This window comes from Jaculus jaculus, chromosome 9, assembly GCF_020740685.1.
Source record: "Jaculus jaculus isolate mJacJac1 chromosome 9, mJacJac1.mat.Y.cur, whole genome shotgun sequence".
In the NCBI taxonomy this organism is placed as follows: domain Eukaryota; kingdom Metazoa; phylum Chordata; class Mammalia; order Rodentia; family Dipodidae; genus Jaculus; species Jaculus jaculus.
In genome coordinates, this window is record NC_059110.1 from 117,516,018 (window position 1) to 117,659,052 (window position 143,035).

Consider the following 143,035-nt stretch of genomic DNA (forward strand, 5'->3'; position numbering starts at 1 on the left):
TATCTCAAAATAAAACAAAGTAAGGAAGTCTACAACCAAAAGATCTGACAATAGTGGAGAAAGATCGGGCTTAACTCCGAATGCACCAAGAACAGGGGATACTGATAACCAAAGAGCAGGCTGGGTCAGTGGATGGAAAATTACCAAGTGGAAGCTTAAAGGCAAGAGGGATTCATACTGAAGGCAGGCCAGGGTGATGTCTATGATGGGGAATGAGGAATTTGATCAGACATCGAGAGTAGGGAATATTTTTCTTTCTTTTTTTGTTAAATGTATTTATTTATTTGTAAGCAGAGAGAGAGAGAGGGAAAGAGAACTGGCATGCCAGGGCCCCTAGCCATTGCAAATGAACTTCAGCTGCATGCGCCACTTTGTACATCTGGCTTTATGTGGGTACTGGGAAATAAATAGAACCCTGGTCATTGGGCTTCACAGGCAAGTGCCTGAACTGGACTCTAAATAAATAAATAAATAAATAAACAAACAAACAAACAAAATGCAATAAAACAAAAAAAAAAGCAACTGGCCCATGGAGTAGCAGCCTCCTCTGCCTTGTCTTCCTTCTCCTCCTGGCTACCGTACATGCCAGACATGGCCAGGCGTGGGTCAGGTCAGGCACGGTCCTTGGCCTCAAAATATTTAAAATGCGGTAGTGTGTGAGACAGGCATGGAGAGATAACTAAATTAAGAGTGATATGTGCTTCTCGGAGGAATGCGGGAATTTAGAGAGGGCAGCCATCTTAACTGATCGTTGGGAGTTTACAGAGCAAGGGCTTGAATTCCAGACAGAGGGGCCAGTACTTTTCAGACCAGGCCACGTGTGTGCTTGCGCTGACTGTGAAAGATGGCAGTGGGTGACTACATTTGAGTCCAGTAAACTGAGCAAGGCGGTCCAGCAAGGGAGCAGGGCATAAATTCAGTCTAGATCATGAATGTCCTCCTCTTAGGATAAGATAAAAACTGGGACTTTACTTTGGAAGCTTTTTAGGCAGAAAATGGCATGTTTTGCCATTTTTGCCATGGAGAGGAGGGACTGAAGCCGGAAGGGTCTGGTTGTTGACAAGCCCATTTGGGACATTTTGCAGTAATGCAAAGAGAACTGACAGAGACATGACTCAAGGAGATAGTGGAGAGGGCAAGGGCAAGGACGGTGCTCAAAGAAATCTCTGCCAAGAAACTATGAAACCTGGGGACAAAAATAGCTGGAGGGGGCTGGAGAGATGACTCAGCGGTTAAAGCACTTGTCTGCAGAGCCTCACTACTGGGGTTCGATTCCCTACTACCAACGTAAAGCTGGATGCGCATGCATCTGGAGTCCGGTTACAGCAGTTGGAAGCCTTGGTGTCCCTATTCTCTCTCACTCCCCCACGCCCCCTTGCTCACCCTGTCCCTCTTCTCTCTCAGCTTGCAAATAAATCATTTTTTTAATTGACCAAACTTTAGGGGCTAGAGGGATGGCTCAGCAGTGAAAGCCCTGGCATACCCATTCCCTGTGTTTGTCCATCTCTTTATCTCTCTCTGCTTACAAATAAATAAATAAATTTTTTAAACATATTTTTTAATTGACCAAAAATTTAGATCTATATTAAACCATCTGCTGTGGTTTGAATCCAAACTCATGTTAGAATTCAATTTCATTTGAGATATTAAGAAGTTGGGTCGGGTGTGGTGGCACACACCTTTAGACCCAGCACTTGGGAGGCAGAGGTAAGAAAATCACCATAAGTTTGAGGCCATCCTGAGACTACACAGTGAATTCCATGTCAGTCTGAGCTGAGTGAGATCCTACCTCAGATAAACAAAAAATAAAAATAAATAAAAGTTGGACCAAGGGGTTGGAGAGATGGCTAGGTGGTTAAGGAACTTGCCTGCAAAGCCTAAGGACACAGGTTCAATTGCCCAGTACCCATGTAAGCCAGATGCACAAGGTAGTACATGCATTTGGAATTCGTTTGCAGTAGATAGAGGCCCTGGGACACCCATATTCATTCTCTCTCTCCTATCTCTCTTTCTCTCTCTCTCTCTCGATCAAATAAATAAATAAATAAAATATTTTTAAAAAAGAAATTGGGAGCCAGGCATGGTAGTGCACACCTCTAATTTCAGCACTGGGGAGGCAAAGGTAGGAAGATCACCATGAGTTCGAGGCTACCCTGAGACTACATAGTGAATTCCAGGTCAGCCTGAGCCAGAGTGAGACCCACCCCAAAAGAATAAAAAAAATAAATAAATAACAAAACACGGTATGGGCTGGCGCAGTGGTTAAAGGTGCTTGCTTAGAAAGCCTGATGGCCTGGGTTCGATTCCCCAGTGCCCACATAAAGCAGATGTACAAAGTGGTACATGTATCTGGAGTTCATTTGTAGCAGAAGGAGGCCCTGGTGTGCCCATTCTCTTCCTCATCCTGTCTCTCTCAAATAAATAAATCTGGGCTAGAGTGATGGCTTAGTGGTTAAGGCACCTGCCTGCAAAGCCAAAGGACCCAGGTTGAACTCCCCAGGACCCACATAAGCCAGATGCACAAGATGGCGCATGTGTCTGGCGTTCATTTGCAGTGGCTGGAGGCCCTGACATGTCCATTCATTCTCTCTCTCTACCTCTTTTTCTCTCTCTCCCTCCTTTCCTCTCTTTCATAAATAAATAAATAAATAAATAAATAAATAAATAAATAAATAAAAATATTTCAAATAAATGCCAGCTAAAGGGCTGGGAAGATGGCTCAGATTTTAAAAGTCCTTGCTTGCAAAATCTGCCGGCTTGGGATTCAATTTTCAAGCTACCCATGTAAGCCAAATGCAAAAAGTGGCACAAGCTTTCAGTATTCAGTTATAGCAGCAAGAGGTCCTGGCACACCGACACCCACACATGAAAACAAATAAATAATAAATAAATAAACGCCAGTTCGACTTGGTGTGGTGGTACATGTCTGTAGTTTCAGCACTCAGGGGATAAAGGAGGATCACTGTGAGGTCGAGGCCAGCTTGAGACTACACAATGAATTCCAAGTCAGCCTGGGTTAGAGTGAGACCCTACCTCAAAAAATGAAATAAAATAAAATAAACTTCCTTGCAGGGTCAAGTCTCCACTTCTGTTCCGAAGCAGGAACCTCACCTCAGGATCTCTCCCCTTGTATAGTCCAGCACTGCCTATAGAGGCTGGGAGATGGGGTGTACAGATGGTATCCCAAAACAAGTCTAATATGATGAAACCGTGACCCTTCCTAAACTAATTGCCTGGTTGACAGTAGTGTGCATTGGGACAAGTGGAGATGTGAAGCCCTGCCTACTATGGACTTTTGAGATTATCAAAGAAAGGCCAGGAAGTGAATCTGTAAGGGAGAGTGTTGGAGCCCTGGGGCAAACGTGGGGACTGTTCTTTATTGCCCCTACACACCCTGAATCCCTTTGTCCTGAGGTGACAGGGGCGGGGTGTCTCCCAGGAGGGCGCTGTGTCCCTGCTACCCCACTCCCCATCCTTTCACATACTGCAAGTGTCAGTCCGGGGAGAACGTGGGCTTGAAGGTCTGAGGATGAACCCAGGTGCTCTTGCCTCAGGCCACTACCCCAAGATGTCCTGTCCCCAGCAAGGTGGGCAGGGCACATGGGCTTCTCATTCTAGGCTGCCTGGTCTCCATCCTTCCATCTGACCAGACTGCTCATAGAGGACTCTCCCAGAAGACTCGCTGGCTATCCCTCCTGAAGTCAGTCCAGAACCAAATTCCAAATGCCTTACCTCCCACATGCTCCCGCAGCATCCCCACCCCAACCGCCCCCCCCCACCCCAGCCTGCCCACCCCTTGGAGCGGAGAGAATTAGAAATCAGCAAGGGTGGGGAAATGACCTCAGCAGACATTCTGCTGGACCTGCAAAGCAGAAGGGGAACCGGTCTGAGGAGAGGACAAAGACCAGGGACCTTAACTGACCCCTCAGCCCACCTGCATTCCCACGTCTTCCTCCTCCAGCCGTTTCTACAGGAAGATCCTGTCTTCCTCGAGGCAGCTTCGCCCCTGTTATTAACAGAGCTTCCGGTGGCATTTTAATGGAAAACTTCACTCTAATTATTCCAGTTGGCCAGGAACGCTAGCAAAAACCCAGGAGCAATTGGGATGCTGCAGATAGACACATGGGAAGACGGGTAAGGAGAGAGGGAGAGAAAGAGAGAGAGAGAGGCTCTGACCCATGAACCAGAGAGAGAAGCCAGGGTGCTCACCTACCTCCCAGCTCGAATGCCAGTCGGACTCATGCAGGGACCCCGGCTGCCACCCCAAGGGCCTCCTTTCTTCCAGTCATTCTTCCGTGCCCACCTCCTCCTGCCGCCTCGCAGCCCTGCTGCAAGTGGTCCTGCGACCATGCCCTTGCTGCAGCCAGCAGTCAGCAGACCGTCATATTGTCAATACAGAAGGTGTCTTGATGAAGGGGAAATGGAAGGGGGAGGAAATTATCACGGTTTATTGTCTATAATTATGGAAGTTGTCAATAAACAAAATATATTTGTAAACAACAGAAAAAAAAAGGGCCAGGCATGGTGGCACACGCCTTTAATCCCAGCACTTGGGAGGCAGAGGTAGAAGGATCACCGTGAGTTCGAGGCCACCCTGAGACTACACAGTGAATTCCAGGTCAGCCTGGGCTAGAGTTGGACCCTACCTCGAAAAACCATAAATAAATAAATATAAAAAAAGAAGGGAGCTGGGCATGGTGGCGCACGCCTTTAATCCCAGCACTCAGGAGGCAGAGGTAGGAGGATCACCATGAGTTCAAGGCCACCCTGAGACTCCATAGTGAATTCCAGGTCAGTCTGGGCCAGAGTGAGAACCTACCTCAGAAAAAAAAAAAGTGGGGGGCTGGGGAGATGGCTCAGCAGTTAAAAGTACTTGCTTGCAAAGCCTGCTAGCAGGGGGTTGATTCCCCCCGTGTCCACGTAAAGCCAGACACACAACATGGAGCATACCTCTGGAGTTTTTTGTTTGTTTGTTTGTTTTGTTTTTTGAGGTAAGGCCTTGCTCTAACCCAGGCTGACCTGGAATTCACTACATAGCCTCAAACATCTTTGTATATCTTTTTTTTTTCTTCTTTTTCCTTATCATCACAGTACTTTTTTTGGAGAGACATAAATAAGCATCTATCACACCAAGTAGGGCATCAACACACCAAAGGAGCTCTCCGTTTTGACCACAGCACCTTGGTCCTATGAGAGGTAACTGATCATATAAGGAGTTAGTATAAGGGGGTAACTGGTTGTATAAGAGGGTATCATGAGGGGTAACTTGTCACAACCCCACACAATGTGGGAGGGCGGGGCAGGGGACACAAAAAGATGTGTAAGGCAGAGGATCACACAACCTCTGTTAAGGAAGCAACGAAGGGAACAGGTGAGCTCCTCCCCCCCCCCCCCCCGTGACAATTGCTGGGCAATCTGCGGCAGGAGGCGGGTGTGGGCCCAGCCCTTCAGGAGTGCTCATGGAAAGTCTCCCAAGGGAGGCGACATAAGCACCAGTGACCACATCCCAGTTGTTCCTGGTTACCCAAAGATAGCTCTCTGGTCCAGGCAGCTGAGAGGAGGAATTGAAGAATGAGGAGCAATGTGATGTCTGTCTGTCTGTCTCTCTCTCTCTCTCTCTCTCCACTCTCAGTAAATATCAAGTGCTGGAGGCATCATAAACTCATCATCGCCCTCACCATCAGCCTCCACTGGCCCAGTGGGAGGCCAGGGGGCCCTGAGGGAGCCCAGGGTGAAGAAAGAACAGGCCTGGAGGAGCCGGGCTGCTGCTCCTACCTGCAGCCTGCAAGGCCCCCAGAAGTGTGTTGACGCAGCTGGGGGAAGAAAGGCTTTGTCCCCGCCTCATTAATCACTTCTGGCCTGGAGTTCCAAGGCAGGGGCACCCCAGGGGACTGAGCTAGCTCTCACAGAAGGGGGGAAGGGCCCTGGGGGAGTGGGAGAGGGGTGGGGAGTCCCGGCCTCAGGAGTTGAGGAGCTGAGGCAGCTCTGAAGAGGCCAGGGAACCTGGATGGGGGCTGCCCAGGCCCTGGGGAACCCCAGGCAGGGGGACTGCCCCTCAGGATGTTTGTCCTCCACAGAACAGCAGCCTTCCTGGCCGGAAGTGAAAAAAAGAAAGAAATGCTTCCAGCCAGGGCCGGTAACCCCCTAAACACGAGGGTCTCTAGAGAGGCATATATTTTTCTTTTTCCCATTTAGCCAAACTACTGTCAGCTGCTTGCCATGCGTTTCCTGACCCTCCCCAAACTCTGCCTGGGGAGGGAGCCGGGGGGGGGGGGGTCCTGAGGAAGATAAACTGAAGGCATCCAGGGTCACCAGGCTTTGCTAAGAGCAATGCAAACCATATGAATTTGCCCTCTGAATGTGGAAAGGGGGCAGGAAGAGGAGACAGGGAAGCTAGTTTTTCATGCCACATACTCACTGTGTGACTGGCAACTGTCACTGATGTGTGGAACATGGTAAAAACCGGGCGGGGGGGGGGCTGGAGAGATGGCTTAGCGGTTTAGGCACTTTGCCTGTGAAGCCTAAGGACTTAGGTTCGAGTCTCCAGTGCCCATGTAAAGCCAGATGCACAAGGTGGCACGTGCATCTGGAGTTCATTTGCAGTAGCTAGAGGCCCTGGCATGCCCATTCTCTCTATATGTCTCTGCCTCTTATAAATGAATGAAATATCTAATAAAAAAAGAAAGCAGAGGGCTAGGGAGATGGCTCCAGTGTTAAAGGCGCTTGCTTGCAAAACCCGACAGCCCAGGGTTCCCCAGTGTCCATCCATATAAAGCCACATAAAGCCAGACGCACAAAGTGGTCCAGGCATCTGGAATGCTAAGAGGCCCTGGTGTGCCCATCTGCCTCCTCTCTCTCTCTCTCTGCTTGTAAATAAACATATATATATATATATACACACACATACACACATACATGGTGGGGTTTTTTTTCCAGGCATGGTGGCGCACACTTTTTTTTTTTTTAATTTTATTTATTTATTTATTTAAGAGCGACAGACACAGAGAGAAAGACAGATAGAGGGAGAGAGAGAGAATGGGCGCGCCAGGGCTTCCAGCCTCTGCAAACGAACTCCAGACGCGTGCGCCCCCTTGTGCATCTGGCTAACGTGGGACCTGGGGAACCGAGCCTTGAACCGGGGTCCTTAGGCTTCACAGGCAAGCGCTTAACCGCTAAGCCATCTCTCCAGCCCAATGGTGGCGCACACTTTTAATCCCAGCATTTGGCAGGCAGAGGCAGGAGGATCGCTGTGAGTTCGAGGCCACCCTGAGACTACCTAGTGAATTCCAGATCAGCCTGGGCCACAGTGAGACCCTACCTCGAAAAACCAAAAAGAATAAAAAGCAGAGAGAGGCTCTTCCTGGAACTCACCTAGGAGGGGGAAGAGGAGGGAAACAATGCCTCCAAGTGGCCAGGAAGGCCAACAGCCACCTTGGCCACCCTAGAAAACTCTCCCTGATCACATTCTTCCTCTAGGCCAGCCATCCCAGAGGCCTCTCTCCTAACCTGAGCCTGGAGGCCGAGGCTGGAAGGCAGCTAGAAGGCATAAGACTCTCCAAGAGGGCTGGAGGGATGGCTTAGCGGTTAAGGCGTTTGCCTGCAAAGCCAAAGGACCCAGGTTCAATTCCCCAGGACCCACGTTAGCCAGATGCACAAGGGGGTGCATGTGTCTGGAGTTCGTTTGCGGTGGATGGAGGCCCTGGGGTGCCCTTTCTCTCTCTCATTGAACCTGGTAGCTGGTACAGCCACATGGCTCAGGGACTTCCTGCCCCCTCTCTCCAGCCTCTGGAGGGCACCCTCTGCCTCTTCCTCTCCCACTTCATAGCTCCTTTCTCTCTTACATTCTCTTTGATTCATTCCCCTTTTTCCTCCTCCTCCCTCCTTCCCCCTCCCCATTCCCTGTTCTCTCTCCCGCTCCCTCCTCCCCTTCTTCCTGTCTCGTATTTTCCTGCTCAAGAATCAGACCCCAGACAGTACCTAGGAAGTCTGCGGCCTTGCCTAATAGAACTGTAATAGTCCTCGGGGAGGCGTGATAATGACATCCTCCTTAAATAAAAGGACTTAATGGAGATTTCCCAAATTTGAAAACCACATTTCCACTAGCAACCTACTCAAGGAGTGAGTGCTCTGGAAGGAGCTCGTGGGGAGCTGCGGTGGGGGAGGGAGGAGGCATGGAGTCCGCAGGGTCTGTACAAAGCGTGTCCCTGCCAGGACAAAGAATTGGCCAGAGAACGGGAACCGCAAAGGTTAACCACCTCAATCCTCTCTCTCCTTACCCTACCAAAGAGCAGACACTCAGAGTTAGCAAATGCTGCCTGTCCCAGAGTGAGCCACTTAGCCCATCTGAGCCTCAGCCTTCCCGGCTGTGAGCTGGGCGGGATCATCTCTCAATGTCACTCACTGAAAATCAGAGCCCTGGGGCTGGGGAGGTGGCTTAGTGGTTAAAGGCACTTGCTTGCAGAGCCTGGTGGCCTGGGTTCAATTTTCCAGTACCCATGTAGAGCCAGATGCACAAGGTGGCACATGCATCTGGAATTCATTTGCAGTAACTAGAGGCCCTGGTGTGCCCATTTTCTCTCTGAATTCTGGGACAGAGTGAGACCCTACCTCAAAAAAAAAGTACTTAAAAAAAAAAGAAAGAAAGAAACTCTGAGTATTAGTACTTCCTAGCAGAGACAAAAATACCAAACCAATTGCAGGCCCAGTCTCTTTAACAAGTCCTGCAAGAGACAGGTCCTCATCTTCCTAGGAGAGTAGCAGACCAGTTGGTCCACATCCACCATAGGTTTAAGATACCAGCCAGATGTGGCACATCTATAATCCTAGCACTTGGGAGGTTGGGACAGGAAGATTGTCATGACTCCAAGACCAACCTGAGCCACGTAGAGAGCTCCAGCTAGTCTAAGCCTCACAGTGAAATTCTGTCTCAAAAAGAAAAAGAAGTAGGGCTGGAAAGATGGCTTAGTGGTTAAGGCAGGTTCGAGTCCCCAGGACCCACATAAGCCAGACGCACATGGTGACACATGAGTCTGGATGCAGTGGCTAGAGGCCTTGCTGTGCCCACTCCCTCTGTCTCTCTCTTCCTCTCTCTCCCTCTCTCTCTCTCTCTCTCCCTCCCTCTCTCTCAAATAAATAAAAAATAAATAAAATGTTTAAAAAAATAAAGGAAGGATAGCCAGGCAAGGTGGTGCATGCCTTTGATCCCAGCACTCAGGAGGCAGAGGTAGGAGGATCATCAAGAGTTAAAGGCCATTTCAAAGGGGAAAGTGGGGGGGGGGGCAGGGAGGCTACTACCATGGGATATTTTTTATAATCATGGATAATGTTAATAAGAATTGAGTAAAAAAAAGAGCTCAAGGCCACCCTGAGACTGAATTCCAGGTCAGCCTGGGCTAGAGTGAGAACCCACCTCGGAAGAAGAAAGAAAGGAAGGGAGGGAGGGAGGAAGGCAGGCAGAAAGAGAGAGAGACAGAAAGAAAGAAAGAGAAAGGAGGGAGGGAGGGAGGGAGGGAGGGAGGGAGGGAGGAAGGAAGGAAGGAAGGAAGGAAGGAAGGAAGGAAGGAAGGAAGGAAGGAAGGAAGGAAGGAAGGAAGGAAGGAAGGAAGGAAGGAAGGAAGGAAGGAAGGAAGGAAAACAAAAAGAAAACTGCTTGGGGAGAGAGGTGCCTCTGACACTAGGAAGCTAATAAGTCGTATGTGAGGTGTAGGATATACAGTTCAGATTTGGGGGCTGTGAGAGACTTTTAGGGGGACTCACAATTTTTCTCAAGTGGTCATATAACCTTTAGGGGGTCCCACGGGCTTCTCTGGAAACGGAGATACGAAGACTGAGCCAAGGTTGTCAAGCCCCTAGCCGGCGCGCAGGGGGACAAGCAGCCCGCAGCCGTGCGGCCCGCTCTGTGGTCCTGGGCAGAGTTCTGCCCCTCTCTGGCTCTCCATATCCTGAAATACAGACTCCAGCGATTAGGTGGTCTGAAAGGGCCTGTGTTCTAAACAGGAATTTTATTTAAAAATTTAAAAAAAGAAAATCTTCCCACTTGGGTTTCTCTGAAGCAGGTGATGCCGTAAGCTTGCCCACACTGCCACCTGGTGGCGGCAGTACTGGATGCTCGCCGAGGCCTGTGGTCCGCATCCACCCCAGGGCGGTGAGAGAAGAGACCCTTTCTTATCAACACGAGTGTGTGTGTGTGTGTGTGTGTGTGTGTGTGTGTGTGTGTGTGTGTGTGTGTCTGTCTGTCTGTCTGTCTGTCTGTCTGTCTGTCTGTCTGTCTGTCTGTCTGTCTGTGGTATAAAACACCAATTGATTGATGATGATGATGATGATAATAACTCAGGCTGGAGAGATGGCTCAGCGGTTCAGACCCTTGCCTGCAAAGCCTAATAACCTGAGTTCCATGCCTCAGTACCCATGTAAAGCCAGCTGCACAAAGTGGCACATGGATCTGGAGTTCCTTTGCAGTGGCTAGAAGACTCGGCATGCCCATTCTCTCCATCTGGCTTCTCTCTGCCTGCAAATAAGTGAATAAAAATTTCTAATAATAATAGTAGTAACTCACCGTTTCTAAAGGAAGATGCTCATATTTTGCAAATAAGATCATACATTGAGCTGGGGCGGGGGAGGGGGACACGCACCTTTAATCCCAGCACTCTGGAGGCAGAGGTAAGAGGATTGCTGTGCCTTCAAGGTCAGCCTGGGACTACAGAGAGTTCCAGGGCGTATCTTGGAAGAAAATAAGAACTGCCATTTCCAGTCTCCTACTCTGCTCCAGTTGTGGTGATCAATATGCAAAACTGTACATTTTTTGTCTGGTTTGACCCTAAAAACAACCATGTGAGTAACATTACTGACCCCATTTTACAGATGAGGACACTAAAACTCAGAGAGATGAAGTGACTTGCCCCAAGTCACACACCTAGGACGATGAGATGACCCTAAAACTTTAAGCTTACCTGACTCTGGGGCTCAGGCTACAACCCCCCATCCCCCCATCCCCCCCCACCCCCGAAAGGAGCAGTCAGTTTATTTTTCTCAGCCAGGTCAGACTCCATCTTTACAGGCCTTTGAGTTGAGGGGTCACTGGATTGGAGGGGAACGAGAGAGACCTCTGTAAGGAGCACTCCTGCCCTGCTCTTGGAATAGAAATGGATGGAACCTAAGCCGGGCATGGTAGTGCATACCTTTAATCCCAGCACTCGGGGAGGCAGAGTTAGGAGGATAGCAGTGAGTTCGAGGCCACCCTAAGAATACACAGTGAATTCCAGGTCAGCCTGGAGTAGATCAAAACCCTACCTCGAAAAACTAAAAAAAGAAAGAAAGAAAGCCGGGCGTGGTGGCGCACGCCTTTAATCCCAGCACTCGGGAGGCAGAGGTAGGAGGATTGCCATGAGTTCAAGGCCACCCTGAGATGACAGAGTTAATTCCAGGTCAGCCTGGACCAGAGTGAGACCCTACCTCGAAAAACCAAAAAAAAAAAAAAAAAAGATAAAAGAAAGAAAGAAAGAAAAAGAGAAATAGATGAAACCTTACCAGAGGCCCTGGGTTTGCCAGGTTGACCTGTAGCATATCATAAGCTTCCTGAATGTTCTTTGAAATACCAGAAAACCCACCGAATTATTAAAGAGGCATCAACCCATGATTCAGAGGAATCAGAAACTCACATGTATGTGTGTCAAATCACTCTGCCACTTCCCAGAAGCCACCACCAGGTCAGCCTGCAGCTCAAAGACAGAAACCATCTGGTTCTCAGTCTCAGGACAGTGTTTCCCTGGCTGATGAAGACACTGCGTAAACACATCTCTATGACATTGTACTTCACAGGGCCGGAGAGATGGCTAAGCGGTTAAGGCTATTGCCTGCAAAGCCCAGTGACCCCATAGTCACATCAACCCAGATGCAAAGGAGACCCATGCATCTAGAGTTCCTTTGCAGTGGCTGGAGACCCTGATGAGCCCACTCTCTCTTTCTGTCTCTCTTCTCTCTATCTTTCTCTGCTTGCAAATAAATAAATAAATAATAGTTTTTAGAGCTGAGCACGGTGGTGCATGACTTTAATCCCAGCACTTGGGAGGCAGAGGTAGGAGGATTGGTGTGAGTTTGAGACCATCCTGAGACTACATAGTAAATTCCAAGTCAGCCTGGACTAGAGTAAGACACTATATCAAAAAAAAAAAAAATTTTTTTTAGATTATATTTTAGCCAGGTGTGGTGGCTCATGCCTTTAATCTCAGCACTCAGGAGGCAGAGGTAGGAGGCTCACCATGAGTTTGAGGCCACCCTGAAACTACAGTGAATTCCAGGTCAGCCTGGGCCAGAATGAAACCCTAACTCGAAATACAAAAACAAAACAAATTATACTTTATAAATGTGCCTGTGTCTTACCTACAGGAATATTCCAGAACATCTTTCATGGTCTCCATCAAATGTGATTATTTCTTTGTCCACAGCAACTGGTTTCCCATCAACAGTGCAAGTGTCAAGTGTCTAGGAAGAGAAGAGATCTGGGGAAAGGAGGCCCTGTCCCCAGTCTTGGCTTATTGTCCATGTTCCTCTCATCTTCAGTGAGGTGTGGTGATGCCTGTCTGCAAATGTAGCACTCGGGAGGCAGAGGTAGGACCAGGAGTTCAAGGTCACCCTCTACTTCATATTCAAGTTCAAGGCCAGCCTGAGCTACATGAGACCCAGCCTCAAATCATCATCATCATCATCATCATCATCATCTTAGTCTTGTGGATTTTTTTGGCCTCGTGCAGCATAAACACTCGTTCATCAGCCCTTGTAATGTCCCCCACAGAACAGAAAGTGGCCAATAGCTCCCCACAGTCTGCCAACACCAGGAGGTCAGAATGATGGCTCCAAGACTCCACCCCTTCTGAAAGGAGACTGTAAAACTCTAAACGGAAGGCAATAAAGACAACTTACAAAGGATGTGCACGGCCATGGAATAAAGTTCGCCAGCAAAGGCAAAAGAAAGCAGCCAGAGCCGGGCGTGGTGGCGCACGCCTTTAATCCCAGCACTCGGGAGGCAGAGGTAGGAGGATCGCCATGAGTTCAAGGCCACCCTGAGATGACAGAGTTAATTCCAGGTCAGCCTGGACCAGAGTGAGACCCTACCTCAAAAAAAAAAAAAAAAAAGAAAGCAGCCAGGCCCAAGGCCTTACGCCTTGTAGTCCTCTGAAACAAGCCAGCCTCGGTCTTGATCACATGTAAATGCGCCACCTTTGACACACACCCCAACTCCTCCGCGTTGACCCATAATATATTCATCAGCGTAATATTCACCAGTCCATGTCCTCTGCTGAAGACATGGTCGAGAGTGAAATAACGGCAACACTCTGCAGCAGCAGCCTCAGCTCTGGTGACACGCTCGGCAGACACCCAGGCATAGCCCATGCAACTTGGCACTGGTGGGAATGATAGAAAAGGTAGCAAGATTACCGAGGCCGCTCTCTGAAGGCTGTTCTCCTGCCCAAATCCTTCAGCATGCAACACAGCTTTACCAGGAAGCCCACCAGCCCACCGTAGTATCCTTAGTCCCCATCTTGCTGGCGACAGAGAGCTGGAAGTGTTAGAATGGACACCAAGAGAAAGCTACAACGCCATTACTTTGGGTGGGTGGGGGGTGCAAGTGCGAATGTCCACGCAGCACCCCACGTGTTGTGGCAGCGTGTGCTCGCCTGCCATGATGGCCAGAGCAGAATGCCAGGCATCCATTCTTTTTTTTTTTTTTTTTTTTTTTGGTTTTTTGAGTTAGGGTTTCACTCTAGCCCAGGCTGACCTGGAATTCACTATGTAGTCTCAGGGTGGCCTCGAACTCACAGTGATCCTCCTACCTCTGCCTCCCAAATGCTGGGATTAAAAGCATGTGCCACCATGCCCAGGCATTATTTTTATTTTTTGTCAGGGGAGGGGAGGGAGATTGTTCTAGCCCAGGCTGACCTGGAATTTACTATGTAGTCTCAAGCTGGCTTCAAACTCATGGGAATCCTCCTACCTCTGCCTTCCTAGTGCTGGGATTAAAAGCATGCTAGAAGTTCTCTCTTTTTTTTTTTGACCTCTACTTTGCTATGTAGCCTAAGAATGATCTTGAACTTCTGACCATCCTGCTTCTACTCTGAGTGTGAGTGCCAGACACACAGCACCACACCTGGTTTAGTTATTTGTGCAGTTGTGAGGACGGAACCAGGGCTTTGCCAGACAATGCTCCACCAACCAAGCTACACATCCCCAGCCCAAGAAATATCCCGATTTCTTTCCCAGGGGCCCAGGGAGGCTTCATCGTTCACCAGCATCCTAGGCAGTGCCTGGTAACCACTCACATATGCACACCTGCCAGTCACTTAATAGAGAACACTTACACACACGCCCACGCTCACGCCCCCCCCCCACACACACACAGTCACGTACACACAACCAGCCCAGCAGGCGCTCCCTCAATACCAGCCAACTGTGGACACTCAGAAGCTGTAGGCTCCGCTGGTATCTGCTTTGTGGCTCTGGACTGCGAGAGGTCTGAGAGGGTTAAAATCGGGGCTCTTGGATCCATGGCTCTGTTCCAGCAGGTCTCCGTTAACACCAGAGGTCTCCTGATATCTCACTCTCTTTAATAGATTTTTCCCATTGACGGCTCAGTTTATTGACTATCATTTCCTTTTCTGCAGGGGAGCTATTTTCTGGGTCACTGATCCAACCAACTTAAAAGGGGCTGCATTGATTAGGTTTTATTGGTGGTGACTCGCAGAGAGAGGGGCTGACTTGCTCCTGCCTGCTAACAGCTCCTCCGCTTCCCTCTCCCAGCCCCCCACCCACTCTGTTGACTTATGGGAGGGACAAAGTTGAAGCACTTAGGTGGTGGCCCTTATGAAGTAATGGGGAACTTCTGGCCGCCTGCAGATCTCTTCAGCATTAGGGTAAAGTCCATAAAAAGAAAAGAAGAAGAAGAAGAACTGGTGGTGGTAGAGCTTGAGTAAAGACAGGAGCAAGGCGGGAGATATGGCTTAGCAGTTGAAGTACTTGCCTATGAAACCCGAGAACCCTGGTTCAATGCCCCACAACCCATGTAAGCCAGATGCACAAGGTAGCACATGTATCTGGAGTTACTTTGCAGTGACTAGAGGACTTGGTATGCCCATTCTCCTCTCTCTCTCTTTCTCTCTGTCTTTAAAAATAAAATAAATTAAATTAAAAATAAATTTTTTTTAAAGATAGGAGCAAACACAGAATACCACCCGTTTGTTTTCTGAGCAGTCATTGAGCACTTAAAATGGGGGGGGGGGTTGTAAATGACACCTTATAACATTTTCAAGTAGCAAAACTCTTGATTTTATTATCCACTTGATACAACTCTGATGATAAATAAGATAACTATTATCCCTACTTCATGGATGAGAGGCAGAAGGTTGAGAGAAGAAGCTGGAATATATTCAATGAAAATTAGAGAGGGGCAGGGGTGAGAGAGACAGAGTAGAGGCCTGCCATCACACGATTCAAAAGATTAAATCTAGAACTTTCTGACTCCAAGCATTCATCCTTTGATGCTGAGTGCACAAGGGGATACTAAGATTTACTCTAAGCATATGATTGTGTGTGTGCAGGCATGTGTACAAACAGCAAGGGGGAGATGAAGGGTATGTGTGCAGGCATGTGTACAGACAGCAAGGGGGAGGGGAAGGATGTGTGTGCAGGCATGTGTACAGACAAACAAAGGGGAAGGGTGCAGAAGCACCAGAGAGATCCCAGAGGCACCTAGGTCAATCAGCTCACATTTACAGGTGGGGAAAAAGTATTAGAAATGTAAAATAATGGGCTGGGATATAGATCAGTAGCCCTGGGTTCAATCTCCAGTACAGAAAGAAAGAGAGAGAGAGGAAGGAAGGACAGAAGAGACAGAGGGGAAAAGAAAGACAGAAGGAAGGAAGGAGGAAAGAAGGAAGAGAGAGAGAAAAGGAGTGAAGGGGAGGAGAGAGGGGAAAACATGCCCAAGGTCAAACAGCCTGTATATACAAGTACTGAGTACTTGTAATGCATACACACAGTGCCAGGTACTTGTAATGCACGCACACAGTGCCAGGTACTTGTAATGCACGCACACAGGGCTGGATACTTGTAATGCACGCACACAGTGCCAAGTGCTTGTAACACAGTGCCGGGTACTTGTAATGCACATACACAGTGCTGGGTACTTGTAATACATGCACACAGTGCTGGGTACTTATAATGCACATGCACAGTGTTGGCTGCTTGTAAAGCATACACACGGCATTGAGTAATTGCAATGCATACACACAGTGCTGGGTAGCTGCAATGCATACACAAGGTACTGAGTACTTGTAATGCATACACACAGCTCTGGGTACTTGTAACGTACACACACAGTGCTGAGTGCTTATAATGCATGCACACAGTGCTGAGTACTTGTGATGCACACACAGTACTGAGTACTTGTAATGCGTGCACATAGTATTGCATACTTGCAATGCATGTACACAGTGCTATGTGCTTGTAACACACAGTGCTGAGTACTTGCAATGCATGCACACAGCACTGAGTACTTGCAGTGCATACGCACAGTGCTGGGTGCTTGTAATGCACACACACAGTGCTGGCTGAGTCCTTATATATGTTCTTGTTTGTTTGTTTGTTCGTTCGTTGTTTCCAAGGTAGGGTTTCACTCTAGCCTAGGCTGACCTGGAATTCACTATGGAGTCTCAGGGTGGCCTCCAACTCTCGGTGATCTTCCTACCTCTGCCTCCCAGGCGCCACCACACCCGGTTCATTGTATGTGTTCTTACTGGAGCTTCCATGGGGACAGAGTCGTTGAGAAGCCGGCTGCCTGCAAGAACACTTCTCCATAAAGACACATCTGTCCAGCTGCTTTGATCTTTCTCTACTCTGGGTCATTGATGAGTGCATGCAGACCCACCCATCTCCATCTCCAGCTAGGACCCAGGAGGAAGCATCACAACCTGATCCCAGTCCCCATGTAGGAATGTCCCTGCAGTCCCTCTCTCCCTCATCCTGTGCTACTTGAAAGTTGGTTGACCTTGTCTAAAAAGGCAACAACCAGGCGTGGTGGCACAAGCCTTTAATCCCAGCACTTGGGAGGCAGAGGTAGGAGGATTGCTGTCAGTTCAAGGCCACCCTGAGACTACATAGTCAAGTCCAGGTCAGCCTGGGCTACAGTGAGACCCTACCTCGAAAAAAGCAATAAATAGAGCTGGAGAGATGGCTTAGCGGTTAAGGCGTTTGCCTGCAAAGCCAAAGGATCCCGGTTCAATTGCCCCAGAACCCAGGTTAGCCAGATGCACAAGGTGGTTGCATGCATCTGGAGTTCATTTGCAGTGTCTGGAGGCACGCTCTTTCTGCCTCTTTCTCTCTCTCAAATAAATAAATAAAATAAAAAACCAAAAAATAAATAAAAAGAGCACAGCTACGCAGAAGCCCTTCTGAACTCACAGGGCCAACGTGCAGAACAGGAATCAGGGGTGGCCATGTACTTCTGTGTGGGTGAATACCTCTGTGATGACTCCAGTGTTTGGTGCATGAGGCAGTGAGATGGTGAGTGGGGTGTGACTGTCTGTGTGTCCTCACTTGAGGCTTGTGGAGTTCATCCCGGCCGTTCCATTTGTGGGTTCGCTCACTCCTGCATTCATTCATTCAACTAACTTCTATTGGCCAGGCACCTCTTCTGTGCTGAGCACAGCTGCTGGAATCCTGTGATTCAGAGATGAACGAGACACAGTCTCAGCCCTGGAGAAACCTGTGGCTGTGTGTGAGAGGAGAAGCCACGAACAAAGGATGTCAGCGAGGCACAATAAGCACCCCAGTGAAGATAGGGAGATGAAGCCAGGCGGGCATGGCAGCGCAGCCTTTAGTACCAACACTCGGAGGCTGAGGTAGAAGATTCACAGTGAGCTCTAGCCAGCCTGGGCCTACAGGGCGAGTTCCAGCTCAGCTTGGGCTAGAATGAAACCCTATGGGGACTGGAGAGATGGCTTGGCGTCTAAGGCCTTTGCCTGAAAGCCAAAGGACCTTGGTTTGATTCCCCAGGACCCACCTAAGCCAGATGCACAAGGGGCACATGCTTCTGGAGTTCGTTTGCAGTGGCTGGAGGCCCTGGCGTGCCTATTCTCTCTGCCTCTTTCTCTCAAATAAATAAATATAAATAGTTTTTTTTAAAAAAAAAAAAAGGAAGAAGAAGAAGAAAAAGAAAAGAGAAGAGACCCTACCTTGAAACTATAAACAAAAAGATACAGGGGGTGAGAAACAGAGGATGGGAAGAGATAGGCAAGATGGGAAAGGGGCAAAGTGAGAGGGCTGAACTAAGGACAGAACAAATGTGGGTTTTACGGAGTGGGCCAGGGGTGAGAGGAAACATGCAGGGGCATGGCCCGCCCTCTGGACTCGAACAGTCAAATCTGAGGCAAGGAGGAGCCAACAGAGATAAGCAGGAGAGGGCAGGGTTGCTCAGGGAGCACAGATCGGTCCAAACCTAAGGTTTCAGACCCAGAAATGCTTTCTCAAATCTGCCCTGCAAGATCATGTCACAGCCAGGCCCTTGTTCTCTGGGCTTCCACTGACTCCAGGTCTCAGTCTATGATGCCCGTGGTCCCTTGGAGAGGCCGTTCTGCCCCTTGTCTGGCAACATCACTGCATTTCAACCTTCATCCCTCATTCTCTCATCAGCCCTCTATAATGCAAAATCTGTGTTTTGCTCCCTCTGAATGAGAGAATTAAATTATCCCGATTAAATAAATTAAACGAATGTCTTCTCCTGAACAGGAAACTTGGCACATTTCAGAGAGAATTCCAGAAATACACAGAGGGTCTGAGACTCACCCAAATGAAAGACTACTGAAAGGGTGGGCCAGTTACCAGAACCCATTTTCCCTGCATTCATATGCGGAAGTCATTGCAAAAACACAGGAAGGCTGCTCACAGAGCAGCAGCCAGTGTGCGGCACTCACGCCAAAGACAGAAGCCAGCCCCTCGCCGTAGGCCGCACTCCACCTGTGAGCCCACACAGGCCCCTGAAAAGCCCCAAATCTAAACTCCAGAAGGAGGGAGAAGTTTGTGGGCCCTGATCGAAGGTGGTTCTCACACATACGCACAGCCATCTCTAGTTGCACACACACACCTACATTTCACACACCACACATATATCACACATACACCACAACTGATACATAGGATGTGTGTGTGTGTGTGTGTGTGTGTGTGCGCGCACATGCGCATGAATCCTCTTGTACATATACAAACATCACCCACACACATCACGTACTCACAGCCATTCACATTGCCCCCACTCACACACACAACCCATCACTCACACGTGTACACTCATACACACACCACACAAACTTCTCATGCATACCACACGCACAGTATCACTCACACACAGATATTCACACAAAACTGGAGCCTCCTATGTCAAGGCAAAAAGGTATATATGGGGGCTGGAGAGATGGTTTAGCAATTAAGGCACTTGCCTGCAAGCCAAAGGACCCAGGTTCGATTCCCCAGTACCCACAGGTGGCATGTGTATCTGGAGTTTGTGTATCTGGACCTGATGACCCGGGCATGCCCATTCTCCATTCTCTCTCTCTCTCTCTCTCTCTCTCTTCCTCCCTCCCTCCCCCTCTATCTCTCTCAAATAAATAAAGTAAATAAATTTTAAAAATCTTTAAAAGTTTACATCCAAAAGCCATAGACTGTTACTAGAAAAGTTTCAGTGCCAGGGATGAGATACCTTCCAGTGAGTTGTTGTGCATGGAGGTCTCTGATGCTGCCAAAACATGATAGGCCATTGCCAAGGCTCTTAGTTTCCCACCAGAAATAGATGGTAAGACCCTATTGCTGAAGACTCCATATGCTTTGGCTACAAAGTCACTAAGAAATCAAGCTGGAGCTGAGCTGAAAACCTCCTCCCTGTAGACCAGCTGACAGAAGGCTGGGTGCGGGGGAGCTACACAGTATGCAGCCCTATGGGAGAGAGAAGTCATCAGCAGTGAAAACAGCGGACACTGCAAGCCTTAAGTTTGGCCAGCCAGGCCAAATGAGCAAATGGGTGCTATAGTGGCATGTCTGCTCTGGGGGAAACCAACCACTCTCTAATTGGACTGAAGGCCTGCTCCATGGGAGGGAATATTATGCCTGCTACTGAAAACCTAATCAAAAGCCTATGTCAGGGCAGAAGGGATGGGTTAGCAGTTAAGGCATTTGCCTGCAAAGCCAAAGGACCCAGGTTCGATTCCCTAGAACCCACATTAGCCAGATGCACAAGGGGGCACACGCATCTGGAGTTTGTTTGTGGTGGCTCAAGAAACCCTGGCGCGCCCATTCTGACTCTCTCTCTCTCTCTCCCTCCCTCCCTCCCTCCCTCCCTTTTTCTCTGTCAAATAAATAAATAAATAAAATATTTTTTAAAAGCCTATGTCAGGGAAGGTCATGGGCCTTAGGGTTGTAACACTTGCTCTTGTCTGGCTAAATACATATATTATGCTCACCAAACTTCCTTGTAAGCACTTTTCTTAACATTCACACCCGTATATTAATGCTACTCTCACTTTTGGTTAGAGAAGCTTCTCTTTTCAGATGGATGAAAAGGTGATGACATCAAAATAAAAGAAAGAGTATGAGGAACAGAAATAATGCTGAGGTATCACCACACCTGATTCTAAGATACATTACAAAGCCATAATAACGAAAACAGTATGGTACTGACACAAAAACAGACATGTAGATCAATGGAATAGAAAAGAGGACCCAGAGCTGGGCATGGTGATGCACACCTTTAATCCCAGCACCCAGGAGGCAGAGGTAGGCAGATCATTGTGAGTTCAAGGCCACCTTGAGACTACATAGTGAATTCCAGGTCAGCCTGAGCTAGAGTGAGACCCTACCTTGGAAAAAGGCAACAGAAAAAAAAGGAACCAGATGTAAATCCAGGAAGCTACAGCCAAAATGCCAAAAATATTCATTGGAAAAAAGACAGCCTCTTTAACAAATCGTACTGGGAAAACTGGATAGCAAATGTAGAAGGATAAAAATAGATCCTTACCTCTCCCCATGCACAAGAATCAAGTCCAAATGGATCAAAGTCGTTAATATCAGACTTAAAACACTGAAACTGCTAGAGGAAAAAGTAGGGGAAACCCTTCAACATCTTGGTACAGGCAGTGACTTTCTGAATATAAACCAAACCCAGTTGCTCATGTAATAAAACCACTAATCAACCAACAGGGAGCTCATGAAATTACAAAGCTTCTGTACAGCAAAGGACCCTGTGAATAGAGCAAGAGGCAACCTACAGAATGGAAGAAAATCTTTGCCAGTTATACATCTGACAGAGGATTAATATCCAGGCTAGACAAAGAACTAAAAAAATCCTAAGTAATAAGAAATCAAACAACCCAATTAAAAAGTAGGCTATGGCACTAGGAAGAGATGGTAAGACCCTATTGCTGAAGACTCCATATACTTGGGCTGCAAGGCCACTGAGAAATCCTGCTGGAACTGAGCTGATAACCTCCCCCATGTAGACCAGCTGACAGAAAGCTGGAAGAAGCCATTCTGCATGTAGTTCAATGGGAGAAAGAGAAATCACCAGCGAAGACAATCAACAGTGGACATGCACGTCTTAAACTTTGCCAGCCAGCCCAAATGAGCCAACGGGTACAATAGTGGCACGTCTATCATTCTCTCTCCCTCTCTCTCTAATAAATAAAATAAAATATTTTAAAAATTTAAATGAGCCGGGTGTGGTGGTGCACGCCTTTAATCCCAGCACTCGGGAGGCAGAGGTAGGAGGATCGCCATGAGTTCAAGGCCACCCTAAGACTACATAGCGAATTCCAGGTCAGCCTGAGCTAGAGGGAAACCCTACCTCAAGAAACAAACAAAAAAAAAAAAAAATTGAAATGTAAGGCTGTGTAAGATTTGTTTTCAAACTGTACAGTGTCTGTTTTTCGTATAGTTGACACACTACCAAATCTGTCTTTAAACAGCCCTATTCTAGAGGTATTTTCTTTTCCTTTTTAAATAAATTACTTATTTATTTATTTAAGAGAAAGCAAGAGGCAGAGAGAGCAAATGACCAGGCGTGTTGGTGCATACCTTTAATCCCAGCACTTGGGAGGCAGAAGTATCTCTGTGAGTTTGAGGCCACCCTGAAACGACATAATGAATCCCAGGTCGCCCTAGGCTAGAGTGAGAGAGAGAATGGATGTTAGGGCCTTCAGCCACTGCAAATGAACTTCAGACACATGTGCCTCCTTGTGCATCTGGCTTTATTTAGGTACTGGGGAATTAAACTTGGGACCTTTGGCTTTGCTGGCAAGCACCTTAACCACTAAGCCATCTCTCTAGCCCCAACCATCTCTCCAGATACTCTGATGGTATTTTCAATAGCCACTAACCTTGCCTGGTAGAGTATGGAGTTGTAAATTGGCATGGAAATAAGCATGTTCTTGTTGGCATACAGCACAAATTAGCTATATGTGGGGATGATACTATTTGTTTTTCTTCATCCTCCGTTCTCTCTGATGGAGCATATATGAAATAACTGTGTTCTGTTAACTGAATACCACTGTAATTGCATATGTATGTATGTATGTATGTATGTATGTATGTATGTATGTATGTATATGGCTTGTAGCTGCTCTGCCAACATTCTGAATGCTTTTTTTTAATCTTATTTTTTCAAGTTATTTATTTGACAGAGAAAGAGGGAGAGAGAGAATGGGCAGGCCAGGGTCTCCAGTCACTGCAAACAAACTCCAGATGCATGCACCCCCTTGTGCATCTGGCTAACGTGGGTCCTGGAGAATTGAGCCTGGGTCTGTTGCCTTTGCAGGCAAATGCCTTAATCACTAAGCCATCCCTACATCCCTCCATATATGCGTGTGTGTGTGTGTGTGTGTGTGTGTGTGTGTGTGTGTGTATTTGACTCAGTGGCTAAAGGTGCTATGCTTGCTTGCAAAGCCTGCCAGCTCAGGTTCAATTCCCCAGTACCGCATAAAGCAGACACACAAAGTAGCACATGTACTGGAGGCCTGCTCCATGGGGGGAATACATCCCTGATACTGAAAACTTAAAACAGGGGTAGTAATGAGCCCTAGGTGTGTAACGTCTGCTGATGACTGGGTAAATGTATATACTATGCTTATCAAACTGCTCAGTAAGCACTTCTCTTAATATTCATACTCTTATATTAATGCTACTCTCACTTTGGGTAGAGAATCTTCTCTTTTCAGATGGCAGTGACCTTGGGATGACTCAGAAAGCATCATGGTACTGGAAAGAAGTGACAGGAGTGCTCAGTACTGCAATATCTCTATCACACCTTCCAAGGTTCAGGGTCTAATGCGGAAGAGGTGGCAGAAAGAATGTAAGAGCCAAAGGAAGGGTAGGACTCTTTACAACGTGCTCCCCCAGACACAAAATGGCCTAGATATCCATGACCTCATAGTGCCTGACACTACCTACACAAGACCATCATAAGAGGAGGAAAAGATCATGACATCAAAATAAAAGAAAGACTGATTGAGATGGGGAGGGGATATGATGGAGAATGGAATTTCAAAGGGGAAAGTGGGGAGAAGGGTATTGCCATGGGATATTTGTTATAATCATGGAAGATGTTAATAAAAATTGAGAAAAAAAAAAACAAAACAAAAAAAAGTAGCACATGTGCCTGGATTACATTTGCACTGGCAAGAGGCCCTGGGCCGCCCATTCTTTCTTTCTCTCACCCACACACATATAAATATCACAGCATTTGTCACTTTGTGTAGACCAAGGTGATGAAAGGCTTGGAGGTGTGACAATTCCCTCTGCTGATGAGAGGGATTCCGTGATCCACGTGGGGCAACCAGCTGTGCAGAGCAAAGCCAGGCTCTTTGCTGCAAGGCCTGGGCCCTGGAGAAGTGGGCACCATGGACCATCAGGCTCTTTCCCCAACACACCCTGTGCATTGGCTCAGAGCGCTGAATCCAGACTCACTGGGGGGATCTAGGTCAGCCCTCCACCCCTCAACCCGGTGATCTATTAGTCCTGGCTGAGCCACCTTGCCCTAGTGCCCGTGTGTCTTCATCCGTCCTTCTGTCTGTATGGCGGGGTGAGCATGAGGACAGCTGACCTCTCTTGAGAACCTGCTGTGTGCCAAGCACTGCTCTGGCTTACGTCATTCTCTTGACCAGGCCTCAGCCAACTCCGGCCCCCATCTGTTTGCACACAGCCTGCAAGCTTGGAATTATTCTACATTTTATTGATTTTTATTTACTTTGTTTTTCCGCTCACGCGCACACGTGCATGCATGCATGTGCGTGTGTGTGAAGGCAAGAGTTTGAAGTCAGCTCTCTGATTGCTTGCTACCTCATTTATTGAGACTTTTGAGGCAGGGCTTGAACCCAGAATTCAATGATTCAGCTCGTCTAGCTAGCCAACTTGCCCCAGGAAGTCCTCTGTCTCTCCCTCCCAAACCCTAGGATGACAGGCAGGGCACCTTGACCGCCTGTCAGTTACATGGGTGCCGAGGGTCCGCACTCAGCTTGTGTGGAAAGCACTTTATCACTGAGCCATCTCCCCAGCCCCTCAGTCTGACTTTTTTTTGGCTTGGTTTGGTTTTTCAAGGTAGGGTCTCACTCTAGCCCAGGCTGACCTGGAATTCACTACGTTGTCTCAGGCTGTCCTGGAACTCGTGGCAATCCTCCTACCTTTGCCTCCCAAGTGCTGGGATTAAAGGCATGCGCCACTAAGCCCCATTTCAATCTGACATTTTTATGTGCTCTTTTAAATTAATTTATTTATTTGAGAGAGAAAGAGAGAAAGGCAGGTAGAGAGAGAGAATGGGCGCACCAGGGCCTCCAGCCACTGCAAAGGGACTCCAGACTCATGCGCCACCTTGTGCATCTGGCTTACATGGGTACTGGGAATCTGGCTTACATGGGTACTGGGAAATCGAACCTTGGTCCTTAGGCTTCGCACACAAACACCTTCACCACTAAGCCATCTCTCCAGTCCTAATTTTTTTTTTTAAGTCAAGAGATGAATACTCCATGACACATGAAAATTATATGAAGTTCAAGTGTCAGTACCCATAAATAAAGTTTTGTTGGAACACAGCCATGTTCATTCATCTACGTCTATGACTGCTTCCGGAGTAGCTATGACAGCTCTGATGGTCCAAGGCCTAAAATATTTACTTTCTGTCCCTTTAACAGAGAAAGTCCGCCAAGCACTACTCTACATGGCGCCCCACCACAGGCATTCTCTTAACCACTCCCGTGGCTGCCAGAGGATGGTGGTGGTCAGGCTGGCTCAGATCCACTCCCTCTGGGGACCCGTACTGGTACATGGGGCTCTAGGACATACATTTGCATATTGCAGAGAAATTCACAGACAGGGAAATAGTGCCTCCCCTGTCTCCTGGCAGTAACTGAACTAGCTGCCACACCCAGCCCAAAGACCTCCTGCTGCAATTAGCTAGTGAGTTTCTATAAACTTCAACCCGGAAGCAGAGGGTTGAGTTATTCATACTATTCATTCATGTCCAGTCACCTTGACTGGCCCAGGTGGAGCTCTGATATTTATTTCATTCATTCATTTGTTTATCCCCAGCAGGGAGTGGTGGAAATGCCTTTAATCCCAGCACTCCACTCAGAGGCAAAGGTAGGAGGAGCGCTGTGAGTTCAAGGCAAGCCTGAGACTACATAGTGAATTCCAGGTCAGCCTGGGCTAGGGGGAGACTATCTTGAAAAAAGAAAAAGAAAAATGGATCTGTACTAAAGCATACTGACTTCATTTTTTTTTCTAGTCATTATTCCCTAAACAACAATTTATATTGTATTAGATACTGTAAGTAAACTAGAGGTAATTTAAAATATTCAAAATGTGCCTAAGTCCTATGTATATACTGCACCATTTCACCTAATGGGTTTTTGTTATCCTGGGGGGGGGGGGCGGGGGGTTCTTGGAGCAAATCCCAAGGGACTTCTGTATGCTCCCATGCGATCCCCACGCAGATAAAAATATGGAGTGTTTCAAGTAAGGAGGTATGTTCTTTGGACGCTGGAGAGCTAGCTCAGCAGTTAAGGTGCTTGCCTGCAAGGCCTAATGGCTGGCATTTGATTCCCTAGTACCCACATAAAGCCAGGTGCACAAAGCGACACGTTGGAGGCTGGAGGCCCCTGGCACGCCCATTCCGTGTGTTTCTCTTCTCTTCTCTCTCTCTGCCTGCAAATAAATAAATAAATACAATGAGATAGGTTCCTTGTGCGTCTACTCAATAAACCGCGCCCACCCCTCCCCTTGTCGGAAGACACCACTATTCCAGCTCCGGCCACCACCACCACTCCTTAGTTGAAAATCCTTTTTGGGTTTTTGGCACCACGTGTCAGGTAGCACAGGTTGGCCTCAAACTCACTGTGCAGCCGAGACCGACCTTGCACCCCGGCTCGTCCTGCGCGCCCCCTCTCCCCTCAGTTGCTTGGGACCAAAGGCATGGAGCACCACGCCCTGCTCCAGGAGTTTTATCTATATGACGTCGTAACAGTTCACGCCTCGTCTCCTTCCCACGGCTGCTCTGGGAGGTTTTTCCGTATGGCTGTGGGTAGCCGTGGTTTGCTCTTTGCTGCTGTGAGGCTCTCAGATTGTCAGCTCTCCCTCTCCCTCCACGTGGTTCTATGTACATCTAATCTGTTGCTTCCTGCGGCTGCTGCCTGCTGCTCGGAGCATCAGCCCATTTCACCCGTCCGCTCTCCCAGGGAGGGGCATTCAACTGTCCACCGGCCCCAGGATGCAGCCGTCACCCTCACCCCAGGACCCCCGTTTTGGGGCATTGCTAGGAGGGGCGGGCAGGCTGAAAGCGACAAATTCTTGCCCAGCTCTAGCAAAGCAGAAGGGAGCACAGCAGGGCTGCTCCAGTGATCTGATGATCTTTCCCTGACCCCAGCCCCCCCCCCCACCCCCGACTCCCCTGCAGGAATACCTTTCAGCTCCTCCTCTTCCTCCTGTCCTCTCGCAGGACCCCAGCTCAGCGCTTAGCTTCCTGAATGTCGCCGCCGCCGCCGCAGCCCTCGCCATCCTGGGCACTATAACAAGACGATAATCAATGAACTGCTAACTCTATTGCCATAAAGGAGTGGGCCCAACCTTATATAATTCTTTTTAATTGTTTTCTCACATTACAAGGGATTTTTTTTTTTTTTTGCTAAACTTATTCCACCGTAAGTTATGTCGTTTAATTTCTCAAAGTGCTAATAATTTAATTGCTTCCTTCCTGCAGACAAAGTGCCTGCGCTGTCCCTCCCCCCCCCCCCCAGCACGGAGATTATAAAGTGGCGTTGGCACGAATGCCTAAGAGGGGCGTCTTTTTGGCGGCAGGATTTCCATGGGAGGTAGCTTTCTCAGAAGTCAGTATGTGGGACTGGCAATCTGGTTTGGGACTTCAAAGGGGTACGAGGCCCAGCTGAGCCTGCCCCACTAGCTGGAGGGGGTTTGGGGATAATCACAGGGAAGGGGGGAGGGGAAGAAAAGCTGAGATCAGAGTCTTGGTGAGGTAAGCACCGAGCTTCCTGGAAGATTGTCAGGGAAGCTGGGGTCCATCCCAGCAGCAGGGGTTCGGATCAAACAGTAGGGGCATTCCTCATAGGGGTTCTGAGGTGACATCTGGAAAGAACGAGTGGAATTGATGGACCCAATGGCTTTTGCCCCCACCACCACCACCCAAATCATCTCATTTCATCTTCACGCCCAACTGCCCCCCTCCCCAGGTAGGGTCTCACTATAGTCCAGGCTGACCTGGAATTCGCTATGTAGTCTGAGGGTGGTCTCAAATTCATGGTGATCCTCCTACTTCTGCCTCCCAAGTGTTGAGATTAAAAAGGCATGTGTCACCTTACCCAGCTCACACCCAACTTTCTGAGCTAGGGACTACTGCTATGTTTTTTTAATTTAATTAATTTATTTATTTGCAAGCAGAGATAGAGTGGAGAAAGAGAGAGAATGGGTGTGCCAGAGCCTCTCGCCACTGCAAATGAACTCCAGATGCATGTGCCCCCTTGTACATTTGGCTTACGTGGGTACTGGGGAATTGAACCTGGGTCAGGCAAGTGCCTTAACCGCTAAACCAGCCTTTTTTTTTTTTTTTTCTTGAGGTAAGGTTTCACTTTAGCTCAGGCTGACCTGGAATTCACTCTATAGTCTCAGTGTGAGGACTACTGCTAGTTTACAGGTGAGAAAATTGAGGCAAAGAAAGGTTAATTCCTCAGGGTATGGTGGTTCATGCCTGTGATCTCAGCACTTAAGAGGAGAGAGCAGAAGGATTGAGTGTTCCAGACCAGCCTGTGCTATACAGTGAGGACCTGTCTCAAAGAGCCAGAAAGAGGGGGCTGGAGAGATGGCCCAGTGGCTAAAGGCTCTTGCTTGCAAAGCCTGATGCCCAGGTTTGATTCCCCAGTGCCCACATAAGGCCAAATGCACAAAGTGGTACATGCATCTGGAGTTCAATTGTAGTGGCTAGAGGGCCTGGCATTCCATTCCCTCTCTCTCTCTCTCTCTGTCTTCATTTGCAAATAAATAACTTTTTTTTTTTTTTTTTTTTGGTTTTGCGAGGTAGTGTCTCATTCTAGCCCATGCTGACCTGAAATTCACTGTACAGTCTCAAGGTGGCCTGGAGCTAAAGGCAGTCTTCCTACCTCTGCCTCCTGAGTGCTGGGATTAAAGGTGTGCACCACTACTCTGGTTTAAAACTATTTTTTAGGGCTGGAGAGATGGCTTAGTGGTTAAGGCACTTGCCTGCAAAACCTAAGGACCCAAGTTTGATTCTCCAGGTCCCACATAAGCCAGAAGCACATGGTAGTACATGTATCTGAAGTTTGTTGCCGTGGCTAGAGGCCCTGGTGTGCCCATTCTCACTTTATCTCTCTCCCTCTCTCTGTCTCTAATAAATAAATAAATAAAAACAAATATTTAAAATATATTGGGGGGGCTGGAGAAATGGCTTAGCAGTTAAGGCGCTTGCTTGCAAAGCCAAAGGACCTCAGTTCGATTCCCCAGTACCCACGTAAACCAGATGCACTAGGTGGCGCATGCATCTGGAGTTCATCTGCAGTGGTTAGAAGCCCTGGCGCACCCATTCTCTCTCTCTCTCTGCCTCTTTCCCTCTCTCAAATGAATAGTTAAATAAATAAATAATAAAATAAAAATATAATATTTTAAGGTCAGGTGTGGTGGCGCACGCCTTTAATCCCAGCACTCTGAAGGCAGAGGTAGGAGGATGGCCTTGAGTTCAAAGCCACCCTGAGACTCCATAGTCAATTCCAGGTCAGCCTGGATTAGAATGAGACCCTACCTCAAAAAACCAAAATTAAAAAAAAAAAAAGAAGACAGCAGGGCGTGGTGGTGCACCCCTTTAATACCAGCAAGACCATACCTCAAAAAAACAGAAAAAAAAAAAAAAAAAAAAGGAAGACGTGAACTGGAAGTGTTGGCGCACACCTTTAAATCCACAAAAAAAGAAAGAAAGAGAAAGAAAAAAGGAGGAGAAGGAAAGAAGGAAGAAATGGAGCTGGAGAGAGGACTTAGCAGTTAAGGACACACAGCTCCCTCCTAGTCTCTGCCTGAGTTTTGCAACTCCCAGGAAGGTCCAGTAGGACTCAAGGCTTGCCTCACCCTCACACATAGCCATCAATGGCGCCTCTGCAGTAGGCTATGGCCCGAAGTGCCCACCCTTGGCACAAGGTAGCCCAGACAAGCAAGGCACCGACAGACACTGAGCTGTGGGATCTCCAGGAAATCCACCTTGCCAAGTACCGGGCTCGGAATCACAGCCCGCAGGAGGAACGCCTCCTCTGGGAGTGGCTTCTGCCACTCCACCCTCCCCGGGACATGCCCATCCCCCAGGCACCTCCAGTGCCTCAAACTTGAGTTATGAAAACTGCTATTAGTAAACATTCGCCTTCCAGGCCCACCCGCCTCCCCGACTAAACAGGAAGCGTCTGGCAGGTAGAGGCCTGTTTCATATCCTTGTGGACAGCACCCTCCACCCACTGACGTGGGTGCCAGAGACCCAAGCTGGAAGCTTGAGGCTCCTGCTTGGGAGGCACCAGCTTTTAAATCTCCAAACTGGGGTGGGTGGGAGCGGGGGCAGGCTGGGCTTGGTGGGGTACCCTATCTCACATAAAACAAAAACAAGGGCTGGAGAGATGGCTTAACAGTTGCCTGCGAAGCCTAAGGATGGAGGTTCAGTTTCCCAGTACCCACGTACTCCAGATACACATGGTGGTGCATGCATCTGGAGTTCATTTGCAGTGGCTAGAGGCCCTGGCGTGCCCATTCATTTCTTTTTTCTTTCTACATTTTATTATTTCAAACCATGTGAACAATTCCATAAAACATGTGAAAAAAGCAAGTAGTGTTCAAAGCTGAAGGACCCGGGCTTTTCTCTTCTCTCATAAATAAATAAATTAAATTAAATTTAAAAAGAACAATAACAAGCCAGGCATGGTGGCGCGAGCCTTTAATCCCAGCACTCGGGAGGCAGAGGTGGGGGATCGTTGTGAGTTCAAGGCCACCCTAAGACTACATAGCAAATTCCAGATCAGCCTAGTCTAGAGTGAGGCCCTACCTCAAAAACAAAAACAAAACAAAACAAAAAAAGAAGAACAGGGCTGGAGATATGGCTTAACAATTAAGGCGCTTGCATGCAAAACCAAAGGACCCAGGTTCAATTCCCCAGTACCCACATAAACCAGATGCACAAGGGGGTGCATGCATCTGGAGTTTCTTTGCAGTGGCCAGAGGCCCTAGTGTGCCCATTCTCTATCTGTCTCCTCTCTCTCTCCCTCTCTCTTTTTAGGCAGGAATAGTGGATCATGCCTTCATTTTATTGTACTTATTTATTTGGGGGGAAGAGGCAGAGAGAGAGAATGTGTGTTCCAGGGCTTCCAGCCACTGCAAACAAACTCCAGATGCATGCGCCCCCTTGTGCAGCTGTGTTACGTGGGTCCTAGGGAGTCAAACCGGGGTCCTTAGGCTCTGCAGACAAACGCCCTAACTACTAGGCCATTTCCCCAGCCCTCTCTCTCTCACTCTCTTAAATATTAAAAATAAAAACATTTAAAAATTGGGCTCCTGGCAGATTTCCCCAGGCTCCCAAAGGTGAGACTTGTCCCCATTCTATCCTACTAAGCCACAATGGCCAGCTAGAGCTGGAAAGGAGGTCGCGTGGGCTCCTTTCCCCAGAGCACGGGTGTGAGCATGTGTGGGAAATCCAGACCGGACCTGGGGACTCCAGGGAGGAGCAGGTTCCATTTAAGGAACCAGACCAGTTCCAAGGCCTGGGAGAATGTGCAGGGCCACCCATGTGTGCAGCACTGAGCAGGCGGGCTCCACCACCCAGAGGCACCCTCTTCTCTAGCCTGGGATTTCTCAACTCTGCTTGTGGCCAGCCTGGGGCCACATGATGTCAGAAGCTTCCAAGGCAGGGCTGGAGAGATGGCTCAGCAGTGAAGGCGTTCGCTTGCAAAGCCTAAGGACCCAGATTCGATTCCCCAGGACCCAAGTAAGCCAGATGCACAAAGGTGCACAAGCGTCTGGAGTTCATTTGCAAGTGGCCTGAGGCCCTGGCACTCCCATTCTCTCTCTCTCTCTCTGTATCGATATGCTTCTCTCTCTCTCTTTCATAAATAAATAAAAAGAAAAGAAAAAGAAAAAGTACATTAAAAAGTCAAGGAAATAGGCAGGCAATTTGCTTGAGGTCATGAGCTGGGAAGGGTTTCAGCCAGCCTATGAAGGATTTGATTTCCGAAGCCTAAGCTACGAACGGCCACAAGCTAAAGGCGGCCTGAACTTGGGCGTTCGTGGCAGGGTGGTGTGGTGGGAGCATGGGAAGAGAGGGAGAAAGATCCCCTTTGCTGAGCTTATCAGAGAGGACTTCTGGGAGCAGGTGGCACTGGAGATGGTACTGAGGAGGTGGGAAGAGTTGGAGTAGGGGGCTGGGAGCAGAATAGTCCACACTGAGGGGACATCAAGACCAAAGGCAGGAGGCTGGGCACCAAGAGATTAGGCAAAGGCCTTAACTGCTAGGCAATCTCTCCAGCTCATCCTTCACTTTTTTTCCCCCCCTAATCCTTGAAATTTTAATTGGGACTGTAATCCTCAGAAAGCTGAGGCAGGAGGGTCAGGAGTTCAAGGCTAGTTTAGGTTACATAGTGAGTTGCCTGACTCCTAGAAAACAGAAAAAAAAAAAAAAAAAGGAAGTCTCAGGGGGTGGCAAAGCCCATCTGGGGGTCTCAGGGACTAGGGCGTGGGTGGGACACAGCCTGCGCAGGAGGAATGGCTAATCCGTTGGGAGGACCCAAGTTGGAATCACAGAGGCCCGGGCGGTCTAAGGAAAGCTGGAAAAGCGCAGCCGCCAGGCTTCATCCTTCCCTCTGAGAGGATGAATGTCTGCACACGCCGCCCTGAGGAAGTGGAAGCAGGGTGTTGGCTCCTTGGGAGGAGACCTGGGCATGGATTTGGAGGAGCAGGAACTCCATGATTCACATTGTCCCCGCTCCACTGCTTCCGCAGGTGAAAAGAGGCCCTCTGGCTTTGGCAGGATGCTAGTCAGTGGTGGAGCACTTTCCTGGCGTACAGGAGGCCCTGGTTTCTGAAAGAAAAGAAAGAAGGAAAAAGGTGTGTGTGCGGGGGGTGGGGGGACCAAACAGCCACAACAAACACCCCTCCACCCCACCAATAGCTCGACCACCACCACCAGATGGTGAGCTCCCAGGAACTGGGCTCAATTCTTAGCCTCAAGGCTCCCTCACACACAAGGTGTGTCCTGGCCAATGCTTGCTGGGACTGAATTGAAGCTGAATCAAGAAAGAAGATGAGGGCTGGAGAGATGACTTAGTGGTTAAGCCAAAGAACCCAGGTTCTACTCCCCAGGATCCACGTAAGCCAGGTGCAAAGGTGGCACATGCGTCTGGAGTTCATTTGCAGTGGCTGAAGGCCCTGGTGTGCCCATTCACTCGCTTGCTCTCTCTCCCTCTCCCCCACCCTCCGTCTCTCTTTCTCTCTCAAATAAATAATTAAGAAAAGAGGGAGAGAGAAGGAAGGGAGGAAGGATAAATGAGATAGATAGATAGATAGATAGATAGATAGATAGATAGATAGATAGATAAGAAGTAGGAGGATCACCATGAGTTCCAGGCCACCCTGAGACTACATAGTGAATTCCAGGTCTGCCTGGGCTAGAGCAAGACCTTACCTTGAAAAAAAACTAACTAACTAAATTTATGGCCTGCGGAGACAGCTCAGTAGTTGAAGGCACTTTCTTGCAAAACTTGCCAGCCCGGGTTCAATTTCCCAGAACCCGCATAAAGCCAGCTGCAGAAAGTGGAGCATGTGTCTGGAATTCGTTTGCAGTAGCAAGAGGCGCAGGTATGCCCACACTCTCTCTCCTCCTGTCTCAAGTGAATAAATGCAAACTTTTTAAAAATAAATAAATGTCAGAGGCCTGGGAAGATGCCTCAGTGGTTAAAGACACTTGATGGCAAAGCCTGCTAATCCAAGTTCAATTCCCAAAGCACCCAGGTACACTGAATACAAAAAAGTGGCAAAAGCGTCAGTTTTCATTTATAGCAGCAACACTCACCCACAAATAAATAATTTAAAAGTTTTAAAAATAGTAAATAGAGCTGGACATAGTGGCACATGCCTTTAATCCCAGCACTCTGAAGGCAGAGGTAGGAGGATCACCATGACTTCAAAGCTACCCTGAGACCTCATAGTGAGTTCCAGGTCATCTTGGGCTAGAGAGAGAGAGAGAGAGAAACCCTACTTTCAAAAGCAAAAACAAAAAAATTAAAACAATAATAATAAATAAATAAATTTAAGCTGAGTGTGGTGGTGCACGCCTCTAATCCCAGCACTGGGGAGGCAGAGGAAGAAGGATCGCCATGAGTTCGAGGCCACCCTGAGACTACATAGTGAATTCCAGGTCAGTCTGAGCTAGAGTGAGACCCTATCTCAAAAAAACAAAAAATAAATAAATAAATAAATAAATTTGTAAAAACTTAAAATTATAAAGACACACACACCCCTCATCTTTTTCCTCACTATAGCAGTCAAACCTGATTGGTCTTACTTGGAGGATTTCTCATCTTACTGAGGTTCAGGGACTCCCATCTTCAACCCTATCTGGTTGATTGAAGTTGACTTTGACCCTACAGACAGTCCAGCACTGTCCAGAAGACCTAGAGCCCTGTCCACACATCAGATCATGCGCCAGAAGCCACAGAGTCCAAAGCAAAGAGGGCAGAACAGAGAACGATGAGGGTGGACAACCGGGAGGGTCTGCCACAGCCCTTGCATTTCTGTAGGTGAGCAGCTTACTGAGCCAGGCATGATGGTATATACCTATGTTCCCAGCCACCGAGGGGGCTGAGGTGGGAGGACAGCTTGAGCCCAGGATCAGCCTAGGAAGCACAGTAAGACTCTGTTTCTAAATAATAAAAATAGAAAAAAAAAAAACTGCAGAGATGGCTCAGTGGTTAAGTCACTTGCTTACAAAGCCTAAGGGCCAGGGTTCAATTCCTCAGTACCCATATAAAGCCAGATGCACAAAGTGGTTCATTCACCTGGAGTTCAATTACAGTGGCACACCCATTTTCTCTCTCTCCCCTTGCAAACAAATTAAGAAAGAGAAAAAAAACAGCACTCGGGAGGCAGAGGTAGGAGGATTGCCATGAGTTCAAGGCCACCCTGAGATGACAGAGTTAATTCCAGGTTAGCCTGGACCAGAGTGAGACCCTACCTCGAAAAACCAAAAAAAAGAAAAGAAAAAAGAAAGAGTAAAAAAAATGTGGCTCATGCCTGTAATCCCAGCACTTGAGGCAGAAGGATTTACTGAAAGTTCAAGGCAACCCCAGACTACATAATAAGTTCTTGGCAAGCCTAGGAGACAAAGTGAGATCTGGTGCCATAAAAGCATAATAAACAGGACTGGAGAGATGGCTTAGTGGTTAAGTGCTTGCCTGCAAAGCCTAAGGATCCCGGTTCGAAGCTCAATTCCCCAGGTCCCATGTAAACCAGATGCACAAGGGAGCGCATGCACCTGGAGATGGTTTGCAGTGGCTGGAGACCCTGGCACGCCCATTCTCTATCTATCTGCCTCTTTCTCTCTGTCTGTCACTCTCAAATAAACAAAAATAACAAAAAAATTATTTAAATTAAAAAAGCATAATAAACAAATAAACCAACTAAAAATAAATTAGGTAAAAGGAGTTTATTATTTACTCAGCATCCCTACACTCCTACAAAGTAGATATTATTATCCCTAGTTTATAGATTGGGAAACTGAGACTTGAGAGATTAACTGACTCACCCAGGTCATGAGGCCAGTCAGAAGCACAGGCAGGGCTGGAGCTGAGGTTAAAATCCACTCCCAATAATAACAGCCACACTGAGATTACACTTAGGAGTCCAGCAAAGCAGGAGCATCAAGTCTCCTTTTTTTCTTTTCCTTGTGCATCTGGCTAACGTGGGTCCTGGGGAATCAAGCCTTGAACAGGGGTCCTTAGGCTTCACAGGCAAATGCTTAACCACTCAGCCATCTCTCCAGCCCCTAAGTCTCCTTTTTTTTTCTTAAAATGTTTTATTTATTTATTTGACAGCTAGAAAGAGGCAGATAGAGAAAAAAATGGACACACCAGGGCCTCCAACCACTGCAAATGAACTTCAGATACATATACCACCTTGTGCATCTGCTTTACATGGGCTCTGGGGAATCAAACCTGGGTCCTTTGGCTTTGCCAGCAAGCACATTAACCACTAAGCCATCTCTCCAGCCCTGTTTTATTATTTTAAGTGTTTTATTTATCTATTTCTAAGCAGAGAGAGAAAAAGAATAGGTGCACCAAGTCCTCCAGCCACTGCAAACTCCAGATGCATGCACCATTTTGTGCATCTAGCTTTATGTGGGTACTGGGGAATTGAATCCGGGATGTTAGGCGTTACAGGCAAATGCCTTAACCTCTAAGCCATCTCTCCAGCCTCACTGGTTGTTGTTGTTGTTGTTGTTATTTTATTGTTTTTTTCAAGGTAGGGTATCACTCTAGCCCAGGCTGATCTAGAACTCACTATGCAGTCTCAGGGTGGCCTTGAACTCATGGCGATCCTCCTACCTCTGCCTCCCGAGTGCTGGGATTAAAGGTGTACGCCATCATGCCCGGCTTCACCCTGTTATTTTTAATTTTTATATTTTAAGCCAGGCTTAGTAGTGAATGTCTTTAATCCCAGCACTCAGGAGGAAGAGGTAGGAGGATTGTTCTGAATTAGAGGCCAGCCTAAGACTACAGAGTGAGATCCAGGTCTGCCTGAGCTAGAGTGAGACCCTACCTTGAAGAAAAAATTTGTATTATATTATATAATATAATACATTTGTATTATATTATAATCATAATGCAAACCTTGTCTGAATTTCCTCACTTTTTTTTTTTTTGAGAAAGAGAGAGGGGCGGAGGGAGAGAGTTGGCATGCCAGGATCCAGTCACTGCAATCAAACTCCAGACGTGACGCCCGTACCACCTCCTGCTCATGTGTGACATTGCGCTTGCATCACTTTTTGCATCTGGCTTACGTGGGACCTGGAGAGTCCTTAGGTTTTGAGGTACACGCCTTAACTGCTAAGCCATTTTCTCCAGCCCCATTTCCTCCTCCTCCTTTTTATTTATTTTTTTTCAAGGTAGGGTCTCGCTCTAGCCCAGGTTGACCTGGAATTCACTATGTCGTCTCAGGGCAGCCTTGAACTCACGGTGATTCTCCTACCTCTGCCTCCTAAGTACCTGGCTTTTTGTTTTTATTTTTGGTTTTTTGAGGTAGGGTCTCACTCTAGCCCAGGCTGACCTAGAATTCACTATATAGCCTCAGAGTGACCTCAAACTCAAGGTGATCCTCCTACCTCTGCCTCCTGAGTGCTGGGGATTAAAGGCGTGCGCCACCACATCCATCTAAAAATATTTTTATTTATTTGATGGGGGCGGGGGAGGGGTGGGGAAGAATGCCAGAGATGCTAGGACCTCCTGCCACTGCAGACAAATTCCAAATGCATGCATCACTTTGTGTGTTTGGTTTTATGTGGGTACTGAGGAATCAAACCCAGGCCAGGCCATCAAGTTTTGCAAGCAAGGGCTTTTAACCATTAAGCCATCTCCCTAGCCCCTGTTTTGATTTTTTTTCTTTTTTTTCTGAGGCAGGGCCTCGCTCTAGCCCAGGATGAACTGGATTTGGTCTCAGGATGGCCTCAAACTCACAGCAATCCTGCTACCTCTGCCTCCTTAGTTCTGGGATTAACAGCGTGTGCTATCATGTCTGGCAGCTTCTGTTTTCAATTATGCAGACACAGTTGGGACAGAAGGGCAACATCAAAAGACAGGGAGCCAAAGGCTGGAGAGATAGCCTAATGACCCAGGTTCGATTCCCCAGTACACACATAAAGCCAGATGTACAAAGTGGCACATACATCTGGAGTTCATTTGCAGTGGTACCCATTCTTTCTGTTTCTCTTCTCTCTATCTCTCTGTGATTGCAAACACACACACACAGACAAACAAACAACAACAACAAAAAAAAAAAACGTATATTAGACTGGATGTTTGTGGTGGCACACCTTTAATCCCAGCACTTGGGAGGCTGAGGTTAAAAGGATTGCTGTGAGTTCAAGGCCAGCCGGAGACTACATAGTGAATTCCAAGTCAGTCTGGGCTAGAGTGAGACCCTACCTTGGGGGGAAAAAAAAACAAAACAAGAACCAAATGCAAAATTGTATCAAATGAGGGGCTAGGGAGATAGCTCAGTCAGGAAAGTGCTTGCCTTACATGACTTGAACTCAATCCCCAGAACCCAGGTGGAAATAAAAATAAACCAGGTGCAACGGTGCATGTTAGAATCCCAACTCCGCAGACGTAGAGACAGGTGGATCAGTGGGGTTCACCGGCCAGCCAGACTAGCTTAATTAGTTCCAGGCCAATGAGAAGCCCCTCTCCAGAGGTGGGTGGCATTCCTGAGGACACATGAGAAGCTGTCCTGCCTCCATGTGTACATGCACGTGCACACAATTACCAAGTGATCATGGATCAAGGCTTCCAGCTGAGAAGCCGTAGGAGACCAGGGAAGACAGAGTGACCAGTATCCACTGGGGGGGGGGGGAAGGGACTCCACAGCTCCCCGCTCCACCCCCACACACAGTCTGCACTCCAAGGGAGGTCTTTTAAAAAGTCCAGCGTGGCAGTTCCTGGGACAGAAGGTGACAGAAAGGGGAACAAGCCCCTGTGGCCATCTTCACCTCTGCCTCTGCCACTCACAGATCACAAGGTCTTAAAGGGTCCTTCCTCCGACCTGAGCCCCACTTTCTTTGTCTAGAAAATGAAACAAGAATCAGCCAGACAGTTCTGGAAGGCGCCTCTCAGCTCTAATATTCTCTGGTTTGATGGCCGCAGCCTTCTGCAAATGTGCATAAACCAGATTAGTTTTAGCAGTAGTAAAAACCCAAACTGAAAATCAGATTTATCATTTTAATTAAATATGCTTTACATTCTCAATTTCTGGAGAGCAAAATGTCTCTCCCCCCTCCCCATCAGTTTTCCTTTGTGGGAGACATTCATGACTGCTGTGCAATTTAAGAAAATATCAAAACGCCCCCTAAGAAGATACACAATTAACAAAACCTACCAGGTATTTCTTATCAGAAAAGTGGGACTGACTTGTAGGAAGGAAAAAGAAACATGAAATGTCCAGGGAAGGAGGGTCAGGTGAGGTCAGGATACCCGAGGCTTGGGAAGCAGTCTGGTAAGGACCACGGAGAATCTAAGGTCTGGGCTAACCCTCCCACAGTCCTAGCTAATGAAGCCCAGGAGTCTGACGCCAGCCTAGGCATCATAGTGAGACCTTGTCTCTAAACCAGCTTAGAAAAAGGAAAAAAATCTAAAAGTTAAGATAGGGGCTGGGGAGATAGCTCAGTTATTAAAGGCATTTGCTTGCAGTCTGTCAGCTTGGGTTTAATTTCCAAGCCACCCACGTAAACCAGACAATGGGGCAACTGTCTGGTGTTCATTTGTAGGAGACCCTGGCACACCCATACTCACACACACATGCCAATCAATACACACATTTTTGTTTTCTTTTTCTTTTGGTTTTTTGAGGCAGGGTCTCACTGTAGCCCAGGCTGACCTAGAACTCACTGTGTAGTCTCAGGGTGGCCTCGAACTTGTGGCGATCCGCCTACTTCTGCCTTTCGAGTACTGGGATTAAAGGCGTGCACCACCACGCCCAGCTCTGAGAGTGTAACTTAATGGGAATATGACCAAAATGCAGTTTGATAAATAAATAAGATATATGTTAAAACCTGCTATTGTGTTTACTCAGCATAGAACTGCTACTCCTGGAGCTGGTGGAGACGCGGGCATCGACTGGGGATCTGGAAGTGGGAGATTGGTCCCCTCTGCTCCTACCCAGGGCGGCACAGGTGTCTCTGAAAGTTAGAGTACTCAGCCATAAAGTTCAACCACAGACACCCACATCACGGGGCGCAGGGGGAATGTAACAAGGTAACTAACCTCTCCCAGAAGGCTTAGGAAGACAGTGAGGTGCAAAGCTCCCATGCAAACAGCGCATTTCGGAATGTCCAGTAGGATTCCAGAGTGCCTGGGCTCCACGCGGCTAGGCACCTGTGTCCTGTATCCTTTCACCATGCAGCTCCCCCTTGATGTCTCCTTTCTGCTCCTCCCTTTCTCCACCCCGCTCCCCACGAGGGAGTGACAAGAGGACACACCTTCCTCCAGCAGTCTCATCTTCTGACTCTCAATCAACAACCATGGTTATAAATTTCCAGCTCATTCTCTGCTGGGGTGGCCAACCTTATGGATGAGAAATCAACAGGAGAAATCAGTTGACAGCAGCAGCTAGCTTCCTGAGTTGCAGGAAAAGTCCTGGTGGCTCTAGAATAGTCAGGGGCCATGAGTGCCAGAAGGAATGCCTGGGCTGGAGAGATGGCTTGATGGTTAAGGCGTTTGCCTGCAAAGCCAAAGGATCTCGGTTCAATTCCCCAGGACCCACATAAACCAGATTCACAAGGTGACACAGGCATCTGGAGTTCATTTGCAGTGTGGCTGGAGGTCCTGGAGTACCCATTCTCTCTTTCTCACACACTCTGTGGTGGGGGGGGGGGCGCCTCTTTCCCTCTCTCACTCTCTCAAAGAAATAAATAAATTGAAGAAAAAGAAGAAGAAAGAATGTCTGTGGTGGGAGCAAAAAAAACCTTCAAGAATAAACCAGGACTCCCTTTACACACACACACCCTTGCCTGTCCTCAATACAACCATTAACTCCCTCTCAAAAAGATTCCAGGAATTGTCAGCTCCCCAGGTTTCTGGCAGCCCTGGGGTTCCCTGCCTTTGCAGGCTGAGTATCCGTTCAGTTGGGGCCATTATTTCTGAGGACAAGAGCAAATATAGACATTCTCAGCAAGCTGAAGAGAGGCTGAGTGGAATAAACGATGTTTAATGTTTGAAGAGAGAAACTGCCTTTGCCCAGCAGAACCCCGCCCAGCAGGAGCCACGGCCCCTCATAATTCAAGTCCGCACTTAATTAAAAAGGGGAGCATCATGAATTCTGGCCAACTGGCTCCCATTCCAATGCTAATCCTTCAAGCTGCTGACATTTGTCCATTGGTCTCTTTTGGACAGATAGGAAAAAGAATTCCAAAGGAGAAAAAAAAAAAAAAAAAAAAACTCTTCTCTGCAGGTTTTAGAGAGCCCAACCATGAACTATAGTAGTTGTGAAAGCAGAGAGATGGAAATCTGAAAGAACAGGGGGAGGCAGAACAAGACAAAAAGGGATTTTTTGGATGTTGAGGCGGGGAGGGATCTGCTGTAGGCAGCTCCTTCTAAAAACAGGAACCGGCCTGGAGAGATGGCTTAGCGCTTAAGGCACTTGCCTGCAAAGCCAAAGAACCCAGGTTCGATTCCCCAGGACCCATATAAGCCAGATGCATAAGGCGGCACATGCATCTGGAGTTGTTTTGCAATGGCATGTCCATTCTTGCTCTATCTCTCTCTGCCTCTTTCCCTCTCTCAAATAAATAAATAAATAAAAATAAAAACAGAAATTGCTTTCCTCAGGGCCCCCTTGGTCTCTGACCTTTCAGGTTTACTCTGGAATCAATGTTTCAAAGGAAAATACACTGACAGTCTTGTTGAAATGTTCCTCTTGGGCTGGAGAGATAGCAGTTAAGGCACTTGCCTACAAAGCCTAAATACCCAGGTTTGATTCCCCAGGACCCACATAAGCCTTATGCACATGGTGGCACATGTGTCTGGAGTTCGTTTACAGTGGCTGGAGGCCCTGACATGCCTATTTGCTCTATCTGCATCTTTCTCTCTCTCAATAAATAAATATATAAATAAAAATATTTTTAAAATGAAGGAAGTGTTCCTCTTAAACTGGGCATTGTGGCCACATGCCTTTAATCTCAGCATTGGAGAAGCAAAGGTAGGCAGATTGCAGTGAGTTCAAGGCCACCCTGGGACAACATAGTGAATTCCAGGTCAACCTGGGCTAGAGTGAGACCCTACCTCAAAAAAAAAAAAAAAAAAAAACCTTAAAAAAACAAAAACTAGCTCAGTGGTGAAAAGATCTTGCTTGCAAAAGCAGTAGGGCTGGAGAAATGGTTCAGCAGTTAAAGGCACTTACTTGCAAAGTCTGTTGGCCCAGGTTCAAGACCCCAGTACCTATGTAAAGCCAGGTGCACAAAGTGGTGCATGTATCTGGAGTTCATTTGCAGTGGCAAATGGCTCAGGCATACCCATTCTCATTCTCTCTCTCTGCTTGCAAAACAAGTAAATAAAATGCATATTTTTAAAAGGAAAAAAACTAAAAAATATTCCTCTTGGATTGGAAAGATGGCTTAGTGGTTAAGGCACTTGCCTGCAAAGCCTAAGGACCCATGTTCAATTCCCCAGTATACACTTCAGCCAGATGTACAAGGTGGCACATGCATCTGTTTACAGTTCGTTTACAGTAGCTACAGGCCCTGGTGTGCCTGTTGTCTCTCTTTCTCCCCCTCCCTCTCTCATAAATAAATAAATATTTAAAATGTTCCTCTCTATGGTTTATTACAAGTGCCAATTACAGCTCCCCAAAAGGTTGATCCACTCCCTGCCCCACCTTAGAGTCCTGAAATCCACCCCTGCTCAGGATTGGCTTGGTCCCGTGTTCAAAAGCCTTCTCCTAGGAATGGTGACATGGTCATACACAAATGGGGGTGACTCCGGAGAAACATTTCAGACTGCGGGCTGCAAGAGGAGACCCCTAGGAGTCAGCAGGACTTCTCTTCATTCCTTTATTTATTTATTTTGGCTTTTTGAGGTAGAGGTAGGGTCTTGTTCTAGCCCAGGCTGACCTGGAATTCACCATGTAGTTTCAGGGTGGCCTGAAACTCACAGCCTGGCTGGAGGGCCCCTGTACTATGGGGTCTTAAGAAAGAGCTCACCTGGGTATGGAGCACACCTGCAATACCAGCACTCAGGAGGTGGAGTCAGAAGGTTTAGGAGTTGGCCAACATCCTCCACATAAGGAGCTTGAGGTCAATAGCCTGGGTGACATGAGACCCTGTCTGAGAGAGGAGGGGGAAAACACCTGGGAAACATTCAGGTCGAATAAAAGGTAAAATGGAACAAAGAAAGCAGATTCCTGTTTTCTTTCTCTCTTTTTCTTTTTTCTTTTTTTTAATATTTTCATTTATTTGCAAAAGGGAGAGAAGAAAATGTGTATGCCAGAGCCTCTAGCTGCTACAGACAAACTCCAGATGCATGTGCCACCTGTGCATCTGGCTCTGGCTTTACGTGGGTACTGAGGAATTGAACCCAGGTCATTAGGCTTTGCAGGCAAGCGCCTTAACCATGAGCCATGACTCCAGGCCCTCTTTCTCTCTTTTATTTATTTATTTGTTATTATTATTATTATTGTTATTTTGGTTTTTCGAGTAGGGTCTCACTCTAGTTCGGGCTGACCTGGAATTAGTCTCAGGGTGGCCTCGAACTCACAGTGATCATCCTACCTCTGCCTCCCCAATGCTGGGATTAAAGGCATGCGCCACCACGCCTGGCTTTTCTTTTAGATAGTCTCATGTAGCCAAGGCTGGCTGAGAGAATGACCTTGAACTTCTGATCCTTTTCCTTCCACCAACCTCCCAGTGCTGGGACTACAAGCACCCACCACCATGCCTTTTACTCATGCCAGGGAATCACCCCCAGAGCTCCCTGCATGCTAGCTAGGCCAGCACAGAACTGCATTCCTAGCCCAGAGGCAGCTTCTCCACCAGCTCTTGAGCACATTCTCCCCAGCGGAGCGCTCCCGCTGTGTTCAAAGTTAGTGGGCCTTGGCAGATATCTGAGGGGACGCCTAGTGATAAAAGACACCAGGGCAGTGGCTTCTACCCCGAGGGTGGGGCGTGGGGCAATTACAGATCTACTCTGTCGTGATCCTGATGACAGCTCAAGACCCTCTTCAGAAAAATGAACACACACATACACTGGTATGGTCAATTAGTTTCCTGGGGTGCACATTCATTCATGGAGGAGGATTAGATGCCCTGCAGTTTAGAAGAGGCAATGTAAAAGTGGGGCAGTGGTTTATTACAAGTGCCAATTACAGCTCCCCAAAAGGTTGATCCACTCCCTGCCCCACCTTAAGAGTCCTGAAATCCACCCCTGCTCAGGGTTGGCTTGGTCCCGTATTCATCAGCCTTCTCCTAGGAATGAATATGTATGTATGTATGTATGTATGTATGTGTGTGTGTGTATATATATATGCCTCCAAGACTAGCAATTTCTTTTTTTTTTTTTAATTTATTTATTTGAGAGCGACAGACACAGAGAGAAAGACAGATAGAGGGAGAGAGAGAATGGGCGCGCCAGGGCTTCCAACCACTGCAAACGAACTCCAGACGCGTGCACCCCCTTGTGCATCTGGCTAACGTGGGACCTAGGGAACAGAGCCTCGAACCGGGGTCCTTAGGCTTCACAGGCAAGCGCTTAACCGCTAAGCCATCTCTCCAGCCCTAGCAATTTCTTTTTAATAATCCTGACTCACTACTAGCCCATGAGCTGACCCCAGCGCACCGCCCCTCCCCCCCAGTACTCCACTGTCTAGTTCATTCGCCCTGCTGACAAGTCTAATCTGAGCAACACTTAAAGGGTAAGGAACAAGGATGTCACCTGATCCTCTTTTGGTTTTAGATTTTATTTTTATTTATTTATTAGAGACAGAGAGAGGAGAGAGAGAGTGTAAGAATGGGCACGCCAGGGCCTCTAGGCCCTGCAAAGAAACTCCAGATGCATGCGCCACTAGGTGCATCTGGTTTACGTGGGCACCTGGAGAATCGAACCACGGTCCTCAGGCTTGGCAGGCATGCACCTTAACAGCTAAGTCATCTCTCCAGCCCCTTTTTTGTTTTTGTTTCAATCCATGGGCCTTTCCCTAGTTGTCTCCCTGGCTTTTCTTGAGTTCCCACCACTTTTTTTTTTTTTTTTAGGTAGGGTCTTGCTCTAGCCCAGGCTGACCTGGAATTCACTATGTAGTTTCAGGCTGGCCTCGAACTCACAGAGATCCTCCTACCTCTGCCTTCCAAGGGCTGGGATTAAAGGCATGTGCCACCATGCCTGGCTAGTTCCCCCTTTAAACCTCTGAAACGCTCAGCTCTTCCAGGCCCTGAGGAAGCCAAGCCTGAAACACTTCTGTCCCCACTGACAGGAAGGACAGGTAACTCATGAAATGTTCTCAGCTAATACAACAATGAGGAGCAAATCAAGCTCTCTCGGGAGACCAAAGTAGGAGGATGGCTGTGAGTCTGAGGCCAACCTTGTACTACAGAGTGAGTTCCAAGTTAGCCTGGGCTAGAATGAGACCCCACCTTGGAAAAACAAAAATAAATACAGCCAGCCCTCTCTCATTCATTCTCTAAAACCTGCACTGGCCAGATGTAGTAGTGCCAGCCTATATTCCAGAAGAATGAGGTAAGTAAGATTGTGAATTTAAGCCCAAGCTGGACGACCTATCGAGGACCCGTCTCAAAAAATAGAATGAGGGCTGGAGAGATGGCTTAGTGGTTAAGGCGCTTGCCTGCAAAGACTAAGGACCTCAGTTTGATTCCCCAGGACCTATGTAAATAGATGCACAAGGTGGCATATGTATCTGGAGTTCATTTGCAGTGGTTGGAGGCCCTGGGGAATCTTCTCTCTCTCTCTCTGTCTCTCTCTCTCTCCCCCTCTCCCTGTTTCTCTTAAATAAATAAACAAAATATTTTTTAAAAACTAAATAAGGGCTAGAGAGATGGCTCAGAGGTTAAGGCACTTGCCTGCAAAGCCTAAAGACCCAGGTTCGATTCTCCAGTACCCATGTAAGCCAGATGTACAAGGTGCGCCCATTCTTTCTTTGTGTGTGTGTATGTGTGTGTGTGTGTATTTCTTCTGCTCTCAAATAAATAAATAATAGAATGAGGGCTGGAGAGATGGCTTAATGGTTAAGGCACTTGCCTGCAAAGCTCAAGGGCCCATGTTCGACTCTCTAGTATCCTCATAAGCCAGATGCACAAGGTGGCACATGTGTCTGGAGTTCGTTTGCAGTAGCTGGAGGCCCTGTTGCACCTTTTTTTCCCTCTCTCTCAAATAAATAAAAATAAAATATAAGAAAAAGAAATAAAATAAAATGAAACCTGAGTGAGGAGAGCCTGCTTCTCTGGTGGTTCCTGAGCCAGCATGTGGGTCTGATTCAGGGGCCCAGATGGGATTCCTCTCCCTTCTCATCTCCTAGTTCCCACAGCAAGCCACAGGCTGCCTTAGTGTGAAAATTTACATATCTGAAGCCCACATTTACATTTCACTTAATTTTATTTATTTATTGGGGTTTTTTTTGAGGTAAGGATTCACTCTAGTCCAGGCTGACCTGGAATTCACTATGTCCTCTCTGGGTGCCTCCCGACTGCTGGGATTAAAGGTGTGCACCACCACGCCCAGCCCACATTTACATTTTATAAGTTAAACTTCAGAGAACCAGGTCAGCTCCACCGGAGGTAGACTGGAGAGTGTCCAGAAGGGTCCTGAGTCCTAGGAGAGCACCCTGCCGCACCCAGGCAGGAGCACGTGTACGCTAGGGCTCCAAGGTGCCCTGCGGGCTGCGGCTCCTGTGTGTTCCCTCTCAAAGTACCTGCATGACTGTATGGGGGTTCCTTTGTCTGCTGTGTGGGCCCTTGGGAGTCAGCGTGTGCTTGGGAGGCCTCCCTGTCACCCTGTTTGAAAATGAGGTGACAAGTTCCTAGCGTTTATCTAACAAGATTGCTGGGATGTGGCAAGAGCTGATGGAGGTCTTGCTTGTGTGCGTGCGTGTACACACATATGGGTGTGCCATGGCACATGTGTGCAGGTCAAAGGATAACTTCAGGTGTGGCCTGCGCCTTTCACCTCGTTTGAGGCAGGGGCTCACACTACTTCTCCCTGCTTTCTGACGGCCCAGCCGGTCCTTGAGCTTCATAGAGATTTTCCTGTCTTTACCTCGCATCGCATCAGAGGTGTGCTGGGGGGCTCTCCATGGCCTGACTCTTGCCTGACACGTGCTTTAAGCCACTGAGCCATCTCTCTACCCCCAAAGGTAGGTCTTGCTCTTACAGCAGAGCATGCATATGAGGTTGGCTGTGTCAGCGTCACTTGCTATGATGTTATTCCCAATGGAAACCACCAGCCTCTCTCCCTTCCTCGGCCCAACAACCTCAGCTCAGGTAGAGGCAGCCCCAGTGCTCAATAGTCACTGCTGCTAGTTGAATCAGAAGCCAGGACAGGCAGCGGTAGTATCTTCCCTCACTTGGCCTGCAGGCTAAGCCAGAGATGGAGGAGGGAGGGAGGCCCTTTGGTCTCTGCCAAGCCCAAGAAGGACAGAGAACAGAGAGGGGTCACTTATTCACCAGGGCCCTCCAGAAAAATCAGAGAACTCAGAACCAGACAGGTAGCCCTGGACAGGCCCCAATGAACTGGAATGCCCAGTACCCGCTCAGGGACCCACTGGAACCTTCATTGTCATGGAGATCACATCAGAGCTTCTTCCTAGAAGAAACTTCTGTCCTTCTCCCCCACTCCTCCCTGCCTCAGGACTTACACTCCTTCCAAAACTGGTGCTTTCCACCCCGAGCCAGGATTTGCTTGGGCTTGTCTCTCCCTCCTTGGGCAGGGTTTCTACAAAGCACCAGGACTTTGGTTTTGATTGTAACTATTATCCAGCAAGCCCCGTGAGCTTGCCCTGCAGAGGGATGTCTCCACCAGGAAGCAGAATAAAAGTCACCCCAGAGACATGGCCATGGCCACTACAGGACTGATTCGGGCTATCAAAGGCTTTCAGGAGGAGAGTGACAACAGACTTGGGAGCCTTAAAGAACATTTCAGCAGAGAAGAAAGGAGAGCTTACTTTTATGTGCTCAAGGTGGTCGTGTGGAATGAACCCTGAGCAGGTGGGAAGGATTTACTCTTTTTGTCTCAGTTCTCACTACTACAAGTTGAAAGAGCTGCATGTACCTTTCCTTTCTCTATAAATTAGGAGTGCTTGATCAGATTATTTTTATTTTATTTTATTTTTTGACATAGGGTCTTGCTCTAGTCCAGGCTGACCTGGAATTCATTATGCAGTCTCAGGGTGGCCTTGAACTCATGGCAATCCTACCTCGGCCTCCCAAGTGCTGGGATTAAAGGCATGTGCCACCATGCCCGGCTCCAGATTAATTTTTTTAATATTTTATTTTTATTTATTTATTTGAGTGTGTGAGAAAAAGAGAAAGAGAGAGAGAGAGAGGGAAAGAGAATGTGTCATGGCCTCCAGCTGCTGCAAATGAACTCCAGACACACGCACCACCTTGTACGTCTAACTTATGTGGGTCCTGGTGAATCAAGCCTTTGTGGGTCCTTTGCCTTTGCAGACAGGCATCTTAACTGCTAAGCCATCTTTCCAGCCCCAGATTAATTTTGAAAGCAGTCTCTACTAGCTGGCATTAAGATAGTCTCTGCATTAAATCTCGAACCAGCAGCAAGTAACATCCAGTTTTCTTCAAAGGAGTACATAGACAGAGATCCAATAGAATGTTTCAAAAGAGGCCTGGGCACTGGAGAGATGGCTTAATGGTTAAGATTCTTGCCTGTGAAGTCTAAGGACCCAGGTTCAATTCCCCAGTACCCATGTTAGTCAGATGTACAAGGTGACACATGCATCTGGAGTTCGTTTACAGGGGCTGGAGGCCCCAGAATGCCCATTCTCTCTTTCTCTCTCTCTCATAAATAACTAAAAAAAAAATTTTTTTTAAGTAAAAAGAGTCCTGGGAGACGTCTTGTCCCCTGGTCCCCTGTGGTAGCATCCAGAGTAGTCCAGCTCTGGTCAGACAGTACAGTTGTATTTCTCACAACTGCTTGCCTGCCACTCAACACTGTGCCTGGCATAATAGATACAAACTGGAGAAAGTGATGAACGAAGGAACCATGACCAGCTTCTTGGGTGGGTGAAACTGAAGATCATTTGGGGCTTTTGCTTCCTAATATTCTATTTCAGTTTTTAAATTATTGATTTGAAAGCAGAGAGAGGTAGAAGAGAGACAAACAGAATGGGCGTACCAGGGCCTCCAGCTCCTGCAAATGAACTCCAGATGCATGTGCCACTTTGTGCACCTGGCTTTACGTAGGTACTTGGGAATAGAACTTGGGTTGTTAGGTTTTGCAGGCAAGTTCCTCAACCACTGAGCAATCTCTCCAGCCCCTAATATATATATTTTTTCATGTTTATGTGTGTGTGAGGTGTGCACAGCAGTGTGTATGCATGTTCACAACGTGTGGGGTCACATGTGTGCTGGTTCCTGTGAAGGTTCGAGGTTGATATGGAGTATCTTTCTGGATGATTCTCCACCTTATTTGGCAACGCAAGGTCTCTCACTTGAACCCAGAGTTTACTGATTCAACTAATCTATCCAGCCAGCTTGTCAGGAGGTATTTCCTGACTCCTCCCAGGCACTAGGATGACAGGAGAGCTGTCACAGCTGACTGGCATTTACATGGGTGCTGGGCATTTTGCAATAGGGTAAGCACTTTATCCACTGAGCCATATCCCGAGAGCCTCCTAATATTTGATGCTTGCTTTTAGATAAAAAGGAAGACAAAACCAGGCGTGGTGGCACAAGCCTTTAACCCCAGCACTTGGGAGGCAGAGGTAGGAGCATCCCATGAGTTCATGAGTTCGAGGCCACCCTGAGACTACATAGTGAATTCCAGGTCAGTCTGAGCTAGAGTGAGTCTCTACCTCAGGGGGCGGGGGTGGGGAGTGAGAGAAGAAGAGAAGGGCTGCAGAGATGGTTTAGCGGTTAAAGCGCTTGCCTGTGAAACCTAAGAACTCATGTCCAATTCCCAGTACCGATGTAAGCCAGGTGCACAAGGTAGTGCATGCATCTGGAGTTCCTTTACAGTGGCTACAAGGCCCTGGCACCCCCCACCCCCATTCTCTCTGTGTCTGTCTGCCTCTTTTTGTCTCACACAAATAAATAAAATAAATGTTAATTTTTTTTAATGAGAAAAAGGAAGCCAGGATGGTGTTGCATGTCTTTAATCCCAGCACTAGGGAGGCAGAGGTAGAAGGACCACCATGAGTTCAAAGCCACCCTGAGACTACATAGTGAATTCCAGGTAAGCCTGGACTAGAGTGAAACTCTACCTCAAAAAAAGAAAATGTAAAAAAAAAAAAAAAAGAAAGAAAAGAAAAAAGAAGCACGGGAGCTGGAGAGGTGACTTAGCAGTTAAGGTGCTTGGCTGCAAAGGCAAAGGACCCAGGTTCGATTCCTCAGGACCCATGTAAGCCAGATGGACAAGGTGAAGAATGCATCCACAGCTAACAGTGGCTAGAGACCCTGGCGCTCCCATTCTCTTATCTGCCTCTTTCTTTCTCTCTCAAATAAATAAACAAATCAGAAAAAGTAGGAGGAAAAAAAAAAGAGGAAGGAAAGAGAAATCCACACAGGGGCCTCTGTTTTGTACAGCATTGAACAAAATGTGGGTCACAAAACAGCTCCATCAGCATAGGTCCTCCGAGGAAAAGCCTGGATTCTGGGCGAATTTACATTTATTAAGCACCTATTACATCTCTCTCTCTCTCTCTTAAAAAAAAGAAAAAAGAAAAGAAAAGAAAATAGCTGGCCAGAAGACTGTGTGGAGTGTTTGGGCCTCTCCATCCCAGCCATTACTGACTAGCTGCGTGACCTCAAGTGAGTAACAGTTCCTCTCTGAGCTTTTATTTTCAGTATCTGTAAAATGGAAACAATAGATTTCCCCGCACCCGGTCATGGGAAGGAAACGAGCACGTGGAAGCCCAGCGCTTCATAAATGCTAGTTATTATGGTTCCTGTGGGCGCATAAGCTCGCCTCCTCCCCCTTCCCTTCCCACAGGGCACACACACACACGTTCACACGCCCACGTACACACAGATGGACGCACAGAGACCTGTGCCAACGCCAGCGGGAGGAGCTCGCGGCTCCTCAGACCCAAGGCCAAGGCCCGAAATCCGGCGCAGAAGCAGCGGGGTCCTCAGATGCTTCCCTCTTCTTCCTCCCCCTCCCCACCCCCATCCCGATTCCTTATGAATGAACTGCGGCCGCAAAGAGTTTATTTTTTTTTATGAATGGGAACCCAAGAAGTGAATGAAGCCGAGAGCCAGCCCCTGCATTCCGATTGGCCCGTGCTGCTGGGAAACCCCGCCCCCAGCCCCGGCTGGGCGAGTCTCCGGATTGGCGGGCGTGCCCGGCCCTGGGGTTTCATTCACAAAAGTCAATGAAACAAAGGGACCCGGTGTCTGCGTGGAGGGGGTGGCGGGTGGCGGGGGAGGGAACCGAAGCCCAGGCCAACGAAACGCACCAATCAGCGGCTCCCCGGGGCTCACAACTGTCTGCGGAGCCGGGAAAAACCAGCGGGTGCGCAGGGGACGTTGGGGCCAGGTCCGCCTCGCTCCAGCCTAACCCCGTGGCTTTTGGGTATCCTCCTCCCCACCCCCACCACCACACCACACACACACACCCATCCTCCTCCCCGGGTATGCTCAGCATCCCCCCGCGACTCCAGCACCGACGCCCCGGCCTCAGGTGAGGCTGCGGATGGGGAGGAAGAAGGGGGAGAGTGTGGGTGATTCTTGGCTTCTCCTCCTCCTCCTCACACACACCATCCACTCTGCTCCGCTCACCGCCCTCTTCCGCAGATTCCCGGGCGCCGCGTGGGAGGCGTCGGGATTCGGGGCTGGAGGGGGCGCCGGAGTTGTGGGCGTGCGAGAGTGGTGTGCGCCTGGCCCGTCCCTGCGCGCGCGCACTCTCACACACACGCGCACACACACACACACACACACACACACACACACACGCGTCTTATGTAACCCAGCCCGGGCAGAACAGAGCTGCCGAGAGCAGAAACGGCGGGAGCAGGTGGGACCTCCTTTGGCGGGAGGGAAGTGGTGGTGGCGCGCACGGTCCCGCTAGGCTGGCAGAAACCTCCCGCCGGGGGTAGTCCCAGGAAGTCGGAGAAGTTTAGCTGTCCGACCTGGAAAAACCTAGAGACCGCCCCACTCCGCGTCACGCGACCCCCCCCTTTCCCATCCATCCACCGCAGCTCTCCCGGGACCGTGTTACCAACGCATCCCTCTCTCTCTCTCCTCTCTCTCTCCCTGTCTCCCTCCCTCCACCAGGTCTCTGCCCCCTCGCCGGGCCCCGGCCGTGGGGCCGGAGGGAGCGGCCGGATGGAGCGGAGGATGAAAGGCGGATACTTGGACCAGCAAGTGCCCTACACCTTCTGCAGCGTGAGCGCCTCGCCGGCCTCCACGCCCGCCCCCTCCCTGCACCTCGACCCTGTTTACTGCCCCCTCCAATTCCCAGACCCCTCCCCAACGGGGGGGGTGGGCGCTCTCAGAGGGGTCCCGGGAGGTCCGGTCCCAGAGTCACCCCGAGGTTTCCACCCCACCCGCACCAAGCTTCGCCGACTCTGGGTGATCGGGGGCATTCTCTCCTCTCCCCGCAGAAATCTCCCGGAAATGGGAGCTTGCGCGAAACGCTGATGGTCCCACAGGGGAAGCTCATGGACCCCGGCTCCCTACCGTCTCCTGACTCGGAAGGTAACACACACACACACACACACACACACACACACACTCCCGGAAGGCTGATCCTGGACACCCCCCCAACCCTATTTCCTAACAAGACTCCCCCTCCCCAGGGACTCGAGTCATTCTTCCCTGACCCCTTTACCCCAATGAAGAGCGGGTCACCCACCGGTGCTCTCCAAGGCTCTCACCATATTCTCTCCACCCCTCAGATCTCTTCCAGGACCTAAGTCACTTCCAGGAGACTTGGCTCGCTGAAGGTGAGTAGTTTTGTTGCCGTTTCTGTCATTGGGAGTGTGGGGGGTAAGGGGTGGGACCCCTTCCCTGCCCCAAGGAGTTCTTCAAAGCCCTCTCCCCACGTCTCCAGCTGCTCCACTCTCTGCAGCGCTAAGCGTGGACACTTATATTGATATTTATTTTCTCTGCCTTGAGCCAGGCTTGTATAACCAGGCCTGGGGATGAATCAGACCATTGTGTGGGGTGTTTGGGTATTTGAATGGAACTTGGCCTCAGGCCCGTGTTCCTAGTTGAAAATTTCATTTGCAAAGTTTGTTTGGCCAGAGGCTGTAGGCCTAGGTGCAGCGTTGGGGTGTTGGGATATTGAGAGGAGGCGAGAGGATAACAAGTAATTAAATGGTTACCTGTCTTCAGGATTTGCCAAAACATTAGTTCTCACTCTTTTGGTTTCTTTTCTTCCCAACTCCAAGGGCCAATATACTGCTCAAGCCAAAAGAACAACAAAAGTTTCAATAATTCTTTTCTTGGCACTTTGGCAAAGAGGGCTCTGGGCTGTCTCCCCAAATAGCCTTGATTATAATTCTAATGGCAACTGGTCTTCTTTCCATCCCTCCTGAATACCTCCGCCCCCAGGCAAATGCTCCCCTTCCTGTATGTTGAGGAGGGGATGGGGGGTGTTAGCTGGCCAAGATGGAGGAGTGGGCAGGGGTGCCAGGCCTGGGTGGGGCATCATTGGATCCACTGATGTGTTTTGGTGGGGTTAGCCTGAGGGTGTCGCTGGCAGGCCTGCAGATGGGAGGCGACGTGGTGGTTAGTTTCTGAGAGGGAAGGGTTAATGTCCCCATCTTAGCTGGTACTCCTTTTATTTTAATCCTCTGAAAACAAATATCTGGGAACCCCTTCTTGAGGTTCTTTCTCTTCCTTGGACAGGGGTCTCTTCATTCCTCATCATCTTAGGTACCTTTCTTTTGCAATCTTTTTTTTTTTTTTTTTGAGTCAGGGTCTCTCACTCCAGCCCAGGCTGGAGCTCTTGTAGCCCAAACTGGCCTTAAACTCACTGTGATCCTCCTCCCTCAGCCTTTTCCAGTGCTGGGATTACAGGTGTGAGCTACCACTTCTGGCTTCTTTGGGAATCTTAAACCTGACACCGCTATATCCTAGGATACTCTATAGGAGCTTGAAGGAAAGACTCCTGACTAGATCTGTGAAGTGAGGTGGGGTCTGTCTTGGGCACTATCTCAAGTGTGTGTGTGTGTGTGTGTGTGTGTGTGTGTGTGTGTGTGTACACAAAATGACTATCAGGGAGATGCCTCCCAGGAATTTTTGGGATTAAGGCCTCCCAGGTGAGGGGTCTGGGTTCTGGGATATAGTGTGCATCTCCCCTGACTGGCCGTCCGGTGTGCCCAGTTCGGAGTTACAGGCAGAGCTTTGCTGGCTCAGCCCACCCCTCCCCTTCGGGCTCCGGAGCTGGAGCTGAGGTGTCAGTTTCCGTGGGCTCTCAAAGACTTCCTTTCCCACCACCTGATTTCTGCCTTGGTCAGGCTCATGCCAGCTCCTTTTCTTGTCTGCCTGTCAGCCGAGGGTCCTTGCAGTGGGCAGCTCTGGGACTGTGGGTGGGCCCAGGGTGGCATTTTGGCAGTACTTGGTCCATCCGTGTTTGGGTTTGGGATGGGATGGGATGGGGAGGAAAGTGTCCTCACCTTGGAAGTCCCTCCCCTTGGTGGTGAACCTACAGATGGTATGTGTGTCTGTCCGCGTGTGTCAGTGTGACTGAGTGTGTGCCTGTGTGTTACATACTGCTGCCTTGGGAGTCCCTGTACATTTAAATCCAGTGGGTGGGGAGGTGGGGGTGGGGAATGCAAGGCAGAGGGGGGGCGGTGGCTGGGATCTCCTTGGTTCCCTCTCCTTCCTCCTGAGGGAGCAGCTCAGGTTCCCAGCTGGCGATGGATGGCCAGGCCTGAGAGGGGCATGCTGAGGCCACTCGCTCCTCCTCACTCTCTCTGCGGAGACAGATGCAGCTGCCGGGGCCCTGTCCCCCTGCACCGCCCCAGCAACACCCCAATCTCCTCTCTTGCCTCTTCCCACCAGGTCAGTGCCCCCCCTCCACAGCTCAGGGGGAGCTTTGGGGTGATAGCGAGGGATGAGTTCCTTTGGAAACTTGCCAGTGGTGGGGGGTATTAGTAGGAACGGAGGCCCAAGCCCAGCTCAGCTTGGTTTCTTCCTAAAACCCTAGTTTGGCTCTAGTGTGGGTGGGGCTGTGAAGATTTTGGGGAGGAGGGTGGTGACCAGGCTGGACTCAAGCAGGAATAGAAGGAAGCAGATGTGATGACGGGTTCGGCGGCTGCTGTCTGAACATTGTGGGTGAGTGTTGCTGGGGCTCTTTAGAAGTCTTTGGATTTAGGGGTTTTCTAGGTGTGGGGGGGGAATGAAGTGAGCCTAGGAGAGTGCGTCTGATTTCTGGGTGACTTGGATATGTTGAGATGCTTGCGAAAGATCAGACTGCTCCAGAGAAACTAGAGTCAGGTAGGCTGAGCCCAGGATGTGACTGATTATGTAAAAGATACGTTGTTGTTTCTGGTTGAAGGTTCTTTTGTGGGCTTGTCAGGAGCCTTCAGGAACCTTGGGGACAATGACAGTATGGTCTTTTTGGTGGTAAGGAATGCTGACTCTGGGCCATGCATGTCCTTTGTATGAAGTTGGCAGAGAAGTGAGGTGGGGGGAGTCGGGTCTGTGAATTCCCAGAAGGTTTGTGGATAGGTTTCAGGGGCCCTTGATTCCTCTGAGACTATGTGCAAAATTGCTGGGGGTGCACCATACCCAAAGGTATATGGATTTTCCTAGGAAGAGAAAGATCCGTCGCTTTTATCACACTGTAAAGGGATGGGGTCTGTGCTCCCTGTTCCCCAAGAATCACTGCTGCCCAACCCTCTTCCAAGGGCTCCCATCCCCTGGCCCTTTGGCTGTCCTCACTTTATCAGCTGCATAGGCCCAGAGACCCCATATGTGAAAGGGTGTTCGTGAAGGTCGCTTTTCGCCCGTATTTTGCCACAAGAGTAAAAAACAAGGAACTAGGGTGGAAGTCTGCAAGCCTGCCAGCCTGCCGATGCCGCGGGATGTGGGCAGGGAGGGGGTTAATCCCTTCCCTCATCGTCTCAAAAAAAAAAAAAGAAAAAGCTCAATGCCTCCTTCTCCATCTTCCTATGTCCTCCCCTTCCAGAAGGATCCAAGAGAGAAATGTCCCCTCCACAGAGAGAAGACTGGCTCCTTCTGCATAGAGGCTGCCTGGGTGGGGGCAGGGTGGGAGCCTAGGAGGGGGCCAGTGGTGACACGTGAGGCAGACGCTCAGGAAAACGCCGCCATTGCCTTCACCCGTGACTGGTCCCCCAGGAGAAGATCGGGATTCTGTGGGTGGGTGGGTAGCTTGTGCTGGGTTTTGCTACTTGGGTTTTTTTTAATTAATTTTTATTATTATCATTTGATTTTTGTTTTTTCCAGGTAGAGTAGGGTCTCACTGTAGCCCAGGCTGCCCTGGGATTCACTGGAATTCTCAGAGTGGCCTCGTACCCATAGCAATAGTCCTACCTCTGCCTCTCAAGTGGTGGGATTAAATGTGTGTGTTACCATGCCCAGCTTTAACGTCCCAGTTATTCTGGTGCCCATTTTGGGGAGCCATCAAGCCCTTTCTCTCTCACTTCCTGTTGGAGGGACAGTTGCTAAAATTCATTCTTTGTCTTCCTTTCCCTCAACCCCCCCCCCCCCCCCCCCCCCCCGCGCTCTCTGGCATTATGCTGGTTTGACACTACCCCTCCCCTCCCCACCACCTTAATCATCTGCCTTGCCCCCAGCCAGATCGGCCCCACCTTAGTGCCATGGAGCTGGGGGCAGATCCTGGCACACTGGCTGGGCAGCCAAAATGCAGCCACATCAACAAATAGAATGGTGCACCGTCAAGACCAAACATGGTAATTGAAATTTCTCCTGCTCTCCAGGAACGCTGGGCTCTGTGTCGGTTCCTATTTCTATCCTCGCTGACAGCCTCTGGGTGACTGAGGGCCTGTCCCACTCCTTTGGGAGAAGGCCAGTGTTTGGAAGGTTGAGCGTACAAGCTGTGGTTCACCTTTTTGGGGAGTGTGATCTATGTGCTATGCTAGGGGAGAACTTTTGGGGGGGGCGGTTCTGGGTGGAGTTTCAGTCTTGAGGCAGGAGAGCCAGTTGACCTCCAGGGCTCTCTATCCCAGTGGCGTCAGCAGGAGATGCCCCCAGCCCATTACCTCAATGGAAGCTAATAGTTAATGAGGCCCCAAGAGGTAGCCCAGAGTGCGTCAGTCACCCTCAGGTTCTGCAAGACCCTCTTGCCCTTGGGGACTTCCCTTGCCTAAGTAATAGGGAGCGAAATGTTGCTGACACCCCTGGGATGTCTGTTGCCTTTGAATGGGTCAGAAGACACAGCAGGGGTGAACTTGGCCTGAGCAGCTGAGGAGATTTTTGTGTCCTTCCCTTTAGTGGTATTTTCCAAACGAACTTGTCACTTCTGGCCTGTGCAATGACTCTCCAGGATTAAGGACTGGGAACCAGAGCTGCTAACAAAGCCCAGGGGAATCTACGGTCAGGCCAGCTGGGGAATGGCTGCTGTTGGGCTCCTGAAAAGCTGGGTGTTCATGTACATTTTTATCAAGTAATGCCATGTCCCAATGATTTATGATATCAATTTAGAATTGTATTACACTGACTTGTCACAAGTTATTTTAGCTGCTGGTGACTCTTGATTCTTTTTTTCTAAGTTTATTTATTTATTTATTTGGGAGAGAGAAAGAGGCAGATAGAAGCTGGACGTGGTGGCACACACCTTTAATCCCAGCACTTGGGAGGCAGAGGTAGGAGGATCGCTGTGAGTTCGAAGCCAGCCTAAGACTACATAGTGAATTCCAGGTCAGACTGGGCTAGAGTGAGAACTTACCTCAAAAACAAAAACAAAAACAAGTGGGGCATGGTGGTGCACACCTTTAATCCCAGCACTTGGGAGGCAGAGGTAGGAGGATTGCTGTGAGTTTGAGGTTACCTTGAGACTACATAGTGAATTCCAGGACAGCCTGAGCTATAGTGAAACCCTACCTTGAAAATCCCAAAACGAAAATAAAAACAAAGCCAGCCTGGTCTATCTCATGAGACCTTGTCTCAGAGAAACAAGACCCAAGGCAGGCATGGTGGCTCACACCTTTAATCTTAGCACTCTAGGAAGCTGGGGTAGGAGAACTGCCATGAGTTTGAGACCAGACTGGGCTAGAGCAAGACCCTGCCTCAAAAAGACCAAACAAGGGCTGGAGGGCTGGCTTAGCAGTTAAGGCATTTGCTTGCATAGCCAAAGGACCCAGGTCTGATTCCCCATGACCCACGTTAGCCAGATGCACAAGGGGGCGCACGCATCTGGAATTCATCAACAATGACTGGAGGTCCTGGCGCACCCATTTTCTCTCTCTTTCTCTCCCTCTCTCTCTGTCAAATAAATAATAAATAAATAAAAATAATAATAAAAAAAAAAAACAGGCCAGGTGTGGTGGCGCACACCTTTAATCCCAGCACTTGGGAGGCAGAGGTAGGAGGATCACTGTGCGTTCGAGGCCACCCTGAGACTACATAGTGAATTCCAGGTCAGCCTGAGCCAGAGTGAGACCCTACCTCGAAAAACAAAAAACAAAAACAAAACAAACAAACAAAAAATACTAAGGCCCAGGGATGCGAGAGGACCTGGATTCAGTTTCCACACTGCAAAATCAGATAAATACAATGAAAATCAACCATCTATCCAGCAACATCTAGAAGCACTTGGTGTCTCTGATATTTGACACAAGGTGATGAAGGATTCTCCCACCAAGCACCTGAGCAGGACCAGAAAGCCTGTGTGAGTGCTTTCCTGGTGTTCCTGGTGTTCGCAGATGTGCACTTGGGGGGCTGCAAGGGGCAGTGAAGGCCTGATCTCGTTAGGGTCTTCCCTTGGTCCTGGCACCAGCCAGCCTGAGGACAGGGGTCCTTGTTTGCTTATTCATATTCACAAGTAAGCACTGAGGGCTCTGGGTGCTGGAGAATCAGGTAAACAAGGCAGAGAAAGCACTTGTCTCACAGAGTTTCTGGTACAGGAGATAGATAATAAGGTAAATAAAACAGATGTGACAGAAAAGCCCGGAGGGTCTGCTTTGCTTTGGGTGGTCAGTGGAGGCCTCTGAATAGGCCAAGCCTGGTGGTGCATGCCTGTAATCCCAGCCCTCGAGGTAGAGGTGGGAGGATTGTGAGTTTAAGGCTAGCCTGGGCTCCCTAGTGATTCTCCAGATGAGAATCTAGGGAAGAAAGACCCAGGAGAAAGACAGGAGGCGGGGGGGGGGGGGGGGCGACAGGTCAGAGAGATGAGTGGGAAGCCAAGGGTAAGAGTTTATTTATTTATTTGAGAGAGAATGGGCATGCCAGGGCTACTGCAATAAACTCCAGACACATGTGCCATCTTGTGCATCTGGCTCATGTGGGTACTGGGGAATCGAACCTGAATCCTTGGGTATTGCAGGCAAGTGACTTAACCAATAAGCCATCTCTCTAGCCCCCCCCCCCCCAGGAAAGGTTTTGCTCTCCAGGCTGAATTCACTATGTAGTCTCAGGGTGGCCTTGAACTCACAGGCATCCTCCTACCTCTGCCTCCCAAGTGCTAGATTAAAGGCATGGGCAACCGGGTCCGATTTCGAGTTTGCATTTTAAGCAAGATAATGAAGTGATTGTGTTTCTGTTGTTAAAAAGAAAAAAAAAAAAGATTAACATCTGGCAGTATGTGGGTACTGGGGTTCAATTCCCCTGGCTCCTTAGGCTTTGCAGGCAAGCGCCTTAATCGCTAAGCCATCTCTCTGTCCCTGAACTCTTTTTACCTAGGTTCCCACCTTGTCCACTCTGAGAGCAGTCTGCAGGAGGGAGTGTCCTCTCTCCTTGGATGACAGGTTCATTGTCTTACGTCAAACTCACTGGCATCTTAGCTATCCGAGGACCTCTTTGGTGTCTGTCCTTTTTCCTGCTGTAATCCCCGCTCCCACTTCCTGCACGAGAGTATTCCTCCCTACACCCACTTGAGATGCCCACCCATGAAAGTGCTTCTCCACCCTTCTCTCTTGGAGCTGCACATCAAAGATGAGACCGTGCTTTCTCCCCGTTGTCACCTGCTCCCTCCTTCCTCCATTCTCCCTTGCCCAGTTTCTAGAACTCTTGTGCCTTTCACAATCTTGGGGAGGGGGCAATCTGTTTGCAATGCAGATTCCTGATCCCGTCTCAGAATCTTCTGAATCTCTCCACCTGATCCTAAATCCACAGAACTCCTGCTCATCCCAGACGGAACTCCTAGGCAGCTTTCAAAACTCTGCAGGGCGGGCCCTCCTGAACTTCAGAAAAAATGGAGGGAATAGAGACAAAGTGACTAGGCGAGACTGGGATCTGCTCAGACAGGTTTTGGGAGTCCTTCTCCCTGCGGGGTCTTAGTGGAGCCAGGGAAGGAGGGCGCTAGGACCTGGAGTGGAGTTGTCCTGCGTCCTCTCCCAGGCTGGTGCTTATCTGCAGGGTACCAATAATGGTGTCTTCCTGGGGCTGCCAGGCAGGGTTCCACCCCAGACTCACCTTTGACCTTTCTCTCTGCAGCTCAGGTACCAGACAGTGATGAGCAGTTTGTTCCTGATTTCCATTCAGAAAACTGTGAGTAGAGTGCACTGGGTAGAGGGATGGCAGCGGGAGGGGGGACCAGGGGGGGCAGTGAAGAGATCAGCTTGCTTTGGTCAGCCCCATTCTAGAGGATGGGCTCTGAGACCAAGGCAAGACCATGAGATGAAAACCTTGCTTCCAATCTAGGGCTTGCCCTGTCTTATCTGTGTGACCTTGGACCAGGCACTTTCTCTAGGCCGCATTGAGGGGGGCTTGGGCCAGTTCATCAGGGCCCATCTCTGTTGTTTGTTATTTTCATGCAACTCTGGTGAATCCCCTCTCCCCCCACCTTACCCCAGGAGACTTTTAACAAGGAGTTTGGATGCGAATGGTCTAGTGGGTAGAGACCAACAATTTGCTAAAAGTGTCCTACAATGATGAGGACAGGTTCCCCCCCCCCAAAAAGAAGGTTTTTTTTAGCCCCAATATCAGAAGTGTCACTGTTAGCCAGGCATAGTGGCAGACAACTTTAATCCCAGCACTCGGTAAGCAGATGTAGGAGGGGATTGCTGTGAGTTCGGGGCCACCCTGAGACTACATAGTGAGTTCCAGGTCATCCTGGGCTCGATGGAGATACTACTTTAAAAAAAAAAAAAAAAAAAAAAAAAAAAGGTAGGTCACTGTTGGGCTGGAGAGATGGCTTACTGGTTAAGACGCTTGCCTGCAAAGCCAAAGGACCCACTTCAACTCCCCAGGACCCTTGTAAGCCACATACACAAAGGCCCTGGTGCACCCATTCTCTCTCTCTATCTCAAATAAATAAATAAAAACATCAAAAAAGTGTCACTGTTAAGAATGGGTGCTTGGGGGCTGGAGAGATGGCTTAGCGGTTAAGCGCTTGCCTGTGAAGCCTAATGACCCTGCGGTTCTCGGCTTGATTCCCCAGGACCCACATAAGCCAGATGCACAAGGGGGCTCATGCATCTGGAGTTTGTTTGCATGGCTGGAGGCCCTGGCGTGCCCATGCTCCCTCTCTATATATATCTCTGCCTCTTTCTGTCTCCCTGTCTGTCGCTCTCAAATAAATAAATAAAAGTAAATAAAAAATTATAAAAAAAAGAAGGGGTGCTTGGTCAGGCATGGTGGTCCATACCTGTAATCCCAGCTCTCTGGAGGCTGAAGTGGGAGAACAGTGAGTTTGAGGCCAGGCTGGGTGAGATCTGTCTCAGATGTCAGACACTCTGCTGTCGAGCAACCTTTCCCAATGACACGAAGCAGGGCACAAGAGTGGATCACAGAATCATCGATTCCAGGGCATCTGACTAGACCTCAGGAAGTCAGGATGTCTCTCACTCCAGGGCCCAGCCAAGCTGGTGACTGGAGTTTGGAATCCAGCAGGAGCCCAGGGAAGGCCAGTGTTCTTCACAGATAATTGGGAGCATATGTATGTTACTCAGCTGACATTTAAGTAAACTAATATCCAAGCTTCACCAGAAAATGAAAGTCTTACAGCCCCAAATGAGAATAGCTCAGAGGTTAAATAAGACACTGGTCTGCAAAAGCCTGCTGACCCAGTCCAGTTTCCCAGCACCTCATGTAAAGCCAGACACAAAAACTCGTGTCTGGCATTTGTTTGCAGGAAGGACAGCCACACACACACACACACACACACAATATTTTAGAAAGAAAGAAAACATGTCCCTCCCTTGGAATTTTCCAGGGCCCTCAGGAAAACCAAAAGCCATGGGTTGAAAATGCTCACTTTTTTTTTTTTTTTTTTTGAGGTAGGGTCTTGCTCTAGCCCAGGCTGACCTGGAATCCACTGTGTGTAAGGGTGGCCTTGAACTCATGGCGATTCTCCTACCTTTGCGTCGTGAATGCTGGGATTAAAGGTGTACACTACCATACCCAGCAATGTTCACTGTTTTTTAAAAAAATGTATTTATTTGAGAAAGAGAGAGACAAAGAGGGCATGCCAGGGCCGCTAGCCTCTGCAAAGGAATGAACTCCAGATGCATGCTCCCCCTTGTACAGCTGGGCTTACGTGGGTACTGGGGAATTGAACCTGCGTCCTTAGCCTTCACAGTCAAACACCTTAACCACTAAGCCAACTCTCCAGGCTGGAAATGCTCACTTTTACCAAGGTGCTCCCTGGGTTGGAGTGTGCATTAAATATTGAACTTTTAGCTGGTTCCCTTGGTTAATACCAGACTTCAGTCTGATGTAAAAACTCCAACATACCTTAAGTAGCTAGAATGTTTAAGTGTCCAACTGAGGTTCTCAGAACACTGGGAGCCAGTGGGGAGGAGGCTGTAGCAGTAACATAGCCAACACTTGGGGCCCTTAGAGCACAGAGGTTTCCAGGGCCTCACGTGCCCCGTGTGACACTTTGTTCTGCCCCCCTCTTTCCACCCTGCAGTAGCTTTCCACAGTCCCACCACCAGGATCAAGAAGGAACCCCAGAGTCCCCGCACAGACCCGGCCCTGTCCTGCAGCAGGAAGCCGCCACCCTCCTACCACCATGGCGAGCAGTGCCTTTATTCCAGGTGAGCCCCAGTTTGGGTGGATGTAGCAAGGGGTCAGGTCAGGGTGCCCAAAGATAGACACTTCACCCTGGAAGTAGGAAGGAGAAGGCGCCCATGAACCGAGGCCACAGTGGAGATGCAAGTTAGACCATCGCCGAGGAATTGCTCTAAGCGAGCAGGACTAACCTCACAGTGGACAGCCTCAGGGACGTGTGTGCCCACGCACCATCTGCCTAGAGCCCACTGTTCCACCCAAACCAGCCGCACTAGGTTTGTGGAATGATGGTGTCAAGCTCAGACCCAGTTTCAGGATTAAGCAAAATTAAGGGGGTGGGGGCTGTAGGGGTGGCTCAGCAGTTGAGGCACTTGCCTGCAAAGCCTAACCACCTAGGTTCAGTTCCCCAGTACCCACGTAAAGCCAGAAGCACAAAATGGTGCCTGCAGCTGTAGTTCCAGTGGCTGGAGGCCCCGGAGTTCCCATTTTGTCTGTCTTTCTGTCTGTCTTCTATCTCTCTCTGCTTGCGAATAATTTTTTTTTAATTATTTTAAAAAGAAAGAGAAATTAAGGAATTTGGTGGCTGGGGATGTAGCTCAGTTGGCTGAGTGCTTGTCTAGCATGCAGTGAGCTTTGTGATCAATCCCCAGCACTGCCTGTATTGAGTTTGGTGGTACACACTTGTAGTGCCAGCACTGGGTAGGGGGGAGGCAAGAAGATCAGAAGTTCAAGGTCACCCTCAGCTACATAGTGAGTTTGAGGCCAGACTGGGTTACATGAAATTCTATCTTATTAAAAAAAAAAAAAAAAAAAAAGGGAAGAAAAGAATTTTATTTGAGGCTGAGTCCTGGCTGTACTCCTTCTGCAACCCTGTCATCACTTCCTAAGGGATTAAGAGCACAGGCAATCACCTACTCTCTGTCCCCTCATCCCTATCTTCCCCTCCACTCCAGTGCCTATGACTCCCCCAGACAAATCGCCATCAAGTCCCCTGCCCCTGGTGCCCCCGGACAGTCGCCCCTGCAGCCCTTTTCCAGGGCAGAGCAGCAGAGCTTCCTGAGATCCTCTGGCACCTGCCAGCCCCACCCTGGCCATGGGTACCTCGGGGAGCACAGGTAAGTCGACAGCCCTATGACACCTGGGGGCCCAAGCCTAGCCAGTAAGTCTGGGCTCAATTCCTGAGTTCTCCATGGGGACCTGAAGAAAAAAGGATACTTGTCACACCCTCTCCAGAGCCCCAGGAACCAGGCAAAGGGTGACAGTTTTAAGGAGGACTAATGTAACATTATCCTGTCTTTCTTTTTCACCCCGCCACCTTCAGCTCCGTCTTCCAGCAGCCCCTGGACACGTGCCACTCCTTCACATCTCAGGGAGGGGGCCGGGAACCCCTTCCAGCCCCTTACCACCAGCACCAGCTGTCGGAGTCTTGCCCGCCCTACCCCCAACAGAGCTTCAAACAGGAATACCATGACCCCCTGTATGAACAGGCTGGCCAGCCGGCTGTGGGCCAGGGTGGGGTCAGTGGGCACAGGTACCCAGGGGCGGGGGTGGTGATCAAACAGGAGCGTACAGACTTCACCTACGACTCAGGTAAGAGACTCTCAGGGAAGGAGGGATCCTAGGAGATTTTGTGGGTTTGCCAGGTGGGGTGGCAGGGGCGCAAGTGAGCCAGACACAGGTCTATAGGTTTCTGCCTTTCCTACCTCAGTTTATCATTTCTTTAATCGGATCCACCCGTTAACTTTTTCCTTTAAAAATTTAAAAGAATGGTCATTTTCCAAACATTCAAATTAAAAAAAAAAAAAAGATAAGGATACAAACCAGGAGCGGTAACTCACACACTTGTAATCCAGCCCTCAGGAGGTGGAGAGGTTACAGGAGAATCAGGAGTTGTGTGGCTCCTGTAAATCTCAGCACTTGGGAAAGCTGAGGCAGGAGGATTGCTGTGAGTTTGAGGCTACCTCTGGGCTACATAGTGAGTTTCCGACCTGTCTGAGTTTAGTGAAACCCTTTAAAACAAAATAAATAGAGGAACTGAGTGAGAGTCAGCTCCGAGCTGGCTGGAGCTGTGACATGCATTTTTCTGGCTCCCACACCGCCTTTCCGAGGCGGGGTCTGAACCATAAACCCCCACCTGCCCCAATGAGCATCAGTGACCCCCCCCCCCCCATGTGTGGCTCCGGTCCTCTAGCCCAGGGCACCGACCTGAGCCGGGCCGGGTGGGGAGGCGGGCGGAGGAGGAGGAGGAGGGCGACGGCGCTGCGGTGACCTTCGAGGCTGCCGCGGCGGGGATCGGGTTGCGCCCTTGAACTCCCGCCCCTCCCCCGCCCGCCTTCCTGAATGGAGTCAGGAATTCCATTCACAAGATGGAGGCATGAATGAACGCCGCCTCCCGCCTCCTCCCGGAGGTGTCGGGTTTCAGCGGCTCGTTCATAGGTGGGAGTGGAGGGGGCGGGAAGGGGCCGGGGCTTCCGCGGGTGGCTTCGCGGAGCCGCCTTTGCCTAGGTGGAGCTGGGCGGTTTAGGAACGAAGTGCCATGTGTTTAGTTAGACCAGAAAAAAATAAAAACCCCAGCCCCGGTGCCCACTGATGCATTCAGCTCTCTCTCTCCCCCACATGCACGCGCGCGCACACACACACACACACACACACACACGAGCGCGCAGGCTGGCATCAGGCTCAGAATCTGACCTGCTGACCGGACGTGTGTGCCCATTCCTAGGAAGTCTTAGACAACCTTACCCGGAGGTTCAGGTCTCACCCCCTCCTCCCCCCTGAACTCTCAGGAAACAGCTGCTCCCTGGAATCTGGGGTCTAGTGGAACACATTGCCCCAGCCCAGCTGCCGCCCTGCATGCCCGCTTTCTCTCGTCCTCCCTCCCGCCCTCCGGGTGACCGTGTCCCCCGGGGATTTGGTGGTGGGCAGGCAGCTGGGAAAGGGGCCCGTGGGTGGGAAGGGAGCACCGGCTGGTGTGTGCTGGGCTTCCTCCCCCGCTCCACCTCCATCACTCAGAACAGTCACCCCTTCTTCCTCCCGCAGACGTCCCAGGGTGCACGTCAATGTACCTCCACGCAGAGGGCTTCTCTGGGCCCTCTCCGGGCGATGGAGTCATGGGTAAGGCAGCCACCTCCTCCCGCCACCAAGCCCTACAAGTAGGGGAGGGAGCCTTGGGGTGGGGAAGGGTCAGCCTAGCCAGGAGAGTCCCTCTGGATTCTCTGGGGTCTCCTGTTAGTGAAACTTCACATCTAAACACACACTCCCCCCCCCTCAACTTCCTCCACAAGGCTATGGCTTTGAGAAATCTCTTCGACCATTCCCAGATGATGTCTGCGTTGTCCCTGAAAAATTTGAAGGTCAGAGAAGTGACTTTATTGTATTGTACTGTCAAGGTCCTACACCGCCCCCCCCCCCACACACCACCACAGTTTTTGCAGGCATCACATTCATCGTTGGGAAAGGTCGGGACACACAGAAAAGGGTCTGGATAGGCCTCTGGGAAGCCCCTGCGTGCGGGAGGGAGGAAGTTGTGGGTTGCAGAAGACAGGGCCTCACACCTCCTGTCTCTGTGTCCTCAGGTGACATCAAGCAGGAAGGAATGGGAGCTTTCCGGGAGGGCCCACCCTACCAGCGCCGGGGCGCCTTGCAGCTGTGGCAGTTTCTGGTGGCCCTGCTGGATGACCCAACAAATGCCCATTTTATTGCCTGGACAGGTCGGGGGATGGAGTTCAAACTAATTGAGCCTGAGGAGGTGGGTCTCAGATATTCCCACCCCCTTCTCTCCACCAGCTTTGGAACTTTTTTTTTTTAAATTTTATTTATTTCCTTGCATGCCTGCCTCGTAGATTCTTTACTGTATTTTTTGTTTGTTTGTTTGTTTTTAAAGGTAGGATTTCACTCTAGCTCAGGCTGACCTGGAATTCACTATGTGCCCTTGAACTCTCAGAGATCCTCTGCCTCCTGGAGTTCTGGGATTAAAGGCGTGCGCCACCACGCCTGGCACCTGGAACCTTTTAGATCTCCGTGTGTGTGTGTGTGTGTGTGTGTGTGTGTGTGTGTGTGTATTGGTGTGTGCAAGTAGAGAAAGGTCACCTTCCCATATTGGTTGGCTCACCTTCCACTTTGAGGGAGGGTCTTGTCTGTCGCTACTTTCACAAGCAGCTGTCCAGGACCTTTTGGCTCTCTTGTCTCTACCTCCTGTCTCACTACAGGTGTGTGTACACGTGCTGGGTTTACAGACACGTGCTACTGCATCTGGGTTTTATGAGGGTGCTGGAGAGCTGAACTCCTGCCCTCACATTTGCACAGTAAGTGCTTTATCTACTGAGCCACTTTTCCAGCCCCCCACCTTAAAAAAATAATCTTGCCGTGTATGGTGGCACATGCCTTGCCTCTTTAATCCCAGCACTTGGGAGGCAGAGATAGGAGGATCACCATGAAGTTGAGGCCACCCTGAGAATACAGAATGAATTCCAGGTTAGCCAGGGATAGAGTGAGGCCCTACCTGGGGGGGGGGGGTGGAATCTTTGGGCTGGAGAGATAGATAGTTCAGCAGTTAAGGTACTCACTTGTCTGCAAAGCCTAAGGACCCATGTTTGATTCCCCAATACCCATGTAAGCCAGATGCACAAAGTGGTGCATGCATCTGGAGTTTGTGTGCAGTGGCTAGAGGCTCTGGTGCACCCAGTTTCATTCTCTCTCCACTTGTAAATAAAACAACAAAGACACAACATTTTTTTAGGGCTGGAGAGATGGCTTAGTGGTTAAGGTGTTTGCCTGGAAAGCCAAAGGACCTTGATTTGATTCATTTGATTCCCCAGGACCCACGTAAGCCAGATGCACAAGGTGGCAAGTGCCCATTCTCTCTCTCTGACTGCCTGCCTCTTTCTTGCTCTCTTAAATAAATAAAATTTGAAAAAAATTTAATATAAAAAAATCTTTGTGTGTGTATGATGTGTGAATGCAGGTATACCTGTGCAACATCATGAGTGTGGACACCAGGCTATCTAGCCCAGAAGCTTCTGGGGAATTCTGCCTTGCTATAGGAACACTAGGATTACAAACACTCGCTGTTACATCTGTCTGGCTTTATGTGGGTTCTGGGAATTCAAACTAAGGTCCTCACACTTGAACAGTAAGTGTCTTGCCAAGTGTCTTACACTGAGCCATCTCCCCAGCCCTGACCTGAACTCTCGCCAAGCCCGACTGTGAGCTGCGCTGCTCACAGGGCTAACTTACCAACACTCTCTATTGCACTTTCCAACTCCCCCTCCCCGACTCCCCGCTGGTTTTCCTTTGACATGGCATCTCCTCCCAAAAACTTGTCTCTTTTTCCCCAGGTCGCCAGGCTCTGGGGTATCCAGAAGAACCGGCCAGCCATGAACTATGACAAACTGAGCCGCTCACTGCGATACTATTATGAGAAAGGCATCATGCAGAAGGTCAAGGCCAAGAGCCCAAGCAAAGTGGGGAGGGATGTGGGAGCAATGGCTGTGAGGAGGGGATGAGGCAGGGGCGAGGAGAGCACTTCTCAGGGGTTTGTGGGAGCAGAAAATGGACTAGTCAGAGGAGACAAAATGGTGGACAATCCTAAGGTTCCTCTGGCCTACAGTCACTGGAAGGTTCCAAGCACAGAGACGGCAGAGATGAGAAGCAAATGCGGCAGGACTGGGAAGGGAATAGGCATTGGAAGGCAAGCAGTAAGGGAGAGAACGGGCCCTCTACCTCTCTCCCAACCAGAAGGGCAGTGTCCCCCCGTCCTGCACCGAAATGGGGGCAGAGCAGAGCTGACCCAGCTCTTTTCTCTCCGTAGGTGGCTGGTGAGCGTTACGTGTACAAGTTTGTGTGTGAGCCCGAGGCCTTGTTCTCTCTGGCCTTCCCGGACAATCAGCGTCCAGCTCTGAAGGCTGAGTTTGACCGGCCGGTCAGTGAGGAGGACACAGTTCCTTTGTCCCACTTGGATGAGAGCCCTGCCTACCTCCCAGAGCTGGCTGGCCCTGCTCAGCCCTTTGGCCCCAAGGGTGGCTACTCTTACTAGCCACCAGTGGCTTCCCCTTGCCACAAGGTTGGGGACTGCCTCGTGTACATATCAACGCATTTGGTGTTCGGAAGCCCTTGCTCATACCTGCAGGGGTCTCTGGGGCAGATCCCTGCTGTCCCATCTCCTAGGCTGGCTCAGACTCTGAGCTTTTCACCAGTGGGAAGGAAAAGTGGGAAAGGTCATGCAAGCTCCACATCGCACCCCTGACCCAGGGAATTCAGCCCAGCCTCCACCTAAGCCCTTCTTGGAGGCACAAGCCCCTCTTCACTTCCCCTGCCACAGAGACCTAGCATTTATTCTGTTCTGGGGACAGATAAAGGGCTTCCCAACTTGATCTTGGCAGTGGGGCCCCGAGGAGGTTTGCTGACTCCCCGGTTCTCCCACTGTGTGTGTCTGAAGCCTGAGCCCTGCAACTCCATCCCAAGCTGGGGCCTTGGAAAGGCCTAGGTGTTCAGTTCTTGGTGCTTTTTCCTCCTAGAGGCGGGAGCAGGTGGAAGGAACCTGGGGTGAGGTGTTAGGGGGAGGCAAAGGGTCCGCCCCGAGGGGCCCCCTGCTTTCCTCTGTCTGCCCTCGGCCTACCAAGGCCTGGAGGCCCACCTCTGCCATCTGCCAGACCTTAATAAAGGCCCTGCTTCTCCTGTTAGCGTGTCTGCTCTTTGCTGCCATGGGACACGACCTGAAATGGAAAGCGCTGTGGCTGTGGGGCAGACTGGAGTCTGGGCTCCCTCCCCCCATGGGGTCTTACAGGATGGTGTCATCCTGCTCCCTGATTCCTGGCCCAGATGTTCCCTTGCAGATTTGATGGGGTGGGGAAGCAGCTCACCTCTGACCTTGATTTTTTCCAGCCTGGGGTTGTATGAGGATGGGATAATAATGGATAAAGGTACGCTGTAACCTACCTACGTGAGGGCTCCTTGGCCACTGAGCATGGCACTTGCAGCAATCACCCGGCCCCTGGGGGGTGCCTCAGGCAGGAACTTGGTTTGTGGCTCAGCCGTTAAAGGCACTTGCTTATACAATCTGACTGCCTGGGTTCAATTCCCCAGTGCCTACATAAAGCCAGATGCACAAAGTTGTACATGCATCTGGAGTTGTTTGCAATGGCAGGGGGCTGTGGTGTGCCCATTCTGTCTGCCTTTCTGTCTCTCTCTCAAATTATCTTATAAAAAAAAAGAAAAAAAGGGGAGGGGCTGGAGAGACAGCTTAGCAGTTAAGGCATTTGCCTGCAAAGCCAAAAGCCTGTTTGATTCCCCAGGACTCGCATAAGCCAGATGCACGAGGGAGCACATGCATCTGGAGTTTGCAGTGTTTGGAGGCCTTCGCATGCCCATTTTCTCTTTCTGCCTCTTTCTCTCTCTCATTCTCAAATAAATACATAAATTGGGCTGGAGAGATGGCTTAGCGGTTAAGCGCTTGTGAAGCCTAAGGACCCCGGTTCGAGGCTCGATTCCCCAGGACCCACGTTAGCCAGATGCACAAGGGGGCACACGCGTCTGGAGTTCGTTTGCAGTGGCTGGAGGCCCTGGTGCACCCATTCTCTGTCTCTTTCTCTGTCACTCTCAAGTTAATAAAAATAAAAAATTAAAAAATATATATAAATTTATTTTTAAAAAAAAAGAAAAAGGAGACTGAAAAGATGGCTTAATGGTTAAAGGTACTTGCTTGCAAAGCCTGATGGCCAAGATGCAAATCTCCAGCACCCACATGACACCAGATACAGAAAGTAGTATGTTCATTTGGAGTTCACTTGCAGTGACAGGAGGGCCTGTGCACCCATACTCACTCTTTCTGCCTGTCTCTTTACCTCTCTCAAATAATTAAAAAAATATTTTTAAAAAGGGGGCTGCTAGAGAGATGGTTCAGTGGTTAAAGTCCTTGCAGATTCTAAGTACCTGAATTCCTCAATACCCACGTAAAGCCAGATGCACAAAATGGTACATGCATTTAGAGTTTGTTTGTAGGTGCTTCAGGCCCTGGTATGCCCTCTCTCTCTGCTAACAGAGAGGGCTGGAGAGATGGCTTAGTGATTTAAGACACTTGTCTGCAAAGCCAAAGGACCAAGGTTTGATTCCCCAGGACCCACATAAGCCAGATGCACAGAATGGCACAAACATCTGGACTTTGCAGTGGCTGGGAGCCCTGGCATGCCCATTTTTTTATCTGCCTCCCCCCCCCATAAATAAAATTAATTAATAAAAAAAGAAAGAAAGAAAAAGAGGCCAGGTGTGGTGGTGCATGCCTTTAATCCCAGCACTCAGGAGGCAGAGGTTAGGAGGATTGCCTTGAGTTTGAGGCCACCCTGAGACTATATAATAAATTCCAGGTCAGCCTGAGTGACAGAAGGATTCTACCTCATAAATGAGAAAGAAAAAGAAAAGGGAAAGAAGGAAGGAGGGAGGGACCGGATGGGGAGATGGTTTAGTGAGTAATGTGCTTGCTGTGTAGACACATGGATTTAAGTTCCGATCCTCAGCACCCACGTAAAAGCGCTGAGGAGGTGGAAACAAGAGGGTCCCCGGGGCTTGCTACTTAGCTAGTGTGGACAAAACGGTGATCTCAAGGTTCAGCAAGGTAAAAAGTAAGGTGGAGCCAGGTGTGGTGGCACACGCCTTTAATCCCAGCACTCAGGAGGCAGAAGTAGGGGGATTGGCATGAGTTTGAGGCCCCAGTACCATGTAAAGCCAGATGCACCAAGTGGTACAAGTGTTGGGTTCATTTGCAGTGGCCAGAGACCCTGGCGTGCCATTTCTTTCCTTTTTTTGTTTGAGGCAGGGTCTCACTCTAGCTCAGGCTGACCTGGAATTCACTATTTCTCTGTCATAAATAAATAAATAAATAAATAGAAGAAAAAAATATTAAGGTGGAGGCCAGGGAGACTATTGGTGAAAGGTGCTTGCTTGCAAGAACACAAGCAGTGGTGCAAGCATCTGGCATTCCATTTGGAGTGGCAAAAGACTGGCACACCCATGCACATGTGCAAACATTTTCTAAAATATGAGAGAGAGAGAGAGAGAGAGAGAGAGAGAGAGAGAGAGAATCAGCACACCAGGGCCTCCTGCCACTGCAAATGAACTCGACATATATGCCACTTTGTGCACCTGGCTTTATGTGGGTAGTGAGGAGCTGAACCCAAGCATCAGGCTTTGCAAACAATGACCTCTAACCATTGAGCCATCTCTCCAGTCCTCATTCATATATATATATATATATATATTCATATATTCATATATATATATATATACATATACATATATACACACACATATATATATAATTTATATATATACATATATATATATATATATATATAATTTATATATATATATATTATTTTTTTTTAGGTAGGGTCTCATTCTGGCACAGGCTGACCTGGAAATTACTCTAGTTCCAGGACAGACTTGAACTCACAGTGATCCTCTGCCTCCAGAGTGCTGGGATTAAAGGCATGTGCCACTACACCTGGCTGAATTTTTAAAAATTTAATTAATTTATTTGATATAGAGAGGGAGAGAATAGGCATGCCAGGGCCTCCAGCCACTGAACTCCAGATACATGCGCCCCCTTGTGCATCTGGCTTATGTGGGTCCTGGAGAATCAAACGGGGATCCTTTGGCTTTGCAGGGAAATGCCTTAAACGCTAAGCCATCTCTCCGGCCCTATTTTGTTTTGTTTTGTTTTGGTTTTTCAAGGTAGGGTCTCACTCTGGCCCAGGCTGACCTGGAATTAACTATGTAGTCTCAGGGTGGCCTTGAACTCATGGCAGTCCTCCTACCTCTGCCTCGAGTGCTGGGATTAAAGGAAGGCATGCACCACCACACCCAGCTTTTTTGTTTGTTATTTTGAGGTAGGGTCTTACTCTAGCCCAGGCCCAGCTAAATTTTTATTGATAAACTGAGGAAAACACCTAAAATTGACCTCTGGCTTCCACATGCACACATATGAGTGCGCACGTGCACACACATGCCCACATACATTTAAACATGCATACACACTATACACACACACACACACACACACACACACACACACACAAAGACTGGGGAACTGGCTTCATTCAGTCCTTCTCCATCTGAAAGATGCCCTGCCCCGGATTCCTGGCCTGGCCTCACTGAGGAGCACACCCAGGCAAAGTCAGCGTTCAAAACGAGGTTGTCAGCTGGAAGCAGAAAAGAACTACTGTCAGCACACTCTCTGGCCTAAATTTCTCTCCCTTGACTCTGGCCTGGCTTTGGTGCTGTTACTGCCAGTGACAACACACTGCCACCTGCCTAAGAATGTGGCTTCTTTCCATGTCTGGCATACAATTCTGCAGTAGTTCTGACATTTACCTAGTTCCAGAATTTCTAACGTGGGACAGTGGAAGGGATGCTACAAGCCCACGCTGGCTCGGCAGGGCCTGACAGATCACCCCGAAGGTAAGGAGCTGGCTGAGCTGCTCTGACGTGGGAACGAGGAGGGGGACAGTCCCAAAGAACCAGAAAAGAAACCACTGACAAGCCCCAGAGCACAGGGGCCCGGCAACACAGACCAGCTGAGAGCTGTGTGCTTTCTGACTGGGGTGAGCAAAGGGATGGTCTTGTCTAATTCCATCAAGAACATTGGGGGAAAAAATTAAAGAGAGAAAAAAGTGTCCTTCTTCACCATGTTTCAAGAGCAATGGGACACTGCGCTCAATGAGGGGTGGGGAAGAAAGGAGAAATGTATTGGTTCCTATGCAACATCTGTGTCCACTAAGTGCCAGACTAAAGTGCTGTGGTATGGACATGGTTAATGTGGGCCGGCCACTGGCAGGGCTGAGCGAGCCCAGCAGTGCTAAGAGAGAAGACTGGGGGGTCAGGCCTTGCATTATGCCCAGCCCAAAGTGGTATGGGCTCTGGTTTCAGGGGGCTCTCTACCACATGCACCACAGTCATAGATACTAAATCTCCCTCACACAGCACCCAGGCCAATAGTCTAATCTTTCAGCTAAAAGAAAAGGAAAAGAAAAAGGTCACAGGCTGGAGAGATGGCTTAGCAAAGGCACTTACTTGCCTGTGAAGCTTAAGGACCCAGGTTCAATTCCCCAATACCCCCATAAGTCAGATGCACAAAGTGGCATGTAAGTCTGGTTTGTTTGCAGTGGATGGAGGACCTGGCGAGTCCATTCTCTTTATCTGCCACTTCTCTCTCTCCCTCTCTCAAATAAATTAAGGAAAAAAAAAAAAAAAAAACCTCACAGGGTTGGAGAGATGACTCAGCAGTTAAGGCACTTGTCTGCAATGCCTGATAACCCAGGTTCAATTCCCCAGTACCCACAGAAAGCCATGGACAAAGTGATGCATGTGTGGCAGTCCTTTAAAGTGGCAGAAAGCCCTGACATGCCCATTCTCGCTCGCTCTCTGCTTGCGAATAAATAAAAAAAAAAATTCACGGAAAACCATTCATTTTTTCTTAAGAAAATAAATATTTCCAGGAGGTTAAGCTGAAGTACAGGGGCTAGGGATGGGGGAGGAAGTGGGGCCCACACTGTAAATGAGAGTGTGGTTCAGTTCTCCAAGGAGCGGCAGCTGGGGTATCAGGGCTCTCACTGTGTCTGTCATAGGCCAGACACTTGCTCTCTCCCTGGGCCCAACCCAGGGATGCACAAATTGTCCTTTCTTGAAAAGCATCTAATATATCCCCATGTTGACTATGAGACCCCCCCAACTGGCCCCAAGAGTCTGTGGTAGAGGCTGTGCCCTAAACCATGCTGAAATGTTTGTCTTACACTGGGGAAGAAATGAGAGTCAAGTTTAGAGCATGCCCGTCAAAGGATGCATATGACCAGCTTTCCATCCGCCAGGGGAAGCTCAGGCCCTGGGCCGCTGCTGCCGGAGAAGCACAGGGACAGCTCGTCTCTCAGCGCCTCCGAAAGGCCCGGGATATTCTCCAGGCGTTTGGCTCCTCATAGCGGTTGTACAGGGGTTCAAGACGCTGCTGTTTCTTCTGCTTGCTTAGCTTGGTTGGGTCAGAGACCTTGAAGAAGGCTGGGGCAAACTCCACAAGCCAGCGGGGGTCTATGGTGGTGACCTCACGCATGTACTCCTTTGTGGTCAGCACCAGCTCGTGGTACACCACCCTGTGATGGCAGAGAGAGGACTCGGCTCAGCTCAGGCTCCGCTCCAGCACACGGTACCCTGAGAACCACAGCTGAGTGGACACTTTGCCTTCTCTCCTCTCCTGCCGTACCCCCAAGGAAACCATGGTCTGTTTGTGAGAGCCACACCTCAATACTACAAGTGTGCACCCCTGAACACAGGAGAGCACGCAGGAGGACATGCTGTAGCCCTGACTCTGACGTAAACTAGTTAAGTGGCATGAGAGCAGTTCTGCCCCTACTTAGGATCAGTTTCTTGCTACTGGCACATAATTCTAAGATCTGGAGAGGGACCTCACAAACCACCACTAAGCGGTGGGGAAGGCACGCAGGCCTCCCCCAGCCCCCTCCCACTGTTCTCTTCTGTGCAGCACAGTGTGTTTAAGTCAGTTTTGTTTTACACTAGAGTTCTTGATAAGACTCTAATTTTTAATTTTATTTAATTAATTTATTTTTGAGGGAGGGTAGAATAGGCACTCCAGGGCCTCCAACCCACTGCAAATGAACAAACTCCACACGTGCATCTGGCTTACGTGGGTACTGGGGAATTGAACCTGGGTCCTTAGGCTTCATAGGCAAGTGCTTTAACTGCTAAGCCATTTCTCTAGTTCAAGGGTCTATTTTATTCATTGATTGATTGATTATTTATTACTATTATTATTATTTTGTTTTTTCCAGGCAGGGTCTCACTCTGGCCCAGGCTGACCTGGAATTTACTATGTAGTCTCAGAGCGGCCTTGAACTCATGGTGATCCTCCTACCTCTACTGGGATTAAAGGCGTGTGCCACCATGCCTGGCTGGGTCCTATTTTTTTAATGCTAAACTTTTCTTTGGAGATAGGATCTCGCTATCTAGTCCAGGGCTAGGCTCAAACTTACAGTGACTCCCCTGCCTCAGCCTTCTGAGTGCCAGAATACAGGTGTGCACTGTCATACCTGGTTGTCTTCAACAATTTTGTGTGGACTTTGATTTATTTATTTATTTATTTGGTTTTTTGTGGTAGGGTCTCGCTCTGGTCCAAGGTGACCTGGAATTAACTATGTAGTCTCAGGGTAGCCTCAAACTCACTGCAATCCTCCTACCTCTGCCTCCCGAGTGCTGGAATTAAAGTGCACCACCACGCCCAGCTGGATGTTGACTTTTTTTGAGGCAGGATCTCACTCTAGACCAGACTGACCGCAAACTCTCAGCAATGCTCCTGCCGGAAGTGTAGGGATGCAATGGCACACCGGCTCTCTCACTAGCAGGTTTCCCAGATCCTTCCTGGCTCATTCCTATGATCTGACTTTTTTCCAAAGGGCTTGTTACCTGCTATACCTGAGTCAGGCCTCTGGTACTCCACAAACAAGCAGTGTTAGGATGGGAAGTGCTGCGGGTGGTGGGGACACAAGCAGAGTGTGCAGGAGACTTAGGTTCTCTCTGCCCAGCACCTGTTACCTACCATTCCGGCTGTCTGTTGAAAAGCGCACTAGATGGGTGGATGTAGACCACCTGCTGGTCGATCAGTGTCCGGTAACCCTCCTGCGGGTCTTTCTTGGCAGCATTCCGGAAGAAACCACTGCAAATGGCCTTCTGCACTCTGACTGTGGACTTGCCACAGGAGACCACATCCAGCTTGTGTCTATCAGGAGAAGAGCAAAGACATGAGCCTACTCTGCTTTCAGGGACGCCATCTTCTGGAACAGCAGGGCCCAGCGGCCCATCTGGGTCCTCAGAATCGTCATCAGGGCCATCCCTGCAGCACTAGGTATGCTACAGAGGTGACATCACTCACAGTGAGTAACATGGAGGCACTAAAAGCCAGGTGCTTCATTGGGCAAGAGTTCAACCCCAGACCAATAATGTTCTAGAGGCCTGTGCAAAAAGCCTTTGTCAGCTAACTAAATCATCTTCCTCATAAGAACTTTCGGAAGTTGAGTCTGGGGAGAGAGAGCATAGCTCAGATGGAAGCACGGAAGGAAGAGTTCTGTGAGCAGCAAGCATGCTTGCTCCTATGTTATAGGTGCCTATAGCTTTTTTCCCTTTCTTTCCCCACCCCCCTTCCCTTCCCCTCCTTTTTTCTTTTTAAAAAAACTAATAATTTTATGTTTATTTTTCATTTAACAGGCAACTGAAAGACACAGTACGATAATAAGTGGTAATATTATTGCAAAATGAAATGGACTGAATAAATATTCTTTTTGGTTTTTTTTGTTTGTTTGTTTTTCAAGGTAGGGTCTCACTCTGGCCCAGGCTGACCTGGAATTCACTATGTAGTCTCAGGGTGGCCTCAAACTCACTGCAATCCTTCTACCTCTGCCTCCCAAGTGCTAGGATTAAAGGTGTGCACCAACACACCCAGCTTCAATTTAATTGTTTAAATTTGAGAGAGAAAGGGTGCACCAGGGCCTTAAGACATTGCAAATGAACTCCAGATGCATGAACCACATGTGCATCTGGCTTTATGTGGATACTGGGGAATTGAACCTAGGGCCTTTGGCTTTGCAGGCAGAAGCTTTAACCACTAAGCCATCTCTCCAGTCCAATTTAATTTTTTTTTTTGAGGGGGGAACTTCTGAGGTAGGGTCTTATTCTAACCCAGGCTGACCTTCATCTGAGAATTCACAATATAATCAGTTTATTCTGCATTATAGATGTGCTTGTTGGATCTATTCATAAAAGGCGCTGGAAATTTGTTTTCTTTTCTTTTTTTCCAGGCGTCTGTAAGTTTTGTAGTCAAAGGTGAACACACATGGCACCCAGAGAGATGAGACAACACTGAAGCCACCATATTCCTGGCTTACCTGTCCATTATGCCTAACATCTGCTTGCGAATGTCCTGGGCCCGGCGCAGAGAGCGAGCCTGGATGAAGTTCTCATAGCACCACGGGTTGGAGAATTTGTTATTCTTCCAGGAGTTGTACACAGCCAGCAGGGTGAGGTGGTCCCCTTCGGTCTGGTGGAACTTGGCCTTCTTCTGATCTGCCAGGGCTTGTTTATCCTGCCAAGCAGTCGGAGGGGCAGAAGGTCATGTCCCGGGTGACAGCTACCTAGTGGGTACTCCAGGCCTTGTCATCAATATCCCCATCAAGCACCACAGCAGCAATGGGCCGACTTCGCCACAGCCTGTCTGCAGTGGGGCTCCCTACCTTGGGCCGATAGAAGACGTTCTGCACAGACAGCATGGACACGATGGTCAGCATTTCTTCACTGCAGCCCAGATGCACAGACATGATGAGCATTTTGCACAGCATTGGCTCCAGAGGAAACTCTGCCATCTGCAGGGAGAAGAAGAAACTACAACTGCTTCCCTGTAGAAGATACAGGTAGACTGGGACTCAAGGGGAACATGGGCTAGAGATGTACTGAGTGCATGAGCTGAGGGCTCTCCATGAGAATCCTAGTGTTTACTTTCCCAAATAAACTCTAGGTGGCCAAGAACTTAACTATTGTTGAAGTAAATGGGAACTTTGTTTTTATTGCTGTATTTTCCTTTCTTGGAGGTAGGGTTACACTCAAGCCCAGGCTGACCTGCAACTACAGTGACCCTCCTACCCGTCTCCCAAGTGCTGGGACTAAAGGCATGCACCACCATGCCCAGTGGCAATTTTGTTGACACTTTTAATTGTTTGCTTTTGAGATTACATACTTAGTTCCATGTCAAATGATGATGATGATAATAATAAGATTAGATTTGGTAATATACTCTGAGTAAAATTAACTACAAAAAATGTCTTTACTATAAAGAAAAAACCCTTTCAAATAATAATGTAAAATTAAAGTTAGGGCTGGAGAGATGGCTTAGTGGTTAAGGTGCTTGTCTGAAAAGCCAAAGGACCCAAGTTTGATTCCCCAGGACCTACATAAGCCAGATGTAAAAGATAGTGCATGCGTCTGGAGTTGGTTGGCCCGGGTACTCCCATTCTCTCTCTGACTCTATCAAATAAATAAATAACAATACAAATATTAAAATATTTTTCTAAAGTTTTATTTAAAAAAAATTTTTTAAGGCCAGGTGTAGTGGCACATGCCTTAATCCCAGCTCTTGGGAGGCAGAGGTAGGAGGATCACCATGAGTCAAGGCCACCCTGAGACTACAAAATGAATTCCAGGTCAGCCTGGGCTATGGTAAGATGCTACCTCAAAGAACCAAAAATAAATAAATAAATACCAGCAGCTAAACTTCTACTCTAAGCTCAAAGCTGCTCCAGGACTTTAATACATGGCTTTTTACAAAATCAGAGATGGAAGACTGGCTAGAGAATCTTCCCAAAGCTCAGCATGCTGACACACACCTTTAATCCCAGCACTCAGGAGGCAGAGGTAGAAGGATCACCAGGAGTCTGAGGCCACCCAGGGACTACACAGTAAATTCCAGGTCAGCCTAGCTAGAGTGAAAACCTACCTCAAAAAACAAGAAACAAAAAGCTGGGCGTGGTGGCACATGCCTTTAATCCCAGCACTTGGGAGGCAGAGGTAGGAGGATCGCCATGAGTTCGAGGCCACCCTGAGACTCCTTAGTGAATTCCAGGTCAGCCTAGGCTAGGGTGAAACCCTACCTCAAAAAACAATCAAAAAAAAGAAACAAGGGCCAGGTGTGGTGGCACACATCTTTAATACCACACTTGAGAGGCAGTGGTAGGAGAACAGCAGTGAGTCTGAGGCCACCCTGAGACTACATGGTGAATTCCAGGTCAGCAGAAACCCTACCTTGAAAAAAAAGTCTTCCCCCAAACATCAGTTCCACCAGCTTTGCTTCTTACCCTGCGGCCCAAGCGAGTAAGAAGCCCCTCGTCGTCCAGGGCCCCCAGTGTGTATAGCTGCTCCATGGCTGTGATCAAGGTCTCCATTGGGGGAGCATCCATGAAGTCAAAGGACAGCAGGTCATTGATGCCCATGGCCTGGAACAGAGGAGAAGCAAGCAAGTAAGGGATCAGCCTCACCAGTGCGAACATGGAAGGTGCTCACCCGTCACTTTCTTTGCAGTTTTTTCAAATGGAATTAGGAAGAAACCAGTAAAATAACAGTAATCTCCAGGCTCAGCCACACAAATGTCAATTAGGAAGCATGTACCTTCTCAGGAAAAACATTTTATTTGCCTGTGTGTGTGTGCGCGCGTGCATACATGCATCAAAGCCTCTTCTTGCTGCTATAAACACCAGATGCCTGCATAATATAATTTTAATTTTTATTTGAGACACAGACAGAGGTAGAGAAAGAGAGAGAATGAGTGTACCAGGGCCTCTAGTCACTACAAATGAACTCCAGACACATGTGTCACCTTGTGCATCTAGCTTACATGGGTCCTGGGGAATTGAACCTGGGTCCTTCAGCTTTACAAGCAAATACACCTTAAACTGCTAAATCATCTCTCCAGCCCACATGCCCCTTTCTTCTTGTTCTCTCAAATAAATAATTTTTTTAAATTTAAATTTAAATTTTATTTATTTATTTGAAAGTGACAGAAAGAGAAAGAGGCAGATAGAGAGAGAGAGAATGGGCGTGCCAGGGCCTCCAGCCACTGCAAACGAACTCCAGACGCATGCGCCCCCTTGTGCATCTGGCTTATGTGGGTCCTGGGGAATTGAGCCTCGAACTGGGGCCCTTAGGCTTCAAAGGCAAGCACTTAACCACTAAACCATCACTCCAGCCCACAAATAAACAATTTTTTAAAAAAAGGAATGAAAGTCCAGTACATGCTACAACCTGTACAAACCTCAAAAACACTGCTCAGTAAAAACACTTCATGCTAGAGCTTGGGAGACAGCTCAGTGGTTAAAGGTATGTGCTACCAAAGCCTGTTGTCCCAGGCTCAATTCCCCAGTGCCCATGTAAAGCCAGATGTACAAAGTGGCACATGCGCCTGGAGTTCACTTGCAGTGGTAATAGGCCCTGGAGTAACCATGTTCTCTCATTCTGTCTCCTCACAGATAAATATATATATTTTTAACAACATACTTGAGCAGGGTGTGGTGGCGCACACCTTTAATCCCAGCACTTGGGAGGCAGAGGTAGAAGGACTACTGTGAGTTCGAGGCCACTCTGAGACTCCATAGTGAATTCCAGGTCAGCCTGGGCTAGAATGAGACCCTACCTTAAAAAACTAAAAAAGGAAAAAATAAAAATAAATAAATAAACAACATACCTAAGCTGGGCATAGTAGTACATGCATTTAATCCCAGCACTCAGGAGGCAGAGATAGGAGAATCACCATGTAGTCCCAGGGTGGCCTCTAACTAACTCACTGCGATCCTCCTACCTTTGCCTCCCGAGTGCTGGAACTAAAAACATGGGCCACCACACTTGGCTGTGGTTTGATTCAGGTGTTCTGAACGCTAGGTCCCCAGCTGGTGGCAATTGAGGAACTGGCACCTCCTGGAGGAGGTGTATTGTTGGGGGCAGGCTTATGGGTAGTATAGCCAGCTTCCCTTTACCAGTGTTTGGCACACTCTCCTGTTGCTGTTGTCCATCTGATGGTGGCCAGGAGCTTCCCTTCAAGTCTGTAAACCAAAATAAACCCTTTCCTCCCACAGCTGCTCTTGGTTGGGTGTTTCTACCAGTAACAAGAAGCAGAATGCAACGAGAACCAAGACCCCGAGGTTGTAGTCTGACCTCCACACCCAGGCCACGGCACACGTGTACACATGCACACATGTACACACAAAAGGTTGTAATCGTTGCACATGATGGCGCATGCTTGTAATTTTGGCACACAGAGGTGCAGGTAGGAGGATTACAAGTTTGAAGCTAGCCTGGACTGCAACACACAACAAAAGCTTGTGCAGCAAGGGCTGAACATGCACAGGGCTCTGGCAGCAAAAAAGTATAATGCAAAAGTTTCATGTTAGCAGAGTGCAGTGGCGCACACCTTTGATCCCAGTAATTGGGAGGCAGAGGTAGGAGGATTGCTGAGTTCAAAGCCAACCTCAAACTACAGAGTGAATTCCAGGTCAGCCAGGGCTAGAGTGAGACTCTATTTCGAAAAACCAAAAAAAATAAACAAAAACAAAAAACAATGCTGGGTGTGGTGGCACACGCATTTAATCCCAGCACTCAGGAGGCAGAGGTAGGAGGATTGCCGTGAGGCCACCTGAGACTACATAGGGAATTCCAGGTCAGCTTGAGCTAGAGTGAGACCCTACCTTGAAAAATGAAGAAAAAAAAAAAAAAAAGAAAGAAAAAAGAAAAAGTTTTATGTTCTGCTTTTTTTTTTTGAGGTAGGGTCTCACTCTAGCCCAGGCTCACCTGGAATTCACTATGTACTCTCTCATCCTTGAACTCATGGTAATCCTCCTACTTCTGCCTCCCAACTGCTGGGATTAAAGGCATTCAACACCACGCCCAGCTTGTTTTGCATGTTTTTAAAATTTATTTTTATTTATTTATTAGAGACAGAGAGAGGGAGAGAGACAGAGAGTGAAAAGGGGCACACCAGGGCCTCTAGCCACTGCAAATGAACACCAAATGCATGTGCCATCTGTGCATATGGCTTATGTGGGACCTGAAGTATCGAACCTGGGTCCTTATGCTGTGCAGAAAAGCGCCTTAATTGCTAAGCCACCTCCCCAACCCTGTTCTGCATTTTTATAACACAAAGAAGACACCATTTGTTGTGTGTTGCATGAATTGTCTCTATTGTGAAGTACCACGCAGCATACTTCAAATGCCATGTGGCACACTTCGTCTTCAAGTACCATGTGGTATACTTCAAGTGCTGCGTGGTATGCTTCGAGAACCATGCAGTGTACTTCATACTGCTTTAGGTGGCAGAGACATAAGCATGACTTGGATATGACCCTTGCTCTCAAGAGCTCACAAAACCACTACATAGCACAAGCCGTGCATGTGGTCTAGGATGGGTGTTCAGGACATTCATTAGGTAATCTGATGAAAACAAATGAATGCATGGTGCACTCTTCACGCGTGCAGTGTGATGTGCTAGGACCCAAGCTTTCTTACTTCCTTCTCATAAAGTGGTTGTGAGCATAAACACAGCAGGCATCCAATAAATGCTCACTGTGTGAGTAACAACCATGAAGAATTATGTTAGCAATCACTATGGACTGTGCCAAAGCCTCCACACACATTAGTCCACCAATCTTTCCACCACATACTACTGACAGCTCCCAGTTTAGGACAAAACACTGAGCAGATAACCGTGCCCAAGGTCACACCACCAGAGCAGAAGCCTGAGCCACAGATGCCTCCGCCGGCTCAGACTGAGCAGCTGTCTTCTGAAACTGCTTCAACCTCTTTACAGGGAATGAATAATAAATGACAAGCAAGCACTCTGCACCAGGCGAGTGCCAGGACTCCAGGGCAGCACTGGCGTCGGGGGAAATGCCATCAGCTGGGAAATGACTCATGCGGCTCCTCCTGCCAAGAGAATGAAGGTCCACACTTGGGACCATGAGGAAGAGCACGATTTAGAATGGAAACCAGCCCCCAGAGGGCCAGTCTAAAACCTGTACTAAAAGGTCCCTTGCAAAGTTTCTAGACAAGTCCTTTTTCTTCCCTTGTAAAAGCAGAATTGGGACTGAAAGCTAAAATGGATAAGGTTAACTGTCCACAGCTGGGCACTGATTATGTTTGTCTAATTTCTTTTTAGGAAAATGTTTTTAATGCCTATTACAGCCAAATATCCTGCTGGTTATTATGGTAAGAAATCAATGTGCACTCATAGTAAACATACTAACTTCACCCCAGACCTGCTGAGGGACACCGTTATCACAGCCATGGTATCTCAAGCAAAGGGTTCCAGGAGGTGACTTGACTATTCAACAAGGTTCATAAAGCTGAGATTCTGTTACGAAAGCCACAGAACAGACTCTCCCACCAGCCTGTTCTAACAATACACTTATGTCTACCTTGAGGGACAGCACGGTGCTTGCCAAGTTGGTTCTCTGGATTTCTGGCACGTTGGTGGTCAGCATTTCATCTCGGTAGGCACGTTCTGTGTACAGCCTGTAGCACTTCCCTGGGCCAGTTCTCCCAGCTCTGCCAGCTCGTTGCTTTGCTTGAGCCTAGAGGACGGGAACATAAAAAACACCAGCTGTACAACACTACTTATCAGCTCACCCAGGAGTTCTGTTGAGTGGACTCGGCAACTAGCAAAATGTTTCATTGTTTTCACCTCTTTTATGAGCAGTCCAAGACTACTGATGCTTTTACAAGTTGCTGTCATGCTAACAGTATCTTTTTAAGATGTGTCTTGGGCTGGAGAGATGGTTTAGTGGTTAAGGTGCTTGCCTGTGAAGCCTTAAGACCCAGGTTTGATTTCCCAAGACCCATGTAAGCCAGATGCATAAGGTGGCACATGTGTCTGGAGTTTATTTATAGTGGCTGGAGGCCCTGTCATGCCCATTTTCTCTCTCTCCCTCTCTCTAATAAATAAAAATAATAAATAAGAAGTGTGTCATGTAGTCTAGACTGACCTCAAATTCACTGTACTGAGAAAAACCTTGAACTTGGGCTGGAACAATGGTTTAGTGATTAAGGCACTTGCTTGCAAAGCCAAAGGACCCAGGCTCAATTTCCCAGGACCCATGTAACCCAGATGCACAAAGTGGCACATGTGTCTGGAGTTCATTTGCAGTGGCTGCAGGCCTTGGCATGCCCATTCTTCCCCCCACCCCCCGACATTGCTCTCAAATAAATAAATAAAAATTGGGGGGCTGGAGAGATGGCTTAGTGGCTAAGACATTTGCCTGCAAAGCCAAAGGACCCAAGTTCGATTCTCTAGGACCCACGTTAGCCAGATAGATGCACAAGGGGGCACACATATCTGGAATTCGTTTGCAGTGGCTGGGGGCCCTGGTGTGCCTATTCTCTCTCTATCTCTGCTTACAAATAAATAAATAAAATTTTTAAAAAGTAGTTAAAAATAAAAAATAAAAGTATTTAAAAAATGTAGTACATGTCTGCTGTAACAAATTAATATAACACATAGAAGTATAAAGAAAAAAATGCCATATTAAGATGCTTTCCTGCAAGCCCTAATGACCTGAGTTCAATTCCCAGTACCCATGTAAAGTCAGATGCACAAAGTGATGCAGGCATCTGGAATTTGTCTGCAGTAGCTAGAGGCCCTGAGGTGCCCATATTTTCTTCCTTTCTCTCTCTCTGCTTGCAAATAAACAAACATTTATTTTTTAAGATGCCCATCAAGGAGCCAGGCATGGTAGCACATGCCTCTAATCCTAGCACTTGAGAGGCAGAAGAGGATAGCCATGAGTTCAAGGCCAGCTTGAGACTACAAAGTGAATTCCAGGTCAGCCTGAACTAGATCAAAATCCTACCTTGTACCGGGCATGGTGGCACACACTTTTAATCCCAGCACTTGGGAGGCAGAGGTAGGAGGATCACCATGAGTTCAAGGCTTCCCTGAGACCACATAGTGAATTCCAGGTCAGCTCGGACCCTACCTTGAATACCTCCCCCCAAAAAAACCTACCTTGCAAAACCAATAAATAAATAAAAATAACAAAATAAAATAAAATGCTCATCAAGGGCTGGAGATATGACTTAGCAGTTAAGGTGCTTGCCTGTGAAGCCTAAGGACCCATGTTTGACTCTCCAGGTCCCATGTAAGCCAGACACACAAGGTAATGCAAGCGTGCAAGGTTGCACATATGCACAAGATGGTGCATGCATCTGGAGTTTGATTGTAGTAGCTGGAGGCCCTGGCGCACCAATTCTCTCTTTCATTCTCTTGCATTTAAAAAAAAAAAAAAAGCCCAGTCTGTTGGGTTTACCTCGAAAAAAAAAAAAAAAAAAAAGAGCCCATCTAGCCAGGCACAGTGGCGCACACTTGTATTGTATTCTTAGCACATGGGAGGCCAGGGCAGAAGGATGCAAATGTGAGCAAGCCTAGGCCATGTAGCAAGACCTTGTCTCAAGTCTAAGAAAAAGCTACCCAGACCCATAACCAATTCCAGAAAGACCCTCACCAGCATCTTCAGAAAGCAACCATACCTGAGAAATAGGTGTCACCACAAGCTGGTCAATCCCCGTTTTAGAATTGTAAACTTTCTGCTTCACAAATCCAGGGTCTACCACATAGTAAATGCCATCGATAGTCAATGACGTCTCTGCGATGTTGGTGGCAATCACAACCTACCAGAGAGAAAGGCAGAGTGGAGTGACATAAGTGGTCTTCTGAACTCAAGATACTGTCCCAAAGCAGTGTGAGGCTACCTCCCTCTAAGATGACAGCCCCAGGCTGGCCTCTAGTGGGCCGAAGGGAGGTGCCTTCCTCTGAAAGGGGCTCAAAGAGGGTGGTATCTGAGAGAACGGAAACAAGAAAGAGCTACAGTTGATCAAAGCCAACCTCATTTGGGGTAAATAGCTCCATATCTCGTCTAGAGCCAGCACTGATTACTACAATTTTAATTTTCTAGCTCCCTGGGAAAGCAGAGATTTCCTGGCATCACATGTGCCAGTGCAAAATGAGATTTCTCTTTCTCCCACAGAGGCATCTGGACTACAAAATGGGCTGTTCATATACGTGGAACAAGAGAGATTAGTTGTTTTTTTTTTTCCTGATCATAAAATGATCACAAGGCAACAAGAATTCAGTTTGTATGTGCAGCAGTGTGTGTGATCTAGAAGATTATGAGACACAGCTTGGCTCTGCCACTGTTTTCCACCCAGAGGTTCAGCTCATAAAATGCAACTGCTTGGAAAAATCACTGCTAAGAGGTACCAAAATGTCCCACAGCATGTTAGCATCTTATTGGCCCTGAATAGCACCTACCTGCCACAGACTCACAGAGGCCCCACCTAGAAACAAGGCCGTGTCAGGAACAGAACAGCTGAAGAAGCCTCCATCTGTCCCCTCAAACCTGCTCCTCCTTCTCCCGTGTTTGACTCCCAGGACTACTTTCCATGCAGTCTGGGACCCATGCCTGACTTTTCCCTCACCAATTACCCTTCCTTCTCCTGTACCCATGTCTCATCCACCATTTGAGTTTTCTTCATCTGTCTCCACTCTTGAACATATACTCAGAAACAAATCCACAGAACAACTTATAAACAAATATTCACAGCAGTAATATATGCATGATATGTCTCACAACGGACACAGCATATGATCTACCAATTCGGGGGCAGCAAATCCAATGCGGCCCATCACATAACTCAGTACTCAGAGCCAGGAGCAGGGGGCCAGGAAGCTGAAACAGGAGAAACTTGAGCTTCAGGCACATCTGAGCCACATGAGACCTTGCTGCAGTCAGAAAACACCTTGCTGGCAGAAAACACCTGACCAAGAACAGCTTGTAGGGGAAAAAAGGTTTATTTTGGCTTATAGACTCGAGGGAAAGCTCCATGATGGCAGGGGAAAATGATGGCATGAGTAGAGGATAGACATCATCTCCTTGCCAACATCAGGTGGACAACAGTGTCAACAGTGTGTGCTAAACACCAGCAAGAGGAAGCTGGCTATGATGCACACAAACCTGCCCCCAACAATACACTGCCTCGAGGAGGCTTTAATTCAAAACTGCCATCAGTTAGGGATCTAACATTCAGAACACCTAAGTTTATGGGGACACCTGAATCAAACCACCACAGACCCTATCTCCAAAAACAGCAACAGGCCGGGCGCGGTGACACACGCCTTTAATCCCAGCACTTGGGAGGCTGAGGTAGAAGATGCTGTGTGTTTGGGGCCAGCCTGAGACTACATAGTAAATTCCAGGTCAATCTGGTCTAGAGCAAGACTCTACCTCAAAAAACAAAAACAAAAACAAAAACAAAAAAAGCCGGGCACGGTGGTGCACATTTTTAATCCAGCACTCGGGAGGCAGAGGTAGGAGGATCACAATGAGTTCGAGGCCACCCTGAGATACAGAGTGAATTTCAGGTCAGCCTGGACTAGAGTGAAACCCTACCTCGAAAAACCAAACACCAACCAACCAACCAAACAAAAAACCCAACCAACCAACAAGTTAAAGGTACTTGACTGCAGGTGGGGGGAGGGAGGGAATTACCATGGGATATTTTTTAATAATCATGGAAAATGCTAATGAAAGTTAATTAAATAAATAAATAAAATAAAAAAGAAAAAAGGTACTTGACTGCAAATCCTACTGGCCAAGGTTCAATTCCCCAGTACCCACATAACTCCAGATGCATAATATGGGCACATGCATCTGGAGTTTGTTTGCAGGGGCAAGTGAGAGAGTATGCACCCATACTCTCTCTCTCTCTCAAATAAATATACAGATAGATAATAATAATTAGCCAGGCATGGTGGTACATGCCTTTTTTTTTTTTCTTTTTTTGTTTTTCAAGGTAATATCTCACTCTAGCTCAGGCTGACCTGGATTTCACTATATAGTCTCAGGGTGGCCTTGAACTCATGGCAATCCTCCTTCCTCTGCCTCCCGAGTGCTAGGATTAAAGGTGTGTGTGTGCCACCATGCCTGGCGGTGCATGCCTTTAATCCCAGCAATCAGAAGACAGAGACAGAAAGATCACTGCGTTTGAGGCCAGCCTGGGACTACAGAGTGTGTCCCGCCTGGGCTAGACTGAGGCTTTGCTGGGGGCTAGAGATGGCTTAGCAATTAAGGTGCTTGCTGGCAAAGCCAAAGGACTCAGGTTTGGTTCCCCAGTACCCATGTATAACCAGATGCACAAGATGGCACATGTATCTGGACAGTAGTGATTGGATGTCCTGGCATTCCCATTCTCCTTCTCTATCTGTCTCCCCATCCCCAAATAAATAAATAAGTAATCACCAAATAAAGTTAGAGAAGAGGAACAGAAGCCATACACAAGAGCCTTGCTCCTAAACGAATGGGCTGGACAAGTGTCTGTATCATAACACACAGGATCGATATACTGCCTAAGCAGCCCTCACTCCAGGAGGCTATGCACACGTGACTCCATGGCCCGTGGGAGCAACTTCATTTCAGCATAGTTACCTTTCTGCTTCCAGGAGGAGCTGGGTCAAAGATTCGGGTCTGCATCTCACTGGGAAGGGCAGAGTACACCGGGAGGATAATTAACTCTGGAACATCAGGTCCCAGGGATTTCATTCTTTCATACAGGATCTCACAAGCAGTATCAATCTCTTCTTGACCAGTCAAGAAGACCAAGATGTCACCTAGGAAGAGAAGGGAGCATCACTTTACTCTGTCAGAGAGTTTGGTTTCTTTCTTTTCTTGTGGTACTGGGGATTGAACCTAGGGTCTTGTGAATGCTAGGCAAACAGATCCACTGAGCCACATCTCCAGACCTCTTTTTTACTTGAAAAAAATTGGGGGGAGAGCAGCTGAAGAGATGATTTAGAGGTTAAGGCACTTGCTGGCAAAGCCAAAAGATCCACATTTGATTCCACATAAAGCCAGAGGCACAAGGTGGGGCATGCACCTAGAGTTTGTGTGCAGCGGCTGGAAGCCTTGGCACATCTACTCTCCACACTCAAATAAACAAATGCAATTAAAATAAACAAAAATTAAGGGCTTTGCCCTCTCCTGCCTTCTCATGGGCAGGAGCTCTTCATACTCTCTCCTCTTCCCTTATCTCAATCTAATTAAAGTCTGCCTAAACTTAAATTTTTTCTTTTTTTGGTATTTTTTTGAGGCAGGGTCTCACTCTGTAGTCATAAGCTGGCCTTGAACTCACAATGATCCTCTTACTTCAGCCTCCTGAGTGCTGGAATCATGTCCCAGCTTAAAATATTTTTTAATTAATTAATTATAAATATTCTATTTGTTTACTTGAAAAAGAGAAAGAGGAAGATACAGAGTGAGTGAGTGTGGGTGTGCCAGGGCCTTCTACAACTGCAAGCAAACTTCAGATGCATGTGCCACTTTGCATCTGACTTTATGTGAGTACTGGGGAATTGAACTCAGGCCATCAAGCAAGCACTTTTAACTGCTGAGCCACCTCTCCAGCCCCTATTTCTTATTTTTTTTTTTCTTTTTTGGTGTGTGGTATAGGCATGTGTGTATGTGCCTGCATGTGAGGAAGATGAAGGCACTGGGTATCCTCTATTGCACTTCTGCCTTATTTCCTTGAGACAGTCTCTCACTGAACCTAAAGCTGCCATTTTTCACTCAAACTTGCTGACCAATGAGCCCTAGCCATTCTTGTCTCATCCCCCTCAGTACTTGGGTCACAGACATGTATGGTCATGCCTGGCTTTTTACATGGGTGAGGGGAACCAAACTTAGGTCATAATGCTTGCAATAGCAAGTGCTGAGCTACCTCCCCAGGACCCTTTGAAAACTTCAAAAAAGTCTAAAAAGTTGTCCAGGCTGGCTCTGAACTCTCTCTGCAGCCCAGGCTAGCCTTGAACTCAAGCTCCTCCTGCCTCAGCTTCCGCAGAATCTGATATTACAGGCCTGCATCACCAGGCTTGGCTTGTTTTGAAGACAGTTTTACTCTGTTGCTTAGGCTGGCCCTGAACTTCTGGCTAGAGCAAACGTATGCTTTAGCCTCTTGAGTAGCTAGAACCACAGGTACTACTACTACTTTCATAATGCTACTGCTACTGCTTTCATAATGAGTTACAGAAAGTCTATGGCAACACGACAGACCTCCCAGTAACAGAAAACACATTCACACTGTGATCTCTATCTAAATTAACCAAGAGTCGTTATCCACCCATGTCTGAGTAGGTGCATTTAAACCTAGAATGAGATTACTACACAGTGAGTTCCAGGTCAGCCTGGGATACAGTGAGACCCTACCTTGAAAAAACAAAACACGCAACAACAGTAACAAAAAAGACACTGTTCAAAAGATCAGCAAAAAAGATACTCAAATTAGGATTTCTAGCTTAAAAGAAAAAGCCTTCTCCCTCACCTGGTGGCTCTGTCAAGTGGATCTGCATGACCGTGATCAGGCTGGCATCCAGATAGTCGGTCTCAGGTTCCTTTGTGTACAGGATCTCCACTGGATAGGTTCGGCCTGGGATGGTGAAGATGGGGGCTTCATAGAAGTACTGAGAGAACTTCACTGCATCCAAAGTGGCTGAGGTGACAATGAGCTTCATGTCCTGACGCTTTTGAACTGTCTGAAGGGAAAGGCAATGTGGCTTATGAAAAAGTGTCGGGAGCCGCAGGGGAGCTGCCGCTGCTCTTTGACTTCGGGAGCTACAGGTGGTCTTTACTCTCTTACCCTACAGCCTCGGTGAGAAGGCAGCCCAGGTGAAGTATCGCTAGGCATCATTTAACATAAGGCATAGGCACCTGATAGAGGGGCGTTACCACATGGCCCTGGGCAAGGGCATTGTCTTCTGTATATAAGCCTGTGTCTGCCTGAATAAACCTGAGCCTTGATCAGAACTTGTCTTGGCTCCATTCCATGTGTTCTTGTCTCAGATTCATTCCCACTCTCTCCTTTGGGGTCTGTTTCAACCTTCGTGCTGCAGGCCGGCACAAAAAAGGACTACTCAAAAAGTCAAGGTGCGCAAATGCTCTTCCCAGAAAACGTACCTTTTTCAGCAGGCCAAAGAGCACGTCGGTGTGAATGGTCCTCTCGTGCGCTTCATCCAGCATGATGATGGCGTACTGAGTGAGGTCAGGGTCAATCAGGCACTCTCTCAGCAGCATGCCATCGGTCATGTACTTGATGACGGTTTCAGGGCTCGTGCAGTCCTCAAACCGAATGGTGTAGCCAACCTAAAGCAGAGCGGACATGGGAAACGTGACACAGCCCTCTGCCTAATGAGCTCATCAGGCAAGATTTCATCCTCAGCACACTGCTACTTATCCTCTTGATACGAATTTAACCAAGGTTATAGTGATTCTTTCAGGAAAGTCTGTGTTATCTTGATCCTGAACAGACTGACAATGAAAATCGCTCTCCCTTAGGAGAAATCTTAAAGAGGTCTTTATATGCTCCTTTGGCACTCCGGAGCACTTTAGCCAACTACCTACCTCTTGGCCTAAGCAACAACCAAACTCCTCCGACACTCTTTTGGCCACAGACATGGCTGCCACTCTTCTGGGCTGAGTACACCCGATCTTGCCCCTGGAAGTGTAGCCTGCCTCCGCCAGGTACTGGGTGATTTGTGTTGTCTTCCCAGATCCTGTCTCTCCAATTACAATTAGGATCTGATTGTCGTGTACAGCCTAAAAACAACATATACAGTTATCAAAACATGGAACACATTACTTTCTACCAGCTCAATAATTAAGCTTATGTTCTATCACTAAATGTGAACAAATGAACATATATATGAAACCAGGCATGGTGATGCACGCCTTTAATCCCAGCATTCCGAAGGCAGAGGTAGGATCACCATGAATCTGAGGCCACCCTGAGACTACATAGTGAATTTCAGGTCAGCCTGAGCTAGACTGAAACCCTAACTCAACCCCCCCAAATATATATACATATATACATATATATGTGTGTGTGTGTATGTATGTGTGTGTGTGTGTGTGTGTGTGTGTATATCAAAAACAAAACAAAGACATAAAGTATTTTCCTTTTTTTTCTTAACCTTTTTGGAATGCACTTCAAATCTGCAACTACTTGCTTAAACTATTTTCAGTATTATAATGCCATCCCTCAGAGAGCACCCCTATGCCTTCCTCCCCCCTATGCATCCAAAAGGGTTTCCTACCTGGACCAGCTGCTCCTTCAGTTTGTAGATGGGCAGGCTCTCCCTCTGCTCAAGGATTGACATCTGGGTCTTCTTTCCGTAAGAAGCTTTGTTGCCCCCAAAGGCATGCTTCTTCCACTCAGGAATGTCGTTGGGCATCATCCCAATGCCCCTCATGTTGGCAGCAATCTGCCTGCCCTCCGCTGGAAAGAAAAACAAGCCACTGAGTCTGACCTTAAACAACCTGGCAGTATACCAGAGACAACAATGATACCACACCTGTGATACCTCCTTCTGCTTGATCCTCGACCAAAGGGACTCAGAAAAATGAATGTGAGAAAATGGAAGGAGTTGAAGTGCTAGGAAAAGGCATTATGTACTTGGGATGTCCCCAACAGAAAAACAAAAGGTTCAGGCTGGAGAGATAGCTTAGGATTTAAGGTGCTTGCCTGCAAAGCCTAAGGACCTAGGTATAATGCCCCAGGACCCACGTAAGCCAAATGCACTAGGGCACATGTGTCTGGAGTTAGTTTGCAGTGACTGGAGACCCTGATGCATCCATTCCCTCTATCTGCCCCCTTCTCAAATAAAATAAAATAATTAATAAAGTGCCGGGCATGGTGGTGCACACCTTTAATCCCAGCACTGGGGAGGCAGAGGTAGGAGATCTCCGTGAGGTCAAGGCCACCCTGAGACCACATAGTGAATTCCAGGTCAGCTTGGACTAGAGAAAAACCCTACCTCGAAAACAATTTGTATTTTTACATATACACTATGGCCTGGTGAGAGAGCTCAGCGGTTAAAGGCACTTGCTTACAAAGCATTGATGGTCTGGGTTCAATTTCACTGAAAGGTAGGAAGCAGACGTAGTTTAAGGAAATAGAGGGCTCCTTTTTATTGTTATTTGTGAGCAGAGAAAGACTAAGCAATAAAAAGAGTACAGAATTGCCAGGCCTTCTGCCACTGCAAATGAACTTCATTCAGATGTATGTGCCACTTTGTGTGTCTGGCTTTACATGGGTACTGGGAAACGGAACCAGCAGGCTTTTCAAGCAAGTACCTTTAACCACAGAGCCATCTCCCCAGCCCAGAGGTTTCTTTTATTTTTTTTTTCTTTTTGTTTTTTTGAGGTAGAGTCTCACTGACCTAGAATTCACTACGTAGTTTCAGGTGGCCTTGAACTCATGGCAATCCTCCTACCTGATCTCCCAACTGCTGGGATTAAAGGTGTGCATCACCACACCCAACTTTATTTTGACGGGTTGTTTTTTTTTGAGACAGGGTCTCATACAACCAAGGCTGGCACTGGACTCCTTATGTTGTTGAAACTGGTTTTGAAGTACTACCGATTTTGCGGTTTCCATCACCTAAGTGCTGGGACTACATAGGCATATTGCACCTCACTTGACTCATACTGTATCACATTGCCTGATTCATACTTATTTTTTTTTCAGGGCTGGAAATTAAGCCTAAGGCCTCACTCATGCTAGGCAAGAGCTTTATTCCCAGCCCTCACACTGTACTGTCTTTAGAACAGAACTTTAAACTTATTTAGAAGAAAAACTCAACCACGCTGTTGACTTGACCAGCAAGTCACTTTGTGCTGGGATTAAAGGTGTGCGCCACTACGCCTGGCTATGATACTAAAACTTTTAATGACATATTAAAATAACAAAATAACACAGAAACATACTCTCACAGAAGGAGGAAACCGAGGCTAAACCTACCATCAGGCAGAGGATCAACCCAGTGTTTGTTGAGCCCCATGGGTATAGAATCCATCTCAGCTTCCCGCTGGGCCTGCTTGAGTTCCCGCCTTTCCTTGGCCAGAGCACTCTGCATCATGGCTGCTTGGGAGAGGGAGCCATCTGGATTCTAGGACAATACAGTGAAAAGCAACATGCCTTGAATGTTCAAGAAATAAAAAGGTAAGTTAAGCTACAGAAGTCTAAAAACATGAGGTTACAGTAGCCTCATGGTCTCATCAATGTACCAGACTACATGGAAAAAATGGAATACTTAGCTGGGCGTGGTGGCGCATGCCTTTAATCCAGCACTGGGAAGGCAGAGGTAGGAGGATCGCCATGAGTTTGATGCCACCCTGAGACTACATGGTGAATTCCAGGTCAGCCTGGGCTAGAGTGAAATCTTACCTTGAAAAACCAAAGAAAGAAAAAGAAATGGAAAACCTACACTTCAGCAACTGAGATTTTTTTTTTTCCTTTTCTTTTTTTTTTTTTTTTGGTGATCCTCCTATCTCTGCCTCCAAGTACTGGGATTAAAGGCATGCACCACCATGCCCATCTCAGAAACTGAGATTTTTTTTGGGGGGGGGGGGTTGAAGATGAGAACCCCAAGACAGTGAGAGTTGATATTACTGTTAAACACATGAAGGACACAAGAAATGGATGGAGCCAGGTATGGTGGTACACATCTGTATTTCTAAGGCTCAGAAGGCCAAAACAGTACTGCTGTGAGTCTGAGGTCAATCTGGGGCATACTACATAGTGAGTATCAGGCCAGAAAGAGCTAAGTAATGATACACTATTCTCAAAAACCAAGAGAGCCGGGTGTGGTGGCGCACGCCTTTAATCCCAGCACTTGGGGAGGCAGAGGTAGGAGGATTGCCGTGAGTTCAAGGCCACCCTGAGACTTCAGTGAATTCCAGGCCAGCCTGGGCTAGAGTGAGACCCTACCTCAAAAATAAAATAAAGAGAAAGCCAGGTGTGGTGGCACATGACTTTAATCCCAGCACTATGAAGGCAGAGATAGGAGGGTTGCTATGAGTTTGAGGCTACCCTGAGCTACCTGAGCTAGAGTGAGACTCTACTTCAAAATAAAAAAAATAAAAAATAAAAAAATGGCCGGGCATGGTGGCATACATCTTTGATCCCAGCACTCAGAGGCTGAGGTAGGAGGACCACTGAGAATTCGAGGCCAGCCTGAGACTACACAGTGAGTTCCAGGTCAGCCTGGGCTAGACCCTACCTCATAACACCCCCCCCCCCAAAAAAAAAAGAGAGAGGGAGAGAGAGAGAAAATAACCCTGTATGACCCTAAGAACTAAAACGTGGATGCCTTAGTTAGGTAAGACTTTAGCTCTACCTTAAGAACTAATCTAGAAATAGAATGAGGCTGGTCAGTCCCTCATCACTAATGTAATAGCTGTGGCCGAGCACACGGAAGAACCCTGGAGGACCACAGAAGAGAGGCCTCAAGCTGGGTGCTGTGGCTCACAGCAAAATACCAACACTTGAAAGGCCTGAGGATGGAGGATTGCCCTGAGTTTGAGGCCAGCCTGGGTTACAAAGTGAATTCCTGGCCAGAATAGGCTGCAAAATGAACTATGACTAGAAAGGAGGGAGGGAGGGAGGGAGGGAGGGAGGGAGGGAGGGAGGGAGGGAGGGAGGGAGGGAGGAAAAGGAGGAGGAAGAGAGGGAGGGGAAAAAGGAAGTAGACTATAAGCATTAAATGGGCAACTGGGCTGGGAGACCTTCGGGATACTTTTCCATACCTAATTTTGCTCTTTTTTCCTCCAAGGGAGGGTCTCACTCTAACCCAGGTTGGCCTGTATTCAGTCTGTATTCTCAGAGTGGCCTCGAACTCACAGCAATCCTCCTACCTCTGCCTCCCAAGTGGTGGGATTAAAGGTGTGTGCCACCACACCCAGCTTTTTTATTTTTATTTTTTGGTTTTGTTTGTTTTTGTTTTTCTAGGTAGGGTCTTGCTTTAGCCTAAGATGACCTGGAATTCACTCTGTAGTCTCAGGTAGCCTGGAATTCATAGAGATCCTCCTACCTCTGCCTGCAGAGTGCTGGGATTAAAAGTGTGCACCACTACGCCTGGCCATACCTAGTATTTTATAGCATCCAATAGATTCTGATTTGTATTCTGTTTACAACTCTGTCCTCAAGGGAACCATTGAAACCTGCCTTTACTCTGACAATGACTCAAGCCCTAAGAAATCTGGGCAAAGCAATAATGGTAAATCAAGCATATGTATCTCCCTCTGTCTCTCATTTGCTCTTTCAAAGTGGATTAAAAAAAAAATTAAAGTCCCAACACTTCTTACCTTAACAATCTTAATAGGGCTCATATCCATGCTTTGCTTGGTGTGTCCTCTCAGGAATGGAGGCTCTTCCTCGACCAGCTCAATCTCAAGGTCCTCATCTACAAGCCCACCAGAAAGAATTAGCCAGAAATACAAGAAATGACAAGTCATTTTAACCATCACAGCTGAACTCTATGACTACCAGTATACATACTTATATGTATATATGTATGTGTATGGTATGCGTGTGTGTGTACATACATAGTAATTTTCAAAATGGAGTCTCACTCTAGCCCAGGCTGACCTGGAATTCACAATCATCCTCTTGCCTCTGCCTCCCAAGTGCTGTGATTAAAGCATGTGCACCATGCCTGGCTGGACTACCAATAATCTTTTCTCATGTTTGTATCGCACATGCCCATGTGGAGGCCAGAACAACTTCAGGTATCATTCCTCAGGTGCCATCTGTATTTCTGGAGACAGGGTCTCTCATTGGCCTGAGCTTGCCAAGTAGTCTAGACTGGCAGGCTACAGAGTCCCAAGGATCCTCCTGTCTCCGCCTCCCCAGGGCTAGGGTTATAGCATGTGCCACCACATCCATCTTTATTTCTTTCTTTTAGTTTTTTGAGGTAGGGTCTCACTCGAGCCCAGGCTAACCTGGAATTCACTATGTAGTCTCAGGGTGGCCTTAAACTCACAATATTCCTATCTCTGCCTCCTGAGTGCTGGGATTAAAGGTGTGCACCATCACACCTGACTCAATACCCAGATTTTTTAAAACATGGGTTTTGGGGCTTAAACTCAGGTCTTCATGGTGGCATAGCAATCACTTTACGTAGCATTATGAGTACCGATAATCTTTGATCAGAAATCTTTTCTTCTCGGATCAAAAAGAGCAGTAAGGAGCTGGAGGGATGGCTTAGCGGTTAAGGCATTTGCCTGCAAAGCCCAAGGACCCAGGTTCGATTTCCCAGGACCCATTTCCTCTTTCTCTGTCAAATAAATAAATAAAAATATTTTTTTAAAGCAAAGAGGCAACCTACAGAATGGGAAAAAATCTTCGCCAGCTATATATCTGATAAAGGATTAATATCTAGGATATACAAAGAACTCAAAAAGTTAACTAATAAGGAATCAAACAGGCCAATCAAAAAATGGGCTAAGGAGCTAAATAGAGAGTTCTCAAAGGAAGAAATACGAATGGCATATAAGCACCTAAAAAAATGTTCTACGTCACTAGTCATCAGGGAAATGCAGATTAAAACTACATTGAGATTCCATCTCACTCCTGTCAGATTGGCCACCATCATGAAAACAAATGATCATAAATGTTGGCGGGGATGTGGAAAAAAAGGAACCCTTCTGCACTGCTGGTGGGAATGCAATCTGGTCCAGCCATTGTGGAAAACAGTGTGGAGGTTCCTAAAGCAGCTAGAGATTGATCTACCATATGACCCAGCTATAGCACTCCTAGGCATATATCCAAAGGATTCATCTCATTTCCTTAGAAGTACATGCTCAACCATGTTTATTGCTGCTCAATTTATAATAGCTGGGAAATGGAACCAGCCTAGATGTCCCTCAACAGATGAGTGGATAATGAAGATGTGGTACATTTATACAATGGAGTTCTACTCAGCGGTAAAGAAAAATGAAGTTATGAAATTTGCAGAAAAATGGATGGACCTGGAAAGTATTATACTAAGTCAGGTAACCCAGGCCCAGAAAGCCAAGCGCCACATGTTCTCCCTCATATGGGGATCCTAGCTACAGATGACTGGGCTTCTGTGTGAGAATGAAAATACTTAGTAGCAGAGGCCAGTAAGTTGAAAAGGAGACATAAAGGGTGGAGAAAGGAAGGGAGGAGGATACTTAATAGGTTGATATTGTATATATGTAATTACAATGATTGTAATGGGGAGGTAATATGATTGAGAATGGAATTTCAAACGGGAAAGTGTGGGGGTGGGGAGGGAGGGAATTACCATGGGATATATTTTATAATCATGGAAAATGTTAATAAAAATTTTAAAAAAAAAATTAAAAATTAAAAAAAAAAAAAATATATATATATATATTTTTTAAAAAAGACAGCAATAGCTGGGCGTGGTGGCGCATGCCTTTAATTCCAGCACTCGGGAGGCAGAGGTAGGAGGATTGCCATGAGTTCAAGGCCACCCTGAGATGACAGAGTTAATTCCAGGTCAGCCTGGACCAGAGTGAGACCCTACCTCAAAAAAAACAACAAACAAACAAACAAACAAACAAACAAAAAAGACAGCAATAAGTCGGGTGTGGTGGTACATGCCTTTAATCCCAGCACTTGAGAGGCAGAGGTAGGAGGATCAACGAGAGTTCATGGCCACCCTGAGACTACATAGTGAATTCCAGGTCAGCCTGGACTAAAGTAAAACCCTACCTTGAAAAGCCAAAAAAAAAAAAAAAAAAAAAAAAGACAGCAATGAAAGTTAAAATCTGCCAGGCATGGTGGCACACGCCTTTAATCCCAGTACTTGGTAGACAGAGGTAGACTATATCTCAAAGAAGAAAGAAAGAGACAAAGACCCTCATTATAAGCAACAAGTACACTGATACACAGAACTCTTGTCAGGCACACAGTCTTCATGCTTCTACCACAGGTGAGTGGTAGGACACAAGAAACACATGATTACTAGCCATTAAATTCAATTACATACAACAGCCCAGTCCAATGACTCAACTTGCTAGTTGCCCTTCCAACCCATTACCCTGCTTATCCAAGTGGCAGGCTACCTTCTTCGTCATCCACCTTAGGGAGAATGCCCGTCTCTTCATCAAAGTCTGGGAATTCTTCTTTCGAAAGGACGTTGGCAGCAATCATCTACCAAAGAAGAAAGGCAGCACATGGAACGGGCTTGGATCAATGCTCCTGTTTCTAGGAGTTATCACAGAGGCGGCACACAGGGAAGCCAGGATGGCAGATATCCCATCCCTAGGGAGCTTTACAACATGGTGCTAAAAACATGCACTCATCTGTCCACCAGGGCCAGGCATGAGGCTCATGCTTGTAATTCCAGCACTCCAAGAGGTTAAGGCAAGAGGATCACTATGAGCTTGAAGTCAGCCTGGACTACAGAGTGAGTCCCAGCTCAGCATGGGCTAGAATGAGATACTGCTTCCAAAAACAAAAACCATGGAGGCTCAGAAGTATCATCCCCAGTAGGGTTACCTCTGCCTCCCTTTACTGCTATATAGCACTCAGTACAAAGTACACTTCTCATTATGTGACACGTAACACCACATAATATTTCTGTCTTTTCCACTAGGCTTGAATTGCTCAAGGATAGGAATCACAAAATTGTCTTTCTAGCCCTTGCACCAAACAGTGCTTGATATACTATGAATCTAAGGCTTACTAAAGAATGAGGAAAACAGGGGTGGAGAGATGGCTTAGTGGTTAAGGCACCTGCCTGCAAAGCCAGATGCACAAGGTGGCTCGTGAGCCTGGAGTTTGCCATTCGCTCTCATACTCAAATACATACATAGAGAGAGAGAGAGAGAGAGAGAAAGGGAGGGAGGGGGGGGAGAGAGGGAGGGAAGAGAGGGAGGGCACGCAAGTGAGCCAGCGAGTGGGCCAGAGGCAGAGGCAGGAGGACTGCCTTGAATTCAAGGCCAGCTTGAGACTACATAGTGAATTCAGCCTGGGCTAGAGTGAGACCCTATCTCAAAAAAAAAAAAAAAAAAAAAAAAAGAGGAAAACAACAATGCAGACCTAACAACACTGTTCAATTCCCACACCACCACCACAACCGCCACCAGCACGGGTCCTGGTGGAATAACTCAGCTCACACAACCAGCAAGTGGTTAGGAGGCACAGCAGCCCACCATGCCAGGCCCACTCTCTTAACCCACACACTACATGCTGAAGGACTGTGAGCTGTTTGATGGTCCCAACCTGTTTGATCTCCCACTTCTCTGGATCTGAGATGCGGGTGAGCCGTTTGCGCTCCAGCGAGTCATCCTCTACTTCAGGCGCACTGACGAGGGAGAGGTGAGTGGGTCTGTCTGGGTTCCGCATCGAGGTCTCCTCATTGGTCTCCCCAACCAGATTGCGACGTCGATTTGGATTTAGATCTTCTCCAGTCTCTTGATCCACATCCTGAGGTATAGGAAAGTGCCAGCTCATTTGCTGTCTGTTGACACTCCCTTTGTCCCCAGAGGTGGAAACAGGCTGGACATCTCGCCTACCTTCATGCTCAGGCTGGTCTTGGTTCCAGTGAAGGACAGCACTTTGACCTTGACCCTCTGGCCTTTGCTCACCACATCAGCCACATTGGCCACACGGCCTTCCCGCCGGAGCTCCGAGATGTGCACCAAGCCTTCCCACCGCTTCCTGAGGGAAAGTCAGACAAATCTGGAATATGCCTAAAAATACCTTCTCCTTACCAATGTTTACCCTTAGTGGAACTGAACAACAACAAAGCCAGGCATGGTGATGCACACCTTTAATCCCAGTACTCGGGAGGCAGAGGTAGGAGGATCACCATGAGTTCGAAGCCACCCTGAGACTACAGAGTGACTTCCAGGTCAGCCTGGGCTAGAGTGAGACCCTACCTCGAAAAACCAAAAAAAAAGAAAAGAAAAGAAAAGAAAACAGGAAAGGACATGGGCCTCAGTCCACAAAATAAATCCCAAGCAGCTGAAGCTGAAACAGTAAGCTGGTGTTAGGTCCACGCTCCTTCCAAGGAAAAGCCTGTGTGCGGAAGGAGAGAACAGGCGTCATCTGTCCCAACCAGGCACATCTCCTGAAGGCAAAGGAAGGAATCAATGACTCTGGTACTTTTTAAAATTCTGTTTTTTTTTTACACTTACACCACCTTGTGCACCTGGCTTACGTGTGACCTAGAAAATGAAAATCTGGGTCCTTTGGCTTTGCTGGCAAGTGCCTTAAATGCTAAGCCTTCTCTTCAGCCCCTAGGACATTAAAAAAAAAAAAAGAAAAGAAAAAAACAGGAAAAGCTGGGCATGGTGGCGCACGCCTTTAATCCCAGCACTTGGGAGGCAGAGGTAGGAGGATCGCCATGACTTCAAGGCCACCCTGAAACTACATAGTGAAGCCTGAGCTAGAGTAAGACCTTAAAGACCTTACCTTGAAAAACAAGAAAGAAAAACCAGGAAATAGTCAAGCTGTATGTGGTGGTGCATGCCTTTACTCTCAGCACTTGGGAAGCAGAAGTAGGATGATCGTCATAAGTGCAAGACCACCCTGAGACCACAGAGTGAATTCCAGGTTAGCCTGGGCTATAGCAAAACCCTACCTCAAAAAACCAAAAAAAAAAAAAAAAGGCAAAACGTCAAGGCCTAGCATGCCCAAGGCCCTAGGTCCAAATGCCTCCCTCCCTCTCCCAACCCCTCAAAAAAGGCTGAGGATGCTCAGTGGCAGACTTGTCTCACATAGTCAATGCCCTAAGTCTGAGCCCCAGCACCACAAAAAAGTTTTAAGAACCTGAGCTAGCTTAATGGATATGGCTGATTTGATTAAAAGGTCACTAATCATAGCTTTCGTCTCTATGTCTCTTTTGGACTTTTCTTTTGAAGCAGGGTCTCACTTTAGTCCAGGGTGACCTGGGACTCACTCTGTAGCCCACTCAGGCTACCTTCAAACTCACCTCAGCAATTCTACTTCAGCCTCCAGAGTGCTGGGATTCTAAGAGTGTGCCACCACACCTGGCTTTCATAGCTGTAGACGACAACGTGTGAACCCTGGTGTGGGAGTGCCAACATTACCTCAGCCCCTCCAGCTGCACGAAGCACCCAAACTGCATGATGCTGGTAACCTTGCCATTGTAAATGTCCCCAATGGCAGGCTCTTCGGGAGGAGGCCGGTCCACGTGCTTATCCCGCCACCGGTCCACATTCCTCTCCCCGTACTTTTCCCGGTCTTTCCGGTCTTTGAAGGGACTCTGGCTCCGGCTCCTGGACCGGTATCTGGACTTTCCTTTATTCTTCTCTCGGGTCCTGGGATGCGACCGAGAGCGAGATCGGTGTCTCCGCTTGTGCTCCCGCTCTCTGTCTCTGTCTCTGTCTCTGTCTCTGTCTCTGTCTCTGTCACGGTCCCGATCCCGGTCCTGGCTCCGACTCCTCTTCTTCTTCTTCGTCCTATCCCTAACAAATCAACAAGACCTGTTTGAAAGAGAAATCAGTGCAGTTTCACTTCTGCATCCCCAAGCACCTGGCATAGCACATCCACTCACTGCATGCTAAGCTTGGAGTTTCAATCACTAAGACATCCCTGCAGGCCAATAAAGACCCCGGCTACAGATGGACTTAGCCACTTCCCACCCTGATTTCCATCTTCAGAATGCCCTAGTACTTGCTGCATAAACACTTTTGATGGGCAGCAATGAAAGCATATCTGAGAAGATGGTACAGTGCCAGGCAGGATTGTACAAGCTTGGCTAGTCTGGAAGATTCAACTACCATAGTATCCTAAACTTCCAAAGGATAGGACTCTAGAGACAAACCGGTGCTCAGCCTCCCTCTGCTTCTCCTGGCCTGCTGCACTGGGCATTAAAGCTTCCAGTTCTTTTAAGACATCCACAGCCACTTTCACATCGTCCTCATCCAGCATGGTCTGCAGGGTCGGAGAGAGAGGAGAGAATCACAATCAGACAGAATATGCACCTTGGGTACTCACCACCCCTCAACACTAAAGACTTATGTGAATGAAGGAAGCAGAAGACAGACAGATTTCCAACATGATTTCAGATAGCAGCAGAATGGAATGGACAAAGGCTCTTGCCGGTCATTTCTACACAGGCCAAATCCCTTTCTTCCTTCTTTTTTTAAAATATTTTTTATTTTTATTTATTTATTTGAGAGCGAAAGACAGAAAGAGGCAGAGAGAGAGAAAGAGAGAGAATGGGCACACCAGGGCCTCCAGCCACTGCAAAAGAACTCCAGATGCGTGCGCCCCTTGTGCATCCGGCTAACGTGGGTCCTGGGGAATCGAGCCTCAAACCAGGGTCCTTAGGCTTCACAGGCAAGTGCTTAACCACTAAGACACCTCTCCAGCCCCTCCCTTCCCTTCGTAACAGAATCCCATGAAAGGCAGATAGATGTTAACCATCCCTCCCATGAAAGCATGCAAGTTCTGATTGTAACTAGAAATCAGATATGAAATTTCTAAAAAGCAGAACTAAGGACACAGCTCAGAGGTTGGAGACACTTGCAAAGCCCGTGAGTCCAGTTTCAACTGCCCATCACCCACATAAAGCCAGACAAGCATTTGCTTGCAGTGACAAGAGACCCTGGTACACTCATGTAAACAAATAAAAATTTAAAAATTTTTAAAACTTTCCCCTACACTCCCTTCCCTGTTTCCGTGCTTCATCATTTTCCACAGCCCTGACTGCACCCTGTGGTGGCAGCACCGTGACCTCTGCGACCAGAAGTCCTGCGTCTGTGAATACAACCAGCTGCATCTACACAGAGTTTGTTTGTTTTTCTAGATTACATTAGGTAATCTAGAAATTACTTAAAGTATATGATAGGGCTAGAGAGATGGCTTAGCAGTTAAGGCACTTGCCTACAAAGCCTAAGGACCCAGGTTTGATTCCCCAGTACCCACGTAAGCCAGATGCACAGGGTGGTGCATGTGTCTAGAGTTCACATGCACTGGCTAGAGGCCCTGGTACTCCCATTCTTTCTCTGTCTCTCTCAAATAAATTAAAAAATTAATGCTGGGCATAGTGGTGTACACCTTTAATCCCAGCACTCGGGAGGCAGAGGTAGGAGGATCACTGTGAGTTTAAGGCCACCCTGAGACTCCATAGTGAATTCCAGGTCAGCCTGGGCTAGAGTGAGACCCTACCTCAGAAAACCAAAAAAATAAAAGTACATGACAGGATGTTTATCAGCTACATGTAAATGCCACAGTATATTCTATCTACAGAGCTCAAGCGTGAGCATATGTGAAGGGTCCTGGAACCAGACCTCTGCAGAGACACTGCTCACTCCTACTTACTGCCCATCCTGCCCCCACCAGACTGCAAGCTTATTTCCTCCTTCCTGTCCTCAGAGCAGGACGTAACTTGCACAAAGGCAGGAACTCTGCTCTGTTCACTGCTATTTACCTGGCACTCAGGACAGTGCTTGACACACAGCAGGCACTCACTAAGTACTGGCTGGAATGAAACTGAAAACTCAGAACACCTACAGACGAGGAAGAAGGAAGGAGGGACACACACAGGAGACACCCCAGCAGTAGCAGTACCCGAGCAGAAGGGTTGTCTGGCTGGCAAAGGACAGGGAAGAGTTCCTTCAGCTTTTCTTTTTCAGTTTTGGGTTTGATGACTGGATCTTATTTCATCAAGCAGCATGAAGGGGTTAAAAAAAAGAAAAGACATTTAATATTGAGACCAGTTAACAAAATAACGTCAAAATCAGATTTGTACCAAACTGAAAGGAGCATGACATGTTGCTACATACTGAAATCACATAATGACTACAATATGCCAAATCTCTAAATACAGTGACTGCAAAACACTCAACCAACATCAATACTAATTATGTCTTCTAATTTTAACTCTGTCGTAGGTCACTTGACAAAACATGACTAGAACATTTACTTGCTTAGCAACTGCTGAGAAGGAAGAGTGATTAACAAGCTGCCAGTCTGGAGCTCGGCTCACCTCTGCTGGCAGAAGGTTTTGCTGGGGGCCGCATGGTCTGGATGAGGCGCAGCAGGTTACTGATGAGAGAGTCCTTTGAAACGAAAGAACAAGAGTCAGCTCTGGACCAAGTGTTAAAAACATTTACACACTAAAGCCTTCAGCCCCAGCACTTGGGAAGCAGAGGTAGGTGGATGGCCATGAGCTCCAGGCCGCCCTGAGACTACATAGTGAATTCCAGGTCAGCCTGGCTAGAGTGAGATCCTACCTCGGAAAAACCAAATTAAAAAAAAAAAAAGGGCAAAGAAAGCAGCAGGGGAGGTTATACACTTGAATTTTGCTGACTAGTAGAAATGAAGCAGAGAATGTCATCCACAAAGACGTACTGATGGAACTCACTGCATTTTCTCAGAAATGTGTCAGGAGGGCTGGAGGGATGACTCAGTGGTTAAGGCGTTATCCTGCAAAGCTAAAGGACCCAGGTTCAATTCCTCAGGACCCACGTAAGCCAGATGCACAAGGTGACACATGCATCTGGAGTTTGTTTGCAGTGGCTAGGGCCCTGGTGTGCACCTCCCCACCTCTCTCTCTGTCTCTAATAAATGAATAAAAACAAATAATATGATGGAGAATGGAGTTTCAAATGGGAAAGTGGTGGGAGGGAGGGTTATACCATGGGATATTTTATATAATCATGGAAGTTGTTATTAAAAATTTGAAATAAAAAAATAAACAAATAAATAAACAAAAACTTTTAAAAGGTGTCAGGAAACCCAGTTTCCTTGCCACTGCTTCCAGCCTGAAAATATCACCTTTAATGATTATTTAATTGGTATGTAGACATTGTCTCCTTCCTACTTGCAAATTCTCATTAAATCCTATCAACATTTAAATACAACAGCAACATTAAAACAGAGGAAAAAGGGCCAGACATAGTGGCACACACCTTTAATCTCAGCATTCAGGAGGCAGAGGTAGGAGGATCACTGAGAATTCGAGGCCACCCTGACACAACATAGTGAATTCCAGGACAGCCTGGGCTAGAGTGAGACCCTATCTCGGAAAAAAAAAAAAGAGAGAGGAAAAAAACTAAAATAAATTAACAATAAAGAAAAATCACTTACCGTGAATTCTGCACCATTTTTGACCAGAGAAGCCTTAAAAGTATCAAAGGTTGTGTTTTTCTCAGCAAGGCTGATCACAAATTCAGCTGCAAATGAGAGGAGTTAAGAATGAAGACCGGGGCTAGACAGATGGTTTAGCTGATAAGGCGCCTGCCCGCAAAACCTAAGGACCAGGTTCTATTCCCCAGGACCCCAAGTAAGCCAGATGCACAAGGTGGCACATGGGTATGGAGTTCATTTGCAGTGCTGGAAATTCTGGTGTGGCCATTCTCACACACAAAGACAGACGGAAAGAAAGACAGACAGACAGAAAGAAAGAGGGCTCAGGCATGGCAGCGCACCCTTTAATCCCAGCAGAAGTAAGGGGATTGCCTTGAGTTTGAGGCCACCCTGAGACTACATAGTAAATTCCAGGTCAGCCTGGGCTAGAGTGAGACTCTACCTTGAGGAAAAAAAAAAAAGAATGAAGGTGAGCTGGGCATGGTAGCTAACACCTATAATCCCAGCACTTGGGAGCTGAGATAGAGGACTGCCATGAGTTCAAGACCAGCATGGGCTAGCATGAGACACTGTCTCACAAAAACAAGGTCTCAGTATATAGACCTGGCTAGCCTAGAACTACATAAACCAGGCTGACCTTAACCTCATGAGCAATCCTCATGCCTCATGCCTCTGCCTCCCCAGTAGTCCTTAGTCCTGAGTCCTTAGGCTTCGCAGGCAAGTGCCTTAACTGCTAAGCCACTTGCTGGCAAACCTAAAGGACCAGGTTCAAGTCCCCATGATGTGACCATTCTCTCTGCCGCTTTCTCTTTCAAATATTTTTTTAAGTATCTTAAAAAAAAAAAAGGAAGCCAGGGATGGAGAGATGGCTTAGCAGTTAAGTGCTTGTCTGTGAAGCCTAAGGACCCCAGTTCGAGGCCCAATTCTCCAGTACCCACGTAAACCAGATGCACAAGGGGGTGCATGCATCTGGAGTTCATTTGCAGTGGCTGGAGGCCCTGGTGTGCCCAGTCTCTCTCTGTTGCTCTCAAATAAATAAATAAAAATAAGCAAATTTTTTTTAAAGAAAGGAAGCCAAATACCATCAGGCTACACCTGCATAGCTTATGCATAATTACAAATCAGTAACAACAAGGCCAATGATTAATGCCTTTTGAATAATACTGTGTCACAGTATTACTAGATTATTTCCAAGCTCTTCAAAACAATCCTCTTAGCCGAGCATGGTGGCCCACACCTTTAATTCCAGCACTCAGGATGCAGTGGTAGGAGGATCACTCTGGAGTTCAAGGCCAGCCTGAGACTACATACTGAATTCCAGGACAGCCTGGGCTAGAGCAAGACCCCACCTCAAAAAAAAAAAAAAAAAAAAAAAAAAAAAGAATCATTCACAGGTGATTCTAGGTCCTATTAGGTTAATATCAATATAAACCATCACAGTTGACCTGATATTGCTGTGGATGGAATCCAATCACTCCCTGACCTACATGGTCATTTAAAAATACAAGTCAGGAGAGATGGCTTAGCAGTTAAACACTTGCCTGTGAAGCCTAAGGACCCTGGTTCAAGGCTTGATTCCCCAGGACCCACGTTAGCCAGATGCACAAGGGAGCGCACGCATCTTGAGTTCATTTGCAGTGGCTGGAGGCCCTGGTGCACTCATTCTCTCCTTCTCTCTGTCTGCCTCTTTCTCTGTCTGTCGCTCTCAAATAAATAAATAAAAATAACAACAACAAAAAATTAGAAGTCAGGGCTGGAGAGATGGCTTAGCGGTTAAGCGCTTGCCTGTGAAGCCTAAGGACCCCGGTTCGAGGCTCGGTTCCCCAGGTCCCACGTTAGCCAGATGCACAAGGGGGCACACGCGTCTGGAGTTCGTTTGCAGAGGCTGGAAGCCCTGGCGCGCCCATTCTCTCTCTCCCTCTATCTGTCTTTCTCTCTGTGTCTGTCACTCTCAAATAAATAAATAAAAAATTAAAAAAAAAATTAGAAGTCAGACAGTCAGAAACTGGGCATGGTGGTGCACGCCTTTAATCCTGGCACTCGGGAGGCAAAGGTAGGAGGATCACCATGAGTTCAAGGCCATTCTGAGACTTCATAGTGAATTCCAGGTCATCCTGAACTAGAGTGAGACCCTACCTCAAAAAAAAAAAAGAAAAAGAAAAAAAAGCTGGAGGGATGGCTTAGCCGTTAAGGCACTTGCCTGCAAAGCTAAAAGATCGGGTTTGATCCCCCAGGACCCACATAAACCAGATGCACAAGGTGGCATGTGCATCTGGAGTTCGTTTGCTGGAGTCCCTGGCATGCCCATTCTCTCTCTCTCAAATAAATGAATAAACAAATTATTTTAAAGAGAGAGAGAGGGTTTAGCAGTTAAGGCATTTGCCTGCAAAGCTAAGGGACCCAGATGCAATTCTCCAGGACCTATGTAAGCCAGATCCACAAGGGGCGCATGTATCTGGAGTTTGTCTGCAGAGGCTGGAGGCCCTGACATGCCCATTCCCTCTGTCTGTCTGTGTGTGTCTGTCTGTCTGGACCCCCCCTCCTTGCCTATTTCTGTATCTCTCTTTCAAATATATAAATAAAAATAAACTATTAAAATAAAAGAAGTCAGAGGGCTGGAGAGATGGTTCAGTAAAGGCACTTGCCTGCAAAGGCTAATAATTTCCCAGTGCCCACGTAAAGCCAGATACACAGGGAGATGCATGCATCTGGGCTCCATCTGCAGTGGCAGGAGGACCTAGTGCATCCTCCTTCTTCTTTCTCTCTCTCTCTCTCTGCTTGCAAATAAAAAGTTAAAAAAAAAAAAACAAAAACACTTGCCGGGTGTGGTGGCCCACGCCTTTAATCCCAGCACTCGGGAGGCAGAGGTAGGAGGATCACCATGAGTTCGAGGCCACCCTGAGACTCCATAGTGAATTCCAGGCCAGCCTGATGTCCAGCGAGACCCCTACCTCTAAAAACCAAAATAAATAAAACCGACCGTGGTGGTTTCTATTGACTGTCAACTGACGACTACCTCACAGTGATGTGAGGACGGAAGAAGATAATGTGAATAAACAGCTGACAACATCTGGCACAGAGTGAGCACTCAGTGAATGTCAGCTATAATGTTGGTGGCTGCGACTGTTCGTGTCCAAGCTCTTTAAGCACTCAAGACTGAAAAACAATGTATAACACACACATATACGTATGTATGTATGTATGTATGTGCAGGAATGGCGGACCCAGCCTTTCCTGGAAGCTCTAGGAGATATTCAACAGCTCGACCTGGAAGGCTCCCTGGGCCCAAGTCTCTGATGACAGCCGGAGTCCCACACGACGGACGGACGGACGGACGGACGGACGGACGGAAACGAAAGAACAAACACACACACGGCCTGTCTTGTTTCTCCCATCCCCAACCCCCGCCGGCCTCCTCGGGCTTACCCAGATCCTTGTCGTTGATCCCCAGGTGGTTGTCGAGCTCGGTGCAAACCTTCGACACTAACGACAGGTACTCGAGTTTGGCGAGCTCTTCCGCGGGGCCCAGCTCCGAGCCCGCGAAGACCCCCGCGGAGGCCACGGCCACGGCCATGGGTGCCGCTGCCCGCTCGGCCTCCCCCTAGTCCGCCGCCGCGGGCCGATACAGCTCCCACTTCCGGGTCGGCGTGCCGTCTCTTTTGTTTACCGTAAAAAAAGGAAGGGAAAAAAAAAAAACCTGGAATTTCCTGGAACTTCCGTCGCAACTGCGAGGACGATAGAGACGAGACAGGAAGTCCCGATTGAAGGGCCAGGCTCAGTTACGCCGCCCGACGCATGGCGCCCTCTGTAGGCGAGAAGGACCAACCACCCCGGGGGTGCCCGGCGCTCGCTGTCAGCGCACCTCCTCATTGCGTCGGCAGGGGGCGACAGCGGCCCACGTAAGGGGAGCCAGGAGGAGGCGGCGCCTGCGCTTTAGAAGCCTTGAGAGATTGTCACTGGTACGCGGTCAGAAAAAAACAAAATTTACTTGTGGATCTGTGCAGTCCCCGGCCTCCTCTCGTTAGTGACACCTAATGTCCGATGTGAAGCCACTATTACTCCAGCAGTCTATGGATCCTGGTTATGTTATTAACTCCTCTCATTCTTCAGAATCGCTGTCCAGCTGGGCCACGTTGGGCCCATTCCTCTCCAGGGCCTTAGACGTCTCATCTGTAAACTGGGAGAATGTGACCCCACAGAATTTATTTAGGTGAGGACTAAACTATGCAAAGAACCTGACCCACAGTAGGCATACTATAAATAGCAGTTGCTGCAGGGCTGCAGAGATGGCTTAGTGCTTAAGGTGCTTGCCTGTGAAGCCTAAGGACCCTGGTTTGAGGCTCAATTCCCCAGGACCCACGTTAGCCAGATGCGCAAGGTGGCGCATGTATCTGGAGTTCATTTGCAATGGCTGGAGGCCCTGGTGCACCCATTCTCTCTCTCTTTACCTGCCTCGTTCTCTTTCTGTCGACCTCAAATAAATAAGTAAAAATAAACAAAAATTTAAATATATATATGTATCATTTAATCTATTTATAAATAATAGTTTCTTCAAAACCCAAAGCTGAAACAGTGGTCCCAGGGAAGCTGGTCTGTCATGCCCTGACTGCCTCAGTGTGCCACCACACAGAGCCACCTCCCTCCTCGCTTGTGAAACTTCTGCAAACAGTAGTTTTCCTGTGGCCAATACCTTCAGGTCTTTTCGAACTTCCCCTAAATACAGACTGTGCACTGAGCTAAGCGCAGGTCACAAAATCAGATCTCTCCATTTTCTATTTCAAGTCTCTTTTTTACTCTTTGGAAGCTTTAAGGTTGGGGTTATAATTATCCCACCTTTCCCCCCACATCTAGGTAATTTGTGTGGCCAATGAAACAGACACCCTAATGTGACAGCTCTCCCATCCATCAAAATGAAGGAATTCAGCCCAGCATAGTGGTGCACGCCTTTAATCTCAGAATTTGGAAGGCAGAGGTAGGCAGATCGTTGGGAGTTCCAGGCCACCCTAAAATTACATAATGAGTTCCAGGTCAGCCTGGGCAAGACCCTACCTTGAAAAAAATGAAAAAAAAAAAAAAAAAAAAAGGAAGGAATTCAGCCCCCTCTACTGCTATTTGTTTTGAGTGCTTCACACCGCCGTTGGACCATTAGACCATCCAGAATCTCGATGATGGAATGAAAAACTGCAGTCATGTTTACAGTTTCTTAAGGAGTCAGTACTGTACTTCAGAGCTCTTGAAGCTCCTCCCCTTTTCTCCCTCCCTTTCCCCATGAATGGAATGGAAAAAGTTTGCATTTGATTCAACAGGCTCAATTTGCTGATTTGAAGTTAAGATTCCAGGGGCTTGGCTTTCTTTCTCTGTGTCTCTTTGCTTTACAAAAATCCATTTCTCAAACTACATTGAGATTCCATCTCACTCCTGTCAGATTAACTACCATCATGAAAACAAATGATCATAAATGTTGTCGGGGATGTGGAAAAAGAGGAACCCTTCTACACTGTTGGTGGGAATGCAATCTGGTCCAGCCATTGTGAAAATGAGTGTGGAGGTTCCTAAAACAGCTAAAGATTGATCTGCCATATGACCCAGCTGTAGCACTCCTAGGCCTATATCCTAAGGACTCACCTCATTTCCTTAGAAGTACGTGCTCAACCATGTTTATTGCTACTCAATTTATAATAGCCGGGAGATGGAACCAGCCTAGATGTCCCTCAACTGATGAGTGGATAATGAAGGTATGGAACATTTATACAATGGAGTTCTACTCAGCGGTAAAGAAAAAATGAAGTTATGAAATTTGCAGAAAAATGGATGGATCTGGAAAGGATTATACTAAGTGAGGTAACCCAGGCCCAGAAAGCCACATGTTCTCCCTCATATGTGGATCCTAGCTACAGATGATTGGGCTTCTGCGTGAGAAGGAAAAAAATCAGTAGCAGAGGCCAGTAAGTTAAAAAGGGGATATAAAGGGAAGAGAAAGGAAGGGAGGAGGGTACTTAATAGGATAGGATTGTATATATGTAAGTAGAATGATTGAGATGGGGAGGGGATATGATGGAGAATGGAATTTCAAAGGAGAAAGGGGGGGAGGGTATTACCATGGGATTTTTTTTTATAATCATGGAAAATGTTAATAAAAATTGAGAAAAAAAATCCATTTCTCGGACTAGAGAGATGATGATGGCTCTGTGGTTAAGGCGCTTGTCTGCAAATAACTGAAAATTCCATTTCTCTGCTCAGCTGTACCCCAACAATTAACTGTATGGGGAAAAATAATGAGCTGTTTTAAAAGCTCTGTCAGAGCCTGGAGTGGTGGTGCACACCTTTAATCCCAGCACTTGGGAGGCAGACATAGGAGGATTACTGTGAGTTTGAGGCCACCCTGAGACTACATAGTGAATTCCAGATCAGCCTGGGCTAGATCAGGACCCTACCTCAAAAAACAAACAAATAAACAGAACTGGAGAGATGGCTTATCTGGTAAGATGCATGCCTGTAAAACCAAAGAATCCAAGTTTGATTCCCCAGGACCCATATAAGGCAGATGCACAAGGTGGCGCATGTGTCTGGAGTTGGTTTGCAGTGGCTGGAGGCCCTGACATGCCCACTTTCTCTCTGTCTGCCTCTTTCTCTCTTTCTCTCTCTCTCTCTCTATCTCTTTCTATCTGCCTCTTTCTCCCTCTCTCAAATTACTAAAGAAAATATTTTTTAAATGAAGCTAAAGCCGGGTGTGGTGGTGTATTCCTTTAATCCCAGCACTCAGGAAGCAGAAATAAGAGGATCACTGTGAGTTCAAAGCTACCCTGAGACTACATACTTGTGGTGGTTTGATTCAAGTGTCCCCTATAAATTTAGGTATTCTGAATGCTAGGCTCTCAGCTAATGGAGATTTGGGAATAAATGCCTCCTGGAGAGGGTATATTGTTGGGAGAAGGCTTATGAGGGTAGGTTATGGGTATTATAGCCAGTTTCTCCATGCCATTGTTGGGCACACTCTCCTGATCCTGTTGGACACCTTATGTTGGCCAGGAGGTGATGTCCACCCTCTGCTCATGCCATCGTTTTCCCCTGCCATCATGGAGCTTCTCCTCGAACCTGTAAGCCAAAATAAACCCCTTTTTCCCCAAAGCTGCTCTTAGTAGGGTGATTCCTCCTAGCAATGCAAACCTGACTACAGCAGTAATGTTGGTACCAAGGAGTGGGATTGAGGCTAGACACCTGACTGCATGGCTTTGGTCTTTTGGAGTTGATTTTCAAAAGGAATGTGAAAGGATTTGAAATCTTGGCCTAAGAGACACCTTGCAGTGCTATAAGTATAGCTTGGTGGACTATACTGATCAGAGGTGGAAGAGCTGAATGCAGTAAGAACTATGGACTATGAGGTTTGGCTTATGAGGGTGAGAAAGAGCTTTGCTTGGACTGGGCTAGAAGCAGCTTGTGTAAGAGGCTTGCTGTTATGTCCGTGTCCTAAGAAGTTGTGCAGGCTTGCATTGCATAGAAATGGACTGGTGTGAACAGAGGGATATGGTACAGAAATGAAATCTTTGGGCTGAAACTGCTGCCCATTCAGCTGCAATTGAGAGATTACAACCTTTGAGATTGGGCCATCTGACCTGCACTGGGGCAACAGGAAGAATGTAAACTCTTTTGAAGGGGCCTGAGTGCTCAAGGAGTGTCCTTTTCTTCAAAGTCTGCTTTATCCCCTCTTCCCCAGATTAACAAATTGGCACCCTACCTGGTATTGTGGAGTAGAAGAAATGCAGGAAAGAGAGGGTCATTGAGTTTGTAACGCGATCTTGTGTTTTGGAAACAGCTGGATGCCTGCATGGAGACCCCATGGAGCCATGAGGATGAATCGTGGATTGCAGTGGAGACCCAGTGGATATGCCAGGACCATGAGATGGCTGGTAAGAAAAGCTGCCAGCCCTGGATGAAGTTTTCCAGGACTGTGAGTAGCCTAACTGGAGGAGCGGAATTGAAACTCCAGAGACTTGTTGCTGATTAGAATTACAAGACTTGGAGATTTGTCACTGGCTAGAGTTGTTGGACTTTAAGCTACAGAATTTTATATTTGCCCTGGCTGTTTTAAATCTTGTGTTGGTCAAATATGTCTTTGCTATGCCCATGGTATCTTTTGCAGTGAGAAAGTGTATTTTGTGCCATTATGGGTTTGGGGGGTGATTTTTTTTTTTTTTTTTTTTTTTTTTGGTATTATGGCTCAGTTAAAAGATTTTGGACTATGGGGATGTTTGAACATCATTAAGACTGATAAAAACTATGGGGACTTTTGAAGTTGGACTGAATGCATTACATTTTACATCATAGATGGTTGTCAGTTTATGGGAGCCAGGGGTGGAATGTGGTGGTTTGATTCAGGTGACCCCATAAACTTAGGTGTTCTGAATGCTAGTTCCCCAGCTGATGGAGATTTGGGAATTAATGCCTCCTGGAGGCAGTGTATTGTTGGGGGCAGGCTTGTGGGTGTTATAGCCAGTGTCTCCTTGCCAGTGTTTGGCACACTCTACTGTTGCTATTGTCCACCTGATGTTGACATCCACCCTCTGCTCATGCCATCGTTTTCCCTGCCATATGGAATTTCCCCTCGAGTCTATAAGCCAAAATAAACCCTTTTATCTCCAAAAGCTGCTCTTGGTCAGGTGATTTCTGCCAGCAATGCGAACCTGACTGCAGCAATAGTGAATTCCAGGTCAGCCTGAGCTAGAGCAAAACTTTACCTCCACAAACAAAAAAATTATTTCCAATCCCCATCCTTAGAGAATAGTGAGATCACTGATAACTGTTTTGCTTTTGCCCTTCCTTCCTTCTTTCCTACTTCCTGTTCCTCCCTCCTTTCTGTTTTTTTTCTTTCATTCCTACCTTCCTTCCTTTCACCTTTCTTTTTTTTTCCCAAGAACCAAACCTTGTTATATACACTGTACCCCTGACCTGCATCCCAGCCTGTTTTTATGCCTGTTCCTCGATGGGTATTGTTCAGCCCCACCCCTAGTTCTCACAAGAGTTCTGCTCTGTCCCGGAGACTAGTCCCGTTGCTGGCACCTGGATTAGCACTGGGCGGCTGGAAAGAGGTGAGAAGCAGAGAAGAAAGTAGGGTGCTGCTTAGAGACATCCCTGGTGATGATGAAAGAATAGAAATAATCCAGGCTGGGCATGGTGGCACACGCTTTTAATCCCAGCACTCGGGAGGCAGAGGTAGGAGGATTGCCATGAGTTTGAGGTCACCCTGAGACTACATATATAGTGAATTCCAGGTCAGCCTGGGCTAGAGTGAGACCCTACCTCGAAAAACCAAAAAAAAAAAAGAAGAATCCAACTGTGCTGAGTTGAAAGGTGTCCTCTTCAGGGAGGTGGGAGAGAAAAAACACAGGGTTTCCTGACACCAGAACAGTCTGCTGCAACCAAGGCAGCCCTGACCTTTTCTTCTGGAACCACTAAGGGAGATCTCTGTCCTACAAGGTGAAATCAGAGTAACCTGCCTTCAGTGTGTGGCTGCCATCCAGCAGTCATTGTCTTTAATGAGTGACACTTCAGAAAGAAAAAAAAAGCAATGTGCCGGGTGTGGTGGCACACGCCTTCAATCCCAGGGAGGCAAAGGTAGGAGGATTGCTGTGAGTTCAAAGCCAGACTGAGCTAGAGTGAGACCCTACCTTGAAAGTACCAAAAAAAAAAAAAAAAAAAAAAAAAAGGAAAAGAAAAGAAAGTGAGAGGGAGAGAGAAATGTCCCCCAACACCCATGGAGAACCAGGCAATGGCACTAGCCTGAAGACTAGCAAGACCGACCTGAGCCCTTTCATCTGAGGTTACCTGCTGCTCTGAACAGGACTTTGGAGAAATAACCACTCTTCCTTTGTAACTCTTCCACTCCCCCCAGCCCACCCACCCCCCACATTCTTCTTTGAAGTGGAACCCAGTTACCAACTTTGTATTGAACATCTGCTTTGTGCCTAGGCCCTGTAGTATGTTCTGGAAAGGATCATGAGGGGTCTAAAAGATAGTAGAAAGCATCAAAAAAGAACTAGAATAGCCAGGCATGGTGACACACACCTTTAATCCCAGCACTCAGGAGGCAGAGGTAGGAGGATCGCTGTGAGTTCAAGGCCACCCTGAGTCTACATAGTGAATTCCAGGTCAGCCTGGGCTAGAGAGAGACCCTACCTCAAAAAAAAAAAAAAAAAGATCTAGAATACTCTACATGCTGTATTTGGCAAAGGGAGCTTTGGGCTGAGCTGTGTTTATAACACAGGCCTTTCTGCTGCCTAAACAGAAGGGCAGGTAATTAATTGGAAGGCACACACACACACACACACACACACACACACACACACGTAAGCGGGTCTGTTCCCTGTCATCTGAGGGCAGCCACGGCTGAAAGGGGGGGGGGTGACCCAGGCAGGGCCATGTGGCCTGTTGCAAACCATTACGGATGGCAAAGCACAGCCTCAGTTTGCGCAAAACATTCCTGACCTAAAATTCCCTCTCTTCTTAGGCCATCAAGCTGCCATAAATTAGAATCGATGTTTTGGCCTCTAAGCCTTTCCAGGCTTTATAATGTTAGGTTTAAAAAAGAAGAAGAAGAAGGAGAAGGAGAAGGAGGAGGAGGAGGGGGAGGGGGAGGGGGAGGGGGAGGAGGAGGAGGAGGAGAAGAAGAAGAAGAAGAAGAAGAAGAAGGAGGCGGCGTTTGGAGACATAGTGAATTCCAGGTCAGCCTGGACTAGAGTAAGACCCTACTGCCCAAAACAAACCAAAAAAACACTCCTCCTCAGGAAGATTTTTCCTCTTGGTTAGTCAAGTTTCCTGTTCTCTCTCACTTTAAGGTTGTCTTTGAAATGCCAGGCAATAAAATAAATAAATAAATAAATAAATGCAAGCAAAAATAAAGACACGAGCCCACAGCAGGGAGGCTGAGATAAGAGGATCATCTTCAATTCGGGGCCAGGCTGGACTACAGAGTGAGTTCCAGGTAGGCCAGCCTAGGCTAAAGTGTGAACCCTACCTCAAAAAGAAAAAAAAAAAGAGCTGGGCATGGTGGCACGTGGGAGGCAGAGGTAAGAGGATCGCCATGAGTTTGAGACCACCCTGAGAATACAGAGCAAATTCCAGGTCAGCCTAGACTAGAGTGAAACCCTACCTTGGAAAACAAACAAACAAAAAATTCCTAAACCAGGCATAATCCCAGCACTCAGAAGGCAGAAGTAGGAGGCTCATCGTGATTTTGAGGCCAGCTGGAGACAACATAGTAAATTCCAGGTCAGGGAGACACTACCTTGAAAAAAAAAAAAAAAAGAATGTGTATTATTTTGCATTTTTTCTCATATGAAGAATCTAGATTTAGATCTAGGTGCATGTGTATGTAAAGTGAAAGTAGAAAAGAGACTGCAAGAGAAAATATAGGGGTCTAAATATCTATATGTATTTTAAAATATATTTATTTATTTATGAGAGAGAATGGATGTGCCAGGGCCTCCAGCTACTGCAAACAAATTCCATATATATATACATCTGGCTTACATGAGTCCTGGAGAATTGAACCTTGGTCCTTTAGCTTTGTAGACAAATGCCTTAACCGCTAAGGCATCTCTCCAGCCCTATTGTGACATTTTAATACATATACATGGGGAGCTGGAGAGATAGTTTAGCGGTTAAGGCATTTGCCTGCAAAGCCAAGGGATCCATATTCTACTCTTTAGATCCCACATTAGCCAGACACATAAAGGTGAGGCAAGTGCAAGGTTGCAATGCCCACTAGGTGGCACAAGAATCTGGAATTAGATTGCAGTGGCTGAGACCCTGGCATACCAATTCTCTCTCTCTAAAAAAAATAATAATAAAAAGGGCTGGAGAGATGACTTAGAGGTTAAGGCATTTGCGTTCAAAGCTAAAGATCCCAGTTTGATTCTCTAGCTGACAGAAAGCTGGAAGAAGCCATTCTGCATGCAGCTCAATGGGAGAAAGAGAAATCACCAGTGAAGATACTCAACAGTGGACACTGCAAGCCTTATATTTGGCCATAGATTGTTATTAGAAGATATTCAGTGTCAGGGATGGGATACCTTCCAGTGAGTTGCTGGCCAGGGAGGTCCCTGATGCCCCCAAAACATTATAGGCCATTGCCGAGGCCCTTGGTTTCCCACAAGGAGTAGATGGCAAGACCCTATTGCTGAAGACTCCACATACTTGGGCTGCAAGGCCACTGAGAAATCCTGCTGGAACTGCGCTGATAACCTCCCCCATGTAGACCAGCTGACAGAAAGCTGGAAGAAGCCATTCTACATGTAGTTCAATGGGAGAAAGAGATACCACTAGTGAAGATACTCAACAGTGAACACTGCAAAACTTATAATTGGCCAGCCATCCCAAATGAGCCAACAGGTGCAATAGTGGCACGTCTGTCATGGTGGAAACCAACTGCCTTCCAATTGGACTGGAGGCCTGCTCTATGGGGGCAAACACATCCCTGATACTGAAAACATAAAACAGGGGTAATCATGAGCCCTAGGGGTGTAACATCTGCAGATGTCTGGAAAAATGTATATACTATGCTTATCAAACTGCCCAGTAAGCACTTCTCTTAATATTTATACCCTTATATTAATGCTACTCTCACTTTGGATAGAGAATCTTCTCTTTTCAGATGGCAGTGACTTTGAGATGACTCAGAAGGTATCATAGTGCTGGAAAGAAGTGACTGGAGTACTGAGTAACATCTCGATTACACCTTCCAAGGCTCAGGGTCTAATGCGGAAGAGGTGGTGGAAAGAATGTAAGAACCAAAGGAAGGGTAGGACTCTGTACAACGTGCTCCCTCCAGACATAAAATGGCCTGGATATCCATGACGTTATAGTGCCTGACACTACCTACACAAGACCACCATAAGAGGAGGAAAAGACCATGACATCAAAATAAAAGAGAGACTGATTGAGATGGGGAGGGGATATGATGGAGAGTGGAGTTTCAAAGGGGAAAGTGTATGTGGGGGGAAGGGGGGTATTACAATGGGATACTTTTTATAATCATGGAAAATGTTAATAAAAATTGAGAAAAAAAAACCCCAAAAACCACTCAATTCATAATAGCTGGGAAATGGAACCAGCCTAGATGTCCCTCTATGTGCTCCCTCCAGACATAAAATGGTCTGGATATCCATGACCTTGGAGTGCCTGACACTATCTACACAAGACCACCATAAGAGGAGGAAAAGATCGTGACATCCAAGTAAAAGACAGACTGATTGAGATGGGGCCAGGATATGATAGAGAATAGAATTTCAAAGGGGAAAGTGGGGGGGGGTATTACCATGGGATTTTTTTTTATAATCATGGAAAATGTTAATAAAAATTGAGAGAAAAAAAGAAAAAAGAAAAGAAGAAGATGAGGAAGAAGGAGGAGGAGGAAGAGGAGAAGGAGAAGAAGAAAAGTTAAGTGACTTATCTAGAGAGTGAATTAGCCTGGGCAGGAATTGATGGAGACCCAGATAGCATCTGATCCATGGTTCAAAAGGCTTCACAGTATGTTCCCCTCTGCTTCTGGGACCTCAGATCCTCCTCCACCCTGACTTGTGGCTGGCAAGAGGAGACCATGTGCACGTAGGTCTGCTGGGGTAAGACCAAGAACTGGCTTTCCCACTGCAGGCAGTGGAGCTTGTTCTCAGTGACAGCCTGGTTACAGTGATGAAATCATCCTATAGTGATGACATATTAAAAGACTGGGAGGCAGGTGGATGATGAACTCAAAAGCACCTCTGGGACAGCCCAGCCAATGTGAGCCATCCATCACCAGGAGTTGGCAGGGCCTGATGGGTCCCTCCAGTACCTCTGGGGACAAGACAGTTGGGAGGCTGATAAGCCAGATATGATACCCAGGCATTTGCAGCTGACAGTCCTCATTTCTTGGCATAGATTGATGGAGGAAGCATGACAGACTGGCATGATGGGCTTGGCACTTTCAGTTCCTTAATGATTTCCATTTTGGGCAGTCCCATGGGTAAGTGGGTGTCCCCAAAAGTTAAATGACTTTTTTTGTTGTTTGTTTGTTTTCAAGGTAGGGTCTCACTCTAGCCCAGGCTGACCTGAAATTCACTATGTAGTCTCATGGTGGCCTTGAACTCTTGGCGATCCTCCTACCTCTGCCTCCCAAATGCTGGGATTAAAGATGTGCGCCACCACACCCAGTTAGGTTAAATGATTTTAAGTGAGGAATAAAATTAGATAATCTGGCCAAGAAAGGTTGGCCTAAGGAAGGTAATTTGGCAGAATCTATTAATCTTTTAAATATTTTATTTGCAAGCAGAAAAAAAAAAAAAAACAGAGAGAAGAGAGAGAATCAGTGCACCAGGGCATGGAGAGAGATAAGGATCTATTTTCATTCTTCTACATATAGATATCTTGCTTTTCCAGCACCATTTTTTATTTTTTTAAATATTGTATTTACTTATTTGAGAGAGAGAGAGAGTGAGAGTGAGAAAGAGGCAGATGGAGAAAGACAGAAAACGAGTATGCCAGGGCATCCAGCCACTGCGAATGAACTCCAGACGCTTGTGCATCTGGTTTATGTGGGTCCTGGGGACTCGAACCTGGATCCTTTGGCTTTGCAGACAAGTGCCTTAGCCACTAAGACCCTACCTTGAAAAATAAATATATATGTGCTATACATTTCCCACTTAGGACTGTTTTCATTGTGTACCATAGGTTTTGATATGTTGTGTTCTCATTATCATTTGATTCTATGAATTTTTAAATTTTTTTCTTCTTTTTTGGGGGGTTTTCAAGGTAGGATCTCACTCTAGTCCAGGGTGACCTGGAATTTACTATGAAGTCTCAGGGTGGCCTCGAACTTACATCATACCTCCTACCTCTGTCTCCCATGTGCTGGGATTAAAGGCGTGCGCCACCACGCCCAGCTCACTTTCACTCTTTGGTAGAAAAGTGCATTTTGCTGTTTTTCTGCTTATTCTCCACCTCTCCCCGCCCCTCACCAGGCTGCTTTGGTGCGGCTACTAACCTGCCATCCTACCTGGAAGTCAATTTTTACATTATTACAGAATTTCAGGGTGCAGAACAAAATGGGTGGTTCCCTATTTATGGATTGTTGAGAGTGCCAGAACGTTAAGTCAAACACAGGATCCTTAAGACCAGGGGCCCTGCGTGGATATGCATGTCACAGATCCAGGGAGCCGGCCCAGCAACCTAGCTCATAGCTGATCAGGCAGAAAGAGACTTTTTTTTTTTTTTTTTTTTTTTTTTTTTTTGCCACCAGGTATCCCATTTGTGGAAAGCAGAGAAAATCTGCAGCTGCTGGAAGGTTCCCTCCCCTGAAGACACCCCAAAACCTAACTCATCACAGCACCATTTTCCACTCACCACTATGCTGACCACGAGCTGAGCAGAGAACCCAGAGTAATAAAAGAAATATAAATCAAAGCTAACCACCATGTTCATAAATAAAAGGGACCCAAAGGGTCAAGGTGGCAGGCGGGACATTAGAATTCAGACAGCTTTAGGATCTGCCTGGACAAATTACACAAATTGCTGTCAAGGGGACCCCAAAGTTCACACAAAATACGCCTGCTGGCTCCTTTTACTCCCATTTCCCCAGTAGTAAATTATTAACCAAACAAGCTGGAGCCGGTAAGGCTGTTGTTCCAACACAAGCCCAACGTCTGCACAGAAAGTTGCTCGGTAATATGGACTGGAAGGGAGCCCATGCGAAACCTAGCTCCCTGAACCCTGGATGGGGGTACAGGGGTTAAAGAACCCCTGAGGCAGCAGCCTGCTTCCTTCCCTATCAGGTGACAAAGTTCCCACTAAGGGGACACAGGTGGCCCTACAGCCTCAGAGTAGCAGTCCATGACCTAAAAGTCAGTGACCTCAGAAAGCCAAGGTCATCAGAGGCCATGGATGATAAGAAGAAAAAAAAGAAGAAGAAGGAGAAAAAGACTGCATGAGAAGAGAGCCCAGGACAAAGAGAGAAGGGGATGGAACAAGGAAGAGAGGAAAAACATTTCTCTCTTTGGTACACATGTAAAATTGGGCAAGAGCAGATTAGCCCTCTTTATTTTTGTTGTTTTGGTTTTAGTTTTTCGAGGTAGGGTCTGACTCTAGCCCAGGCTAACCTGGAATCCACTATGTAGTCTCAGGGTGGCTTCAAACTCATGGTGATCCTCCTACCTCTGCCTCCTGAGTACTGGGTCCCCCCTCAAGGTAGGGTCTCACTCTAGCCCAGGCTGACCTTGAACTCACAACGATCCTCTTACCTGTCTCCCTAGTGCTGGGATAAAAGGTATGTGCCACATACCTAGCAGATTCTCCCTCTTCTTTAATTTGTTGTTGTTTTGTGTTTTTCAAGGTAGGGTCTTGCTATAGCCCAGACTGACCTAGAATTCACTCTGTAGTCTCAGGCTGGCCTGGAACTCACAGTGATCCTCCTGCCTCTGCATCCTGAGTGCTGGTATTAAAGTTATGTGCCACCACGCCTGGCTAGATTCTCCCTCTTTTTAATGCCCACATCTCAGCTTCTAGATGTCCTCCCAGTTCATGCAGCGCAAGTCAAAAACACCTCTGGGGGCTGGAGAGGCGGCTCAGTGGTGGGACACTTGCATGCTCAATGCCCTGGGTCTGTCCACATGAAAAATGCAAAGCCAGGAATGATGGAACGCTTCTTTAATCCCAGCACTGAGGAGGTTAAGGTAGGAAGATTGCTGTGAGTTTGAGACGAGCCTAGGACTACAGAACAAGTTCCAGGTATCTTGGGGCTAGAGTGAGACTCTGCCTCCAAACAAACAAATAAACAAACAAAAACAAAAAAACAAAAAACAAAAAAAGGCAAAACTTGGTGGAGTGTGGTTGTGCACACCTTTAACCTCAGCACTGGAGAAGGTAAGGTAGGAAGATTTGCCTTGAGTTTAAGGCCAGGCTGAGGCTACAGCATGAATTCCAGGTCAGCCTGGGCTAGAGCAAGACCCTATCTAGAAAAAAGAAAAGAAAAGAAAGAAAAGAAAAGAAAAGAAAGGAAAGGAAAGGAAAGGAAAGGAAAGGAAAGGAAAGGAAAGGAAAGGAAAGGAAAGGAAAGGAAAGGAAAAGAAAGGAAAAGAAAAGAAAAGAAAAGAAAAGAAAAGAAAAGAAAAGAAAAGAAAAGAAAAGAAAAGAAAAGAAAAGAAAAGAAAAGAAAAATTTCTCTCCATGGGAGGGAATACATCCCTGATACTGAGAATTTAAAACAGGGGTAGTCATGAGCCCTAGGGGTGTAACATCTGCTGCTGTCTGGCTAAATGTATATACTATGCTTATCAAACTGACCAGTAAGCAGTTCTCTTAATGTTCATACCCTTATATTAATGCTACTCTCACTTTTGGAAGAGAATCTTCTCTTTTCAAATGGCAGTGACTTTGGGACCACTCAGAAGGTATCATGGTGCTGGAAAGAAGTGACCGCAGTGCTCAGTACTGCAATATCTCTATCACACCTTCCAAGGCTCAGGGTCTAATGCGGAAGAGGTGGCGGAAAGAATGTAAGAGCCAAAGGAAGGGTAGGACTTCTTACAACATGCTCTCTCCAGATACAAAATGGCCTGGATATCCATGACCTCACAGTACCTGACACTACCTACACAAGACCATCATAATAGGAGGAAAAGATCATGACTTCAAAACAAAAGAGAGATTAATTGAGAAGGGGAGGGGATATGATGGATAATGGAGTTTCAAAGGGGAAAGTGGGGGGCGGGAGGATATTGCCATGGGATATATTTTATAATCATGGAAGTTGTTAACAAAAATTTGGAAAAAAATTTCTCCGAAGCCGGGCAAGGAGGCACTTGCCTTTAATCCCCTGGGAATCAGGGGTAGGAGGATCACTGTGAAAGTCCAGCCTGAATGCCGGGCATGGTGGCGCATGCCTTTAATCCCAGCACTTGGGAGGCAGAGGTAGGAGGATTGCCATGAGTTCGTGGCCACCCTGAGACTGCATATTGAATTCCAGGTCAGCCTGTGCTACAGTGAGACCCTACCTCAAAACAAACAAACAAACATCTCTTCCAGGTAGCTTTTTCCTATTTTTTTTTTTCTTTTTCTTTTTGGTTTTCAAGGTAAAAGTTCTTACTTTTAACCACTGTATCTCTATACTCCTAGATAAATATTCAACAGAATAAAAATATTCAGACAATAATTTTACATTCATATTTATAACATCATTTATCATTTACAATAGTCATACAGTAAGGGGCTGGAGAGATGGCTTAGCAGTGAAGGCATTTGCCTGCAAAGCCTATGCACTCTGGTTTGATTGCCCAGTACCCACGTAAAGCCAGATGCACAAGGTAGTGTATGCTTTTGGGTTCATTTGCAGTAGATGGAGTCCCTGGCATGCCCATTCTCTCTGTCCCCTCCCTCAAAATAAATAGACAAAATACAATACTTGGGCTCGAGAGATGGCTTAGCAGTTAAGGCACTTGCCTAGGAAGTCTAAGGACCCATGTTCAACTACCCAGATCCCACATAAGTCAGACACTCAAGGTAACGCATGCACCAGGTTGCGCTGCACACAGGGTGGTACACATGTCTAGAATACGGTTGCAGCGGCTGGAAGCTCTGGTGAGCCAATTCTCTCTCTCTCATACACACACACACACACACACACACACACACATACATACACACACAAAAGCCAGTTTGTTGGGCCTCAAAACAAACAAACAACAACAGTATATGAGTGCATATATATATATATATATATATATATATATATATATATATATATATGGCAAACAGTGGAAATAATTCAAATGTTCATCAGCTAATGAGTGGATAAACAATGTGGGGTGTATCCAGACAATGGACTCTTATTTGATAACAAAGAGGAATGAAGACTTGACACAAGCTAGAACACAAATGAATCTTGGAAACAAGCCAAGTATAATAAGCCTGACGCAAAGGACTATACATTGTGGAATTCCATTCACATATAATTTCAAAACTAGGTGAGGAGCCAAGCGTGGTGGTGCACGCCTCTAATCCCAGCACTTGGAAAGCAGAAGTAGGAGGATCGCCCCCTTTCTTGCTGTAGGCATAGGTGCCCTGGGGTTACAGAAGCCCACCACAACATCCAGCTTGTATATGGGGTCTGGGGATCTGAACTTCCATACTCGGCTTGCTCAATAAATGCTTTCTCTATTGAGCCACCTCCCCAGCCCCCAAAACTTTCTCTTTTGGGGTGTGTGTGTGTTATATATATGCATGCGTGTGTGTGCAGATGTACATATACCATGAGCACATGTATGGAAAGGAGAGAAAAACATCCAGTGTCCTTCTCTATCTCTCTTATTTCCCTGAGGCAGTATCTGTCACTGAACTTCGAGCTCCCCGTTTTTCCCTTAGACTGGCTGACCAGTGAGCACCAGTGACCCTTCTGTCTTTGCCACCTCAGAGCTGGGGTTACAGGCATGCTCAACCATGCCTGGCTTGTCAAATGGGTTATGGGGATTGAATTCAACCCTTAGGTTTATAAACTCTTACATTAAAGGTAATGTTGAACCTTGGTTTCCCACCAGGAATAGATGGTAAGACCCTACTGTTGAAGACTCCACATACTTGGGCTGCAAGGTCACTGAGAAATCCTGCTGGAGCTAAGCTGAAAACCTCCTCCATGTAGACCAGCTGACAGAAAACTGGAAAAAGCCATGCCTAACACAATTCAATGGGAGAGAGAGAAATCACCAGTAGAGGTACTCAACAGTGGACACTGCAAGTCTTATATTTGTCCAGCCAGACCAAATGAGCCAACAGGTGCAATAGTGTCACGTCTGTTATGGGGGAACCAACTGCCCTCTAATTTGACTAGAGGCCTGTTCCATGGGAGGGAATACATCCCTGATACTGAAAACCTACAACAGGGGTAGTCGTGAGCCCTAAGGGTGTAACGTTTGCTGCTGTCTGGCTAAATGTGTATACTGTGCTCATCAAACTGCCCAGTAAGCACTTCTCTTAATGTACATACTCATATATTAATGCTACTCTCACTTTTGGTTAGAGAAGCTTCTCTTTTCAGATGGCAGTGACCTTGGGATGACTCAGAAGGCTCCATGGTACCGGGAAGCAATGACAGAGGAGTGCTCAGCACTGTAATATCTCTATCACACCTTCCAAAGCTCAGGGTCCATTGCGGAAGAGGTGGGAAAAAGAATGTAAGAGCCAAAGGAAGGGTAGGACTCCTTACAATATGCTCCTCCAGACACAAAATGGCCTGCATATCCATGACCTCACAATGCCTGACACTACGTACACAAGACCATCATAATAGGAGGAAAAGATCATGACATCAAAATAAAAGAGAGACTGATTGAGAGGGGTAGGGGATATGATAAAGAGTGGAGTTTCAAAGGGAAAAGGAGGGGAGGGAGGGAATTACCATAGGATATTGTTTACAATCATGGAAATTGTCAATGAAAGAAAAAACAAAGGAAAAAAAAGTAATGTTGAAGCTGGATGTGGTGGCACATGCATTTAATCCTAGCACTCAAGAGACTGAGGCAGAAAGATCGCCATGAGTTCGAGACCACCCCGACACGACATAGTGAATTCCAGGTCAGCCTGGGCTAGAATGAGATCCTACCTGCAAAGAAAGAAAGAAATGTTGTGGGAGGAGATCATCATCAGAGTACATTGCACATATGTAATGGAGGCTGTCAATAAAAACATATTAAGAGCCATAAAAACCAAACCAAACAAAAAAAGTACAAAACAAACAAAAAAGCTTATTAAGGTCCAGGTATAGTGGTGCACACTTTTAATCCTAGCACTCGGGAGGCAGAGGTAGGAGGATCACAGTGAGTTCAAGGCCACCCTGAGATTACATAGTAAGTCCCAGGTCAGCATGGTCTAGAACAAGACCTTATGTTGGGGTGGAAAAAAAGTGGACCATGCATCTGGAGTTCATTTGCAGTGGCAAGAGGCCCTGGTGCAACCATTCCCCCTCCCATTTGCAAATAAATAAAATATTTTTAAAGAGAGGGGCTGGAAAGGTCTCAGTGGTTAAAGGCGCTTGCTTGCAAAGCCTGCCAGCCTGGGTCTGATTCCCCAGTATCTACATAAAGCCAGGTGCAAAATGGTGCAGACATTTGGAGTTCATTTGTAGTAGCAAGAAGCCCTTTGTGCCAATTCTCCACCTCTTTTCTCTCTCTCTGCTTGCAAATAAATGAATAAAAATATTAAGAAGAGAAAGAAGGACTGGAGGATGGCTTAATAGTTAAGGTGCTTGCCTGTGAAGCCTAAGGACTCAGGTTCAATTCCCTAGTACCCACATAAGTCAGATACACAAGGTACATATGCATCTGGAATTTGTTTGCAGTGACTGGAGACCCTGACAGCCAGGGCCAGACGTGGTGGCGTATACCTTTAATCTCAGCACTTGGGAGGCAGAAGCAGGAGGATCATCATGAATTTGAGGCCACCCTGAGACTATATAGTGCCTTTCAGGTCATCCTGAGCTACAGTGAGATCTTACTTAGAAAAACCAAAGAAGCCGGGCGTGGTGGCTCACGCCTTTAATCCCAGCACTCGGGAGGCAGAGGTAGGAGGATCTCCGAGAGTTCGAGGCCACCCTGAAACTACATAGTGAATTCCAGGTCAGCCTGAGCCAGAGTGAGACCCTACCTCGAAAAAAAAAAAAAAAAAGGCTTAGCGGTTAAGGCATTTGCCTGCAAAGGCAAAGGGCCCAGGTTCAATTCCCCAAGACCTACCTTAGCCAGATGCACAAGGGGACACACATGTCTGTACAGCCCTGGAGCGCCCATTCTCTATCTCTCTCCCTCTTTCTCTGTCAAATAAAAAAATAATATTAAAAAAAGAAGAAGAAAGAAAGAAAAGTAGGGCAGGAGAGGTGACTTAGCGGTTAAGGCACTTGTCTGCAAAGCCTAAAGACCTTAAAGACAAGGTGGTGCACGCGTCTGGAGTTTGTTTCCAGTGGCTGGAGGCCCTGGCATGCCCATTCTCTTCCTCTCTTTCTCTCTGTCTCTCAAATAAATAAATAAATACAATACTTTTAAATTTTTTATTTATTTTATTTATTTGAGAGAGAGATAGAAGCAGGTAGAGAGAGAGCATGGGAGGAAGTACTCTCAGGAGATGAGGAAAGAGCTTCCAGAAGAAGTAACCGGCAGCTTTAAACATCACAGGGCGTTCAAACAAGTGAGGACAATCCTGGGGAACATCGGTCTTGGTGAGTAGGAGGTCACTCGACCTCGCTATGTGTTGCCAAGAACATAAAAGCACGCTGGACCGGCCGAGTGGGAGGTGAGGAAGTAGAGCGTGCAGAGTGGACTTCTCGGCCAGCAGGGGAGGACCTGGGAGAAGGGCCGCCTGCCATAATCAGACGCGAGAGCTAGAGCTGACCCGAAGCTAAGCCGAAGGCTGGCTAGCTCCCCATGCATATTCATGGGGACCTCCTCGCCCCCTTGAGAAGGAGCCTTGAGAAAGGAACGCCCCTCCACCCAGCCTCCATGATTATCTCCCAACTCCCATGGGGCTTGGCATAAAAGAAGGACTAATCACACACTCTCACTATCTGGGCAATTACGGTCTCCCATCAACTGGTACAAAATGAGGGGTTTGTGGCACTTGCCCCCATCACATCTGGGCCTTAATCTCTTGAATTAGCCAAATCAAGAGAAGTATAGAAATGTATTGTGATTTTAGTGACAGACTAAATAACCAGGTGGCCAGGCTACACTCCAAGTCTCCCCGCCTTCCTCATGTTTACTTGGAAAAGGCTAAATAGCCAGACTGACTCTACAGACGCCTCATAGAGTGACAGAAGGGTTGATGCGGTAAGGCTACCCCAAGAAAATGTCCATCTGCCATGTGATTCCTGGACCCGAGAGAGTGGGGGGGTATCTCAGGTTGGGCTGGGAGCGATTACAGGTCGGAAGGACCTGTGTGAGGATGCTGCAATCCTCGAGCCTGGACCTAAGCTGGAAGACTGATTCAGTCTCGCTCCTGGCACCAATGGCACAACACTGGAACCCTCCTCAACTCTGCTCCACACATTGTTGGCAACTTGAGGGCAGGGGCCAAATGTGGCTTGTTCACAGCACTTCTGGCTCAGGGCACAGGGCAGGATTTGAGTGTTGGCCATGTGATCTAGTGACCTAATGAATGAATGAATGAATGAAAGAAGCATGAATGAATGGGGGAAGAAAAGAATGAATGATGGGCTGGACAGATGGCTTAGCGGTTAAGGCGCTTGCCTATGAAGCCTAAGGACCCAGGTTTGTTCTCCAGGTCCCACGTTAGCCAGATGCACATGATGGCACATACGTCATTTAGCAGTGGCTAAAGGCCCTGGCACACGCATTATTACTCTCTCCCCCTCTGTATCTACTAGTAAATAAATAAATAAATAAAACAATTTTTAAAAATGAATGAGAGAAGGAAACATGCAGAGGACACACTCTAGCCAGCAAACACTCCTTATGGGATACTTCTTTTAAAAAAATATTTTTATACTGGGTGTGGTGGCGCACACCTTTAATTCCAGCACTGGGGAGGCAGAGGCAAGAGGATCGCAGTGAGTTTGAAGCCACCCTGAGACTACATGGTGAATTCCAGGACAGCCTGGACTATAGTGAGACCCTGCCAAAAAACAAAAACAAGAAAAATTATGTTTATTTATTTATTGGAGAGGGAGAGAAAGAGGCAGATAGAGAGAATGAACATACCAGGACCTCCAGCCACTGCAAACAAAATCCAGACACATGTCCCACCTTATGCATCTGGTTTATGTGGGTATTGGAGAATCAAACCTGTGGCCTTAGGCTGCACAGGCAAATGCCTTAACGCTAAGCCATCGCTGCAGCCCATAGGGCACTTCTTCAGGAGCATCATGTGGTCAAGGGCAGACACTGTCACTGAAGGCAGAAAGTAACTGGTTGGATTCCCTTTCCTAGCTCCCTGAATTACAAAGCTCTTTGTCTCTGGTATCTCATGCAATATGCATAATCACTTTGACATATGGGAAAGTAGAGGAAATAAATCAAATGAAATACAGATTCTGGGGCTGGAGAGATAGCTTAGTGGTTAAGGTGCTTGCCTACAAATCCTAATGACCCAAGTTCAGTTCTCCAGTACCCACATGAAGCCAGATGCACAAAGTGGCACATGCATCATGCATCTGGAATTTGTTTGCAGTGGCTGGAGGCCCTGGCATGCCCATTCTTTCTGTTTCTCTTCTCTATTTTTCTGCTTGCAATTTTTTTTTTTTTTTTTTTTGTTTTCAGAGGTAGTGGGGCTTACTCTAGCCTAGCTCAGACTGACCTGGAATTCACTATGTAGTCTCAGGATGGCCTCAAACTCACAATGATACTCCTACCTCTGCCTCCCAAGTGCTGGAATTAAAGGCATATGCCACCACATCCAGCTAAAATAATATTTTTAATGTTTAAAATACAGATTCATGCTGGGAATAGTGGCACACACCTTTAATCCCAGCACTTGGGAGGATCAAAGGTCACTGCCATCTGAAAAGAGAAGATTCTCTATCAAAAGTTAGAGTAGCATTAACATAAGGGTATGAACATTAAGAGAACTGCTTACTTGGCAGTTTGATGAGCATAATATACACATTTATCCAGACAACAGCAGACATTACACCCCTAGAGCTCATGACTACCTCTGATTTAAGTTTTCAGTATCAGAGATGTATTCCCTCCTATGGAGTGGGCCTCCAGTCCAATTAGATGGCAGTTGGTTTCCACCAGGACAGATGTGCCACTATTGCACCCGTTGGCTCATTTGGCCTGGCTGGCCAATTATAAGGCTTGCAGTGTCCACTATGGAGTATCTTCACTGGTGATTTCTCTCTCCCATTGAACTGCATGCAGAATGGCTTCTTCCAGTTTTCTGTCAGCTGATCTACATGGAGGAGGTTATCAGCTCAGTTCCAGCAGGATTTCTCAGTGCCCTTGCAGCTGAAGTATGTGGAGACTTCAGTAATAGGGTCTTACCATCTATTCCTGATGGGAAACCAAGGGCCTTGGCAATGGCCTATAATGTTTTGGGGGCATCAGGGATCTCCCTGGCCAACAACTCATTGAAAGGTATCCCATCCCTGACACGGAAAGTTTTCTAGCAACAATCTATGGCTCCTGAGTGTTCCATTGTCCAAAAAAGTAGGATTCTATATGATTTATTTATATCCTCTTAGATTTTGATTAGCCCTCCCTCCACCTTTCCTTTACTCAATCTCTTCCCCCCTGACCTCACTTCGGGCCTTTCACCCTCATTAATCTATCTATCTATCTATCTATCTATCTATCTATCTATCTATCTATCTATACATATATATGATACCATCCTATTAAGTACCCCGTCTATTCATTTTCAATCATCCATTCACCCATCCCACCATCTTTCAACCCCATCACCTGTCCACCTATATGTCCATCTGTCTAAAAATACTGTTTGTTGAGTGCCTACTCAGTGCCAGACATTGACAAGTGATATGAATGTAATAAAAGTACCAACAATCTTCCAAGCCTGGACAGAAAGACCTAAGATTAAATGCAGAGGCGGTGGGGCTAGGGAAGCCAGATGCACAAGGGGGCGCATGCGTCTGGAGTTCATCTGCAATGGCTGGAGGCCCTGGCGTGCCCATTCTCTCTCTCTCTCTCTCTCTCTCTTTTTCCTTCTTTCTCTGTCAAATAAATAAATAAAAATAATTTTTTTAAAGTACTTGCTTGCAGCTGGGCGGAGTGGTGCACGTCTTTAATCCAGGTACTGGGTAGGCAGAGGTAGGAGGATCACCATGGATTTGAGGCTACCCTGAGACCTTGAGCTAGAACGAGAATCTACTTCGAGGGAAAAGAAAAATCTGACTACATTCAATTTTTGTTTTTTTGAGGTAAGGTCTCACTCTAGATCAGACTGACCTGGAATTCATTATGTAGTATCAGGGTGGCCTCAAACCTATGGTGATCCTCCTTCCTCTGCCTCCCCAGTACCTGGATTAAAGGCGTGTGCCACCATGCCTGGCTACATTCAAAAATTTTTTAAATATTTTATTTTTATTTATTTATTTATTTGACAGAGAAAGAGGGAGAGAGAGAGTGGACACGCCAGGGCCTCCAGCCACTGCAAATGAACTCCAGACGTGTGCGCCCCTTTGTGCACCTGGCTAACGTGGGACCTGGGAAATTGAACCTGAGTCCTTTGGCTTTGCAGGCAAATGCCTTAACTGCTAAGCCATCCCTTTTTTAAAAAAATATTTTTATTTTTATTTATTTATTTGTACACTCAAATTTAATGCTACTCACATAACATGATAGCACATGCCTACAATCCCAGCAATCAGGAGGCAGAGGTAGGAGGACCACTGAGAGTTCAAGGCCTCCCTGAGACTACATAGTGAATTCCAGGTCAGCCTGGGCTACAGTGAGACCCTACTTTGAAAAAACAACAAAAAAAGTGTTTGCTTACAAAGCCTACTGGCCTAAGTTCAATTTTCTAGTACTGCATAAAGCCAGATGCACAAAATGGTGCATGTGTTCAGAGTTTGCAGTAGCAAGAGGCCCTAGTGTGCCTTCTCTCTCTCTCTTAAATAAATAATTTTTTTTGAAAGGCACCCTTCGTATGGTGGTGCACACCTTTAATTGCAGTACTCAGGAGACAGAGGTAGGAGGATCACTGTGAGTTTGAGGCCAGCCAGGGACTACAGTCTCAGGGCCACCCTGAGACTACATAGTGAATTCTGAGTCAGCCTGAGCTAGAGTGATACTCTACATCCAAAAAAAGGGGAGGGAAAGGGGTGGAGAGATGGCTTAGCAGTTAAAATGCTCGCAGGCAAAGACAAGGGACCCAGGTTTGATTGCCCAGTACCCACATGTAGCCAGATGCACGAGGTGGTGCATGTACCTGGAGTTCATTTGCAGTGGCTGGAGGCCCTGGCACACGCATTCTTTCTCTGTTTCTCCCTCTCTCTCTTTCTCTCTGAAATAAATAACTATATATATTTTTTCTTTTTAAAAAGGGGGACTGGAGAGATGGCTGAGTGGTGAAGGCACTTGCTTGCTGTGGAGGTTTGATTCCCGTGTCCCCCATAACCTTAGGTGCTCTGGATGCTAGGTCTCCAGATGATGGCAAGTTGGAATGAAAGCCTCCTGGAGACAGTGTATTCTTGGGGGTGGGCTTATGGGTGTTGTAGCCAGCTTCCTCTTGCCAGTGTTTGGCACACTCTCCTATTGCTGTTGTCCATCTGATGTTGGCGAGGAGGTGATATCCACTCTCTGCTCATGCCATTGTTTCCCCCCTGCCATCATGGAACGTCCCTTGAAGTTTGCAAGCCAAAATAAACCTTTTTTGCCCACAAGCTGTCTTTGGTCGGGTGTTTTCTGCCAGCTATGTGAACCTGACTGCAACACCTCCAAAGCCAAAGGACCTGGGTTCAATTCCCCATGTAAGCCAGATTCACAAAGTGGCACATGCGTCTAGAGTTCATTTGCAGTGTCTGGATACCCTGGCACGCCCATTCTCTCTCTCTCTCTCTCTCTCTCTCTCTCTCTCTCTCTCTCTCTCTGCCACTTTCTCTCACTCTCACTCTAATAAATAAATTTGAGCCGGGCATGGTGGCACGCACCTTTAATCCCAGCACCTGGGAGGCAGAAGGAAGAGGATCACCGCAAGTTCGAGGCTACCCTGACACTAGTGAATCCCAGGTCAGCCTGAGCTCGCATGAGACCCTACTTCAGAAAACGAAATAAATAAACTTGAGAGCGAGACCCTACCTTGAAAAACAAAACAAAACAAAATTAAAATTAATTAATTAATTCAAAAAAAATTGGGGGCTGGAGAGATGGCTTAGCAGTTAAGACAGGAAGGAACCAGGTTCAGTTCTCTAGGACCCACATAAGCCAGATGCACAAGGGGGCGCATGCATCTGGAGTTCTTTTGTACTAGCTAGAAGCCCTTTTGTGCCCATTCTCTCCCTTTCTCTTTGTCTCTCTCCACCTCTTTCTCTATTAAATAAATAAATAAAATATATTAAATAAAATTTAAATAGCTATTTAAAAACATTTAATTAAAATAAATAAATAAAGCCAGGTGTGGTAGCACGTGCTTTTAATCCCAGCCTTTAGGAGGCAGAGGTAGGAGGATCACCTTAAGTTCAAGGCCACCCCTAAAACTACATAGTGAATTTCTGGACCAGAGTGAGACCCTACCTTGAAAAGCCAAAAATAAATAAATAATAGCACTCTTCATCTATTACCTTTTCTTTCTTTATGATTATTATTATTGTTATTTTGGTTTTTCGAGGTAGGGGCTCACTCTGGTCCAGGCTGACCTGGAATTAACTATATAGTCTCAGGGTGGCATGGAACACATGGTGCTCCTCCTACCTCTGCCTCCCACGTGCTGGGATTAAAGGATACACCACCATGCCTGGCATATATTTTTGTTTCTTGAGTACTTTATTAAATCAATTTTTTTATTGACAACTTCCATAATTGTAGACAATAACCCATGGTAATTCCCTCCCTCCCCCACTTTCCCCTTTGAAACTCCACTCTCCATCATATCCCCTCCCCCTCTCAATCAGTGTCTCTTTTATTTTGATGTCATGATCTTCTCCTCCTATTATGATGGTCTTGGGTAGGTAGTGTCAGGCACTGTGAGGTCATGGATATCCAGGCCATTTTGTGTACCCTTCCTTTGGCTTTTATATTCCTTTTGCCACCTCTTCTGCAATGGACCCTGAGCTTTGGAAGGTGTGATAGAGATATTACAGTGCTGAGCACTCCTCTGACACTTCTTCCCAGAACCATGGTGCCTTCTGAGTCATCCCAAGGTCACTGCCATCTGAAAAGAGAAGCTTCTCTAACCAAAAGTGAGAGTAGCATTAATATATGGGTATGGGGCTGGAGAGATGGCTTAGCAGTTAAGCACTTGCCTGTGAAGCCTAAGGACCCCGGTTCGAGGCTCGGTTCCCCAGGTCCCACGTTAGCCAGATGCACAAGGGGGCGCACGCGTCTGGAGTTCGTTTGCAGAGGCTGGAAGCCCTGGCGCGCCCATTCTCTCTCCCTCTATCTGTCTTTCTCTCTGTCTCTGTCGCTCTCAAATAAATAAAAATTTTAAAATATATATATATGGGTATGAACATTAAGAGAAGTGCTTACTGGTCAGTTTGGTGAGCATAGTATATACATTTAGACAGCAGCAGACATTATACCCTTAGGGCTCATGACTACCCCTGTTGTAGGTTTTTAGTATCAGGGATGTATTCCCTCCCACGGACAGGGCCTCCAGTCCAATTAGAGGGCAGTTGGTTCCCCCATAACAGACGTAACACTATTGCACCCCTTGGCTCATTTGGCCTGGCTGGTCAAATTTAAGGCTTGCAGTGTCCACTGTTGTGTATCTTCCACTGGTGATTTCTCTCTCTGTCATTGAACTGCATGCAAGGCAGCTTTCTCCAGCTTTCTGTCAGCTAGTCTACATTGAGGAGGTTATCAGCTCAGATCCAGCAGGATTTCTCAGCGACCTTGCAGCCCAAGTATGTGGGCTCTTCAGCAATAGGGTCTTACCATCTATTCCTGTTGGGAAGCCAAGGGCCTCAGCAATGGCCTATAATGCTTTGGGGATATCAGGGACCTCCCTGGCCAACAACTCACTGGAAGGTATCCCATCCCTGGCACTGACAATTTTCTAGTAACAATCTATGGCTTCTGAGTGTTCCACTGTCCAAAAAAATAGGCTTCCATATGACTTATTTATATCTTTTTAGATTTTGATTAGCCCTCCCTACCTCTTCCCCTGACCTTACTTGGGCCTTTTCACCCCATTAATCTGTTCTTCTACTTACATATCTACAATACCATTTCTTTCTACTCCAGTACCACTTTTTCTGAAATTATATCGCCAGAGGTAAGTGGAGGTTCAACAACCTGGCCTAAAGAGATCCCCTTTTGCTTCAGGGAGGGACAGATGCGGAAAAAGGGACCAAGGGAAAGAGTTGAAAACAATATCCAGGCCCCTCCTACTCCAGATCTCTTGGCAGCTCTAATTGAAACCTGTTACAGGGAGAGAAGCTAGCTGCAAATTGCATCCATCATCGAATTACAGCAATTACAGCCCCAGCCCCGGCCTAATGGGGGTGACACATCCAGTCAGGCAGTCCCTTCTGAGTCAGGGCTGCCATGGACTTCTCCAGTCCACACCCCAAGCTTTCCCCTAGGCCCACACTCAGCCTTCACATAAACTACCAGGGAGGAAGAGGACAAGATTCTCCTGCCCTTGGGAGACCTGGGGGGTGGGGAGGAGGGCACTCCCCATTTTACTCCTGAAGCTCCCTGGGCAATCCAGGTCCCAGGTCCCCCGCTGGGCCTTGAGCTGAGTTTCTCCAGATTACTTCCTTTGGAGAATTGGTTTGCTGGCACATCCAGGGCCAGCAAAGAGCTCTTTCTTTGTTGGCATTGAGCCAGCAACTCCTCCACCTCTCCTGCCAACCCTGACACCAAGGCTAAGGTGAGGCTCACCATGAAACCTGCGGAGGTGTGTGTACTGGAAGTCTCACCTCCCAGAAGGACAGAAGACACGGATGCGGCCACCCACATCTGTCCAGAACTTCTTCCTCCTCGCTCCCCTCCCAGGCGCAAGCAGCTCTGGTTTTAACAATATGAAGTGTATTGGGGTGTGTGTGTGTGTGTGTGTGTGTGTGTGTGTGTGTGTGTGTGTGTGGTCAGGTAGGAGGCATACCACAGGACATTCATGTACTAAGGACAGAAGGATGGAAAGGGGCTGGAGAGATGGTTTAGGAGTTAAGGCGCCCACCCGAAAAGCCTAAGGACCCAGGTTCCATGCTCCAGGTCCCATGTAAGCCAGATACACATCTGGAGTTCATTTGCAGTGGCTAGAGGCCTTGGTGTGCCCATTCTCTCTCTCTCTAATAAATAAATAAAAATTAAAAATTTTTAAAAAAAAAGATGGGGAGGACTTGATTCTGGGCCTTCTCTGTCTTGATCTTGCATTATAAAAGAGCAGACAGCCGGGCATGGTGATGCACGCCTTTAATCTCAGCACTCGGGAGGCAGAAGTAGGAGGATTGCAGTGAGTTCGAGGCCACCCAGGGATACATAGTGAATTCCAAGTCAGCCTAGACTAGAGTGAAACCCTACCTCGGAAAACAAAAACAAAAACAAACAAACAAAAAAATAGCCACAAAAGAAGCTTTAATCCCAGCACTTGGGAGGCAACTACCCTGAAACTCCCTGGTGAATTCCGTGTCAGCCTGGACTACAGTAAAACCTTATCTTGAAAAAAAAAAAAAAAAGCAGACAAATACCCACCAAGAACGTTGAGGGCAGTAGCAGCAAGAAAGAAGGCTTCAGAAATCGGTCTACCCACTTCCCTCACTGCCCACCACCTAAACAATAATCTTTTCTGTGGGGAGCCATAGAGCAAAAGCCTCTCTATTTTGCCTGGGCCTGCTCAAACTGACTCATTACTCAGAAAGCTGGTCCATCCAGCTTTCTGTTAGGTACTTCTGGAACCAGGTCAGTAGACTGCTTACAGAATCTTATCTTTTACAAAAGGCCAGTTTATGGTCAGGATGTGAAGCCTGGTGCAGTAAGGATGTTAAGCCATTGAGGTAAGATTAGATAACACCTGATTACATCCCCTCTAGGTTTCCTGACAACTCCTTGCCCTGGCCACGTCCCCTTCCCCCTACAACCTTATATAACCTACATGTAAGAATAAACTCTCAAGGCCGTGACAAACATCTAGCATGGTCTCCTTCTTGTGTCTGTTTGCATCTTTTCACCCAGGTTAGCTTCTCCTCGAGTCCTTGTTCAACTCCCCGCTGGTCGGGGCACTTTTCTGCTCCCACTGGCTTGGCTTTAGGTGGGGACAGTGAAGAGACAGGGAAAGAAGGCGTCTTTTTTGATCTGAAGTTTAAAGGAAGCCAGGCCAGACACGCCCTTCCTCTTGCAGGGAATGTATCCTGTGTGTCTAAGCAGGAGTGAAGCCTTGAGGGCGAATTGCTCCTGAGCTGTCCTTTCTCCAGGACAGGAAGTGGGGCTAGATACACCCGTTAAAGAGAAAATTGAAGATAAAGGGTTACTGTCAGGTGTATCCTGGGACACTAAAACCTTCTATGGTGGTGCTTAAAGACCCACTGAGTAAGAAAAGAGAACCAGGGGTTGAAGAGATGGCTTAGCAGTTAAGGCACTTACCTGCAAAGCCAAAGGACCCAGGTTCAATTCCCCACAGCCCACGTATGCACATTCTCTCTCTCTCTCCCTCTCTCAACTTCTTCCAAATAAATAAGTAAAACATTACAGAGAAAGAAGGAAGGAAGGAAGGAAGAAAGAAAGAAAGCCAGCCAGAAGTTTTGATTCTCCAGGTCTCACGTAAGACAGAAGCCATCTGGAGTTTGTTTGCAGTGGCTAGAGGCCCTGGCACTCCCAATTTCACTCTCTCCTCCCCGAACACCCATCTCTTTGTCTCTAATAAGTAAATAAAAATGAATCTTTAAACAAAAAAGAAAGAAAGAAAGAAAGCTTGTCTGCTAGAGTTCAACACCCTAATACCCATGTAAAGCCTGACACAAAATGCCATGTCAGCTGGGCGTGATGGCACATACCTTTAATCCCAGCACTCAGAAGCAGAGGTAGAAGGCTTGCTGAGAGTTCAAGGCCACTTTGAGACTACATAGTGAATTCCAGGTCAGCCCGATGCACAAGGGGGTGCTTGTGTGGGCTAGGGCACCTGGTGTGCCCATTCCCTGTATCTGTCCCTTTCTCTTCTCTACCTCTCTTTCTCTCTCATATTTAAATAAGTAAAATACTTTTTTTTTCCTTTGGGTGGAGGGGGGAAGAAAATGTGCTCAACAGAGGTTTCTGAAGAGAGAGGGCCTCCTTGGCCAGCACCTGTCATGTGTACTTAGGAATTTTACTCTGATAGTAGGTAAGCAAATCAATTCCTATTCAAAAGAAGTCAAGAAGGAATTCAAGAACCTGTGTGAGTGGCGTTCCACCCAGAAGCAAGAGTCCTACCGCGTCTGTCATTGGGTAAAAAGAAAACACCACTCCTTAGAAGTCCTGGAGTTGTCAGGCTCTCTCTCAAGAAACTTGGACCAGCATCCCTGCACGTTTCAGAAAAGGTGACACCTAATCATCACCGGTGACAAGGGTAAGTGTGCAGTCCACGGAAGTGGACTCAGTTGCTCTAGACGATTTTCAAATCTCTAAATGTTTGGTATGGGAGGCAGGCTCTCCTGCTCTACCAGCTGGCTTGGCACTCGGGGAGGCCCTCCTCCTTCAGCCAATGAAAGGATACTTTCTGGACCTCTCTTATTCCCAGAGAAACACACCCTCCAGGCCCTGCTCCCTCACATTTCAGACATCCCCATTACAGTAGGCTCACCACTTGTGAGAGGGTGAACCCCCAAAAATTGCTCAATTTGAATAAGAATGACTCGGGCTGGCACATGGCCACGCATCAGCCATCTTTGTGGAATGGATAAATCTGACCCTTTTTCTGAAGAGCTGATTCTCTAACCTAGCGAAGCTCTCACCCTAGGTTAGACAATCGGGAGCTTGCCTCCTTGTGCATTGGGCTTCGAACTGTAATGGATCTTTGGCATCAGAGTCAAAGACTCTAACTGCTAAGCCATTTCCCAGTTCCCACGCCTCCCGCGGCTTCTTTTCTTTCCCCTTTCTTTTTCCAGCTAGGCATGAATTGTAGTACTTACTGGGTGACCTGGAATTCAGGATGCATATGACTTCCATTTGACCCAAAGACATTGCTATCATTTTCTGTCAAGTAAAGGTATCACTCCAGCGCAATATGCAAGAACCTGTTTGGAAAACTGGAGACGCTGGGTGCAGTGTCGTCTACAATGTCACCGTAAAGCATAGTCATGCCTGCTCTTTTTCTTCCATGTCACATGGGAATTTCTCATGATTGTGAGGAGCAAGTAAGGCCACAACAAATTCTGTGTTCACAGTGGACCGTGTGTTACGTACTTACCGCATTTTTCTTGATATCTATGAACGTTACTCAATGAATGAGGGGCATGTCCGTGATGATCCAATACTTACCCTTCTGGTCCTTCATTCCACCTGTATCCATTGTCGGGTCACGATGGTTCTCGAGAATCTGCGAATGGGTACCCAAACCCTCAGAATACACGTTTGGACCCCGACACTCCTAATTCTTTCTGGCCTGGCTTCAGCAATTTGGCCCTGGGCCTATAAGGCATAAAGAATGTCGATACTTGCATATGGGTTTTACGTTACTCATATTTTCTTTCCCTTTTCGAACTTGGGAGACTCCTGTGTGTCTACTGCCTCCTGCCTATAAAGGGACTCAGGACTTCCAAGAGGAAAGAGTCATTTTGTTCAGCTCATGGTTTCGGAGGGTTTAGTCAATCATGGCCTGGCGGTAGCAGCACCAGGGAGTTTATGGCACGCTGGCCAGGAAGCAGGGGAGGGGTGTGTTTGTGAGGGTTTTGGGGGGATGGATGTCACAACACTCAGTGTCTCCTTTTCCCCCTTTTATTTATTTCCACCCTTTCCTTCCTGCCTCTCTTCCTCCAAGTCTTCTTTCCTCGGAGAGAAAGGAGGAGAGAATGGGCACTCCAGGGCCTTCTGCCACTGCAAATGATATGTGCACTATTTTATGTGTCTGTCTTTACATGGGTAATGGGGAATCTAGCAAGGGTCATCAGTTTTTACAAGCAAGGGCCTTTAACCACTGAGCCATCTCTCCAGCCCCTTTTCTCTCTTTTATTCCACAGAGCCCCCCCAGGCCATGGACAGATGCAGCTGGCATTCAGGGTGGTCTTCCTACCTAAGTAAATCCTCTCTGGCAAACCTGTCATGGACACACCCAAGGATGAGCCTCACTAATCACCTAGAAAATTCTTTTTCCTTTTTCCTATTTTCCTTGCACCACAAAAAAAAAAAAAAAAAAGGGAGGGAGGGAGGGAGGAAAAAAGATTTGTTACCCAGGGCCTATCCCAGCACCTCAAGCTGGATTTGGTAGGTGGGATCTATCTTGTTTATTCATTTATTTTTGCTGGGTTTTTTTTTTTTTTTTTAATGTGTGTGTGTTTGTTTTTCAAGGTAGGGTTTCACTCGAGCCAGGCTGACTTGAAACTCACTCTGTAGTCACAGGCTGGCCTCAAGCTTACAGTGATCCTCCTATCTCTGCCTCCTGAGTGCTTGCACTAAAGGTGTGAGCCACCATGACAAGCCCCAGTCTCCATATGTACTTTCAGGGTGGCCTTGAACTCAAGGGGATCCTCCTACCTCTGCCTCCTGATTGCTGAGATTAAAGGCCTGTGCCACCACACCCAGCTCTATCTTTTATAGATTCTTAAACATTTATCTATTTGGGGTTGAAGAAATGGCTTAGTGGCTAAGGTGCTTGCTTGCTAAGCCGAAGAAGCCAGGTTCAATTCCCCAGTACCCACATAAACCAGATGCATAAGGTGGCACATGCATCTCAAGTTTGTTTGCAGTATGGCATGGCCATACTCTCTATCTGCCTTTCTTTCTCTCTCAAATTCTCTCAAATAAATAAACAAATAAATAAAAATATTTTTTGAGGTAGGGTTTCACTCTAGCTCAGGCTAACCTGGAACTCATTCTGGAGTCTCAGGGTGGCCTCAAACTCGTGGTGATCCTCCTACCTCTGCCTCCCAAGCGCTGGGATTAAAGGCATGCACCACCATGCCCAGAAGAAATAAAATATTTTTTAAACATTTATTTATGTGTGTATATGTGCCAGGGGAAAACTGAGATTTCTCTCTCCTTTTTCTTTGAGACAGGGTGTCCTGCCACTACAAACTTCCAGACTGCAAAGGAGCATCAAACTAGCTGGTCTAGATACTCCTGCCTCTGCCTCCCATTGCTTTAAGGGTTCTGAGATCACAGATGCATCCCACTTTACATGTGTGCTTGGAACTGAACCCTGGCTGGCAGGAGGGCAAGTAGACGCCTTTAAGAGCTGAGCCACCTCCACAGCTGTGCTATGCATATGACTGTTTTGCCACAGTATCTGTTGCGCTGGGGAGCAGCTCAGTGGAGCACATACTTAGTGTGCACAAGACCCTGGGTTCCATTTTCAGCCCCACAAGAAACGTAGTAATACAATAAGATTGAGGTGTAGGGCGGTTGTGCCGATCACACCCTGCCCTGCGCATGGCACGCCTCTCATAGGAGCTGCACAGATCATGGAAGATGGTGCAGGCTACCATAAACTCCCAGGAGAAGCCTGGCATGTGATGAGTACATGAATCCATGAATGTGGCCTCTCAGTCTCCGTCAGAAGGGAGGCCATGTGTGCAACCTGCCTTGTCCCAGGGGCTAGATACTCCTGCTGTCACCAACACTTCCAGTATGTTAGCATCTGCCAGAATCATTGAAGAGATTCTTTCCCCCCTCCTTGGTTTTTTGAGGTAGGGTCTCACTCTAGCCCAGGCTGACCTGGACTTCACAATGGAGTCTCAGGGTGGCCTTGAACTCACAGCGATCCTCCTACCTCTACCTTCCTTCCGAGTGCTGGGATTTAAGGCATGCACCACCATGCCCAGCTCCAGAATCCTTGAAGATATTCTTGGTTGTATGTCACCAGAAACAGTCAAACTGACGAGCATGGTGGCGCACGCCTTTAATCCCAGCACTCAGGAGGCAGATGTAGGAGGATCGCTGTGAGTTCGAGGTCAGCCTGATACCAGACGGTGAATTCCAGGTCAGCCTGGACTAGAAAGATACCCTACCTTGAAAAACCAAAATAAACTGGGCGTGGTGGCACACACCTTTAATCCCAGCACTCGGGAGGCAGAGGTAGGAGGATCGCCATGAGTTCGAGGCCACTCTGAGATGACAGAGTTAATTCCAGGTC

At 47.5% G+C, this 143,035-nt stretch overlaps 2 protein-coding genes across 4 annotated transcripts; one reads left to right on the forward strand and one right to left on the reverse strand.

Annotated features, from left to right (window-relative positions):
• Positions 1 to 51,004: 51,004 nt before the first annotated feature.
• On the forward strand, positions 51,005 to 69,288 carry Etv4 (ETS variant transcription factor 4). 3 transcript variants are annotated; one of them, XM_045158006.1, is made up of 13 exons: positions 51,005 to 51,185; positions 51,779 to 51,889; positions 52,108 to 52,201; positions 52,402 to 52,449; positions 60,089 to 60,142; positions 62,508 to 62,634; positions 63,562 to 63,723; positions 63,930 to 64,198; positions 65,648 to 65,722; positions 65,893 to 65,961; positions 66,184 to 66,356; positions 67,945 to 68,046; positions 68,418 to 69,288. In XM_045158006.1, the coding sequence occupies exons 2-13, from the start codon at positions 51,830 to 51,832 to the stop codon at positions 68,640 to 68,642; spliced, it is 1,458 nt and encodes a 485-aa protein (XP_045013941.1). In that variant the 5' UTR covers positions 51,005 to 51,185; positions 51,779 to 51,829; the 3' UTR covers positions 68,643 to 69,288. The 3 variants fall into 3 exon arrangements, with proteins under 3 accessions (XP_045013941.1, XP_045013942.1, XP_045013943.1); XM_045158007.1 differs by lacking the exon at positions 51,005 to 51,185 and adding an exon at positions 51,408 to 51,518; XM_045158008.1 differs by lacking the exons at positions 51,005 to 51,185; positions 65,893 to 65,961 and having other exon boundaries at positions 51,612 to 51,889.
• A 4,762-nt stretch (positions 69,289 to 74,050) lies between these two features.
• On the reverse strand, positions 74,051 to 109,757 carry Dhx8 (DEAH-box helicase 8). Its single transcript, XM_045158005.1, has 23 exons — positions 109,556 to 109,757; positions 106,130 to 106,215; positions 105,027 to 105,099; positions 104,609 to 104,694; positions 102,858 to 102,967; positions 102,121 to 102,498; positions 100,582 to 100,726; positions 100,289 to 100,492; positions 99,127 to 99,214; positions 96,376 to 96,473; positions 94,031 to 94,178; positions 92,325 to 92,506; positions 91,633 to 91,827; positions 91,189 to 91,374; positions 90,557 to 90,767; positions 88,669 to 88,850; positions 85,715 to 85,855; positions 83,608 to 83,763; positions 79,504 to 79,641; positions 77,890 to 78,018; positions 77,545 to 77,741; positions 76,203 to 76,382; positions 74,051 to 74,742 (listed from the first exon to the last, which is right to left on the reverse strand). The coding sequence occupies exons 1-23, from the start codon at positions 109,701 to 109,703 to the stop codon at positions 74,523 to 74,525; spliced, it is 3,681 nt and encodes a 1,226-aa protein (XP_045013940.1). The 5' UTR covers positions 109,704 to 109,757; the 3' UTR covers positions 74,051 to 74,522.
• Positions 109,758 to 143,035: the final 33,278 nt, after the last annotated feature.

Coding starts and splice junctions, on each gene's coding strand:
- Etv4 (XM_045158006.1), top strand. CDS start 51,830: ATGGAGCGGAGGATGAAAGGCGGATACTTGGACCAGCAAGTGCCCTAC. Junction 52,202..52,401: donor ACCGTCTCCTGACTCGGAAG/GTAACACACACA, acceptor TCCACCCCTCAG/ATCTCTTCCAGGACCTAAGT. Junction 64,199..65,647: donor AGACTTCACCTACGACTCAG/GTAAGAGACTCT, acceptor TTCCTCCCGCAG/ACGTCCCAGGGTGCACGTCA.
- Dhx8 (XM_045158005.1), bottom strand. CDS start 109,703: ATGGCCGTGGCCGTGGCCTCCGCGGGGGTCTTCGCGGGCTCGGAGCTG. Junction 92,507..94,030: donor GGTTGATCCTCTGCCTGATG/GTAGGTTTAGCC, acceptor TTTTCTTTCCAG/CGGAGGGCAGGCAGATTGCT. Junction 77,742..77,889: donor ACGTCTTCTATCGGCCCAAG/GTAGGGAGCCCC, acceptor ACTGCTTGGCAG/GATAAACAAGCCCTGGCAGA.